The following is a 103810-nucleotide window of genomic DNA, read 5'->3' on the forward strand; positions in this document are numbered from 1 at the left end:
AATACTTAGTTCATCGTCAAAAGAAATCATTAGATCCTCATCCAATTTTTTTAAAATCTTTATTAGAAAATAATTTATACGTGTGTTGTTTAAAGGAATCTCAAGTCTTCCTTTTCTTTGTCAATATCTTTTCTCAAACAGGAAATAAGTTCTAGCTTCCTTCCTTCGCTAACATCTAATTTAACAAGAGCCAATTTTATTTAAATAACCGGTAAATTATTGCTGATCATATGTTGGGAGCCAGATTTCCAAAAAGTATTTATTCTCTCTCTCTAAAATCGAAAGAGCCGTATGAACAGGTTCGATAACCTATAAATATATATTGATATACAATATTCATCTATTAATAACTTGTCATTATCTGAAAATCTCTGTAATTTGGATTTATAACAAGATTCGTCAATTCCAATTTGTTTCATTCTCCTTAATCAGACTATATTAATTACACGGAGTTATAGAAAGAGTTTCACCTTGTTATAACTAGTTTAATCAGATTTACCTTTTTACAGTTTGGAGAATGCCAATATTTATTCCATAATTGAGGTTTAAATATTTGAGTTGAGACATAATTTATATTTACAAAGTTGTAGTATTTACATTCTTAATTTTCACCAATGGGGTAAAAAATACTTCTTATTAAAACCGAGGCAGCTTTACTCATTTTCATCTGAAGAAAATATACAATTGACATAATATTCTTTATTAAATAAATTATAATATAAAGAATATAAATTTACATATATTGATTAATTCAAATGTTAATTAGATTAACAATATTGACTGGAAATTTAACAACGAAATTAAGGAATTTAGTGGTTGATGTGAATTAAAAACTCGGCTTAAATTATTTATAAAATCTAAAAAATAAATAAAAGTAATTTTATAACACAATAAAATATGTTTTTCATATATTTTTTAAGAAAAATTTGAAGGAACGAATAACGTTTTATAAACGCATTACCGTTACTCGTTACCTTTAGAAGGTAACAATACTTTTTAACGTTACTTTACAGCACTAGTTTTTTATATATGTTTTTCGGAACGCGTATTCTTTTACGTAAATATTAATAGCCTCTTTCAATTTAAACAGTTTAGGACTTTAATAGGCAGCTAAATAGTAGACTGTTTTGAAATAAGACGAACCATGACACGCTTCTTTCTTTCTTTTTCTTCTTTATTTAAATATTTCCTGAAAATAGACTCATTTTTAAATATTGGCATCTATGAAATATTATAAAACTAGGCTACATTAGCTTATATTTTATTTATATAGTAATATAATATATAGCAATAAACATATTTTTTTTAATCTTTACTTAGATATAGATAATATATTTATTTCCTTAATCGTCATTAAAAAATAATTGTTAGTTAAATTTGAAAACAGTAAATAAACTAAAAATGAAAAATAAAAAAAAGAATTAATTTTACTTCCCCTTAATTTTGAACGATACAAAATAAAATAATCTTTTTCGTAAGGATACTTATGGGATTAAAAGAACTTCCTGTTTACACACTGTTATTGGCTTTCATTCTAATTTATAATTACCTTATAATCCAAATCTATAAATCTACAAGTAAATATTATTTGTATTATATAAAATTTTGGTGGTGCTCTTAAATAAAGATTTTTATTATTAAAAAATTTATATTTTATAGTTGGTTAACAAAATCTTTTACAGAAAAAATAAAGGAAAAATTTACCATAACCGCCATATGGTTTGAATGTCGACTAATTGTCTTATCCAATGCATAATAAATATTAAAGTCATTTAATCGACAAGCAGACCACAAAATGGCGCTACATCTGACTCCTATGTATGAAAAATTTTAAATGCTTCTTATGGATGAATCCCCAGTCTCTAAATATATATACAGTTTATAAAATTAACCAATATTAGGTGTATATTTTTATATAATTAGCTACAATTTAAACCTATTATGATATTTCAAACAAATTATTTATAAAATTATTCTATAGGTATTATTATTAATAAATAAAAATGCACCATAATTCATTGTAGCTATAAAATGGACTAATGGTTAAGGAAGCCCCTTTGCCTAACACAGCTATTGGTTGCAAAATTTTTCAACTTTTTCAAAAAATAAAATTATAAAATATAATTATCTTCTTAAAAATATTTATAAGGCACCTTTATAGAGTATAGATAGTTATAGGTATCGATTCATATATTGCTCTTTATATAATCTAAAAAATACAGAAGTTATAGCCGATTTTGCAAAAATTTTGACTAGCCTCAGTCCCCTCACCCCCATTATTTTTTGGCTAAAATCCTGTTCTAATCATTTAACGGCCTAAATTGGGTTTTGATAACACTTATTGTGTATAACTAAAATAAAATTTTACTTATATATACTTCCTGTGTCTTTTGTAAATAAAAATAAAATTATACGAAATGTTTATAACCCCTCATTCACAGTTAATTCGTGGTCAAGAACGAAGAATACAGCATTTTATGTACTTCACTGCTAATTAGAACTAATTTGAATGACGGGTAAATCTCTGTTATATTGATAAAAACATCTATTTAAATATTTAGGTTCCTTAGAACGTCATATAATATTTTATAGATTTTTAATAGTTTACGAATAAAATTTTTACAAATTTCTACTAACACCTTATTAAACTGTTAGAGCCAATTTTTCTTAGATAATAATAAATTTAAAACTTAATATTTTGTTTAACGCCAACATTTAATAATTTAAAACAAAAAATTATTTTTTTTCCTAAAGGAGATGAAAGGCAAATTTTTTTTAAAACTTTATTTGAATTTTGAAGTCAAATAAATATTTTTTTAGAAGAAGATTAAGAATTTAATAAATCATATATATTTGACTTTGGTCAAATTACGTAAATAAATCTCATTCTTTTAATAATTTTGTACTATATTAATATTAACGAATTATAAGACTTCTGCAAGCATATTTAATATTATATACACTGCGCATTATATCATTATCTCCATTGTCGTTGTTTTATTTTCCGCCATTTTATATCTTATTTTAGAAAAGCTTTGTTTTATATATTATTAATAAAGTGGCTAGAAAAAAAGCTATAAAGGCCAATTTACTCAGCTATAGATTATATTTAAAAAAATGTATTCCATACCGATATATTAAAAATTATATACTTTTACCTTATAATTAATTTATAACAATAAAGCTAATATAGATTTTTAATTAAATGCTTTTGGCGTTGCTAAATAGTTTTAACAAGGAATCATACATTATATTTTATATATAAATAGGATACCTATCAACCTTTTTATTATTATTTCATATTATAAAAAATTTATTTTATTATATTTCAAATAATTTAAATATTTTAGGCTGCTTAGTTAAGAATCCCATTTTAAAAATGATGAACCCTAGTCATTATTAAAACGTCTAATAAAAGGATAACCGAAAGAATATGATAGAGATACGCAATTTTCAGATAATATGACCCTTTGTTCCCCCTAAGCATAAATTTCTCTAAACCCCTGAATTTATATTGAATATATGATAGAGAATAAGATTAACTTTGAGGAGGTATTTTTGATATAATTTTTTGGCTTTAGTTCATAAGGCTTTCCTCCCGAAAACTTTGGAGCCCTTGAAAATTTTTCAAATTTATTTTTGCAAATTTTATTTTAGAATTATCTCTTTTTTTGACTATTTTTTGTATATTTTAGTTTTTTTTATAGCTTGAATAAAATATTTATGATATTCTTTTGTTATATTTGAAGTCGTGTTAAAAGGATAAACATTTTTTTCCTCATTGGAATTAATTTAGACCAAATAAAAGCCTTAGACGATATAGGAATAAATCCTTCTTTACCAGTAATCTACATAATTACTCCTACCGTAAACAATCTCGCTCAAAGAGCCCACTTGACTAGAATGGCTTATACTCTGGCTTTAGTGCCTAACGTGATGTGGATTGTTGTAGAAGATGCTGATGAACCTTCACCCAAGGTGTTGAGAGTTTTGACTAATTCTTGGCATCCTTATGTCCATTTGTGGATTCACAAGGAATATGTAATTTTCATTTTTTTTCTTCTTATTTCTTTAATTTAAAACAATTATTTAATAGAGAACTGTAGAACTATGTTTAAAAAAGATAAATTAGTAGGCGTATCCAGGACTTTGGTAAGGGGGCGGGAAGGGGAGCACTATTTGGTAAAATCTTTCACTATAAATTTTATTGGATACCTTTAGATCCACTAAGGTCTTTGGGTATATTCGATTTTTATAAAAATAATTTTGGTTCACTTTTTTTTATAAAATTGTTTTTTATCTAAAAATTTTGAATTATAGTTGTTATTTTAAAACGTTATTAACTTCTATCAAGTTTTCTTTAGCTTAAAAATGATACGAAAACAGGCAAATTTGCGATATACATGGGTGATATTTATTTTAGTATGTATTTGAAAAATTGCACACTGCAACAATGGCAGGATAATATTTTATTAGTCACGTGATATTATATTATTTGATGTCGAACGACTCACTAAAATTATGAGATCGAAAAACCCTTCCAATTTTCCGAATCGTAACCAAAACTGAACCGTTATAAGAAATAATTTAAAGGAGATACCCGAATCGTTATAAATAATTTCTATCAAAAATGATTGACATGATTTATAATATCTAAAAAAAATAGTTTAAATTTAATGTTACTTAATTTATTTCTTATGCCTATTTTATAAAAATAAAGAAATTCAACTTAGTTTCTTTAATTTTTGTATGTTTTTACTTTTAAAAGTTTTTATGTTATTTTTTTTACTAGATTATTAGTGGTATATCCTAAATTAGTTATGAATTTATTATACGAATTTCATATTAATGTTATTAAGCGTTACTTGTCCTAATATCAGTAACTAATTTTCTTTAATTAAATTTCTGAACATATGTTATTCCTATGATATATAAATGAACACTTATGAGTTATGTGAATTTCGTTTTAAAATACTTAAACATACGAATAAATTAGTTCACTAAATTCGTAACTATTTTAATCCAGCTAGGACGACGTATAACTAAATTATATTATAGCCTTATATTAAAAAAAAAATTTTTAATTTTTTTAATCATACTAATAGTTAGGATAGAATAAGAAAATAATTGAGAGGAAGGAGTAGTGTAATTTTACAATGAGAGAAAGTGAGAATAAATTAACAAAGTTTAAGAAAAAAATAATAATTTCATATTGTTTTGTTATCAAGTTAGTTTTAAAAGATGTCTTTCAACACTAATATTTACATTATAACCCCACCGTACAAATATAAATAATAAATCTTTCAAAAAAATGTTTTAATTAATACATAGATGTGTGGATGTAAAATTGTTATTCATATAAAGATCTAATGAATGTATAATAAAATAAAATATGATCTTTTTTTAGGAAAGAGTTCCGGAACGTTTCGAAACACATCCCAAGAAAGGAACAGGAACTAAAAAATTCCCATGTTCCGGTTTCCCATTAAATAGTTATATGAGCATCATAACCCTGCAGTGGTGGAAATTTTAGGGCTCACCCTGAATTTAAAAATGAAATAGATTTCTAGCCCTGATTATTGATTAAGGCTCGTTCCAAGGATTGTTGATGTTAGGCCCGGCCTTATTTTTTGAGCATCAAACGGCTCTGCCCGATCCTAAACTTTTGAAATTTCGCTATTTTGACCTATATTTTGTAAATTATTTCAAAAGGAATTTAAAAAATATCAACAGTAAAGGAATGAAAAGTTTCTTTGATTTTCCAGTATTTTTCAAACTTATTAAATTCTAAAGGTTAAATTTTTTTAAAAAAATATTGGGTCCGAATTTACAAAAAAAAATATTTTTTGGCGCTCTGTAGCGTTGCTCATGAATACTGTGATAAAAATATAAAATTGCATTATATTATTATTAAAATAAGGAATCAATTAACTAAAATAACTTTATTTTATAATTATAAAATGACCTTCGATCTATCTTAAGTGGTAATCTATTAATTATATTATTGTATTTTTATAATTCTAAAATGGCCCCCAATCTAAATGACAAGTATGTTACCATTTTTTATTATAGCATTAAAGCATTACATATGATAAATAATTCATGTTATTTTAACGATTTACCGAATATTTGTGCATTTAACATTTATAATTCATTTGTTCATTAATGCATATATAGGAAATCAATTATTAAGGCTTGTAACATTTAAATGGATAGAGACATATATTTGCGTGTGTATATATATAATATATATTAAATAACACCCCTTTTTAATATATTAACCCAAATACGCATCACTTTGTCCTTTAATCCTAACTTTTTCTAGAATGATATTGAATTATATCTCGATTTGAGAGGCATATAGTACATTAATATTATATGCGGTATCCATAGCGGGCATTTATATATTTCTTTAAGCTTTTACCTTCTGTGAAGGGATTTTCAAAATTACCTTATTATAGCACATTATCCAAAATGCCCTTTTTTTAGTGGTATAAAAAAATTCAAAATTTTGAGGAGGCTCTTCAAATTTTTCAGGGGGATCGAGTCCCTGCGCACCCGTCCCCTCTAGTGGCGCTACTGACTATAGCTTATATGGTCAATTTAAGCTTATTAAAACTTTTACACTATAATTAGCAATAATTATATGTTTAGGTATTATTTAAAATTAGAGAATTCATTTTATTATGAGTATATACATTTTATAATTCTAAAATGGCCCTCAATATATTTAAAGAGACGAATCTAACATTTTATAGATTTATACTATTTATTATAAATCCTACCAAACTATTTTGAAACGATATGGATTTTTTTTGTTAACTAGTTTTGCAAGTTCTTTATCATCAGATTATTATAATAATTTTTCTTTTAGATAGGTGTGCAATAAAAAAATTTAAAAAATTCTGTCGATATATTTTCGTGTGAATTATTTTAAAACGAATAATTTAAATAATTTGAATTATTGGAATAATTCGAATCGAATACAAGTAATAAATTTTAAAATTCATACAAATAGGAGTACGAATAGTAAATTATTCGATTTGTTTAAACGAATCGAATACGAATAATTTATTATTCATTTCTTATTTGGTTTGATAGGTCGAATACTTTATTAATCACATCACCTGTTAGAAGTTTATCAATTGAAATGGATTTATTTATGACCCATGGATTTCATTATAATGATTACCTAGTTGATTTAGTCGGGGGTAGCCGCTATTATTCTAAATTCGGTCAATCCCAGGTGAAATTAAACTATAAATATATAATCGCTTTCCTGACATCTGCTATGGTGAAATTGGTAGTTCAAATCTGAGATTCAGGGTAAATGGGATTATGGGTATCAATGTTTTTTGATTGGTGTTTTGAAGTAGGACTAGGGCCAGGTAAGTTTTATTGTCATGAGGATTCAGATTATCATTGAACAAGAGAAATTAAAGATCTAATTTTCAAATTTGCTCGATATAAAGTAATATTCTCGTTTTAAGGGTTTTTTTCCTCTCTTTTTTATTGCAATTTTTCATATTCTTGAAGAATGTGGGCTATCGATATAGGGGCAGGGTTATGTTTATATATCGCTTATATGTTGAACAAATTATTTTTTGCTAAATGGATTAAGTGAATGTGGGGTGTGAAAAGTATATTATAGAAAATCCTAGTTGATTGTTGAAAAATTAACCAAAGATGCGATTTTTGGAATAAGATCTTGTTATTTGAAGCCTTGCACTTGGGTAGGCATGATAATATGTGAGGCTAGGGGTAAGAGATGTCTATAGCATGGGATTCAGTGTCGGCAAGATCTGTAGAGGTTTTATGAATATCTAAAATGCGGATTAAGGTTGCAAGCGAAGGCTATAATGGAATGATCGACTGGGTAGTTGTGTTAAAAATAAAATAAGTATGACTGGGATTGAAACAGGCATTCTGGATTTGAGCATTTAATAACTTCGGTACAATTTATTTATGACAAAAAAACCGTTGTTGAACAATGAGCAATTAGTAGGATGAGCTTGCACATGTGTTCAGGTCATAATAAATTGTTCGTTTTTACATTTTCAATATTTGAATGGGTTGGGCAATTATGTCAGATGTGTGTATAGAACAAGGGACATTAATAATTATTTTCATATTTATCATGGTAGTTACTTCAAAAGTAAATCATACACGCAAGACTCCTAAGCTCTAATCATTTGTAATGGGAAAAATTTTTATAAAGAATAATCATAAAATAAAAAATTAAAGGGGAATAAAGAAAGTTAGTTAATAGTTTCACTCCTTCGGCAATGTTTTTATTAAAATAGCTTACGTTATAATAGATATTAAAATATACTAAGGAAGGACTTGGAACCTTCTGGAACAAGAACATTTTAAATGATCTATTTGTTCATTTAGAATCCTAGCAGGCTATTGCTATTCCTTCCACGTTCCAATTATCTTATGATTATTAAATTTTCAGTTTTTGTTTCTTACAAATTTATAAAAGCGTTCCTTGAGCTAAAATGTTTTGTGAATAACCTAAAAAATTCTGAATTTCCGGTACATATTCAGGATGATTTTGAAAATAATGTTCATGTTCCATTCATTTCTTTCTCTAAGATAATGTATTTTTTGTTCCATAACAAACTCCAGAACGTTCCAAGTCTATAATAATAATGACTTTTAAGGAAAGGTTTTACATGAGCACCTCTTTAAGGATATATGTGATTATTAATTAAAGCTCTTTATACATCAATTTTTTTCAAGAAAAATAAACATCATAAAGGATGTGCGCAAAGAAACTTAGGTTTGGCTTGGTTGAGAAATTTGTTTGGTGTCGGTCAATTGTCAACACTTTCTACCAATTCCTATCTGAAATCAGAAACAATGAATGATTTTCAAGCATCCCGACCCTCATACGCACAATTAGCATCAAAATTTGAAAATAAATATCACAAATCTATTAATCCTTTTAATTTTAAAAACTCAAAATTTTTAACCAATACTGCTTCATGGCGAGATAATTGGAGTAATAAGAATGGGATTGTTTATTTTGCAGACGATGACAATACTTATGATATAGAGATATTTTATCAAGTTTCTTTAAATTATATTTTAAAAAAAAGAGCAAGGAAGGGAAGAAGAGGGAGAGGAAGAGAGAGGGAGAAAAGGGAAGGGAAGGGAAGGGAAGGGAAGGAAAGGAAAGGAAAGGAAAGGAAAGGAAAGGAAAGGAAAGGAAAGGAAAGGAAAGGAAAGGAAAGGAAAGGAAAGGAAAGGAAAGGAAAGGAAAGGAAAGGAAAGGAAAGGAAAGGAAAGGAAAGGAAAGGAAAGGAAAGGAAAGGAAAGGAAAGGAAAGGAAAGGAAATGGAAAGAGAATAAAAGGAAAGGAAAGGAAATGGAAGAGAATAAAATGAAAGGCATGGACCCAATATTTTGACAATTTATAATATGTTCTCCATTGTTTATAGATGAGACAAATAAAGAAAGTCGGTGTATGGCCTGTAGCCTTTAGTGGTGGATTGAATGTGGAAAGACCTTTAGTGATAAAAGGAAAAGTGACAGGCTGGTTAGTGGCTTACGTGAAACAAAGACCTATGGCTACGGACATGGCAGGATTTGCTATAAATCTCGCCTTGGTATTACAGAATGCAGACGTTTATTTCCACGAATCATATAAAAATAGTTTAAATATTTATATTTTATGTGTTTATTTGTATGCCCAGCCCGATGTGATTGAGTTTGCTTCGTGTTTGGATTATATTATTTTAAATATCTGGTAAATAGTATTTCATTTTTGTAATAATTGGTTTGCAAAGTGAAAATTAAAACTATAGCTTTATCAAAGCGTAATAATTTAATCTCATTTAGATTGGCTTGAGAGTAATTTTCTCAGCAAATTCGTAGATTTACAAGATTTGGAACCACTAGCAAATAATTGCACTCAGGTTATTTTGATATAAATTCAATATTTTAACAAAAAAATTTAAGAAATTATTTTTGTTCTCATTATCCATGGTAATTTTATAGGATTATTGATTTATAATTAAGAGTGTATATCACATTGGGGTATGGAGTCTATTGGGAATTTGCTAAAGATGTATTTAAAACATTTTTATTATAAAATTTAATATAAATTAAAAATAATTCAAGAGTTTATTGTAAAAGTAAGGAATTCATTCGATACATGTTTTCTAAATTTAAAAAATTGCTTTCAGTGAATGACTTAAAATTGAGAGATTCTGAATCCACGTGGTTTCCATATCCCAATACATCATGCATTCAAAAATTGGATAATTTGGTCATTATTAGGAATGGTATTTAAAGATGACATCAACTTTTTGATTATTTTTGAAAAATTTATAAATTTAAATTTTATAACCGATTTCAAGTTAACCTCAATATAAGCAACTTTAGATATTAATTAAATTAAAAGTCTAGCTAAACATTTTTTTTGATGTACTAATAAGTGGTTAAGGCGCGGCTCGTTTTGGCCCCGAAAGAATCTTCAAAGAAAATTGATCTGGAAGTAACCCGAATTGTATTATATGTGCAATTTCTAAGCTAATTTTGATGGTTTCGATTTCCTATTTTGACTAATAGAGGGGTAAATTAAGGAATGGGGAAAAGAGGGAGGGGGGCTAAAATTTACAGGGATGTAATATTTTTATTCTTTAAAATGGTCAAAGATTTGATAACGCATTATTTGTCCTGAATGGGCATATACTATTTGTGCCAGAAACGAAAACGAATAGTTTAAATTCATAAAGACGGAATAGAGTTTGCAGGGTGTTTCTTGAAAAATTTCAAGATCATTTGTTTTCATTGGAGTATTTATGTATGGTGGGGTCTCGAAGTATTTTTTTTTTAATATTTATAAATGGGATTAAATATGTTATATCTGAACCATAAAAACTTCAAATCAAAGTAAAACAACGTTGAAAAAGAAATTATCAATACCAGATATTATTAATTTAGCTCCTATTTTTTTTATTAAAATTTTACCCTACATCCTCCGAAGTAAAATCCTAATATGCCATCGACTATTTACGTCATAGATGGTGCTAGTGGGATATATGTATGATATTCGAAAATGAGAATAACAGTTTAGGTAAAAAATTACAAATTTTATTGATGTCGAAAATAGAGAAAAAGAAAGGATTTGAGAGATATTTTGGAGGAACAGATGATAGAGAAGTAGATTTTGAATAACTTTAATTAGAATTTAATTCTCAGGCATCTAGCTTAGTAATTTGAAATATCTTTTTTATTAAAAAAAACTAAGAAATGGATTAGAGGTAATGGATTTTCTATTAAATAATTCAGATCATGTAAGCTTAGACATTTAGAATAAGATGTCAATTAGAAATAATAGTTGAAATAATGATATATGCAAAATAATCAAAAAGATTCTTGAAGAAAGTATTGAGAGAGAAACATGGCGATGATGATGTTCAAAATGAAGTGAATTACAAAAGGCCATTAGATAAAATATGCCAAAAACATGAGTCAAAATAGAATGATAAAGCAAGGCTAAAAAAAATTAAACATAGGAAATCTGAAAATATGATAAACGAGATTGAAAATTTGATAAAGGATAGATTTGGGAAAGTAGCAAATTATAAGAAGATACTAGAGAGTGATAGCTTGAGTAATATGATACGTCTTTGATTTAAAATTTAAGGAAATTTTTACATTAGCCAATAGTAATAAATTATTTGACAAGAGGAGGCAAATTATTTGAGACCGCCGAGGTATTGAATAGGAGAAATGCAGTTTAGCTATCTTTCTTCTAAGAAAAAAGGAAGATAAACAAAAATGATAACAATTTTAACACGATATTTTATGGTGTTATGATTTTTGTATTCTTCTTATTCAAATGATTCGTATTCAATATTCGTTACAAATATGTTTTTTTTGTTTGGACTATTCTTGGGCAAAATAAAATTTAAATATAAATAAACGACGTGACATATAAAGTTTTCAAAAAATTTATCTTCAAACAAAAATTTTAGAAAAGCTAATATCGTATTTATGTTTCAATATTCAATGAGTTGGATTAAGCTCAAATTTTAATAATGCTGATTAATCTTAACTCATTATATTTAAAAGTTATTTTTTAAAGGTATTGGTATGGCACACGAAAACACGTCACCCAAATCTTGATCTAGAATCAAAATTCATAAAGAGATTCAATGCACCCTCAAATCAAAATATGGAAATTTAAAATGAAAATAAATTATTTTTCTAAAATTATTATATATATTTTATATACTTATGATATTTTATGAAAATTTTACATTCAAATAACTACAATATCAAATCATCATTCAAACTTTATAGTTTATACTAAATAATAATTATTAATACTAAGAATATTTAAATTGAATCCAGTGTTATTTAAATAGCGTTATTCTAAACTAGTAATCCTTTTATTTAATTTAATTATATGGAATTTCTTTTCTCTTAATTCGAAAAATATTTTAATCTAGATAAATAAATTAGCACAGGGTATAAATTTAGTTGTTAGATGTGTTATAAAGATTTTATCATCAATCAAGACTAGTATCTTCAGCAAGGAAACATTTAAAAGCAGTGGTCCCTACACCTTCTGTGCGATGAAAGCACAATACCTCCCTGAAAGTATACCCACCTCCCTCCGAAAAAATGTTTATAGTTTTTTGACACCCTTTCGGCAGTACATAAGGTAGTAGGAATGGTTAATAAATATTTATATAAAATTGATAAATTAAGTAAAGCAGAAAAATTTTAAAATAAACGATAAGGTAAGATAATCATATTCCAGCTGAATAAATCTCAGAATCATCATCAGTAGAGGAAGCTAAATAATGTAATATTAAAATTTTAGTAAAATAAATTTACAATTATCAGAATCTGATAAATTTTTAGATTCTTTAACCTCCAGATCATGTATAATAATGAGATCTCTCATTTTTCACAATATAAATATTTCAAATCATAGACATTTTTTCAAAAACTTAACTTGAATTTAAATGGTAAAATTTACAGATATCCTTAATATCACCCTTAACGAATGTCTTCTCCTCTATTTTCTTTGGTGTAAAAAATGATGTTTGATTTAAAAATTCATGGATTCATCATTGAATCATTCATAAAACTGCATGATCAAATCAAGTGCACCATAAACTGATTTTATAGCTAAAACAAAATATTAAATTTAATAATATTTGGATTGTAAGGTCGATTTTTCCCCTTCATAAAATCTTGAGCTTTTGAAAAAATAATCAAAATTCAGTTATCCATTTATTAGGATTAAATAAGCAATAATTTAAATTGTACTTCTTAAATTAATCAGGCAATCTTTTGTCAAGTGAATTTGATATATTTCCAAATCCTATATACTTCGAAATGGTTTGCAATTTTGTACAAGTTTAGCTTGTATCAACAATATTTTATCCAAAACACCAAGTGATAAAATAAAATCAAAATTTCTTATTTTAAAAGTGGCAGAATCTTCATAATCCTTTAAATTTGTAAAACTGCCCTCAAGATATTACAAAGTAGGAAAAATTTTTCAATAGCTTTATATGATGATAGCCAGCTTCTATAATTATTAAATGAACATTTTAAATCTAAACAAATAAGATAATATTACCGAGTGGTATTCTTGATGCCTAAAAATTGTTGCTATTTTGTCAGTATTTCACTTTGACATATACTGAAATACACGTGAATCTTTTTTTTTGACGGGTAAATTCTCTCTTCCCTAAAAATTTCTTAGTTATTTTAGCAATTGGCATATATTATATTTATAATCTATGATAATAGCAACAAATAAAAATGTGAGATCCCAGTTCTAATCAAAGCCTGTACTTCTATGATCCTTCCACTGATGTTTGAAGCACCATCATCGCTTTGCCCAAGAATTCGAGGGGTAGATTCATGAAACTAAGTTTGCATATCATATTTTTTTTATTATCAAGACCAGTCATGTTGCAATATCTTTAATAAAGCTATAGCTTTTGATTTCGAAACATCAAATGCATACCATAAACTATAATTGAAAAACTCCTGTTAAATTCTCTCTTTTTGAATTTTTTTATACCATATTTTTCATTATTTTAATGAGAATATTTATATTATTATAACGACAAAATATTAGAATATAATTTGGATTATAATAAATGTTTCGACTGGCTAAATAATATTATTTTGGAATTATATTTTTAATTAAATATTACAATAAATAATTAAAATTAATATCTCATTTTATCATCAGACTCATCTATTTATTATCTGAATGTTAAATATAGCTACCATTGTTTACCCTAGTTTCAAGTTGAATTGGCCATATATTAATTTGACTGAATCCAAAAAGTGAAATTGTTATAGACATGTGTGTTTTTCTGCCTTATATCCCTTATCAATAACGTTGCTCTATACATTTTTAGTTCTTTTTTTATTTGCAATTTCATTTCTTTGTATGCGACAATGACTAATCAACAGAGTTGTTAAAAAAATACTTTCCAAAAAGATCTAACTAAATGTGGATCAATGGATCAAAATGAAGGAACATCATCTAAATGCGAATCTAGATACAGATACATATCTAATAATGTATCTATAAATAATTGTATAATGATTTAATTTTTTTATTTTCGCTATGCATAATTCCTACTTTAGGATTCTATTGTTAAATTTAAGTTTAGAAGTGAGCTAAAAAAATTTGTTGGATTGATATCTCATCTACATACAAAACATACAATTAAATGAAAATAATAATTGCTAAATTTAAATAATACAATACAAAATATATGATTAAATAATAAGTAATAATTTTTAGATTTTAATAATAAATTAACAAAATTTTTTGTAAAGACATTTTTAGCTACCTTAAAAAGCCTTCCCACTTGGGCACTTGACGGCAGAGAAGTTTTATATATAACAACTTTTTATTGGGAAAATCCTATATACTAAAATCCCAAGACAAACCTCTTCTTGAACATGGTAAGTCAGTCACGGATAATACATAGAATTATCTGGACCTGGAGCAAGAAAAAGTTGAAGGTAAATAGGTTTTTTAAGGTTTTTAAGTTCATTTCGATTTATATATTATATTTTGACAACTTTTTTTTAACTTAAATAATTAATTTAAAATTAAATAATTTGTGACTTGTGAGAAAAATTTAATCTAATCTCTATAGTTTGGCAATGCCTTTTTATTATATTTCATATGAGATAGAGACATTTATTATTAATATTAAAATCATTCTAAATGCACGATTACCTGAAATTCAAAACGAAGTCATATCTATTATGGCAGATATGGTGCTGGAATGTATCTCAGAAAATATAATAAAAGTGAGATATCTTTTTTATCTTAAGGCTGATGGGAAGTTTGTGAAATCCTGAGCATAAATATTCGTTATACTTATTGTGGGGAAATCCAAGAAAATTTAATAGGAATCATTAATTTACAATCTTTCTGCTGAAAGTATTACTAATTGTATTTAAAGCTTTTGAATTAAAATTAATGCATCGAATATAATAAGCCAGGCATATGATGGTGCAAATGTCATATCGGGAGGAGTACAAACCCTGCTTAAGAAAAAATTAATAAAAATTGCCTTATATAAATTACTACAACCACAATCGACATCTTAGGGTTGAAAATTGGTAAACAATATTGTTATCATTTCTAATTTTTTTTAATTTATCTAAAGCATTTTATAATTTTTTCAGGCATTTTATCGTATTCTAATCTAATATGCAGGCCATACTTTTAAAAGACTTTTAGACTTAGAACAGAAGTGGAATGGTCTTTTAGAAACATCTCTTATCATTTATGAGAATTTTGAGGCTATTGGTGGGGTATTATTTTACTTTTCTAATAGAACATTTAATTCAGGTTTTCAATCATGATTCAGTCGAAGCCTCTGGATTTTTTTTATCTCAATGCGTTAATATGAATTATATAATAAGGCTATTAATGCACAATAGTAGGTACTAATATAGTTGATGCTAATTGTATTTATTCTATAATTAATATATTAAAAAATAAAAGAAGTGATAATTCTTTTGATTTGATAAGAATGAAGGCTGAACTCATATCAAAATATCTCATCCCTCAAAAATAATCAAGTGTACGTAAAACGCCTATAAATCTTCAAGATTTTTTAGTCGATACAAATTGCAATGTGGTTGTGTAACGGACTCCAATTGAAGTTCTTTAAAATAAATTAATATGTAGTTATTGATTACTTTGTAGAATGTTTTTTAGATAGATTTACACTAGATAATTATAATCTTCTATCATGTTTTAATACACTCTTTCCCCCTTGACCCTCATCATTTTATATAAGATGAGAGAATAGCAAAAGGATTATTAGCTGCAGAAGTTAAAGAAACACATAATTTTGAAAATATCGTAAATATTATGAATAAAAAAAATATCTCGAATTTAAAGAATTGTATAAATGCTACTCAGCAGCTAGCATAATTAGGGTATAAACGGTTTCTTGTGAGGCCTCACTTTCTACACTAGAGAGAGTTCTATCTGAACCAGAGAATCGATGAATAACACGGAATTTAGTTTCTAAATTATTTATGTTAGAATTTGAAAATTAAAATCGCCGTATTATATTATATTTTCATATTATAGTATTATTTTATTTGCATTTAAAATTTTTTAATAAAAATAGTTAAAAATTTCTATGAGTCTAACTATTTGATTTATTTCAAATAAATACTGGTCGCCTCCAAGTAAACAGTTTCCCCAGCTGCAATTCCTGATTAGGGCTCTGAATGTTGTACTCATCCATTGCTAAATAATATTCGTCTCATTTGTTTTTTTTAATGAAATAAGCTTGGGCATAATATGTAAAGAATTAAATTTAAATATGATTATTGTTTAGAGTCATAATAATATTATGCAGAGATTTCGTCAGGTAGATATCCATGTTCAAACCTTTCTTCAATTTATAAACAATGTATTTAGAATTGTGTAATATTTCTTGGCTAAAATATTGGCTTTGTAGTTTTTAAAAATAGAGCTGTTTAACAATACTTGTAATATTAAAAAACGTAAAATAAAATTATATCCAAATATAGGCAAATACCTCCAATAAATAGTGTCTAGATATAGATACACATTTTTATGCCTAGACATTTTAACAACTCTTCTAATTACTGAGTATTCACTTTCCATCGTGTTTGCCGAGTCATTTAAAACCAGAAAAATGAACAAATTAATATAAAAAAAAGTATAGGCAAATTGATTTTTAAAATCAATTAAACTAAAGATAGACTAAAAATACAGATAACTCATTAAATTTCTTGAAGGCGTTTTTTTAACCACCCTCCCCTTGCCACACATTATTTTAATCTTGCGATCATTAAATGGCTTGAAGGAAATACATGTTTCGATTTTTTTTAAAATGCGCAAAAGAATATATTATAATTCCTTCCTAGGAAGTTATTTTAAAAAATTATGACCTACAAATGCAAAAAAATTCAAGGTCATAGCTTTTTTTTATTGAAATAGGTTAGTATTATAGCCTTCTCATTATTATATATTATATATAATTATATTATTATAATATAATATAATAATATATTATATAATAAATATAATATATAGTGGCGTATCCAAGATTTTCTTATGGGGGGGGGGGGGGGATTTTTGGAGGGCTTTGCCCCCAAACCCCCTTATCTGGCCTTCGCCCAGCTTTCCCCCGGCCGGCTATTCCATTAAATTATTCATAATTTAATAATAATTATATTTCTATTTGTAACTATTATTTACTAATTCGTGCTAATGGATATTACAAGCCTATTTTTTATTATTTTTAGTTAGGTATATTATATTTAATAAAGTTGTTTAAATGTAAAGTTGAAATAAAGTTTAATGTCATTTTTTTTTATAAAATTTGCTTTAAAAACTAGCCTCAGCTTAAATTCTCGTACAATATAAGTATAATATAATTTTTTTTATTGAAAATACTAATAATAGCGTGTATAAAATATTAATGTTGTTAAACGGCTCGTTTTGAGCCGATTTTTAAAAACGGCTAACTCAATATTTTTGCCAGAAAAATATTAACTAAGCCTCGAAATTTTGATACTATATGTCTACACCTTTGCTCCTTCTATCAGCAACATTTTCAGGCTTGCATAATATTTTTCTGGATAAATAACTGAGTTAGCCGTTTTTAAAAATCGGCTCAAAACGAGGCGCTTAACAACACTATAAAATATTGACTAAAACGAGGCCCTTAACAAAACTATAAAATATTGACTAGAAAATAATTTAAAAAACAAGTTTTTTTAAACTTCTTATCAAATACAATATTATGCAAATTTTTTTATTAAATACTATAATTATAATGTGATTTTTAATTTTCGTGGGAATGTTGCCAATTCATCAAGAATTTAGTTTGTCGTTGGAACCAAATCTCTGTGGATATTTAACAGAGCTAACCCATTTAGCCGAGATTCGGAAGTAGTACTTCATAAATATGTTTTCAACCTTCTTAAGTTGGAAAATCCTTTCATTCGTACATGTTATAATAGGCAAACATGGTAGAATATAAAACAACTTCAAAATATTAGGAATTTGAGCCAAGGCTTCTTTACACCGATTGAACGCATCAATAGCATGCTCAGGTAAAATAGCTAAACGTAGTAAATATTTATACCACAATTCGAATTCACTGATTAAATTTACTTCAGTATCAATATCATAGGAATAAAATTTTGCTAAATATTTAATTTTACTAATAGTGGCATTAGAAAACGAAGATGGATTTTTGGGTATTAAAACTTGAAGATTGCTAAAGACTTGTTTTTTATCTAAAAACCGTACTTTTATTTGCGATAAAAAAGTATCTAAGAATGGGATGAAAGTGGATATTTTATAATATTCTTCAGTTGAGCCAATAATTTTACATCTCGATAATTGCCCAGGTGGTGGACGAGGTTTAATTAGTCTTATATCATAAAATTTAGCCTTCGATTCAACGTCTATATAAATATTATGAAAATATTCATCTACATTCATTCGTATCTACCTGTTCATATATATTTTCCGCCAAATCAATAACCTGAACCAAATCTAAATTTGATTTTTGTAAATTTCTACAAAGTAGTGAGCTATAGGAAAATAATTTATTAATGCAACTAGCAGCAATCATAAACTCTGATTGATCAATTGAATTCAATAATGATATCGCTTCTGACGACACATTACTTTTTTTCATGCTCAGCCTTATTTAACTTTTGTTTCTATTTCTTCTGTTCTACAAAATCAGTAAAAATAAAATATTTAAAAAATTATAGATATTTATTAATAATTAATATTAAAAATACTTATTAATTCTAACTTACTAATAATTTTGAATTTAATAAAATAATTATATATAATAATAAAATAAATTACCATTTGATTTCAATCTCTTTGACTTAAAATTTTTCCATTTTATTAATATTTTTTAATAATGTTAATGTACTCACAAGGAAAGGAAATTTTAATAAAATTTATTTATAAAAAAATAAGTTTTATGTTGGAAAATTTATATTCAAATATTTGTGAAATTTTAATGGGGAAGGGGGGGGGGGGGGGTAAAATTTTTTTTTATTAGCTTAAAATGATATTTATGAAACCAGCCAAATTTGCTGGGGGGGTTCCCCCTTCCCCCCCCCATTGGTTACGCGCCTGATAATATAATATAATATATCTAAAATCAGCTTCAATAAAATCCTTTTATTATTTAACGACTATACTAATAATATAAAAGTCAATATTAAAATATACTATTTAAAGAAAAAAAATATAAATATTTAAACAAATTTTATTTCCTTCTTGAGCTCTTAAAAATATCAAATAGCCTCGAATGAATTTCATCTAAGAATAAGTTTACTATTTAATCTAATCTGGCAAAGGTTGAGCAATTATTTTTTTAGTAAAAAAAAATCTGCTTTTTATATTCATATTAATTTTAAAATGAAAAATAGTCTTTTGAATAGTGTTGTTAAACGGCTTGTTTTAAACCGATTTTTAAAAGCGGCTAACTCAATATTTTAGCCAGAAAAATATTGCCTAAGCTTCGAGATTTTGCTAATTGATGTCTAGACCTTTGTGCCATTTATGAGTAAAATCTTCAGACTTGCGTAATATTATTCTGGATTTATAAAAATTTGACTATTTGTAAAAAAATTTAGGTATATTGAAAAAAATTCATGTATATTGAATTATTGAATGTGATTACAATTTTTTTATTCTCCTCAATAAATTCATTCAAAAGACAAATTTAATTAGTTGTTTATTCATAAGTATATTTTCTTAATTTGAAATTATAAAAAAAATATCTCAGGAAGAAAGAAGAAAAAAGAACGGAAATTAAGATCCCAATACAACGATTTGCTGACTCTATTTAAAAAATTAATTTCAAAAATATTCTTTTAAAACGATGAATATTTTTTTTAAAAAAATATAGTTATATAAATGACATCGGGAAATATTATAAGAATACTTTATTAAGTCATCGAAATATCATGCATTTGTTAGAGTTCCTTGGAAGTAACAAACCATAATTTTTAATGTCATTTCATTTCGAATTTTTCTTCCAGCACGTTAAATCAAGCAACATATATATTGATTGCTCTATTTAGGGCACACAAAATTCCATAACAACAATTGAAGCGATTATATCGATATTTTATGAACTACGAGTTGAAAAGTTGATTTTGACTCCTATCGACTTGATCGAAGTATAGTATCTTGTATTGAAGTTACTCAATATTCAGCAAAAGTCACAATTATCTTATAATTTGTATCTTTTTGATACTTTTAATCTGTATCGAAGATATATTTTTTTTGTATCTAGATAATTTTTTATAGGTTTTGCACCACTTTGTAGAAAATAATTTCCCCAGGTTTATTTAAACCAAATTCGAAATATTGCTGCTATAATAAGTATAGCCTAACTTTAACAATCACTGCCAAACATAGCCTTTCAAAATTAAATTCATCATAAATTTATCCTATGCCTCAATCTCATACATAGCTGATTAGCATAAAGCTTACTATCGTCCAAACCGTCCAAACCTTTCTAAGTCAATGATGCTGAAACCCTCTGAAATGGGACTCCCTAAGTTTAATTGCGCCCAATTCTTCTGATTTTACTCCCACATCCTGACAGTAAATCTACTCTAAATTTTAATCGATGCCTATATATCGACAAAATAATTGATGGGATATTTTTTCATTTCAAAATTTTAAAAAATATGTATAAAAATTTTTACAAATATTTTCTTCGAGGTGTTTTGTTTAGTTCATCGAATAATTCAAATCCAGTAAAATTTTATTCTTATATTCTTATTTGATTTTAATATATTAAAATAGATTGAAAAATAAATTTGGAAAATAAATTTGGAAAATTATAGTGGCTACTTAGAATTATCTTCCTCATTTATTCTATTTATTAATAGTATATTTTTTTGCAATTTATATAAATTGTAGTTTATATATTTTTTTAAATAAAGATAAATATTAGACTTTACGTCATTTTTTTAAAAAAAATAAAGTCGAACCAAATATATTTTTTTTTAAGAATCAATTAAATATCAAAAAAAAATTATCCTTAAATTTAAAACGATACAATTAATATCTAATTTTCTTTTTATTTATCTTTAAAGGCAAGATCATGGGATTAAATAAATTTCTGCTTTACACAATGATAATAGGTTTGATTCTCATTTACAATCATTTTTTAATCAAAATCCACAAAACTTTTACAGGTAAAATATAATATGTATAGAAATATTTAAAAAATTTGGGGTTGTAAGCACATTATCTCTTGGGTTGATATAGTGTGCACCTATCATTAATGTAGAAGGTATATATATTAAATGTGTAATAGATCTAACTTTCTAGCAAAATTTATATTCCACGTGTGCCGTGCACTAATGGTGACATTTTTTTCTTTAAATTTGGGTTTCTAGTTTGAGAAAACTAATAGCCGATAAGATTAATCTCGAATTCGCGGGCGAAATTACAGAAATATGCATATTGTTTACTTCATCGCGAATTCGGACTAATTGTGAATGAGTGATTAGTTGCCAGTTGTCACATTATTATATATACCCGAACTTAAAGATTTACGTATTTTGCATAACTCTCCTAATTCCCGAATTGTACGCACAGATAATGCTAAAAAAAATGTAAAGCTAATCCTTCTCTTTTTTTAAATTTTTTTTTTGAAATAAAACAATACCACTTTAAAAATTTATATGGCCTTTATATCCTTTGAATAAATATTAATGTGGTTATATCTAGAATCTTTAAAGTCCTTAAATGAGAGCATTGGCGTAGACAAGGAAGTTATGGGACCAACACCCCCCCCCCTCCCATTCCCACACGTTATTCTTAGGTAAAATTTTGTGTTTTCATACTACCTTTTATAGTGATATCTAGAGAAAAATTTGCTTTTATTTTTTTAATAGATAAAATCTTTTCTTGATTTTATATTTCTATAAAATCATCCCAGAAATTTCTTCTTCTATCTAAAAAGGCGCTTCAAAAAATATAAATGAATAAACAATAAATTTTTTATTCAAATTTTTATATAGAAAAAATTTGTTATAAATTATTTAATAAAAATTTTAAAAAACAGGTTACTCCCCAAAGACGTTAAATTCCTAAGGAATGGACGTTTGACCTTTTCTATTTTCAAGTATACTGTAAACGCATATAGTATTAGTATTACTTTACTAAACAACTTAGCTCTTGGGTTAGTGATGCAAAATCGCTTCATTGGAACCGATTTTAAAAACGGCTAACTCAGTATTATATGCAGAAAAATATTAGCTAGCCTGAAGGTTTATAGATGGCACAAAGGTTTGGAAATCTATTAGCAAAATCTCTAGGCTTATGCAATATTTTTCTGTCTAAAACATTGAGTTAGCCATTTTTAAAAATCGGCCCAAATGAAGCCATTTTGGAATTGATATCAAATTTTTGGAAATATGACTCAATTCAAAATATAATGAGATTTTTTAATTTCTAAAAACCGAAAGGAACAATAATGTTCTATAAAGATCATATAATCATAAAGATTATAGAATCAAAGTAACCGTAATGTATTTAGGCCTATCTAATTTCTGGTAATTTAAAATCCGATATTTGAGATTTATTTAAATGCACGCTGTTATAGTATTTGTTTTATTTACAACTGGGTTCTGTTTATTTACTAGAATGGATTGATGAAAGTAAGTAGTAATCAATTACATATTGGGGCAACTAGACAACGCCTCTGTAATTTCAGTTATAGCAAGATGCCAATTTCTCATTTTGCTGCGTTTTTTTACTATCTTCCAAACTGGTTGTAGCACAAAAATGTGCTAAATACTCACTATCAGAGCTAATGCTCAAGCTGCTTGGCTGACTACACTCAAAGTGTGCTATCATAATTTTTATTTGATTTGTAATTCGTTAACACTTTTTGTGGATGGCGAAATAGATTGAAGAATTAATAAGTAAGACATTAAATATTAGCGCAAAAATATTAAGAACTTCATTTTTCGTTCTGATTTGAGGCTAATTTTGAGCATTTTTCCCTATTTACCAATAAACCTTTCCAAATTAAACTATCTACCAAGCAGAATAAAGCAATAAAATTTACTAATAAAGCACTACTTAACAGTTTGGTATAAGTTTCAGAATATGGTTGGCTAAAACTGCTTGAAGGATCAAAAAGTACTAGTCAGATTTGCGCAAATTATATTTAGTTCTTCTATATTTTTTATTCTGGCATGATGAAAATTTTTGAAATTTATTCTTACTTTGCTAATAGTAATAAAAAAAATTTTTAAATACTGTCTATCAAACGGATTCAAATAATAAGCAATTGAGTTAGGATTAATACTTTCAATTGTTCAACCAAAGAAGGGAGATATTACAAAGATATTATTTATTTAAAAAAGCAAAATATAAAATATCTAATCAAAATTTTCAGAGGTCGAAAATGGAAGTTTAACGGCGAGACCCCAAAAAAATTACTTACAACCCTCCCCTTATATACTGGCTAAGTCACTGATTGATAGAATATATATCAGTCTATAAAACATTAAAAATTTCGAGCATATAACCTCATATGATTGAGACGCAATTTAAAATAATCAATTTTTCGATGGCAAACGGTCATTTGAACATAAATTAAAAACATGAAAAACATAAACCTTGAATTTTACTGATGAAAATTGACAATTAATTTATGGGTAGGAATAACCGTAAATTACTATAAAATCTAAACAATATAGACAGATATAATAAGAGTATTTTATGGCACAAAGCATGTTACCTTTCCGATCACTTGTATTAAATCCTATCTTCTCCCTCCTTGTTATACTGAAATTTTGGCTACACGTAAATGTATGCATTTTTTTTCCGTTTTTCAATATAATATTACTCATTTTATTTTATTCAATTTATTTTTGTATTTTCTCTCAATTCTCCCCTGACCGTAATGACTCATTTAAATTTTTTCGGCAGCTTTTCTTTGCTATCTAGAAACCTGGGAACAATTTAATCGGTAAGTTTTAGCTCATATAATATATTGTATTATGAGAGGTTTTGCAAAATATGGTTTATTTTTAGTTCAAAACAAAAAAACTCCAAAATATTTATTTAAGGTTATGGATAAAAAAATTGCTCTTTGCCAATACCCCAACTTTGGGCCTATAGAATTATTATATCCTCTCTTAAACTAAGGTAATTATTGCCCTTTAAACATAATGAATTTTGTTTAAAAAACTCAAAAAGGAAAGCTTCCAAAATAGGAATTGGGGGGGGGCTGACCTAACTATCATATTTTAATTACTAAATAAAATATATGGTAAAATGGGTAAAGGTCCTATATGGGCGCTAGGATTAGTCTATATGAAATTATTAAGGTTAGATTTATATAGGAGCCCGAGGCACTATCTATTTAATTAATAATAATAATGATTATAGATGAGCTAGTACTCTTTTTTTAGTCCCTTATCTTCCAAAAATTGTTGATAACCTAGTGTTTGAATTAACTTCAAAACGAGTTCTAATAATTGACTTAACTAAGAAATAAAGCATATAAGGTTAAAATACTATTAAACTCTTCTACAACGAATGCATTTAGATTCGGTCAATGCCCTAGATGAAATAACGGAGAATTACTCTTTACCCATTATATATATAATTACTCCTACGGCAAACCATATCACGCAAAGAGCTCACCTTACTAGAATAGCTCAAACTCTGGCTTTAGTGCCTAATGTGAGATGGATCGTTGTAGAAGATACGAATGAACCTTCATCCAAAGTGGAAAATATTTTGAGAAATTCTCGACATCCTTATGCCCATTTGTGGATTCACAAGGAATATGTAATTATTTTGATTTACTTAATCTGATCACTTATATCCTTTTTTATTTTCATCTATGTTTAATTAGGGTAAGGAAGCTATTCTAATAAAATATATATTACGTATTTTAAGATACCTTTTTTACCATATCTTATTGATCCATTCACATCATTCTCATGAAATGGATCGTAAATATATTTTATTCCCTAGGCTGTAATCATATATGAATTATATATTTATAAAATTTAAATAGAAAAGTTCTCTACTAAGTCCTAATTAAGAACTCTTTAAATAAATATTATATCTGTAAAATAAAAAGAATGAAAGCGTCGGCCATTACAGAGGGTCCGTACAAAGAAACCTAGGTATAGCATGGTTGAGAAATGCATTTTATACCGGTCAGTTGTCGATATCGACCATTTATTCAAAGTCAATATCAATGAATGATGGTTTGAACTCAACATCCCCAGCTTTTTACACCCAAATGGCATCAAATTTTGAATACATGTATCGCAAATCTACTAATCCTTTCAATCTTAATAACCCAAAATATTTAGGCAATACTAATGTATGGCAAGATAATCTGGGTAATAAGAATGGGGTAGTTTATTTTGCAGATGATGACAATACATATGATCTGGACATATTCAATCAAGTTTGTTTTTTTTTAATAGAGAAATATAAAAGAAAGAAAGAAAATAATACTTATTTAAAATCATTCTAAGTGAAATAATGCTTTCAATTTTTAGTTTTCAAAAAAAAATAGGAAATAGTATTTCAAAATAAATGCCAATTTATTCAAGTTATAACAGATGATATTTGCATTATTTCGAGCTTAGATGAGAGATATAAAGAAGGTCGGGGTGTGGCCAGTCGCATTGTGTGGTGGAGTGTACGCTGAAAAACCTCTAGTGAAGGAAGGAAAGGTGACTGGTTGGTTAGTGGCTTACGCGAAGGAAAGACCTATAGCCACAGATATGGCTGGATTTGCTGTCAATCTCAAATTGTTGTTGCGAAATAAAGATGTTTACTTCATCGAATTGCATGAGTCTGGTTTAAAAAACTTTACATTTTATATATTAAAGAACCTGAAAGAAAGAAAATTATATATTATTTATTATAATTTGCCTAGGATCGCTCGAAAGTAATTTTGTAGAAAGATTAGTGGATATTCAAGATTTGGAACCGCTGGCGGACAATTGTACTAAGGTTATATTCTGATATAAATTACGATTTTTAAACAAAAAAAATGTATATAATTTCATAAAATACGTTTTTTCCTATTACTCCATAAATTAAATTTAAAATTATGACCGTTAATTTTTTTAAAAGACATTAATCCTATTTGTATAAAATTTTGCAGATTATTATAAAAAGGAAATAAGAATTGTATTTTGAATTGGTGTAATATTCGTCTCTCAGAAAATTAGCCCCCGGAAAAATATTTTTAGTAAAAATTCTAGGAAAACCCTCCTAGAAAAAAATACCAAAGCACTAATTAATAATTTCCACTAAAAAATTAATTAATTAAATATAAATTATTGTTTAAAATGGAAATAGAAATATTGGAATCAAATAAAAATAGGAAATAAAACAAGATTTTTTTAAAAAAGCAAACAATAAAACCTCGATTGCCAAAACTGTAAGTCATTAAAGTTAGCTCGTAAAGACGACAGGCGCGTACGCAGGAATTTGCTGTGGGGGGGGGGGGGGGGATAATTAAAAATTTTTTAAATAAATTTTTGTTATTTAAAATTATGAAGCATAAATTTATTAGGACTAATAACTATTTCTAATACACAATTTTAAATTAATGTGAATTTTAAAAATTAAATATATAAACCGGCATATGAAAAACTTTAAAATATATAAACCGGTACATAAAAAACTTTAAAATATAAAAACCACCGGCATATAAAAAACTTTAAAATATATAAATAGGCATATAAAAAACTTTAAAATATATAAACCGGCATATAAAAAACTTTAAAATAAATGTGAATTAAAAAAATATTAAACGGATATAACTGGCGGCATATGAATAACTATAAAATAAATGTAGAAATTTTTTGTGCCTTTAAAATTTATATATAAAGTATAAAAAATATAAATAAGTTTATTAGGTATTATTGTATTATGTGAATGAACTATTTTTAATTCATAGAGCAGCACTTAGCAACTGCTCCCAACCTTTTTTGGATCCCAAAAAAATGCTATGGATGCTTTGCATCAATTCAAACATATTTTAGATTTTTTTTTAATAAATGCCTGAAGCCCATTGAATTGCCCACTCATTGCACGAGCTCCATCATACACTTGCCCACGTATCAAATTTATATTAAGCTATATTTTTGAAAAAAATAATTTAATAATGTGAATAATTATTACTTTGAATTTTTCAAGATTGTTAAATATTACATCAGCTAAGGCCCAGTCATGCTTGAAACTGGGATAAATTGAAGAAACATCTCTTTTATAATGTTATTTGAGTGTCTATATATCGTGCGCAAAGTGACATCTGCTCAATGCCAGCAATGTCTGTGGTCTCATCTGCCAAAATTGAGAAGCATGGGGCAGAATTGATTTCAGTAATCAATTTTTCTAGAATGATATTATTGCAAACATCAATTATTTCATTTTGGATCCTAGGGCTAAGATATGTAGCATTTTTATTACTACTATTAATGCTCTCCATTAATGCAGAATCTCCTAATGCTTTAAATTTTATAAGGCCACGAAAATTACCTTCGTTATCATTATTATTGAAATTCAGGCTTCCTGAATCTAAATGGCCACGTAATGCTAATCCCTGCAACCCACAATATAGAATAGCCTCAATAATTAGTCTTATCTTGCATCTATTTTCTTTTGCAATAGTAATCCTACTTTTATCAATATGTGATGATATGGGAATCACATCCCCACTTTGAATTGATTCTTTTGAGGAAATCATCAGTTCACAACTTTTGTGATAATTTGTTTTTTGATGATTATCAAAAATTTCTCCAGCATCTTTGTATTTGTTAAATGGAGTCTTAACAAGGCTATTAAGCTTAACCAAATTTTTTCCAGCATATCTTGGACCAAACAGGACACATATCTTACAATAAGCTCCATTGTCACGGATAGAGTATAATAGCCATAACCATCTAGTAAAATAGCTGTTTTGAAATTTTAACTTTCTATTAGCACATACAGTTTGTGGATATTGAAAATTGAGGGGTGGAATATAAATCTATTATTAAATTAAATAAATTATTTATCATAGGTATCTTATCTTTATTACCTTTTTAAGAAGTAAATGTCTTTCTTCTAGGCTAATATTATCTTTATCCAAAAAATTGGCTATATCATATGGATGATCATTGTACTCTAGTTATGAGTATAATTCATTAAAATTATTTTAAAAAAGCCAAAATCTTTATTTAGAATAACCTTTTGATGGCTTTGGCTCTATATCCTGACTCTCAATTATTTTTCCAACAATTATTTCATTATTTGTATTTATTATGGCAGGGGTTTTAATTACTAAAAGAAAATAATAAAAATATGTTATAAAATTATTCATACCTTTTTGCTTTTTTATAAGATGAGGATGACTAGAATCTTTATCATCATTCGTGTTTTTAAAAAAATTTCTTATGTCCATAATTATTATTTGACTAGAAAAAAATGGTAGATAAATATTTTGCCGGTAAAAATTTGAAAATAGGACTAGGTAAACTTGAAATTGAAATTAATTGATAAAATAACTTCGTAAATGATTGTGATAAATAAATGTAATTAAATATATATTTGAATGAAAGATATATGAATAAAGATAATAAAAATAATATTAATATATAGACAATAATTTTTTTGAAAAATATATCTGACATCTGCATTTTTTGGCTTTGGGGGGGGGGGGGGGGGGGGGATTTGTACCCCTGCCCCCCCCCACCCCGCTGCGTACGCCAATGAAAGACGACTAATAATAAATGAATGCAACCAGGTTGCAATAGCTTGAATTAAATGATTTTTAGTTTTGAACATATGTTTTTTATCTGTGTTGACATAGAAATCCGGTTAATAATCATCTAATCAAAATTTTTCATAGAAGGCTAGGCAAATGGGGGTTTAAAAATTTTTTTATAATCCCCCTTAATAACTATTTATTGGTTCAAAGGCATTTATATGAATTCAGATTACTCGTTTCTTTCTACATTTCTTAAAAAGATAGAAAAGTTGTTAATAAATTTAAACTTAATTGTGACAATTATGAATGCATACTTCGTGGGATCTAAGAGTATAATATAATATTGTATCGAAAATTTATTTGTATATTTTTTTAGAGGTCTAGATTCTAGATCAATGACATAATGTCAATGATGTAGAAGTAGATATTATTCTCTTTTTAAGGAGAGATGTTACGTTTTGCATTAATAAAAAAACATAATAGAATACTATAAAGCGCAAGAATGATAATAATTAAAAATTTTTATTGGATGAGTAAAATATATGCGTGATAAATATTACTCATTATTCTCCTATAAAAAGATAGGATTAGATTAAGGTAACAGTGTTGTAGGTTACGGTTAATATAAATTTTAAATGAGTGTTATTGCAGTTTAAGGATTACTATTAGTACCTAAGAAAATACTATAGGCTTAAAATTTTATTTTCCTCGTTATAGGCATTCCTGGTTTTTGTTTCAAGACAAACACAATGTGTTAGTTTACATCAATTTGAAATCATTTAGAGGAGTGAAATTAAAAACCTTTATAAAATTTAGAATTAAAAATTTTAACCCATTTATTATTAATTCAAACTAGCTCATTTATATTTTTTTTACCATACGTTATTATGAGGCTGAATAATATTTGAAACATTAGCTTTATCTTTAACTTTCCTTTAATATTTGTGTAGTTATTGAAATATGGTGATACATGTCATATAATATATTAATTAATTTTATAACAGTTGATTATCAATTTAATAAATTTTTAACACTTAATTCTAAAAAAAAAAGATATTAGTATGGCATACACAAACACGGCAACCAAATCTTGAGCTAGAATCAAATTTCATAAAAATGTACAATGTATCCTCAAATAAAGATATTGAAATTTAATTTAAATAATATAAACTTAACAATCTCATGTATTATTAGTATAACAATATATTATATCGACTTGTATTGTATTAGATTTAAATTGTTCATAAATATATATAATGTATATACTGAAAAAATATTTTAAAGATACTTTTTGATTATTTTATAATGAGGTAATTTATTGTTAAAAACTCAAATTTTCAAACCCAGTTCATCATTCTTTTGGGAAATTTTATTTTATATTATATCATATTTTGCAAGCATTTTAATTTTCAGAATAACTAATATAACTTTGATAAAGATATTTTTAAAATAAAAAATGGCTAAAGAGCGAAATTTTGCCGAGCCCTAATTGGCAAACCTTATAAAATTAAAAGTTATAACTGATTTCAATCTTTTTTAATAGTTTTATAGTTGATTTTCAAAAACAAATATCTAATACTCTTTTAAATATTATTTTCGGAACGAGTGAGCAATTCACGGGGAGTAAATCCATGCATGGGACTGTTATTGGAAATAAAAATTTTATTAATTTTTCGTAAGGCTGTGTCCTTAATATTAATGGTATAAAATAATAAAATAGTGTTCTAAACAAGGACATGGAACGGAATGTTTCGCGAACGGAACTTAGCATTCCAGAATCTTTCCGGAACGGTCCTGACACGTTCCTAAAAATTTATATAAATTTCTAATTTATTTCTATAATTAAAAAAAATAAAAAATTTTAATCCATCTAACAGTTGCATAATCAAGTTCCTTTTTGTTAAATAATAATAAATAATAATTAATAATATTAACTAGCAAAGTAATAACAAGCAAACAAGTAGTAGGTTAAAAAATTAAACAGAGGGGAAACATTTTTATCAAATTAAAAAATTTAGTTAACTATTTTTTTTTATGGAAAATTTTATTTTTTATAGTAATAAAAAATCATCCAAAGCCAGGTAAGTGTTGAACGTTGTTTTTCGACACTCAAATTTATATTAACACACCAAAGGACTAATATGAATTATTATCCTTTAAAAAATATATATTGATTCATTTAATAATTAAATGAAGATAAACTAAAATGTGATTTAAAAAATATATTTAGATATTTCTCTAGGAAAGTTCCGAAAAGTGGAACGAGCAGAGCAGGAACGGACCAATTTATTTTGGCCGGAACGGGAACGCAAAAATGCCCTTATTCCGGGTCCCTGGTTCTAAATTATTTTTCATGATTTACAAAAAATTTTTTTTAGATAATAGAAATAAATAAATTTAATCAAATTTTGCTTAAAATTTATGAATTTGGGTAATTTTATGAAAAACTAGTAAATAATATAGGTTGTTATTTTTCATATTTTATTATCGTTTTTTGGTTTTTTTGGTTATTTTTTCTTTTTTGTTTTTTTTTGTTTTCCTTTATTTTAATTTTTACCAACTTTAAGCAAAAATTAATAGTAGATTTTCATGTTTCATAATTTTATGCAGTTGGCGAAAATTTATAAATTTAAAGGGTTTTTTTTCAATATTTTTCGGACACAAAAATAAAAAATATTTGTTTAAAAAGAATGTGATTTTTTTTTTTTAATTTATAAGTTATTGTCACATTCTTATGGTTTGCAAATGACTTGAAAAGTCTTTCAAAAAAGTGCTTTGAGTCTCCACTCTCCTCGAGTAACTTATTTTAAATATTTTTAATGCCCATTTTGTTTGCATAGATTGATGTGATATTCAAACTTTAAAAAAAAGAAGTTTTATTTATATAATATGAGTTAATAAATTTTAAAAAAATCCGCAAGGTGTCCAATATAAATAGGAATTATATAAGCGTATAATATATTTTTAGTAAAAAAAAATTTCCTAGAGTTATATCATTTAGAGAAAAGCGGGCTCAATATATTCCAGGTTATATTACCATTGTTAAGTACAGAATTCGATAGTTTTTTTAAAGATTTCTATGAAGTTTTGATATATAATATAGAGAATAGAAAAGAGAGAGTTGAGAATTTTTTATTCTAAATATCTTGGATTGGGAATCAAAAAGATTTATGAAATTTCTGGGTCAATTTGAAAAATCGGATATTGGGCGTAAAATTCGAATGACAGGTCATGATCTTAATTCAGGATTTTCAACTTTTTAGAATTCAAAATTGGTACAAATAGTTTTTGTAGACCAGAAATCTGCAAGGCCAGGCCCGACTTGGCCAATTAATGTTTTTTGCATAAGTGGCCGGGTCTGTTATTAAAATGTTTTCTAGCATATCGAGATCCAATATTTTTTTTTATAATTTACCTGCCCAGTTTGTTAAATTTTTTTACAAAACAAGCTCAGACCGTTTAATTCTTTTAGACAAATTGCTCGAGGCGGCCAAAAATTATCCTATTATCTTCTACCGAAATAAACGGTTCTGTCTAAGACCTGATACCAAGTTCGTAGACCGTTAGCATTATCTAGGGACAGTGGCATCAATGACCTTTACAATCTCGAAGGTAGGGGAGCTTATTTTTTAGAAAATATTTTAAAAATTATAATGTTTTTAAGATATTTTTTTAAAAAAAGTATTTTGTCAAAGCTCTAAGATCTTTGGTTTTATATCACACATAAATTCATTCATTCATTTAGCACGTTACTAGTCCTGAACGTGAATTATGCAACCTCCTCATATAATCGCACCGGTTTTTTTTGCAAGGAAGTCGAAAAAATTTGTTACAGCTAGAAAAATATAAGATACTAAAAATCTCTTCCTATTTATTTGTATAAATATATACAAATTAAATATTAGAAAGTGTAACAAAATATAAAACGTATCTTTTAAAACGGAATATTTCAAAATGATAAAGATTGCCTCTTTTTTTTGCATTTACTATCATAATAAATTCTTGCAATTATTATTTTCCAATCCCACTATAATTCTTTAAAAATATTTTGACCACCCATAGCTAAAAACCTGTTTAAATTATTTATGTTTTCTTCCATTTTTAAATTGTAAATCAAATCAATTAAAATCTCACATATAAATAAAAATAATTAAATTAATGAATCTCCCTTTAATTAACCTACGATAAAATTTATACTTTGTTAATTTGAAATTAAACTTTTCATCCTTTAAGGTTTAACAGATCTACCTAGATATTCCCTATGTCCATCTAACTAGGATAAATTAGGTTAGGTGAAAAATTAAAAATAGGATCTACACGTTTGTAGGAAAGCCCTACATACTTGTACACGCAACATTCCGAAGACTGTCGTAATCGCCCATAAGCTGAGACAAAAAAAATTAGAATTGGGTATATATTTAACCACTTTATGGGATAGGGAAAGAGCTATTTTTAATTAAATGCCTATGTTAAATTATTAAATTCTGTTGGTGTTGATTAGCATTATGAAAAATTTAAAATTTTTATATTGTGTTGACCATCTAAGATATATATATAATTAAATAAATAATTAATAAATTTTTAATAAATTTTTAATCTTGTATTTTGTAGCTTTTTTATCTTGCTACTCCACTGAGATTCCCAATTCATTTTACCTGAAAAATCCTAGAGTCCATCATAAAGATGAAAATTTTTTTTTATGTAATTAAGAGAAAAAAATGAGTGTGAAATTTTTAAGTAATAATATAAAATGTAAAGAAGCAAGAATATAAAAAAGATCATCATTAAAGCTATAAGAATACGAAACGGTAAAGTGAAAACTAAAATAAGATTTATATAAATAAAATATATGCTAAGAAATATAAAGGTTGCAATATTAAATATTTATGTAGATAAAAAAATTATCCATATAAGAATATAAAACTGTAAAGTGAAAACTAAAATAATATTTAAATATAAACAAAGAAATATAAAAAAAGGTTGTTACAATAAATATTTACGTGGTACTTGATAAAAAAACGTTTAGATACAACAGAAAAACGCTAGATTTTTCTCTAATCCATCAAACTGTATATTTAAAATAGGGGAAAATGAGGAGATTTCACAAGTTTATGGGTAAGAAGCCGCACATACTTGGGAGTATTACTTCAACGTCTGTGGTTTAATTTAAAAAGAGTTGGCCAGAGAAACAGCCTACTCCCATAAATGTTTATATATATAAGGCAATTACATCGTAAAAAAAATTGACAAATATTTAATATCAGAAAATAAACAATCAAATTTGACGATGATTGATATGTCTATTAAGAATTTGAGATATAACAAGTTTGTATCTTCTCCTTATTTTATTTTTGCTCAAGTGTATGGATATGTTACATCAGGATTTGCCTGATATTCCATTAGATAACGAATTATTATACCATTTTCTTAGTTCTACCTTTTCTATTTTATCATTGATTTTACAATATATACAAATATATAAAACAATATGGTGGCTTCCCCAATCGCATACTCCTTATGCATTAGTATATAATTATTTAATTTATAATTTTTAATTCTTCATAGAATTTCTATTTAATGGATTTATACTTGATGGTATATGTTATTATAATTTTAATAAAACCATTTATTATGACAATAAAATCCAAAGAATCATATGTAAGATAAATTTAATTTTTTAATATAAATGCTAAATTAGGGAGAAATGTTTTGTACTAATAGATTTACATTGTCAAAATATATAAATGCTGGTCTGAACTTATTATTTATTGGTTTATTTGTCATTCAGATACTGAGTTTTTATTATGTATTCCAAACATATGATGTTTTAAGACTACTCTTTTTAATTTATCCGTAAGTTTTTAATAAAATATTGGTAATATTATTTTGGAATCTAGTATTTTTATATATCTCATTTTGTATCATAACCAAATCCATTTTAATCCAAAGTTTTGGACCTCATTTAATTTATATCAAATTTGTGGGACATTTAAAAATGAAAATCTACATATTGAAAAATCTATCAAAGTAATTTTTTTTTAAATTTTAGCTTATATAATTGTAATTATAGCATAATTGTATGGATATATCAGTTTATCCAGCTCACATTTACAAAGAAATCAATCATTTAAACCAATTCATACATTTAAACATTAAGAATATTTTGTATAATACAATTATCATAGCATATTATGCATGCTTTCTACCTTGTGTTATGGCACCAGTAAAAATTTTCATGATTAACATGGAAAAATAACCATTTATTTTTTTACAAATAGCCAATCATTAATTATAATTTAAGAGATATCATTTTACTTTCAATGATTATAACTGTGACAACTCTAGCTCATAGTATTTATCATACATTTTCTTATAAAAATGTTGATGAAATTTACAAAATCTGCATCCATTTTGATTATATAATGGCTGACACATCTCAGAATATAAACAACCATTCCCAGTAAATTAGTTAGTATTTAATAAACATTTATAAATATCATGCCAATTTTAGCTTTAATGAATATAAAATTTTTAAATTAATCTTATATTTGGTTGGGCCTCCATATATCTGAATAATGTTTTAAAAAGGGCTCACTAGGAATTGGTTTAAATCAAACAACCAGAACCTTTTTAAATGTCTTAGAACTAGTACTCTTAAAATTTTCATGAAAATTGTTCCTCATTTTAAAAGATTTATTTAATGTTTAAGTTTTTTTACATTGCTTTTAAACCAGAGGAGAATTCTCTAGACCAAATCAAATATAAGATCCAAAACTTATTAAAAATTTCTAACATCTTTTTTATTTTACTTTTTAGACAATTCTCAAAATCAAAAAAATATTACTACCATATTGATCATTTTAAGCAGAGATTCGAACCGAACCCGGAGAAGTGAACCCGGGTTTTTAGAAAAAAACTCTGAACCCGAACCGAACCTGAACCCCATTTATAAAATTTTCAAAACCCCGAACCAAACCCAAGAATTTTATTTGAACCCGGGTTCAACCGGGTTCAGTGTATTATTTAAAATCATATATTAATATATGTAAATACAAATATTATATTTTCAAATTTCCAATTAAATGAAGTGTTAATAAATTTTAAACAACTTAATTCATTTATGCCATTTTTAAATTTATTCTCGATTCCTATTGGAGTGTTAAAAATTTTTAAACAAATGAATTAATTTACGCCATTTATTTTTAAATTTATTCTCGATTCCTATTGGAGTGTTAAAAATTTTTAAACAATTGAATTAATTTACGCCATTTTTTTAAATTTTTATCTTATTATTCTTAAAGATTATTAATTAGAAGAAAATGTTTAACAAATCAAAGTAAAAATTATTATATTGTTAACTTAAAAAATTCTAAACATCTAACTTAAAAATTGTTAAATGTAGGGCAGTTTTTGAGAACTTATTAAAATGATTTTAATATTATATGCTAATCATTTATTTTTGGTTCAGATTAATTTTTACAAGATATTAATGAAGTGCATATTATAAATGAAATTAAATTTATAAATATCTTTTTTTTAATTCTGAAATCATTGCTATTTAAAAAAATTGTTCTCTTTTTATAGATTTAAGATTAAAGACAAAGTCATATTTGATAAGCATTTTACCCTTAATACAATAGAAAAAAAATCAATATGTTCATATTGCAAAGTAAAAATGTCTGGTAATCACTTGTCAAATTTAGAAAGACACCTGGAAAGAAATCACAACAATGAATATTTAAATTATTTAAATGAAAAAACCAAATATCAGGAATTGTTTTTGGCAAAAAAACCTAAAATCAATATAGAAACCTTTTTTCCAAAAAAGCATATAAGTATAAATATATCATCTAATGATTTGATGAGTTCTATACTAGAACTTGTTACTGTAAATGGCCGGCCTTTATCAATTATTGAAGATTCGGGATTTCAAAGAATTATAAATCCACTCCTATCTGGGCTCAATTTAGTTATAAACAAAGAAAATTTATCAAGAACTATTAATAAAACAGCCCAATCAATTAGAGACAAAATATCGAGAGAGGTAGAAGGAAGATTAATAAGTTTAAAAGTTGATGAACGACTAGATAGGTCAATTCTTGGTGTAAATATTCAATTTATATCAAAGTCCATTATAAATTTGAGGACTCTTGGAATTGTAGAGCTGAAAAAGAGATGTACAGGAGAATATATAAAAGAGAATATATTAAAAACTTTACTAAAATTTAAAATTAATATTGAACAAATATACACAATTACTTCTGATAATGGTTGTAATTTTTTAAGAGCTATAAATCTCCTGCAACCTGAAACTGATTATGATATAAGGAGTGAATCAGCATATGAGGAAAATATGGATGTAAATGTATATAAATATGATATTGATGATATACAAAATACTTTTTTATCAACTATTATATCCTATCCGATTTATAGTGTACGGTGTGCAGCTCACACACATCAGCTGGCACTTCAAGATGCTATAAAATTATCACCTATTGTGGAAACCATTGCAAAAGCTAGGAGCCTAAATTTAAAATTAAGACATCCCACTTACCAAAAGTTATTAAAAAATATGAAACTCCCTAAGCCTGTGTTAGATTGCCACAGATGGCATTCAACCCATGATATGTTAGAAAGGCTGATTTTACTAAAACCAATATCGAAGATTTTTTTCAGAGCAATCTGATTATTTATTGACTGAAGATTGGAAAGAGATAATAACGATTGTTGAAATTTTAAAACCGCTAAAAATCGCAACCAAACAATTCCAATCTGAACAGTTAACACTGACAGATTTTTATGCAGCATGGTTAAGATGCTGCATCGAACTGGAAAAAAATCCAAACCATTTTGCTCAATCTATATTCGTGTCTTAAGAACAGAGAATAAAGGTTTATAAAGAACGAAATTCTCTTAGCTGCCATATACCTGGACCCAAGATACAAGGTTAATTAAAAGCTTAGTAAATTAATTATTTTATGGAATACTTAAATATAAACAATATAAATCCTTGAATATTACAGGTATTACTTAGTGATGATGATAAGATTTGTGAGAAAAGGCATCTTGTCAATTTATGGAGACGAATTAAAAGCTTAACAACGCCGATTTTATCTGATGATATTAGTTCCGATGAAGTTATTGAACAAGAAGATGATTTAGAGAAATTGATACAACTTAAAGAAAGGCAGGAGAAAATACTTAAAAGAGGGCCAACGATTGCTGAGAAAAGTATTGGAACAATAATTACTGGATTTAGCGATTATAAAAGATTAGATAAGAAGGAAAATATTTTGCATTTTTGGGAGTCTGCTAAGCTGGAACACCTGAATTATATATTTTATCTAAAATCTTATTTGCTGTTCCTGCAACCCAAGTTAATTTATCATATTTTCACATATAAATACATTTAACATAGGTTAGCGTTGAAAGATCTTTTTCACATTTGAAATTCATTCTTTCACCACATAGATCGAGGATGAGTGAACAACTCTTGGAAGATATTATGCTAATACGTCTAAATAAAATTTTTAAAATTGATACATGACTATATGCTTTGTATTTTTAACTATATTTGCCTATAAATAAAATAAAAAATTTATTTTTTATATCAAATTTATGTCTAGTTTTTTATTATGATTTAAATATAGAATTTTTTTTATCAACTCAAAAATTCTTGAACTCGAACCAAACCCGGGTTCAAAAATATTTCCCTGAACCGAACCCGAATCGAACCCACCTTTTTTTTTATACCCCGAACCGAACCCGGGCAAAAATTTTATCGGGTTCGCATCCCTGATTTTAAGATTTTAGTCTATTTTTTCTAAAAAAAAATTAAATATTACAACTCTAATCTTTATGGAAATTTAAAATATATTTAGGGCTGCACTGATACACAATTTTTTCACCATCCAATCCTACATTTATTTCAAAAAATACCTAATACCAATATTTACATGGATTTTTTTTGTCATTATATTTTATAAGATAATGAAATAATAATAATCTACATATAAATTTTCTTTTAAAAGTGTTTTAATCAGAATATTCACTTATTCTGGCTCTTAAAAATCAAAAAAACTTAAAGCTTCACTAAAAATATGTCTTATCATTAAATTTGTAACTCAATATTTTATCCAAAAAAAATATTACCAAATCCTGAAGATTTGGGTCATAGGTGACACATGGGTTTGGATATCTATTAGCACAATCTCCGGTTTAGGCAAAATTTATCTGCCTATAATATTGAGCTAGCCATTTATAAAAATTGGCTGAAATCGAGCCGTTTAACAACACTACCACCAGCTGTGCTAAAGACTAATTCTGATACACTTGTTGCAGGAAATATCAAATACTAACGTTCAGGGTTTGTCAGAGATGGAAACCAGGGCTTAACCCTCCAATAATCTAGAGGATCGCGTATTCTAAAATATTGACATCTTTGTTAATTAATCTAATTTATATTCCTTATGATTTTTATTTACTTTAAGTTCATTCTTAATATAAAAAAACAATGGAATTAACAATAGACAAATAAAAATATACAAAAATTTTGGGCAATTAATTTTCTTTATATTAGTTTATTAATATACTTTTACCACTATCGTTAAAAAATTTTAAAAAAAATTTAACATTTTTATTTTATAAGATATATTTTTATGGGAGTTATGAAGATTTATTATGAGGGAAATTAATTCAAAAATATGCATAAAATTGGTATCGGGTAAATTTTAGAAAATTTTGACAGATTGAATAATTTTTATAAAATTCCAATATAGATGGCGATCCAATATTGGTAAAGCCCTTGAATCTGCCAATATTTTTAGCAAATTTTCTTGTAATTATTTTATAATTTTCCCATTTTGCCAAATTATTTTAAAAAAACTGACTTATTTTAAAAAAAATTTCTAAAATGTTTTTTTTAGGCTGTGCCCCCAAAATCATTTTAGAAAAATTCAAAATTTCAAAACTTTCGCATTCAAAATTTTATTAAAAGCGTAATGTTAAAATTTTTAGATTTATAAAATATTTCTAAATATCTTACATTTATTTATTATTAAAGTTTCGAAAGTTTATAAATTTAATTTTTTGACGTGTTGGTCACAGCCATATAATGTACTTAATAATAATACCTATTATTTTATTAAAACAGTCTTAACGATAAAGTCATCTGTGATACAACAAATATTCAAGAATCAGAGTTTTTGCAGTCTCCATACTTTGTAAAAAAAAAAATTTTTTAATATATATTCTTACCCCATATTTGGCCACCCTTTAACCTTAGCCTTAACCTCGTTACAGAAAGAAAATGGCCCCACCATGAATTGAATCACCGCTTAATGTATTCACTCCATATCTTTAACTCTCTAAATTAAAACTGCCTTTCCAAAATTGATGGGTTTTTTGTATATAAGGATAATTAACTGAATTATATAAAAATAATGTATGCCTGACTTGCATTATCATTACTCATATTTTTACCCTAACATTCTAATTTTAAATGGTTCCCAGCTTTACCCTAAATTCATTAACACGAATTCGCAGCGAAGTATACAAAATAAATATGATATAAATATAATCATTTTACAATCATTTTTGTATATCTCATCACAAATTCGGGCTAACTTTGAATTCAGGATTAACTATATTTCTTTTTTAAATTGTAGTCAAACTCAAACACCATTATTTGTGCAAGACTTTAATATAATTACACAACGACCATAAGGGGTGGGTTAAATATGTTATTTAGATTGGAATTTTTTTTTAAAGTTCTAAAGCGTTTTTTTTAAAAATAAGGATTGATTGCTGTATATTTTGTAGTCTGTGCATTTTAATTTCAATCTTAAATTAATATATATATAATCATGTAAAAGTTTTATATTTATTTTTCTTATAGCTCTTCTTCAAGGAACCTACCAATTTCATAAAATCGTTGTTAATGCTTCAATCTACCCTGATTGCCTGCCAAATGTACTCGCTGTATATTAATACCGAGTGGAACCTAGTGTTATCAATAGGTTTTTTGCTATTCTGCAACTACTATCTGTTGTTCAAAATTTTAAGAGATTATTTTACACTGGAAAAAGTATATGGTATTAAATCTAAATCATCTTAAAAAAGGTCCCAAAAAATACTCCAAATTTAATTTATTTATATAATTATTTTTCACCAAAATTTAATTGTAATCATTTCATCTTTGGAAGCGATATCATTTCAAAACATGTGTAAACTTTTTTGAGTTTACTAATTATTCTTTCGTGGAATTTCGAATGAATTATTATAAATAATAAATTTATAAAAGGAATAGAGTTTTATAAAAACAGCACATTATATAATCCCAAACTCATGCTTATTTGGTAAGGTAATATATAATGATGAATGCAATGCATCTAGTATGACTTGACTTGCTAAATAGGTACCATTGGTGAGTTTTCCCTACAAAATCTCTAAATGACGGATAATAGAAAAAATAATATTGATATGATATATTTTAAATATGATAAAATGTTAGCCATCTTTTTGAGATTTTGACATAGATAAGCTAGGTATATCAAAAACATTTTACCAAATGTAATGTGGGGTCATTACCCCCTTCATTCTCACACCTCAAAATCCCATAAATAGTATAATAATGAATATAAATTATCGATATTTTGCATACATTGACTGACATAATAGTTAACTAGTTTAAAATATTTGCCTTTTATATAGTATTTACAACACGGGGCATTTTTAACCCCCACTTAAATCGAAAGTTATAATAAATTATTTAGAATAAATGTAAATCCCATTAAAAGTTTATATTTATAAAAATGGGGTGTGAGAGATCAATATTATTTTAAAGTAATTTTATATAATATAGTATATACATATTAATTATTATATAAGATAAAATTTAATGGGCCAGCCCAGATATTAAAATTTTAAAATATTTTTTTAAATCAAATAATATTTTGATTAATACTATTTTAAATAAATTAATTACAAATCAAAAAATTTCCACCCATATCCACACGATCGCATATTTATTATTTTTAAATAAAAAAAAATTAAAAATTTCCCCGAGTCTTAGTGAGTTACCAATTATTTATATGGTTCAATTACAAATGCACAATACAAATATAAAACACAATTGATTTACAAAACGGCGTAGAAATAGATAACCATTGAGGAAAGATATAAGAGTCGTAATTGACATTGAAAAAAGTTAGATGACATTAAAATCGTGAAGGCCAGAAAATTCTTAAAAAAATTTTAACGGGCCTGGCCTGATATTCCGTAAAATTTTAATGGGCCGGGAAACTTGTGCAAAAAATCTTAAGCCATTAAGTATTTTCATTCACAATCATTATTTATTCCTATATCATTTATAGTATCTATAAAATATTCCCAATATATAAATCTTCTATAATGTTCTCAAATAATGATAGATGATTTTTTTTTTGTTATCATCTGGTTGTGCGCAAGTGAAACATTAATCTCCTAAATTCGAAACAATTGTTTAAAGTTTATTTAGTCTAGGGAAGCTAATGAAGGTCATCGTCCAGTAAACAGAATCGAAATGTAGGAACTAGCTTGGTATATGAATAAAAATTGAATCGATTCTGAAACCACTTGATATTGTCTATATTTATTCGATAATCATAAAAAGATAATTAAATCATCTTTTTTTGTCACCTTTACAACTATAATAAGATTTTTAATATTTATATGAAAATAAATGCATTGGAATTGGAAAGAGACATACAAGACATATTATCACTGCTAAAACTATTAAAATTTTCAATATTTATATGAAAATAATTTCCAGGGAAGGTTGAGATACACCCTTTCTCTTCTTGCGGGCATCCATGGTAATTTTTGAAAAAAAGTTTCCTTTTTATTGGTCCAAATCAAAGACCGACTGCAAAAATCGAACTTCTGAACCAACAAACATCAAACTGCAGCCTGAACCGAGAAAGCCGGACCGTTTAACTTGACTAAAAGAAGCTAATTTTTCGACAAAAAAGCTTACCTTTTAGAAATAAATTTTGAAAAAGGTTTATTGTTAATTTAGTTTATTCCAATTTTTATGAAAAATCATTGTGCTATTCATAAAAAATTTCGGTGCAAATATATTAAAATTTCTTCAATACAAATAAAATAACTATGTGATGTATCCTTTTTCATTAAAATTATTTCTTTAATAAAATTGTATTTCCATATTCCATTGTTTAATGATTGTAAAAATTTTGTATGATAAAAAAAAACATAAAGTAAACATGCAATGTAACCGTTACTTTTGGCTACATTTGAAATGAAACTAATATCGATAACTATTTACTCTTCAAAATAACTTTTAATAACACTATAATTGCTATATAATATTAATTTTATAAACAGTTAAAATTATTTTAAATTTGGTTTTAAAAAAATCATTAATATAAATAAGTAATTATATTAAGCAAAACTACTACTATTGAAAGAAAAACGAACATTTATAATTGTGTCATTCATTATAAATACAAATATTTGAATAAATTAAAATATTAAATTTCGGAATCAGTTCTTGATGGCGTTTCATAATATTCTGTTCACGGAACGTGCCCGGAACGTTTCGTTTCATGTCCTTGAAAAATTGTAATATAGATCTTATATATTAATCTAAATTTTATTTTCATTCATACATATAATCAATTATAATCTTTACTAAACTAACAAAATGCCATCAGCACCAGTTGATGCCTTTAGGACAAGGAAGGTTGTGTTAAGTGCCAAACATTCCTGTTTAATTGATCAAAGTTTTTAAAAATAATTATTGTTAAAAATAAATAAAAAATGTCCAAAAATATGTTACAAAATGATATATGAAAAAATAGTGAATCTACTATAATTTTATGGTAACGAAGTTTTCTTAACGTTACTTTTTTTGAAAGTATCGTACTGCACTGCAAAATTTATTAATTCTTTGATATGAAATTAAATATTCCTTTAAATAAATTCAAACAAAATTAGATCCAAAACCAGAAAGGCTAAAACATTTAGAATTTCAGAAAAATTATATACATATTTAAAGTTAAATATAAGGCTTTATCTTACCTTAGATATTTCCAAGTGATATTTTGATTTTATTTTGAAAAAATGTTATATATATATATACTATGCAAAAAAACGTAAAAACCATTAAGATTTCGAATAAATATAAAAGATATTTAAGAACAATTTCAATATTTATAATTTATGGATTTGTCCAGAGGAATTTCATTAACATTCATGAAGGTGCTATAGTCAAACCTTTCTACAAAATATGGTATATTTTCTTCGATCACTTTTTCTGTGGTAACTTGAACTGATAGAGGTTTATCTTTTGATTTTCTAGATAAAAAAGAAGTTAAACGGGTTTTAAAACAGCTTTAACTTTTATGCATCTTGTAAACTATTTTTTAAATATAATTATACTTACTGATAAAAACCCATAAAATTAATAAATAAATAAAAATTTATACTGAAACAAAATTTTTAATTTATTGGATTACTGAAATTGTATCTAAAGATAGTCTTAAGTACCAATAGCTGTATAGAACATTTTGTCATTTTAATTAGTGGGCTTTAAATTTAATGAGTACCATTTTTAAATAATATTAATAACACTAAAAGAGGGGAACTCATTGATTACCGAAACGGAAAAGAAGTTAACTAATTTTTTTTTAAAATATAATAACAATGGTTTACCCCGGGAATGAATCTGGCCGTTTAACAACGAAATCTAAAAATAAAATATATTTGACTTAAAAAATCTATTAAATTAATAAGGTATTTTATAAGCATCACATTTCAATATATAATTCAGAATCTAGAATGAAACTTTAAAGTAAGCTGATATAATAGTAACGGAACAATATATTTTTAAATAGTAAAACACTCCCAAGAAAAAATATCTATGTAATAGTTTATATTCACATTTTATTTGTAGGTTTATCAATTGAACACTAATAATTAAATTATTTATCTAAACGGGCTATCTGCCGAAATATAAATTTAAATAATAAAAAAGTAAATTTTTTCTTGATCAAAGTGCTACAAGAGTGCAAATATTTCCTTATTGTCGCATTTTAAATAATCTACTTAACGATCATTTACATTTTTATCAAAAAATATCTTTGTTTTTTTTAAATTACCTTTTATTTGTTTCTGCTTGAATATTATCGCCACCAAAACCATAATTAAAATTATGAATAAGATATAATATAAGAATGATAATTTGATTTTTCCTTTGTGCGTTAATGTTAAAGGATGGAGACTTGATTTATTGGTTATATTCACTATATTTATTTGGTCTGAACAGTTATCGGATAAAAATTTATCGTTGATTAAACTCTTAATCGCTTTATTGGGAAGATTTTTGGTGATTGATTTTTTTGAAGAATTCTTTAGATCATTATTATCGGTGTTGTAAGAGCACACATTTTCTTTACCATCAGGATTTAGGAGTACTGTTCCCTTTGATATAACTATCGATAGGGAATATATAGAGCAACCGCATCTTAAATTCGAGTTACTTAGTTGTACTATAGATATCGGTTCAAATTTATAGTCTATCGTTTTCAATGGATTATGGGCTAAACTGAGGTTCGATAGTCTTACACTGAAATCTATTGAAGGAAGATAGGTGATTTCATTGTCAGATAAATCCAGAACTTGCAATTTTTCTAAATATCTTCTACCCAAAGAACCCGGATGTATTTGTGAAATTTTGTTAGACTTCAACGATAACAATATAATTTCCCCCCCGTCCATGAATGTAAACTCATTCAATCTTGTGATAAGATTGCCTACTAGGGATAATAATGTAATTTCTTTGCGAGTAGAGCCCAGAAATTTGTCTCTTAACTCTGTGATACCGGAAGATATAATGTGGAGAATAGTAAACTTAATATTCGTAAGGAAATCATAGGGTATATAGCCGTTGTCGAATGTTATATAAACAAGTCGCATCTCGATGTCATTCACATTTAATGCATCGGCGGCTTCGCATATAATATCTTGGATGACTTTATAAGATGAATACACGCACGATATGATATTTAAAGTGTTTTCCATGCAATCGCATGGCATTTTCACGGGGCATTTAATTTCGCAAGTTTTGTTCCTATCCATGTACCACTGTAGGGCAGATTTGTTCATCCCCGATGGCCAGGTGCACATAGGTCGATAAAATATCATTTTATCTTCAGGATTTTTTGTTTCTTCCAATAGTGACGATAAGTAGAATAAAAGTATACTATTTTGGCAGCTGCAAACGATGCTGCAGTTTTCGATCGACAGATTCACTCGAATAGATATGACGCTGTTAATAAATGGGATAGGAAACCAAAGCACAGGATTATTATTTATGTTAAAATTTTTTAATTGGCTCGGGAAAATTTTGGTGTGGTTCAGAGGCTCGTACGTTAAATTACAATGCGATACGTCAAAGGTTTCTAAAGCAGGTAAGTTTGATTTATCAAAATGGTTAAATGTTTTTAAAGGGTTATTACCGAGATAAAGATACTTCAATTTGAAAAATTTGTTAAAATCAGTTAAGTTCACTTCAGCTAAAAGGTTATGCCCTAGATTTATGGTTGTTAGACTTTTTAACGAAGATATCCTTGTATTTGATATTGACTTAAAATTATTGTAACTCAAATCTAATTTATAGATTTCAAGATAAAATTTGAAAAACGTCTTGGGCAGATTTGAGAATGCGTTGTGGGCGAGGTTTAATACGGTTACACTCATCTTTACTGGCAGCGCATCTACGAATTCTTTAGACCTAAATTCCGGTAATATTTTAATATTGTTCACTTGAAAAAAGGTGGAAGAATGAATACTGAAATGTATGCCAGGGATAGATTGTTTGTAGTTGGTTGAGTAATTGGGAGATTCAGTGTGGGCTAAATTGGTCGAATCAATCATTTTTTTGTACAAATTGTTGAAGGCTTCGTTGACTTCCGAAATCTGAACTACGTCTTTGCATTCAATGGAATATTTTTTGTCTTTATTATTAGATCGGCACGAGTAGTAAGTTGTACTCTGATCGTCAATGTCTATTCCAATTTATGATAGCATAGTATAAAATATTTTTATACTTACAACGCATTTTATGTTGGATTCAAATTTTACTAATATGAATTATTCGTTTCAAAAATTTAAAAGAATACGAATAATGCATTTACTCGATTTATAATTTTCTTAGTCCTAGCAGCTATAGATGGGTGAACCTTACAGCTGAGAATCGAGTTTTCAGCTAAAATCTTGGTTTAGTGGTTTTTGAAATCGGTACCCAACTAAGCGGCTTAGGGTATAAGGTTTTAAGAAAAATTTTACCTCGGGTTTGAATTATGGACAAGACAAGTGTTATTAGATTGAAAATGCCGAAAAAATAATTTGAGATATTTTTATAGAGTATTATGTAGAAAAGGCATCTTGTAACGTGCATTAATACGATCTGACATTTTTCCCAGATTTCTTGTAATGGTTGCCTAAAAAGTTTAATTAAATTAGATCTTTACTGGGAGGAAAAAGGAAAGTTAATATAATATCAAAAACATTAATTATAGAAATTTAAATAATATATGATTGTTGCATTTAAAAAAAATAATATAGTATTCTAATTTGATTAAAATGATATTTAGGAAAGTGTCATTGCTAAACGATCCCTAGCTTAACCTTTCAGCTTTAAATATTATAGCAGTTACATTGGACTTGATTATTTTTATAAATTTCCTAAATTTTGCTTATGATTTGAATAGGCCTATTAAATGGACAACATAGTTATTTATTAAATAAAGCTCTAATTTTATTAAAATAGGCACTCTCATTTTTTTATTAAAACCAAACTTTACCTTCTTTTTTAAGTTAACTGGTCGAGGAAACTGAAAAAATTTTTTTGCCCAAATCTGGATTACAATCTTAAACCAGATCTTCATTCAATGGCTATTTTTTTTTTCTAATAATTTTCTGTTTTTTAAAAATAATTCAAGTATAACAGTGGATTATCATTAATCATAAATTTATAAAATTCCTCAGTGTGATATCTTTGCTAAAAGAAGAGTCCTCAGGCTAATATAAGTTTTTGTATTTTATTACGTTCTAACTTTTCCTCATTTTTATGTTCCTATTTTGGTCACATTATAAATGTTCTATTTCTTTTAGCTTTAATGATATAACTTCTATTACTAGTGGATTACACATAGAATCTGACAATATTTTACCATAATGCTACCATTTCTATTCTTATGAACATTATTTTTGTATTTAGACGCCCATAGATGGTATATGGAGTTATATTATTTTATAAATAGTAAAATAAATTTTAAACTGGAAATTTTCTATCTAAGGAGTATATAAATAATTTATTTTTACTCATTTTAAAAAAAATTTGGACTAAGGGGTTAAAAAAAGACTAGATTCTTTATAAAAAAAATTGATAAGGCCATAGTTTAATGGTTTTCCCGACATGTGCATTAGGTTTTACATTTTCAATCATTAATTGAGAGCGTTTTATTAAATTTAAAGATCTGATTTTGGTGGAAATGCATTCCAATATGTGTTGAATAATTCATCCTATAAATTTCAGACAATTTTATGACTTTTGAAGTAACCTTAATTTATATTAATTTTTTCAAATTTTTAATGTGGATTGAAATTTATACAAAAGTTTATTATAAAATTGTCTGAAATTCATAGGGTGGCTAGTGATCTGCATCGGGCCTTATTTTTCAAGCCCGGCCCGAACCCGAAATTTTTTTAAAATAAATTTACCGACCCAGCCCAGCCCGAATTTATTTAAATATAGAAATTAATTTTTATAATCACTCAAAATAAAAGACATATGTTATATGTCGTTAGTTTGAATAAATAAAATCAAATATTTTTATTTTACTAAAAAATTCAATATAAAATTGATAAATTTAGATATATTTAAAAAAAATTTCAAGGTCCGACCCGACCCGGTCGAATTTTTTTTAAAAATATTAGACCCGGCCCGAACCCAATTATTTAAAATAGAATTAGGCCCGGGGCCGGGCAGGGTACGGGCCGGGCCTAACTTTGCAGATCTCTATATTATACACCTATTGGAATGCATTTCTGGCAAAATCAGAATTCAAAATTTAAAATAATGAGCTCAATTAATGATTTAAAATGCAAAAAATAACAATAATTACATATTAAACTATTGCCTTACCAAAGAATTTAGTAAAAATATTAAAAAGATACGAATTACTTCAATTTTTTGCTTTTTTATGAAAAACATTATCCATATCTTTCTCACAATAGGCTAAATTCAATGAGGAGATCAAAATAAACTTTTCAACCCATGGTTCCAAAAAAATTGTAGGCATCGCTTTCGCACCTAATTGCTATAAAGGAATGGTGTGAAACTGAACAATAAGAAGGGACATAGAGAAATATCTTATTATGTTATTGTTTCACAAACAAGCTGAAAAATAACTGATATCAAATTCTGTAATGTATTTTCTTTTCCAGTGGAACTGTGCCAAAAAATTTCAAATCGTTAAAATTTTTCTTAGTTTACCTAAAATATTAACAAAGACATGATATCCGATGATTATAATAAAATATTTTATATATCATTTCTGTAACGCACCGTCGTGTCAAAACATTTGACTGCAATTTGGCGGCCCCTTAAAGAAACACAATTTACATAGGTTTATTTGAAAATTTTTCGCAATAAGAACTACCAGCCATCATAGACTCGTTAAATTTGCTTGTTGAATTTGAAATAAGTTTAACATAAAAACAATATATTGTATCTTTCATTACGTACACAAGCCACGACGATAGACTAATTGAAATTGGAAATTTTTCGCATATGGGAATGGAGCAGAAAAATGGCAACCATTTTGGTTTAGTGGAAAATTAAATTTTCGATTCGTTGAGGATCTTTTTCTACTAAAAACTTTAGCAGATTATCAGTTATCTACAATGGCAATCATCTATAACGTCCTAGTTTGTGGTACTAGCGATTTTTTGTGGAATTGTCATAAAAAGACATATGTGAACCAGCGAATTCTGTAGGATCGTCATGATTATCCATCAGAATATCAATATGCTCATCATCGAGATGGATATCGATTTCTGGCATTTCACTTGTGGCGTCATTTTTTAAAGGTCTGAAACCGGCATATTATATATTAAATTAAACATTTAATAATCGAATCTAAATCAAATCAATCCAGATTAGAGTAATTTTAGGTATACCCAACCAAAATTTATGTGCATTAAATGAAGACTATTGTTTAAAGTTTTTTATTTCAAAATAGAATAATCAGACTATCCAAATAGTGCCTCATATCTTTACAACTATAAAAAATGAACCTTATAAAATAGACTAAATATTTATCAAAATAGTCATTTAGAAATCGAATTTTTTAAATAAATTTGTTATATTTGCTAAAAGAAAAATCAAAAAAAAAATTTCAATAAAAAAATCATATTTCTTAAGTAAAAAATTAATGAAGTTTTTTTTACTAAAATATAAATTAATTTTTTTATAATCATTTGGCTTATTACATGCCAAACCTTTTTCATAATTCATAAATGGATTTTTTTTAAAAAAAATGCCTTGTATATAGCATATTTGTTAGCGGCAATTATTTTTTTCAACTTTAAATCATTTTTACAGCTCGTTTTTTTAAATTCTAATTTTACCGGAGATGTATACCAGCATGTTTAAAATACCTCTCTTATGAATTGTAGACAATTTTTCCGTTATCCATTGGACCATTTATAATATGATTTAAAGTTGAAAAAATAACACATTGCCGTTAACATACAAAACAAAATTATTATTTTTCAAGACGCTAGAAATAATTGAGTAAAATTACAAAATTTGGTGGTCTCTAAAATTGTTTAATTTCGAAGGCACGGTGTGGCTGCCCCTCTCCGTCAGCACGGTCCTGCTATAAAGATAATTAACAGAAGACATCATTATAAAAAGTATTTTTTTTGAAAGCATAATCAACAAATCTATATCTCCAACATTTTATAATAAAATTTGGTTTAAATATCATGGGTGTAACTCAGCTAACACAAAGTGTTAAACATACTAAACGCAACGCATTTGGCAAATCTAATTTCCAGTCTACGTTATCTAACGCAGAGGTGTGATCACCTAAGTTATTTTTAATATCAATTTATTTAAAATGGCTGAAAGAGAAGAAGCCTTGTAGATATTGGACAGCATAATAACCGATATTTTATTATAGGAATTTTAAGGAATAGTTTTTAAAGAAAAAAATTAACAAAATCTTGTAATCGAAGAAAAGAATTTCTAAAGTTAAGAAATGTTATTAATTATACAATATTTTTAGTTTTTATAAACTGTTAGCAGAAATATTATCAAAATTCGAATTCATGAATTGTAAAATAAAAAGCTAGTTCGATATAAAATCCTCAACCTAAAAATCTAAAGATCGTTAATAAATTCAAAATGTAATAGAACAAGTCATATTTAACTTTTTTTTTAAATTAAAGATAAAATTTAGAAAAACACAATTCTAATTATACAATTCTAATTAATTGAAATAATTTCTTGATTAGACTTCTTTTTTTTAGTACAAATATTTTTAATGATTGTTTTATTGTTAAATAAAAACTAATAAATTGGAAAAAAGAACATTATTAACAAGTTAATAAATATTTATCCACCATGGAAAGAGTAAATCAGAATTGCAGCAAAAATAAATCTCCATTAAACACAAATACCAGGCATTCGGACGATATTTCTGACGAAGAATTAGATAATAATTCATCAGATACCTCAACAGCTTCAGCTCCAAATAACTTGGCAAATAAGGATAATGGTAAGAGCCCAAGAGCTGAGATAAAAGACGATGATTACGAGAAATTGGACCTCACGTCGGCAAATAATAGCAAGCATTACGAGGAAGACGATGAAGAACTTATTACGAGAAAGAAAAAAGGCAAAGGGTTGATAATGAAGATGCCTGGGATGAAGAAAAATATGAAGGCTAGTAGGACAAAGAAAAGCGGGGAAAAAAAGAGGATCAAGAGATCCCGTGGTAAGAGCGAATCGAAAGTTAGCCAAAGGAGCTCCAAAAAAGTCACTGCTAAACGAGAAAAGAAAACAGTTAGGGGGAGGGGGAAAGGAGGCTCGTCTTCTAATTCAGGCCAAAAGAAAAGTAAGAGCGTGAAAAGGGGGAGATCGCAAAATCGGAGCAAATTAAGCTCACAGAGGAAAAGAGGAACTAAAGGCACGAGCAGGCTTTCGCGAACCAGGAAGTTGAAGAAATCTGTAAAGTCTAAACCGGCTACCAGGGTAAATAACCAGCCAGGAACAAGTGGTTTGAATAAAAAATTGAAATAAGTGATCTAGTTTATTATACTTGTAATACTATCATTTTGCTTATAATGTTTTGTCATAATATTAATTAGTAATTATTATATAAGTAAATTAAATTTATTACATGTATAACACAGGCATTTTACACACGAAGAAATTATATTGTAATAAAAAATGTTATGTAAATCACTTGAAGAATATAAATAATAATAAATTATTGGTGTAAATTTTATGAAAATTGGAAAGCAAGGTAATTTAATAATTGTTTAAAAGACGTTATAAATATTAGATTTTTTGTTGTTTGAAAAATAAACAAATCTAATGTTGGAATTGTAATTTAATTTTTTTTAAATTTAAAATCTTGATAGTATACTACATGTTCCACAAGATGTGTATAGAAGGTTTTCGACTATTAACAATGAGTTACATAATTAAAATATTTATATATGAGAGGAACAATCGTCGCAATTTTCATTTTATCCAAATTTAGAGATTCCCAATAACCGAATAACAGAATTTTTGTAAGCTTTGATATTTTGTTCTGTTTCTGTAGGGCTATCATGATAACGCGAGACGGTATTGCCGAATTCTCTGACCTCTGAGTTTGAGCAAATGTCTTCTTTAGTAATTTCTCGTTCGGATGGTAGGGAGTGGATAAAAGATGGATAGGAAGCATTCGGTGTTCTCACATCTGGGTGAGTAAGCTGAATGTTCGTAAAGTTGTAAAAATAGAAGTTATTTCTTAAGCATAATATTAAAAAAAGGAATTGAGCTTTTTAGAACAAAATAATTAAGCTCGAGGAGCTATACCGTTAAATATAAAACGTCTAAGCTATATAAAATTGGATTGAAACTTCATTTGTAAAATGAAAGATAGGTTAACCTTTCTTTAACTATAATATTTATAATTATAGTTGAAAAGGAGGGTGGAGAGGGAGGGGGGCTAAAAAAGTAAAAGTTTAATTGTTAGGTAAATGATTAAATGGATGTATAAATCCATCCTAAATATCAACAAGCACAATTTAACAGTGGAAATTAAAAGTTCTTTAAAAAAATAACTTCTACAAATAAATATTGTGCTGTTTATGGAGTCGCATAGGTCGTTTAATGTATTATAAATTTTACAATCAAATAAATATATATAATTCATTTACGCTAAGCTTCTTTAAATCTTTGATAGTTCTTAAAGCGGAATCACTCGATGGCATTTTATGCCAAAAGTACATTTCTAAATCCTGGTCCGTTTTGCCGTTTTCTTCCCATGGTTCAACTTTCTATATTTTGTTTATATTATACCTTTTTTACAATTTCTAATAACAATTTCTTAAAGGGTCTAAATAACAGATAGAAATGTAAGATTATCTATTCTAATCTCTATTGAAATGTCAGACAGATTTAAAATGTAAATATTCTAATAATTATTTTTGATCTTCTGGTAGCAATTTAGTTGCCAAATCTTGTACGAACATTGTTAGAAAATAATCATGAAGATCTCTGGAGGAGGGTTAACTATATCTTGATATAACATTCCATCTTTATGCAAACAAACTAAAAACTAGCAGCATTCCATCGCTATAAAAAAAATCTAAATTTTTGAACAACCATAAACAAAAAAGTTACAATGAATGAATTTCAAATTTTTAAACCATAAAATCTCATAAATCTTTTCACTGGGGAACTGGACTAGAACATAGTGTTTCGCTATACTTTATTAATAACATTTTTATATTAGAATACCCTTAAAATAATATAGCAAAATTCTGAAACTCATTTTTTTTAAAAAAATAATCGATAAATTTAGATTTTTTGGTATTTGTCTTTATAGCTACTTTTTATAAGAAATCTATATTATAAAATCCAGTATAAATACAGCATTTATTTATTTATTTATTTAGATATGTGTATCAAGATATAACCACTTAACTCGCATGTTTGTTTAGACCAACTATTTTTTTTTACATACAGATATGAACTTACAATTTAATATTAGATGGGGGTCTTTCTCAAATGCAATCAGGAGTTATTAAAAATAAAATTTTAGAAAGCTTCTTATCTCCGCTTAATTATCTTTATCAGGACTAAAATATGAGTTTGAGCTCTTAAATTATATATGTATTTATTTTTAATTTTTTAAGAAATTTTGATTATGGCTCTAGGATGGATAAATATCTTTTTATAATGTAAAGAGAGTTTATAACTTATAAATATAAACATCAACATTGATTAGCTCTCTTATTAAGTAATCTAAAACAGGGTTGGCATGTCGGTCAATTGACCAGAGGAGTATTTGACTGGTCAAATACGGTCAAATACTCTAAAATATTAATGGCGAATAAATATTTTGATATAATTAACTAGCATGCATTAAAAGCATGTTTATCAATCTTATTATTTTTTTATTAAAATATAAATATGTAATTTTTCTAAATATAGTAATATTTTTAGTTATTTTTTTGCCTAATCATTGCCGTTTCTCGTCTTCTTTATTTTTTTCAATTCATTTTTCTTAAAAAAAATAAAAATACCCGATTTATTATAATCATAATATAATTTTTTCATTCTTATTTTTTAATAAATTTAAATTTTATTTAATATTTAGCCGAGTATAAATTATATTAATTCTCATTTGTTTTACTTACACTTGCTATATTTGGTTTTTAAAATTAATTTTCATTTTAATTGTTCTGGTCAGATTTACGGAATATTATTCAATTCTGGTAAAAAGTTTATTATATTATATTTATAATATTAAGAAATTATTGGAATAATTGGTCGATAATTATAAAATAGTTAAGATTGATTAACTTTACAATAATCAAAATCATTTTTTGTTAAATTTTAATATATTAGGGATTATGGTCAAACCAAAGCATCATGTTTGGAAACATTTTCAAGAAGTACGCGATGGTAAATCAGTTAAAGCGGTGTGCAAGTTTTGCAAGATGTCCTATATCACCCACGTTGATAGAATGGTCAAACATTTATTAAGCAGCTGTACTATGTGCCCTGTTATAATTAAGGAAAAATTTTATTCAAATTCCAAAATATCAACCTCTACAAAAAATATCACAAATGTAATTTGTAATACTTCTAAGTCTAACTCTAATGAAGAATTGGGTGAAATTAGTGAGAATGATTATCAAATGAACAATATTTTGTCTTGTGACTCAGGAGAATTTGATTCCCTTATTTCTAATCAATCTACAAGCAAGGCGATTAAATATAAATCTCAATCTTGTATAACCGGTTTCATAGATAGAATTAATCCCAAAGAAAAAAATGAGCTGGATCAATTGTTTGCAAAGGCTGTATATGCGAGCAATTTACCTTTCCACATCACTGAAAATCCCTAAATCCAAGAATTTTTTAAAAAAATACGTCCTATTTACACATTACCCAGGAGAAGGCAGCTGGCTGGATATCTTCTAGACAAAGCGTCAGGTGATATGGAGGTGAGAGTTGCAGATATAATAGATAAAGCTCCTTACTTATCAATTGTATCAGATGGCTGGAGCAACATTAGAAACGAGAGTATTATTAATTTTATGGTGATGACGCCTGTTCCAGTGTTCTACAAATTTCTAAATACTGAGGAAAATCGCCATACGGCAGATTATATTGCCCAGGAATTTAAAAATGTAATTCATGAATTGAATCCGGTAAAAGTATATTCTTTAGTTACTGATAATGCAGCTAACATGAAAGCAGCCTGGAGAATTCTAAAATCTGAATCTATTTATAATCATATACAATGTTATGGTTGTGCAGCGCATACATTGCAGTTATTCTTTCACGATTTTGAACGATTGGACGCCTTCAGTGACCATATTTCAATAATTAAAAAAATTGTTAAATTTTTCAAGAATAAACACATACCAGCTGCAGTATTTTCCCGTAATAAGAATCTTCATGGCATACCATCTACATTAAGTACAATTAGCCAAACAAGATGGGCATCGTCAATAAAATGTATGGAGCAAATTCAAATATGCAAGAAAGCTCTAAAAGCATCAGTTGTTGAAGAAGCTGTTTGTGATAATTGTCCCATAGAAATTACCAATAATATATTAAACGAAGAATTTTGGACGAAAAATTTAAAATTTTTAGCTATACTCCAACCTTTAGCTACCTCATTGTTGAAAGTGCAAGGGGATAAATGTACTTTGGCCCAAGTAAAAAACGAGATGCTTAATTTGGAAAAACACATAATACAATCATGCCATGATTCTATATTTTCTCCATCTCAAGAAAAAAAAATTAAGGTTATGTTTGAAAAGAGAAAAACTGATATAAATACATGTGCTCACAATGCTGCTTATTTATTGGACCCCCAATATCAAGGGGAGCATCTTACTAATACTGAATTTGATGAAGCATGTAATATAATACAAGAATTGGGTATTTTACAAGGTGGTGATAATCAAAATATTTTGAGTAATATAGTAAATTTCAGAAGCAAAAGCGGTATATTTAATAGCCATAATATGTGGAAAGTTGTAACTTCCATAAGAAACAATCAAATTTCGGCCTCAAGTTGGTGGAATGCATTTTGCCCACCTTGCCCATTAAGAGAAGTCGCTAATATTTTACTAACATTTCCTAGTTCGACTTCTTCTTCTGAAAGAAATTGGTCGGTTTGGGGCAATATTCACACGAAAAACAGAAATAGATTAAAGGCTTCTACAGCAGGAAAATTAGTAAGAGTGTATCTTAATTTAAGATTGATTAAAAATATTAAAGAAAATAATGATATTGAATATGAATCGGAACAAGACTCTGCCACGGAGGGTGAAACATTGACTATAGAATGAATTAAAAAATATTATGATATTTATTATTATACATAGATTTATTATAATATTATATAAATGCAAAATAAAGTTAATATTGGTGTAAAAAACATTTATTTGAATTTGACCATATTTGACCGGTCAAATATCGGTCAATTGACCGAATTGTATTTGACCGGTCAAATGCACAACCCTGATTTAAAATATCATTAAAAAAAGCTATTATTAATGCAAATTTTACATTAATTATTTTTATGGATACACATTACTCTCTCCTTGTCTAACTTTAAAAAAATGATAAGATAAATGTTTATACTTTGAAAATCGAAATTATAACTATTTTTAAAATTCATATTTTACACCTGACAAGAAAAATAATCAAAACAGGATCTAGAGAGCTTTGAAATTCATTTTCATATGGTATGATGAGGCTTGAGTTGACCTCCTTATCTAATATTTGAAAATAATGGGTCAAATAATTACTGTAGTGATTCAAAAGAAGAAATTGTCGTCAATCTATATGGCAACTTTACATTGATTCACTTATATCACCACTTCGATCAGGTTTAAGGCAATTATTAAGTTTTATAAAAGTAAAGATTTACTCAATTAATCTGATATGAAATATATGATTGAAATTAAAAAATAATATGTTTTTTAAAAAAAGGACAACAAACCATTGTAAACTATATCTAGCTATTAATACTCTCAAATCTATCCTAATTATTTGTTATATAGCATGCGTCAAATAAAAACAGTTGCACTGATGGTCGATTAATCTAGAGATTGTGTTATCTAACCATTATCAATTTACTTAGAGAGAGATCATAAAACAACACAAATTTATAACGGAAGTTGTGAATGTTTGGAAATGACTCCCTAAATACTTAATTTTTATTTAGTATTTCATTTAACAATTTTGAGGTAAATTATACATTCTTTAAAAAAAATCATAATCAGTTCGATTAACCAAAATTTAAAAGTTTTTGTTAACTAGTTGTAAAAAAATAAAAATCATGTAAATATAATCACTTATAAAGCTCACACAGACCCTAATATGGGTTAAGCCAAATCTTTAATAATTTGATGCAGAATTATCGAAAATAATTGCGTGAGCTATATAGTATAATGTGAATTTATTGAAAAATTAATGTTACCGTAGCCAAATATCAATAACAAGAAAGTATATAAAATTTTTCTCCCAACGAGGATGTATAATACTGCATACCTTACTAAATCCCGTTAGAGTCAAATAGATTAATACCAGAAAATATATTTTAAAAAATCGCACTTGATTATTATCCACCGTATTTAGATACTCGATCTCATAAGTAAGCATTAATAACCACAAGATGTGCAGAAATCCAAACTATAAAAGAGTATTGGTTTGGTTCAGGTTCTGATTAAAATAACGCTTTAGGGTTCAGATTCGGTCCATAAAAACCCATTCATACTTTTTCGCACACCAACCTTTTAAGAATTAAGTATGAAAAAGCACATTTTTCAAAAATTTAATCTTTAAGACTATACTAGAGTTACTAATGTGCATTTTATTATCAAATATACTGAAAATCTAATTTATAACAAATATACAGTATTTAACAAGTATAATATATAATTATATTCAAAAAAATACTATTGATACCGTATAATTACAATATCATCTTATAAAACTATATCAATAAAAGAAATTTTTTTGTGATTGATAACACTTCCATAGGCTAACTTAGGTAGCTGAACTGTTAAACAATTAATTAAAAAAATATGTTACATGATGTTATTGATAAATTTTAATTAATTATAATCTTTAAAACTATTCAAATAAAAAGATTCAAAAATCGGTTTACAGACCCTTTTAAATGTTCGATTCAGGTTTGTTTGATTACAAATTTTTGACGGTTCAAGTTCGACAAGTTCAGTAAATAATAATGGTTAATATCAGTTTGATTTTGACTTTATATGGGGTGTGACCGGCAACGCTGGCATCCCCTCCCTTTAGAAAGTCTATTGATCTATTTTTACAAAAATAGTAGAAATGGCGGTATGACTCCAATAATCAAGTAATTAAAAATAATATTTAATAAATGAAGAAAAATATAATTTATACCTTGGATTCGTGGTACAAAGCCGTGAGTAGGTAATAGGCGTATTCCAAATTTTGCTTTCTTGTAGGACATCTGTCCGTAATTAAGTTAAAAACTCCTTTTTCAGAATCATACATGTTTTTAACTAGTCTCAAGAGTTTGTCGGTACCATGATAATTTAGGCGGAGAGATTCTACACTCACCTAAACGACAATAAAAAATTAGAGTAGTAAAAATAGCAGCCCAAAAATTTTAATATATTAGAAAAAATAGAATAAGAACCAATTCTTATTTGGCAAAGTAAAATTATAGCAGTATTGGAAAATATATTAAAAGTTTTTTTTGGTTTCTATTGGATAAACTTCGAAATTCGTCGCTTTTTAGGCTAGAATGTTAAGATTTAGCTAAAGTCTGCGGTTAAAACTTCTAAATGAAATTAATTTAATCGACTTATACCATGAGATTTAGACCAAAAAAATCTTCTTATATCTTGGATATACCATTCTGGAATCGGCATGAGGAAAATAATTTTTTAGCAAGGATACTCTAAACAAAAAATATTGGATAAACATCGCGCCTATGGCCATCCATTTTTGATAGGCTCAAGTTAGATAATCACAAACAAAAATCACAATATTCAGCAAATGTAGATATATTTCTTAGTCTATAATATGTGTCCTATTTGACTTGTTACTAAAAATCCGGCTGTTTAACCGGCTATTTAGTATCGACTAAACGGTCTAAAAAGCAAAATAATTTTTTTTTTAAAAACCAAATTAAAAATACAAAAAATAACAATGCCTCCAAATACTTAAAACAGACCTAGTGTCCTAGTTTAAATAGCTGAGAGGCTAAACAGTATTAAGTATCAAAAATAAGACGAATCTGGACACCCATAGTCCAAAATTTATAATTTTTTAAAAAATATTATTTTTCATAAAATAGGCTTAGAAATAGTTTACAACCAAAAAGGAAAAACACCAGTTATATGAATTTAATGTAGATATTTGGGAATAATTATCAATTAGAGAATAGGGTAAATTTATTTTATTGTTAAAATTTAAGATTTTTTTATGAAAAATAAAAACACTCATGATAAAAAAAAGAAGTGTTTTTGACATTAAATTTAAAAATAAGGTATTTATACTAATAAAAAAAAAAATTTTCTAACAAAAATTTAAATTTCTTATATTTGTTAGTTACAAGATATTTTAAATTATTTGGAAGCATATTTACACCGAAGTACATCAAAAACATGAATTGATTTTGATCAATTTCAATAAGATGCATCTAAGGTAAAAAAAATTTGTTTCAATCATGAAGACTGAATGACGAACTGTTGCTCATGTACCCAATTTTAAAAAAATATATTATTTTGCACTACCTGTTAGGTGTAATATTTATTCATTGCCTAATGATGCAAAATCCCAATAGGCTAACAAAGAAAGCATGGAAGAATGACAAATGTTCAAAAAAGGCTTTAAACCTTCAGTAAATTATAACAAAGAAGATTTGTAGCTAATAAATAAATACCCATTTTCACTTCTCAAAGAAAAATAGTTTTAATATTTTATTTCCCAATATTTGTATAAAAAATAAATTTAATTTAATTATTTCTTTAGATTTTTTTTACCTATTTTTAGTATGAAAATTCAAAGACAATATCATGTAAAATCAAAAAATTAAATTATTTCTAAAAAAAAATATATAGTGCTATAATATTATAAAAATATATTAAATTTTATAATTCTAGGGAATAAAACATTAAAAAGATTATACATCAAGTAGTATAATCTTAAAAAAAACAGGAAATATATAATAAAATATTGGAGAATATGTTTGTGACGGTGTTATAAAAGGTATTGAGGTTAAGAAGGATCATCTTGTAGAATGAGACTGCCTATGAAGCAAATATAATTAGCCTTGTGTATTGCAATGGCGAGCCTTTGCCTTAAGAAGAACCCCTCGCAGGGTTCACCGGTTAGTTGACGGATGTGGGAGCCGAGTACCTTGAAAAAGGATAAGGCATATTTCCCAATAGTAGTAAGGGTAGTGGAAATGATGGGGATGAAAATATATTCTTGAGAGATTTCAGAACATTTCGCTATTTTGAGTGACTCCTTTTCTCAAGTATAATAACTGTTTGATTTGATGGAGCGAGTGGATCAATGCAAGAGTAGTCCCAGACCAGGAATTGACCGCGCTTCCAAGGAATTTGTGATATTCCGTCAGGCCGTTTCCTATCAGATCTGAAAAGACCAGAAGGTTCAAGAGTGGAGGGGATTTGAGCGGATCTAAGAGCTCTAAGGATGATAGAATTGCATAGATTATGTCTTACAATTCGACCTTTACATAAGCGACAATGAAGACTATGTCTACCATTGCCCAAAACTGCAGAACCGCAACCTGAACATATGTGGGGTTGGGTAATAAGACAATTTAATCGTATACCAATCGCGTTTTTAGAAAATTAGTCTTGATTTTTAGTATGAAAATTTAAGGACAATATCATGTAAAATCATGCCGTAAAGAATGTGTATGTATAGAAAGGATAAATTTTACAAAAGTCAATATACAAATTAGCTAAATGTCAAATAAGATATATTAAAATTTGCAAATTTTATATAAAATTAACTGATAGTAGAGTTGTTAACGCTCCTTTTTAAAGGTAGCTAGCTCCCGCTCCTACCTTCTCAAAAGGAGCTAGCTCCCGCTCCCGCTACTACATTTTTAAAAGAAGCTAGCTCCCGCTCCAAGTAATGGAGTGCCACTCCATAACCGCTCCTTTGATTTTTATTTTTTTAGAAGGTATACGAAATAAAATCTTATTTTTTTTTTATCAAAAAGCTTTATTTATATTAAATTATCTATCAAAATATTTATAACCTTTTTTTAGCTTTTAAAATTAATAAATTTTAAATTAGAATCTATCAAACATCCACTCTCCCCTAAGACCTGTTTTGCAATACTAAATAGGCACTCCACAAGAGCACTATAGGGAAGCAGGGTATTGTATTTTATAAATATATTTTTTAATTCAGGGAATTTATCAAAAATAGTAATTTTGGGATCATTATTTAAAAAATATTTGTCCAATATATTATCTTCCTGATGATCAATTTCATGGAATCCAAAAAAATCTTCCAAATTAATTTGTATTTAAAAGAAAGATTTTTTACTTTTAGATGCTTTTTTAGATTAAAGCTGCTCACTTTTGAAAATTAAATAGTTTTATTTAAACACTAAAGACATTTTGCCCGTAATTTGTTTGATCATTTGGATCAACATCTTTTAGAAGTTTAAAATATTTTTTGTATGATGGAAATTCGATTTCTTCATCTATGACATCTAAATCCATAATATCTAAAACTATTTTTTATTATATATCTATAAAACAAATATTAATATGACTTACAAGATTTTCCAAAAAATTTTCAATATAAAAAGGAAAACTTGATGTTTAATATAAATGATTAGATAAAAAACCAATATAAAACTCAGCTAAACATTTAATAATGCATATTATTTAATAAATATTATTAATATTTAAAAAAGAATTTAATTTATACATTAAATTTAAAGGAGCGGTGCTCCTCCACTCCAGTCCTAAAAGGAGCTAGCTCCCGCTCCCCAATTTAAAAAAGGAGGGGCGCTCCAGGGTTTTTGAAAAAATGTAGCACTCTGACTGATAGATATAAAATAATGGATTCTTGATTTTGATGAAAATGTTATTATGCCAATTTATAAGAAATATTTATATAATATAAATTTAACTTTCATAGATATCTTCCTAGCCCTTGGATCTTTTAGGGAAGGTGCTGAGAAACAATAGTCACTAGTAGTTATCTCAATGGGAAAATGTTCTGACATTATCTTATCCAATTTATTGGCCTCAGTTTGATATATTTTTTCAAATTCGGCCTTAGTTAAATTTTTATGGCTATCTAAATGTTTGTTAGTTTGATCAGATTTGACACATTCTTGGATATTATTTTTTGCAAAAGGATTTTCAATACCAGGAGGCATAAGCTTTGATGTTTCAACAAAAGATAAATTATAGACTCCACTCTTCTTGTCATCACCAGTATTATAAAATGGGATTAATCCTTTAAATTTGTATTGCGATGATAAGGCTTTAGGCCATGGTGTGCAGAACTCTTCAAAATTATGAATATAAAACGTCTACATTTATTATACATAAAATCTATTAAACTTTTAATAGCTTCACACTGTTGTTTAATAGCTTGTGGAGTCAAGTGCAGGAAGTTTGGTATTTTCATCAATTCAAGATTTCCTAAACTTGAGGGAATGACTCTTTTAGAAGAAACATTGCCTTGTCTAAGAGGTAGAGGAACAACAGATGCTTTAAAACTTGATGCTGTTGGCCAAACACTAGGCCAATCTTGATCTATAGGCATACGAGTATGTCGTGGAGGCATCATAGAAAATTTCTAAATAACAATGAAAATAAAAATATGAATTAAATTACTTTTTGAATACTGCGCCTTTTTTTCCTTTCCTCAGTTGATTTAGTATATCGTTTGAATTCATTTTCGCCTAAAATATTATTTTGATATTATTAGATTTATAATTATTACTTATATCATCTGGTTTTATATCATACCCACTTATAACCTTTAGACTTATACAAGATAAATGAAAATTTTTACAAAGTTTTAAATCGTAAATTTTCAGCATGTTTTTAAATGAATGGGTTGGGAATTTAATTTTAAGTAATAGTGCTAAACCATAACTTGACTAAATAGGTCATATTTAATAAAAAAAACTTTGTTACATGAAATAAAAACATAACATAGTCCATTAATGCAAGGGAAGCATTTCCCCTTTAAATTTTATTATAAAAATTTCAAATAATTTTAATATAATTTTTATACTATGTTAAAAAAATAATCTGTCATTGTTAAAAAAAAATTAATATAATTTTTATAAAGTTAAAATTAATATAATTTTTATTATGTTAAGAAATGACTATTATTTTTACTACGTTAAAAAATATATTATATTTATTACATTAAAAATTTACTATTTTTTTACTATGTTAAAAAAAATGTACATGAGGGTAGCAAATTAATATTTTCTATTTTTTTAATAAATAGGGAGAAAATGAGCAAATGTATTATGTAGTTTTACGTTTAGAAAAATAAGGAGTGAGGAAGCAAATAAAAAATGTTTATTTTTTTTATAAATAAAAGAGAGAAAATTTTAATATTATATTGTTTCCCTTATTTTTTTAAATAAAAAATTTTTTCTTTTTTATAAGCAATATTTAAATATTTTTAATTGTATTTCTGAAAATTTGATTATCATTTAACTCAAGAATGCAAAAAATTGAGAGTTGAAAAAAGAAGACCAAAACCAATTTTACAAAACTTGAAAAAGAAATCAAAAGTATAGTTAAATCAGACAAAGAAAATCTTGACGTTTTTGCAAAATTTATGTGTAAAATAGAATATGGAATACAATTTTCTTAAAAAAAATAAAATAGATCATACAAATTTGATAATTAAAGGAGATAATATAATCAATGAAATTAATTTTCAGTTTGATACATTAAAAAATATCAAATTCGTCGAATTGTGAGATATTAGTAAATTTCATAAATTTAATCAAAATTTCCCAAATAATTTATGACAATTTAAAAGATTTTTTGACTTACACAAGTTGAAAACCGAATCAAAAATAGTATTTCGGGAAGATGAATTTAGAAAGAAAAAGAATGTTAATGAAATACTTGAATTTTTAATATGTACCGATTTGATGTATAGTTTTAGAATTTTTTAAATTATGTAAATTTATCTTACTCTGGCTCCAACAATAAATTCAAAACAAGGTTTTTCATCTTTAAAAAGAATCAAATCTTATACCAGAAAAAAGATGAATCTACTGAATCTAGCTATAACTTTTAAAATTCAATACTTAAATATTTTATTCAAAAACAAGGACAAATTCCACTTATTTGTAAATCTTAATTTTTTTTTTGCTGTGACTAATACAAAGAAAATTTTTTTTCGAATACTACCATAATAGTAAACTTGACCCTTCGTCACGCAACATAACAACCTATTAAACAAGGCTTTAACTATAATAAAATAAAAATATTTATTTTTTATATATTAATTAACCCTAAATCATATCTATTATAATGCAATCTGCAAAGTCAGATAAAATTTTTATTTTTCGCTGAAACGAATCTATAATATTAAACAAATTCCTGTAAAATTATACAGAAACCGACATATAAGATTATTTCAGTAAAAAATTTGCTTGTATTTTTCTCTAACTTGGAATTACACCTGAGTGCGAGTCAAAATAATTTTAGCACAGTTCAGGCCAGTAACTGCGGGACCTTAACTCCCATTTAAAAATGATTTAATTTAAACATAATATGTCATTAAAAAAAAAATTTATTTGATTTTTAGTTATAATATCGTTTTTGCAACTCATCGATATGTTTGAATAATTTTATTTTTTGCTATGAAAAATATTTATTAATGCAAAAAGTTAAAATAGAATCAGAATAATAAAAGCGACATTTTGTCAAAATAAATTAATTACCCCTTGAAATTACAATTTTCCTGTAAATACGCCACTAAGTTTACCCAATTTTTACATTGTTTTTTTTGGATAAAATTATATCGTTTTTTTATCATTTAAATTTTTCTTTTACCACATTCACTTCCAAATAAATTACTCAGATTAAAGTATAATTTTCATGACATGTTATTAAAATTTCATGAACATTCTAAATTTAACATAGTATTCGCCAATGACGAAGAGTCAAGATTGATATTAGAGAAGCAATTAATTAATTTTATATAAAATGTTAAGATTTATAAATAAGCGAAATGCATCTCTCATTTTTCAGTAAAATATGCATGTACTGACTTATAAAAGCCTTAAGATTCTTAATTTTCATTTAATTGAAATCAAAGTTTGATTATAGATTTAGACTCATTCTATTACTATATAGTTTTAAACCCTTTTAGAAATGAAAATCCTATCTATGAATTTGCGGTTGTTGAGGCCAAAGTTAGAATGAATTCGCATAATTAAAAAATTCTTTGTAAATTTTAAAAAAAAATGACAAGTTATATTTAAACTTTCAATTTTTGGGGAAATTTTGTTAAAAGGTTTGGAATTTAGCATTGCAATCCTTAAAAATTAATATACGAATTATATATAAATTGAATTTAAGTAACCGATTTATTGAAATAAATTGCATAGGCATAGCCAGGTGGGTGGAAAAGGGAAAATCCTGACCCCCTTCAGAAATTTTTACTTTTTGTGAATATCATTTTAAGCTAATAAAAAATATCCCCCTTAGTCCTCCCCCCACTCCCTGACCCTCAAAAATGTATGCATATATCTTAAACAATAATTTGAAAGAAAGAATATAAAAGTTGATATTTTTTTATAAAACTATACATCATAATTTATATATTTTTGGAAAAAAGCATTTATATATATAAAAAATGAACCAAAAATATTTTTTTAAGAAATGGAATATAAGCCAAAGAAAAGTCTTCAGACAAGAGTGAAATGTATTATAATTATTAATAATAGATCCATAAAATTGCTTAATAATATATTATATCAAATATAATTTTTTATAAAGGAGTATTTATAATTTATTTATCAATATAATTAAAATATAATTATAAAACTATCGATAAAATTAAATCATAAATTATATTAAAAAAATTATAGCACAATACAAACAGTGGAATATTATATGTCGTAGATATCAATTATCATATGACAATCAAGTAATTTTTACCAATATAGCGAATAATATATTTAACAGAACACTATAAATTATTGATAAGGACATCAGAAAATATATTTTACAGACATTGTGGGATGAATAATATAAAAATTAATTTTAAAAATCATTTTTTAATTATGATAAATAGATGGCGTTAAATAATTGAATGCAAATTGATGCAATATTAATTATCAAGAGCATTGATTAGAAAAATTTGTTAAAATATTAACTGTAATATATTCTCTAACTGTTAAATATGACTGTAAAAGTATAATTTTACCTAGTATTTTGTAACTAATTCTATATAATAGAGAAATATCTACTATATGTTTACTTACTTTTTAAATAAATTTCTTATACTTGTTTGGAATAAATTATTACCATGCTTTTATATTAATGTATATACAAGTAATTTATTATATTTTATATAAACTAATATAAATATATTTCATATTTGTTCCTGGCTTAATTTTTTTATTAAAATTAACCTCCCTATCTTGTAAAATTATTTTATTAGACTAAGGTAACCCGGCCGAAGGCCGGGCTAAAGCGAGCCGAAGGTCCGCCCAAAATAAGGTCTGGGGGCGAAGACCCTAGTATTTTTTTAATCCCCCCCCCCCTTAGGAAAATCCTGGCTACGCCTATGATAAATTGACTAATATAAATTAACTGTCCTGAATAATTTGTTATATTATTGCTAGTAATATGGCCAAAACATATTGTGAAATTTTCAAAACATTTGAAACTCGTTTCAGATGAAAATTTAGAGGGCTAAAAAAACCGGCTTAACCTAGTTTTTAATTACTGGAGTTTTTCTTAAGAATATATCAAAACTAAGATAAATTAAAAGACGAATTAGCCGACATTTAGACATTACCCAACCATAGTCCCTAGTTATCAATCATTTCTATTTAATATTATACGCGAATAAGGAAGATATTTTATTTCATATATAAAAGGTTTTATAGTATCTTTATGAATAAATCATAAATCGCAAAAAAGACTGCTAATATGTAATCCAAGGGTTTTTTTTTGAATTGTTGAAATTTTAGTACTATGATTTATCATGTATAATGATAAACATGTTTATAAAATATTTTTAAATTTAGATTAATATCAGTCAATATAAGTTAACTTTTCATAAAAATCCTTGTTTAAGAACTTTAAAAAAAATTAAATAAAATCTTATAGATAATAACTTCAACTTCAATAAATGTAACAATATTTGCTAAAATTAATAAGATAAAAGAGAAAATGGACTTTAATTATTTTTTCTCATTCGCTTATATTTTTACATTATTTAATCATATGGATTTGGTAAAAAAAACTTATATCCAAATATTTTTAAAATAGCAACAATATATGCATTACATATTTTATGTTCTATATCATAGGCATTATCCAAGATATTGGGGGGGGGGGTACTATTAAATGGGGTTTTTCTCCATAATTTGGGGGTATTTAGATCCCCTTGTTTTAGATCATTGGCTTGTATTTTTATAAAAATTCTGAATGATAGTCGTTATTTTTAAAAATTATTAACTTTTACTAATTTTTCTTTCAAATTATGATTTATGATATATTGTTTACATTTAGAGGGGGGGGGGCATAAATAGAAAATTTTAAATAGCTTAAAATGATATTTACGAGAACAGGAAAATTACTGATCAGTTACGCCTATGTTTCAAATATAACTCTTTTCTTAAATTTATAAATTTATGGGGGCAATTATATGTGGTCCAAACCAAATTTTACTATGTAATGCAGGTAAAAATTAATTGATTAAATTGTATATTTCCATGTCTTAAAAGAATCGGCTTATCTGGGTAAACCTGGAAATCGCCATTGAACGGAGATGTCTTTAAAAAATCATATTATTTTTTTCTTTCAGAAATTGTAATTACACGATGGTTGGTTAAGATTAAGAATAAAATACAATACTCCAATACATGTAGCTGTTGATCTTGATTCTTTGAAATGATTCAAATGCGATTTAGTTATACATTTTACAAATATTTGAGCAATTAAATACACTTTCATTATTATGTTACAAAATTATAAATATAATTAAATCCTATATATACATCTTTATAACAACCACGATTTATTGAATGATATTGCGATGCCATGATTCGTAATCTATTTTAATAAGGATTATGTGTTGTATAAATTGTCTTTGTTTTTATCGTCTTGTTCATTATTTTCTCTATTTTGGGGGTCTTCTCTTCTGTTTGAACTAAATAAAAAATATTTCTTTTTACTGTGAAGCAATATACACAAAATTATTCCATACAAGAAACAAACCAACTAATATATAATAATTAACGTCGTTACATTAATTGCTTTATTTTTCTAAGGAAAGGGAATGCCATTCATTACTTGTTTCAGAGGGTAACGAGTAACGAGTTTCTTATTTTTGAGGGTCGGGTTTATTTTTTAAAAATAATATCGGTTCGGGCCGGGCTTAGATTCTTTAAATATGATATTATTATATTTTTTCAAATAAATTGATATATTTTTAAATTTTGCAAGAAACAAGGAGCTAATATTTTTTATTTTTTTTACAATCAAAAAAAATATTAATTTAAATAAATTAGGGCCGGGCGGACAAATAATTTTTATTTAGGATTGGGCTTTTAGGGACAAATAATAAAAATTTTATTTATAAAAAAAAATCTGGCCAGTTTTGAAAAATTAGGCTCGTTGCAGATCACAAACCAAAAGTTCGTTGAAATTTATTTAGTACATTTGAAATATTATAGTTAAGATTGTTAATCTAATTAATATTGACAATCAAGGTGTATTAATTTGTGTTCTCTAATATTATTAATTATTTTATAAAGAAAATTGTACTCATTTCTTCCGACAAAGATGATCTAACTCTGCTCTAGCCCCAGTATGAAACATTTTTACACAAATAAAGAAAATTAAGAGCACTAAGTCTAAACTTTGTAAGTGTAAATGTGCCCTAATTCAAATATTTCAACCTCGATATTCAGCAGCACAAATCTAAAAAAAACATAAGACGGTAAAAATATGAATTCAGATTAAATTCTGATAAAGATAAAAAAAAATTGATGAGGATCTAAATAAAGATTTTTTGTGAAGATGATCTAATAAGTTTTTTTTGAAAATAAAGATCCTTTTGATAGCATAGGTGGGGGTATGCAGACCTCCGTCATCTAAAAACGATTATTAATTATAATTCTTTTGATATTTTTCTGGATCTTTTAATAGCTTAATATTTTTAGGTAAAGAATATATGTGCAAAATTAATACTGATTTTGTTTGGTAGTTCATGAGTTATAACGGTTTTTGAAGCTCGGGCTAAACATAGACCCCACCTTGTCATCCGGGTAACTTTTTTTCCTTCTAGTTTTAGCCTTGATATATTAAGCTCATGCCTACTCAAGCAGAGACTAAAAAAACAAATATAAAAGCCTCAGCAATTTTATATCCTCGCAAATTGCAACTTTTACCAAAGGATAGTTCGCTCCTATCACTTTTGGTTTTTTAAAAAATTTAACTCACAGAATCAAATTACAAACATTTGAACCTAGGGAATTCCTATTCCTGAGGCAGAACATACAAAAATTTAACTATTGTTTCTTTTTAGGAGCCCAATTATGCTTTTCTTTTATATAACGTCATATTTATATTCATATTGTGAAAATTTATTAAAGTTTTAAATAAAAGTTTTAAACTATAGCATAAATAAACACTTAATTATAATCTCTAAATTGGAGTTTATATAATATATGCTTATTATATGAAAGCTACAAATAAATTCAATTCTAAGATATAGCGTATCTAAACTGGGCCCCTATGCACCCATTCTTTGAGCCCGTTGAACGTGTGTTTAGCATTGCGAAAGCTATGTTGAGAACTACTCTTATTTAACTGATCAAAATTTTGAAAATATTGTTGTTAAAAATAAATAAAAATTCTTACAAAAAGAACTCATCTTATATAATTTTCTTATATATGGGGGAAAAAAATTTTATATATAATATTTAATATTTTTTATGCAAAGCGTTATTTTTTTTGAATAAAGAATAAAGCGTTCCTTTTTTGAAATATGGTTTACAACACTAATAATAATCAATTAATTCCGATTATTTATAATTGACCGATTTTCCTTTTGGAAGGTATAATATGGTTGTTGCAATCATAAGTTTAATTATAATTATTTAAAAAAACTTCTTACTAAAACATAACCGCCGTTGGTTGATCATTTTATGAAGGTTTCTATGTAAATGTTTAGGAAAATTATTCAATAACGAAGAATAACTTACTTAGTTTCGTTCATTTCGGACCTGCTATCCCTTTTGGAAGAATAAGTTATATATTGCACGTCTCTGTTGAGATTTTTATCGTTGGCAGAAATAGTATCCTCATTTTTTTTACTCCTTTGCCATTCGTTCTTCAGTTCCCTCAGCATTTTAGGCGTCAATAGACCCCTTTCCAACAATTGGTCCGTCAATCTTGACCGAGGGCCATAATTAATCGTTTGATTATTACCTTTATTACCGTATCGCTTTTTAGTAGGACTACTCATATCATTTGTTTCGTGGTTAGATAATTTAGTTTCTAACCCATTCGTCTCTCTCTTTTTATGAAAACCTTTGACAAATTTTCGAGTCGTAGTGACGGGAGAATTAGCGTCGCTCTCATACGCGATATTATCGTCAAGAGTCCTTGCTTTATCATTAATAGCCTCTGAATCATTGGAATAATTCGAGTTATTGGTGAGAGATCTTTGGCTAAATTAAGAGTAAAATCATATTTAGTAATTAAAAAAATATCAGAGACCTGCAGAGATACTATTTGCAACCCGGCCAGGATTTTTTTTCAAACGGATTTTTTAAAAATATATAATATTTATCTTTATAGCTAATAATGGTGATTTAAAATATTTGGTATAAAAATATACGACCCAGCGGGGTATATTTAAAAAAATAATAATAGGGCTTAAGGCCAGGCCTGCAGTCTCTGATATATATTTAAAGGAACCTTCTCATATTAAGTATTAATTTTTTGTCTCCATATATTATTTTTTTTTAATCAAATCAAGAAAACATTAAACCTTTTGGAGGTTTTGTATTGAGTGGGTATATCGGGATCATAACTCAAGACATTGCTAGGTCCGTTAGAGTTGCAGAGTAACTTAGTTAGATTTGTGACGCCTATTTTTATGATAGCGTCTAATTCTAATTGCATATCCCGTATCATCGCAACGTCCGGAAACATGTCAACAAATCTGTAACTACATTATAAACAAAATTAATTTTAAATTTTAAGAAATTCTCTTCATTAATAAAAATTATTAGATATTTAGAGTATGGAACGAATTTATATCGGTTTGAGGCTAGGTTTTACCCAAATAACATTAATTTCAACTTAGACTAGTGATTCATTTATTAAAAGTGAACATACATTGATGTCAGCTGTAAGCAATGTCATTGGCTTCAGCAGACATTATTTGAAAGGAATTTACTTGTGTATATTCATAATGAATGAATCGCCTTGTTTGAAATAATTTCGAATGAACGGGGAAACTGATTTAAAATTTTTTTGTTGTTAAAAAGTTGAATTGGTTTTGAATAAGAAACTTAATTAGACCTACTTTTCATAAACAAGATAATTTTTGAATAATAATTTTATCATTATGATTGCCTAAATATTTATGCTTGCATAATCGAATGAAAAATTTGTAATATCATAATGAAACCTCTATGTGCCTCAATAAAAAAAACATTTAAATGTAACAAAAAAAATTTTTTAAATTAGAAGTAACAGCATAAGTAGGGGGGGGGGGGTTAATATAACAATAATAAACTCGAAAGTTTTAAGACCTTTGTCTAGAATCATAATAAGAGACAAAATAAAAATTTAATATTCTGATTTTAAATTTGCTAAACTGCCATAATAAACAGAAGTAATTACCTTAAAAATAAGACAAAGAATTGAGAAACTTTTAGATTAAATAAAACCAATATACATGAATACCTGAGCCAGAGGTACATATCCAAAACGTCAAAAACACCTTCCAAATGAACCAAATCGGTTATGGTTAAAGGCGGTGAGAAGGGCCAATCGTTCAGTTGATGGCATAACCATTCGAAAGTCAGGGGCTGGCCACGGCTGAATTGACGGGCAAACTTTTACAATTAATTGTAAGTGAATATTAGAGGGTAAGGTAAAATTAAAAAGTTAAGAATATTGAAAGATAGTGCCCCCTCCCATAAGCCAATGATGCTGAGACCCTAATAATGGAGCAGAGGGGGTATCCTGTGGTGCAAGCACACTCCTCCTAAAAAGTTAAGCCAAAATTTAAATATTTAAACGGGATTGAGAGTATCAATAAGAAATTATTATCACTACAATAACAATATACTCATCGATAATATATTTCTTCCTCCCGTTAAATGATTGAGAAAATGAAATACCTATGAACTAAAATTTAGAATAGATTCGATCATAAAAAATCAATATATTTTTATAATTATTTCAAGTTTTATTTATTTTTTCTAATAATAAAATAAGTAAAATATAAAAGAAATATATTGAATTGTTAAATGAAAATATATTGAATTGGACAATGATTTTTCTAATATTTCAAAAATGGCCTGTATTGTATGTATGTTGTATAAAACTAATAAATTAATGATTTAAAAAAAAGATTAAGGTTAAATGCTATTGTTTAGGGATCCAAACCGTAACGAGTATCGGTTTGATTCTGATTTAGGTTCAGTTAAAAATTACGGTTCATGGTTCAGGTTTAGTTCATAAAAAATAATGATATCGGTTCAATTTGAATGTTCATCTCGCTTACTAGCGTTATAAAATTTCAAATTTCATCACTATTCTCTAAAAAAATAATATTGAACCCTATACAATTAGAATATTCCCAAGATTCTCTTCTATCAAACTATATTTATAAGGAGGAAGATTTAAGTCCAAGAACACTTTTATATGCAATCTTGGGTAGCTAACACCCTCAAAGCAACATACAAAAATATTTAAAAATAATAATCTTTAAGTGAGTTATAAATATCGAAAAGTTCAAACGGATTCACAGGCATTTTCAGAGATTCGTTCCAGGTTCAGGTGGCATATTTTTAACGGTTAGGTATGAATCCTTGATTTTGCCTTTAAACTGTCTTGTCTCTGAAACATTTTAATTTTTATCGATCGGATATTTACCAATATTGTTATAAAACCGATATGATATTTATATTGATTTTTTATTTACCAACTATCTTTGAACCAATGTCATAAAAAACCAAACAACTTTCGCGAATGATTAAGTGTATTTTGTTTTTTTTTATTTTCCAAAAATAAATAATCTTATTTAAAATATGAGCAATGTTTATAGTTGAATGTAGTGTTGCTAAACGTTTCAATTTAACCGATTTTTTTTAAAAAAATCGCTAATAGATGTCTCCTTTATACCATCTGTGGGTAAAATCTCCAAGATGCCATTTTTTCTTATCAATTATAGTTTAGTATATATGATTTTTCGAAATCAAGCAATAGTTTTGCTAATAAGATATATTGAAAGTAAAACGTCTCAGTTGAAAGATTATTAGATATATATATTGTACGGATAACATGGGTGGTTTTGATATTAAAATAATATAATATGCTAACTTTATTAGCTATGATGATGCTTCAAACATGAATGGAAGGATAAATAGAGTATATGGTCTGATTAGAGGTGAGGACCTAAAGTGATCTTTTATGCTATTGTCATCGTACCAAACGATAAAAGAAAAAATCTTGAGTTAGCCGTTTTTAAAAAGATAGGTTAAATAGGCCGTTTAACTAGCTGAATGTAATTCGTTATATATTTTTTAAATCCTTCTCTTGCTCGCAGATATTACAAAATCTGCATTTTTCTTTAAAATCTTTTTTTGAAAATATTACAAAATAAATTTAATTTTGGTTCCTTTTTTTAAATTAATTTATTATTAGTGTGAATTTTTATAACTTGAAGAAATCTCATAATATAGGTCAATAGTAACTTTTTATCCTCAATTCTGGTATACAAATCGTATGGGGATTCAATCTCTTGATTTTAAACCCTTTACCGAAGGCGATTTAAAAAAATTTTAAATCCAATTTAACCAGAAATGAATTCTAGCATGTGTAGAGTATTTACCCTATAAATTTCAGCCAATTTTGCCATGAACTTTAGAACTACTTCTAATTTATATTAATCTTTATATAAATTAAAAAATACTAAAATGTCTATGGCTGAAATTTATAAGGTAAATACTCTACACATGATAGAATGCATTTCCGGTTAAATCGGATTTTAAAATTTTTTAAATCGCCCTCGGTAAAGGATTTAAAATCAAGAGATTCCGAATCCTCACGGATTGCGAATCTCCATACGACATATATATTTACTATTCTATAATTATTCAATTTAACTGACCTTTTATATAATATTTAATATAAATACGCTATATTATTGTATAACAAATATATTATTTGAATATTATAAACTTTAAAAAATATGAAATAAAAAATGGAATTATGTACAAAAATTTAAAAAATAATTCCTACAAAATCTTTTTTTTTAAAAAAAAGGGTAATTAAAAAATAAAACATATCGATAAAAGGTCATTTGGCATCTTGAACCTCGGATATTTCAGGTAGAGACCCGCAAAATAAAAGAAAAATCGGCCCGAAGCCACCTACGGCTCGGTGGCAAAAAATTTTGAACTAGACCCGGCCCGAATTTAAAAAATAAATTTACAGGTAAGAAAATCTCAATCTCAACATCTTCCCTATTTTAATGTTATGCATTAAATTTAAAAGTTCAGCAAAATACTTTTAGAATATTTGTTTATTTTATTCTATTTATTATAAGGAAAGTTAATAGTAAATATCTACCATAGCCATCTTATTTTTGTTAAAATTTTATTCATTAAAATAAAAAGGAAGAAAATATAAAATTAATATTTTACGGGCCGCGGCCGAGTCTATATTTTCTTGATAGTGGCTCGGACGTGCAGGACTCTAATTGTGAAGGAAGCTAAAAAAAAAAAGGACCTTTTTATCTATTGGGGAAAGGGAAGCTAAAATTATCGGCGTTTTTTCCGATAATTGTTTTATATCAGTTTTATAACTTTGACCAACCCATTTAAATATTTCAACCCTAAACCCTCTTTTAACTTTTAAATTTTACGTGGCCTCTTTAATTTTAGAAAAGTATAAATATAATATAAATAAACAAAACGGTAAAATTTTTATTTAATTTTAAGCTACAAATTATATGGCTCTCTTACTGTTAAAAAAAAATCGAGCTTTTTGTGCCCTTTTAAAATAACCTGACAATAATAACATTAATATCTTAAATCAGGCCACTTAAATATTATACAAGATATAAAAATAAATCCCAATAAAAATATTTACATGTGAATAAACAATAATTAAGATAAATTTTGACATGTGGTAGTTTGAAGATTAGATTATTCCATATCACCCCTTTTGTCAAAAATGATTTTTTTTTATAAATCTTCTCTTCTCTCCGTTTAACGGCGATTTCCAGGTTTACCCAAGATAGCCAGTTTTCCTTCTGATTTAATCATTAGGAAATTTTGTAGCAAGGTTTTTACAATCAGATGCCCTTCCTGAAATCAACCCCTTAAGGTAGTTTTACACCTCGTCGCGGAAACGATGATCCTATTCTAGACCTTAACCCCAGGAAACATTTTAGAGAGGCTAAAAGTAGGATTTTGGGAGTTTTTTTTCAGAAATAGATTTTACTATTTTTTTACATAAAAAAAAATCCGAAATATATATAAAATAAGTTAACTTATGGCCAATACAAGGTTATACCATAATATTCAAAATGATAGATATTTGACTTTTTAAATTGTTCTCCTGTAAAATTACAAAAATATGGAGATAAAATAAAACTAATTGTAAGGCGACAATATAACAATTAGCAAACAAAATTTTAGCTAAATTAAATGGATCGAAAGAAAGGCTATTGAGACAAGGAATTATTTATTCAATAATTTATTCTCAAAAATTATTATTCCAATTATGGCATTTTGCAAATATGTAATTTAATAACTCCCCAAAATTTAATTTTGAATATTTCCCTAATTATTTATTACAAAACTATATGAAACCACAATAAAATTTACTTGTAAAGGGTAATATTTTATTTTTCATACATGTGATACCTTCTTCTACCCCTTTGACGCCATATAAAATGTAAAATGCTTCATCAATAAAAAATAACTACCTTTATAAACATAGCACAAACGAATGTCTGTTTCTTGCTTATGGGTGCACAACAGAACACATATCTAACTTTGAGCGGCAAAGGTATATGCTGGGCCGCGTCAGCTAGAAATTTGAAATCTTCCAGGTTGCACATAAAATATTTGGAATTGTCGACGGTGCAAATGGCGGTAAATATATCTAGCAAGTTGGAGAGGCTGGCTTTAGGGAGGTGGTAAGAAAATAGTTCTATCTGCTCGGCAGTGGGATGTAGTCCGGCCACCTATTAAATATTTTTTTTATATTATATATGTAAGTGTTAAAATAACTATTACTTCTGAAAATGGGTTCAATAGTATTTTTTTGTCATAATCTTTATACGATAATTTTACCGTTTTAAGTCCCACTTACATCAAGGCTGCTATTAAAAGCTTGTTAGCAAGCCTTTTAAACACCAATTAACATTGTATTGTGTTTTTTCATTATTATTTTTTCGGTTCAAATAAATATTATATTGTATATATTTTTTCAAGTATAATAATTTCTTTATTTAAAAGTAAATTTCATTTGATATTTTGATTAAAATTTGAAAAATCCCAAATTATTTTGAAAATAAGAAAATTTGACGAGTTAGATAAATAGTAACTTGCAATGCAAAAATGAAACTGCATAACTGTTTAATCTATCATCTAAAATAACGTGACGGTGCTCTAGAACAACCTCAAATAAAGGTATCGGAATAAATTCAACTGAAAAAGATAGAATTTAATATGAATAAATTCCCATTTGTAAAAATTTAAATTCCAAAAATAGTAGGGCCAACTTAGTGGATCTTAAAATTGCTCTGTGTATTTAATCAAATAATTACTAATTCATTCAAGGTGGTCCTATAATAAAGCATTTAATAATAAAATTATAGGTGGATAAGAAAAATATTTTAATATAATAATCCATCCCTATTTTATTTTTTATTTACTTGGTGGATAATATAGATACATTAATTGTTATTTAAGATTGAGACAATTAAGTTAGACATTTCTATAAAATTTTTAATAGATAAGCTATATAATTTTTAGAGCAAATTTTTTTATTATATTTTATAAAGGACACATTAATAAATCTTAACGACGTCGCAGGGTTAATGAATAGGAAAGTATTTAAATTTCGTTTAATACGTAAAAATAATACACAAGCCCAAACCTCGATAGGTTCAATAGAAGCTTCCCCATTTCTGAGCAGAGACTTCAGGGTGAATAAATCTTGAGATCCGAAAGTAGTGACTTGCCCGCCAATTTCGTTATCTTCCGAGTTTTGTGACATACCGAATCGGCCCGCTCTGCCGGATATCTGCAAAGCTTGACTAACGGACAAACGTTCCATTTCTCTTTAAAACATTTTTTTGTCCATCCAAATTTATTTTTAAAAAGGAATATTATAAATATAGAGTTTTTAAAAAAATGTCATAAATATTAGCCCTATATCTAACCTATTTTTTAGTTATACGTCTTTATCCGACTTTTAAATAAATTAAGTCTCATAATCTGCTCGGCTCGATTTTGGATATGACTAATATTTTAAAAACTTTATAGAACGACATTTTTAAAAAAATATTTTAATATTAATATTTAATTAAGGATAAAACATGCTAAACAACCTTAAAATAAGTTCGTATAAGTACATCTGGATATTCACTTTTTTTAGCATTTATTTTTTTTATTAAGGTTGAGAATTTATTAATTTTAATAACTATATAAAATCATAAAACATGACCAAAATCATCCTTTAAAAATTTTTAAAAGTTTTTTAAATGTTTATATTTCCCATTTGTTTTAAATACTTCCAAATTTGATTAATATAACAGCCCATTTCTTAATAATGAAAAATATAAATTAATTTTAATCTAACTTTTTTTTCCGTAAAAATTTCACAACTTTATAAATTTTAAGTTAAATTTATTCAATTTTATTAATTTCTAGAACTTTAAAAAATTAATAAATTTTTGTAAATTCGAAAAAAAAAGATTTAGACCATTATTTTATTTTCACATTAAAAATAGCTTATTTCTCTTTTTTGGTTAAAATTCATAAATTTAATTATAGTTAGTATCCCCACCGATCAATGATATATAATAATGGCGATTCATTCATTTAAATGAGTATCAATACAAATCAGCTGATGGTACGAATAATTACGAAAATTTACATATAATTCCATCGAATAATGGATAAAAAATTATTCGAAGTAAAATATTTTTCATTATTCGTATTCGATTTGAAGTTTGAATAGAATAATTTTGTTATTCATACTCAAAAAATTCGAATTAAATCGAATCGAATAATTCGTTATAGGTATAATTCATGCACCAAAATTTTTAAAATTAGTAAGGACAGGGAAACAAGAAACATGTTCATAAAAAAAGATCAAAAAAAACAAACGCCCTTTTCCCTTCGTCATTTTTTACATTCCTGGCCAAAGGTATTCCCCTTATTATTCCTGGTATCAATCCCATCCATCTTTGTGAGGGGAGGGCTCTCCGGTGAAAGTCTAGCCTCAGAAAGAGTACCCTATAATAAATAATCTCTTAAAAAAATAGCGATTGTAGAAGATAATACCTATTTAATTATACCAGATATTTTTTTTAAAAAATCGGACATTTTTATTGTCTAGGTTTGCCAACCTTTAAGATATGATAGAATATCTTTAATAAAATCTATGGAATAAAAACAAGTGTATTTAGAAATAAATGTTGGAGATGATGATTTATATGAAGAACATTAATTTTCAAAAATAAAAATATATTACCTTTCGCCCGTCGTTTCATTCAAGGAAGGTTTGAGGAGGGAATAAAATATGATGCGTTTGATGTTTCTATGATAGACATATATTTTTAAAATATTTAATAAAACCTTCAAAAATATATATACAGTATTTTTATAAGAAAACAAATAGGCTTATTAATTTTTGATTTAAAAAAAGGGTCAAAATATAGTTTTAAAAAATCTCCCATCCATAAAATATATTTATATTATTAAATTTTGATATGGTAATTTTTTTAGATTTGTAATAAAACATAAAGAAAAGCAAAAAAATAAATAAATAAAGCAAGAAAGAAAGAAAGAGGATAGAAGCATAGTTAAGATATTCTGCCTATTTTAAAAAATATATCTTAAAATTTAGGCAATGACGTAAAAAGTAAAATCTATTGATCATCCATTATTATTGATATATTATAGTATTGTGATAATATTGATATTACAGATTAATGCCCATTCCTATGGCATCGGTTGCAACCATTATTTTACAGGGATCGTCTGGATCGTTGAAACGTTTGGCTTGTTCAAGTTTGGTCCCTATATTTTTATTTTTAAACAAATATTTCATATATTTTTTTATAAAGAGAAAATCAAAGAAGGAAGTTAAGAAAAAGGATATAAATTGTAAAAAAAATATAAACATATAATTAAATATATATACCTGGAGGGAGGCCACCGTATATAACAGCGCAGGACTTTCCTCTGGCCTCTATTTTCTGGCTTATCATGTAAATGTCGTTTTTGCTAAAGCAAACTATGCAATCACCATCCTTTACGTTGTCGAAAGATCCTAGGTATTTTAAATTTATATTCAACAAGTTTCATATAGTATAAAGAGTATATAGAAATTTAACTTTATTTTTTTTAAAAGGTTCCTTTCATTTTTGCTTCAAGTATTTAATCTTTGCATCAACCTTCCTTTTTCGATCTAATTCTTCTTTCTTTTTTTTTCTTTCTTTCTAAATATAGTTTTAAAATTTCGAAATGAAAATGACCTAAAGGTTTGTCCAATATCGTGAGAGGTGTCAATCTCTTGTATTTTCTGATCTCTACGTTTTCCCCGATAGGGTTCAATATATCCTTGACTATTTGTATTGCCGAGCTTTCCCCGCACAAATGTATTTCGTCGGCTACTAGACCTGTTTTAATTATTAATTTTAATTTTTTTTATAGAAATTTCTCTTTCTCTTTTTCATTTATATTTTATTCTTGAAAAACAAAGTTTAATTAAATTTAAAAGGCAATAATTATATTAATATATATACACATTGAGTTTTAATAAACAATAGTTTAACTTCTAATAAAACATATATCAGCGCGTTATATACTTTTACTAAATTTATTTGCGAAATATTAGTTCATTAGAATCATTTCAACGTCCTGAAGCCTTGCCTAACCCAAAGCTGAGTTTGGGTTTAAAAATCTTAAAAATAAAAATAAAAATAAAAAGGAAGGGGTGGGGCATATACAAATAATTATAATACCTGGGAGTTAGAAAAAGCAAATAGTAGATTTTACTAAAGTTTGTGTTTAATTTATATTTTTCAACTAAAAATTTCAAAATATAATAAAAATTCGGGCTGGGCTTGGACTAAAAATTATTAATTCCTGCCTAGTTTGAGCTTAAGAAAGAAAGAAATTAATATTATAACCCTTGTGTAGTTATTTTCGTTCAATGGGATTGGCAAATACACCGCATAGACGACGTAAAATCAAAAGCCTTTTGAAAAATTAGTCGTCATAAAGAAAAATATTTTTTATGTATTGATTAAAATTGCTTTTATTTTATTATGTATTTTTTGATCATAATTCATGTTTTAAATATGTGATTATCGTAATAAACATAGGATATCTTGACAATTTAAGAGGTTGAGGTTCAGGAATAATAGCCCTTATTATCTTAGCCTTCCTAATAAAACTTCCTGTTTATATTTTTCATCTTTGGCTACCTAAGGCCCATGTGGAAGTGTCGACATCAGGATCCATACTACTAGGGTCCCTATTAAAATTAGGAGTATTTAGTTTTTTATATTTTTAGCCCCCTTTCCAAATTTTAAGGAGGGGCTGAGCCCCCACGTTAAACAATATTATTTTTCAAATGTTAAATTTGAATCTCCTTATTATTAATATAAAAATTCAAAAATCTTTTTCATATTTTTTTCTATAGCTAGATAAAAGATGGAAAATCAAAAGTTTTATTTTTAATATTTTTATAAGTCGTCGCCTTTTCTGTTTTATTTAAAAGAGAGATTTGCCACTAACAAGTAGTGGTGATAAATAGCCCTATTGTTAACATGTTTTAAGCCAACTCTAAAAAGGCTAAACCGAATTTTTAAGCGAAAACTATCATCTTAGCCTCGACCGAGGTTCAAAAAAGATTGCTGAGTTTATAATAAAAGTGTACTTTTGCTTCAAGGCTTAACGAATTTTTTCGATTGTTATGATTTAGCCGATTTAACAACACTACAGGCAAGAAATAGTCTAATTTAACAAAATCTTTTATAGTGTTTATATAGGAATTTAAAATTTAATCGGTAGGTTGTTAGTTGTAAGGATAAATCAATTTACTTTGAAATAATATTTTGGGATATTTTTTTTATCGAGTTCTTGGATGTTCTTTTGCCAATAAATCTTTTTTTTTATTGACTGACTGATATTTAGAAAAAATTTATTAGGAACATGTTGACAATAATAAAATATTATGTAGGCAGCGTCTACAGAAAAGAAAATTTATTCGAGGCAAACCTCATCCAAAATCTACCCTTAAATCTCTAAAAAAAATCGCGATCTTCAGCCAAGATATATCCATATCTACTCATTAAGCTCTATCAACACCATGATATTAATTTTAAAAAATCTAATATTTAGCCACCATTTTTAACCAAACAGTTCTTATTAAGCTCTTCCAGGCTTCATGATTATTTAAATAGCAAATAATCATTAGTTAAGATAATCATTAGTTAGTGCTAATCGATTAGTTGTTACTAAAACAAACCGTAAATCTAAATATTAGCCATGAACGAGTCTGAATGAATGCAAAATAAATATTTATTAATAAATTAAAAAATTTTTTATCAGTTAATATTGGTTTAGAAATTTGAAGATCAAATTTTTTTTATGAATCCATGGTTATATACAGCTTTCGTAGAATCTTTTTGTAAATTTTAATTTAAGTAATCTCGGACATTTATTTTATATAGTTTTTTATAATTTAATATAGTTTTTACATATGTTTTAAATAATTCACCTGTTTTTATCATTAACAAATAGTAATTATTTTTACCTTACCCTATCTCCTTTGGATTCAAAAAAATTGTAGGCAAATCGCTCCTACTCCTATCAACCCCCCCCTCTCGTGTAGATGTTGTATGTAAGTAAATATTTATAGATGTTGCTCGATTCAGAAATTCCACTTTTATTTAAAAATATGCCATTAAAAAAAATCCAAAATTAAATGATGAGCTTCGAGAATATATCGACGAAGATTCGTCCTAATGAGAAATCTAAAAAAATTCCTTTAATGTGTCGTTACTTTATTCTACTGCCGAGTGTGAAATAGCTTCCATTTTATGATTTTGATCATGGCAATAAACAAATAGTTTAAGAGTAAATTATTTGTTAAAATTTAATGTTTATAAATATTAATGAACCTTCGATGTTGGAATGGATTCCAGATCCATGTGTCAAAAAAAATAGAAAAAAGGAATCACCATGGAAGAATGAGATCCTTTTAAAGAAAAATACAGCCAAAAGAAAACGAAGAAATGAAAGATTTATTGGAAAATATTTTAATTCATATTTATTTTAATTTATATAGATATCGGTGTATTAAATTTGTTATATTATTCCTAAAATATAATATAAATATTTTATTCATATTCGTAATTTAAGAAATTGATTATATATATCAATTAATTTGATAAATGCGTATTCTCCCCTCCCCGACAAGTTTTTAAGCTATACACCACTGATTATAAAGCTAGACATTTTTTAAATTTCACCTAATAAGGCCCTAGACCAGGCCCATCCTCTAACCGGGTCTTTTATCATCTGTATCTCATCGATTATTGCTACTTCGTAATGATTTCCTTTGGTCGACTCACTCAATAAACCTTTTTCGTTGGTTTTAATAAGATTATCTTTTATATAATCATCATCTTGGGAAATACTAGTTTCTGGAGATAATTTGGTCATTTCTACGGTGCAGGATACATGATTACTAGGAATTCCATCAGATCTGGCTAGCTTCCTCTCCTCCCCTGTAACTAAATCACAGTTTGTATTCTATTTTAAAAAATTTGGGTGACATTTATAATATATTTTGCTATTATTTTAAATATAATGTATTACTTAATTGGTTACAAATCTCGCCTAAACTCCATTAGGCTTAACCTACAAATCGGCTCTAACTAATTGGTCAAAAATTAGGAATAGGCTAAGGAACTTGGCTAATCGTTCATCAGCCTTACATGAGATGATTTGATCTTTAATTATTATTTATTTTTATTTATTAAAATTATTTATATATAACTATTCTTAATAAAGTCGGTTAAGTTGTTTTGGAGTCGGCTAAAAGCAGCCGATCATGCAGTTGCAGAATATTGCCTTGTAAAGTAATCAATTTCAAATTTTACGAGTAAGGAGTATCATTTTAAATTTGTAAAATAAGTTTAAAGCTATACTTTTATAAGCTTAAAATAATACACAGGGTAAAATACAAGATACTAAATTAATATATATAAATAAAAATTGGGCACCTATTAAATTTCATAATTTAATTATACAATGATGTAATCAAAAAATCAATAGACTTTAATTGCATTCAATTGAACCACTTAAGATAATTAACATTTATTTTAATGCACTTGTATGACTTTGATTTTTTTAAAATGATATAATAATATGATGAAGCTTCCATAGAAATTAGATGAGCATTACCACCCTTGCAATATTTCTTAAAAAATTATCAAATAATAATTATTACTAATTAAATTATATTCATTTTTTTTAAAAAAATATCAATTTCTAATACATTAAAAAACTATATTAATTACTCTAAAAAATATTTTTAACTGACATTAAAAAAATTACTGGTAAACAAAGTTAACATATTTTTTTTAAAAAATCAAAGAAAAAATCATGCAAAAATGATAAAATTTTGGTATATTTTAGATATTATACCTAGTCCTAGTTCGATTAAGTGTCCAAGTTACAAAACATAACTAAAATTAGTAACTAATTTTTGTGAACAAGATATTTGAATCATGTTATTCATTATATTTTAAAAGAATGCATATGAGTTAGGTGAATTTCGTTTCAAATAAAGCTATGCCGATATTAAATATCGGATCGGGCCGATACCTGTAAAAACCGATCCGATTTTTTTTACTTTTCTTTTTTTTGTTATTTTATTTTATTTTACGTTATGTTATGTATATTTATTTTACATTATTATAATATTTTGAAAATATTTTTTTAAATTTTATTTCGTTTTTAAAATAGATTTATAGTATCTTAAAAGTTTTTTTTAAAAAAATAGAAAGGAATACCCAAAGTTTTATTTATTTTTAATCTTTTTAAATAACGTCAATTTTTTTATTTTTAAATAAAAAAAATTTTTTAAACATGGCCTCTGAATTATGGAAATATTTTACAAAAGATAATTTTGCAAAATGCGTTATCTGCGGAATCATCTGAGTCTGCCTTCAGTATGGCAGGAGATATAGATAGTCCATATCGTAGAAGCTTATTCCCAGAAAATCTAGAGGCTCTCATATTTATTAAAAAAATCTAATATATTATAATTTTTTATATTAAATATTACAATTTTATAATTCATACCAACATAAAATAGATATATTATTAAATATATATTTTTTTATTATAGTCTTAATTGTAGAAATAAAAAAATTAAATTCATAATTCGATTTTTTGCATAAAAAATATTGATTTCTTAATTACATTTGGTTCAAACGGGGGGTGATTAAAAATCAGTATAAATATCGGATCGGTTTTGAAGCAATATCGGAAAATATCGGATCGAATCGGTGAAAAATATGTGGATCGGCACAGTCCTAGTTTCAAATGCTTAGACATACAAATAAATTAATTCGCTAGATTTTTGTAAATACATTTAGTCGAGTTAGAACCAGGTATTACATTTAAAATAAATAAATAAATATATGGTAAACAAATATAAAATTGATTATTTTTAAAAAAATAAATCGTTAGCTGAGTATTATATCGTTTTATAACCATTTTTTTGTTCAAGCAAGCTTTTCTTAAAAAATGTATTACTTGTGTTTTAGATAGAATATTGCAATGTAATCCTACAAATAAATCATTAAAAATTATATTTTTTTGTGTGGATATATAGGGATATGGGACTGAAGAATTCATCTATAAAATTTTGTAAAAAAAGTAGATACACTATAACACTCAGGCAACAAAATAAAAAGAAAGGAAATTTTATCAACTAAAAACAATAATTAATTTATATTTTAAAATATCTTGTACTTAAAAATTTATTTAAAATGTCCTTTGGCTCCTATTGAAAAATGAAGACTAACTTGAAAAAAATAAAATTGAAATTCTTAATTTTTCTATAGATGAATATATAAAAAAATAAGACAATCTAATTGGATAGCGAATCCAAACATTTATCCTAATTCCCCTTATACCCCTCCCTCTCAAAAAAAATTGGCAATTTTAATTTAGATAAAACTTATTCACAAATTCTAATTCTAGAATAGTAAACTTGATACATTAATGATATAACACTATTATGTTAATAAATAATTTTATAGATAAAAAAAATATATATCATAAAATAATATAAAAGTCTACATTTTCATTGGTTTTATTGTAGACTTCATTTGCAAGCATTTTCAAGGGGCCACAATATATTCCTGATTTTGCATTTATAAATCTTTGAAGTGCCTGATAAGTTTTGCCACTATTAGTTGGACCAGCATGATATATGATTTTTCTGGTATGTGCTCTTGCCTCTGAATACCTAAATATATATTAATAGATTCTATATGCAATTAGAGTAAATTACAACGTTAACATAAAATTAAAGTGTTGACCTGATTCGATGGAAAACATTTCCATATTTTTCAATTTATTGATAATAAAATTATTTGACTTGCAAAAAATTGTTAAAATGACATATTTATATATTCTTATCAATTTTTTTTTCAAATGAAATGTTTTGAATTTAATTTGCACAATACTTTATATAAATAAATAATATTTTTATCTAATAAAATTAAAATATCAACCAGGGTTTTATGTTTTTAATTATTGAATCTAATAACAAAAAGATTTACTAAATCAAATAAATAAATTGAATGTTTATAAATTACCAATTTAATGGATCTGTAAGATCACTTATTTTCTTGAGATCATCCATGCATTCTATATGAGGAAACATTTGTTTAGCATGTTTAAGAAAATATGGAAATATATCAGAAACATGACCAGCATTTGTCAGTATATCACTCATCACAATATGGAATTCTACTGGTAGGGCATCAGATTCCAAACAAAATCTCCTAAAACTAAGGAATCCTTGTGAAAATAAACGTTGATCCAATCCTTGTTCTTCTGCTAAACTTTTAATTTCTGATAGTCTATAAAAGGCATTTAAAGCTTTGATTAACTCTTCCTTTTTAATATTATTTTGTGTTATTTCAAAGCCTATATTAATATCATCAGGATTTTTTTTTGCTTCAATAGTTATGGGTTTAATAATTGAACTCAAATCGATTGGTCTTTTAGAGTAGTTTTTAACATTAATACAATTTAAGGATTTAAACCAAAATGCTATAATATGAGATCTATATGGAGAGTTAAGTTTTTTGCATACATTGATCATAATATTTTTTAAAAAATTAAATGAATGTAAACAACTCATATGCTTTTGATTATTTATATTTTTTGATTTGTTAGACACTGACCAGTTTGATAAAATAAATAATATAAGCTGATACATTGGCGTACGCAGCGGGGAAAGCCAAAAAATGCAGATGCCGGATATATTTTTCAAAAATATTATTGTTTATATTAATTTTTATTTGTTAATATTTATTCGTATCTCATATTAAATATATATTTAATTACATTTATTATCACATTCATAAGTTATTTTTCGATTTCAAGTTTTCCGGCGTAATATTTACTTATTATTTTCAAATTTTTAGTGGCGTAATATTTATCTACAATTTTCAAATTTCTAGTCAAATAATAATTATTTCTCAAACTTCTGGCCCAACAGGGAAAAAGGCAACCTTGTCCAACGAGATAGAGTCTCTGCCATCAAGCAGTAACAGCTTTTAAGGAGTTAGAAGAGCCAATTATTTGCTATTACAGAAATATCACAATGGTCTGAAAGAAATATTTCTTAAGAAGCAAGAAAATTATTGGATTCAATGCTTAATCCAAATTTTATTTTATACAACTATTTTAAGTATTACTTTTCAAAAACATTACATTACATTGACTTGATTAAGAAGATGAGAATAGCGGAGAGCAATTTATCAGAACTCAAAGAAATTAGGGCTAATGTTGATGAAGAATTTCATATTTTATATTTTATTGTTGAGTCAAAAGCAGAGCTATACGTGTTTAATATTTGTTTCCCTCGACTTGTAGCAGGCAAGCTCATCGTTAAAACATTAATATAGGATCAGTAGAAGAGTATATCTTAGATACAGATACATTTATAACCCAAATGAATGAATTTTTAATTCATCATGCAGCACTTACTAATCTGCAAATATTACTTCCACAAAAGCCTTCCCAACCTTTTTCAGATGGTGATATATAAAAAAATATTTGTTAGATTATATTATGAAGATGTTAAAATATCTTATGATGCCTTACTAGCTGAATAACTATGTTTATAAGATTAACTATGGTTGATATAGTTCCAAAAAATGCTATGGATGCTCTGCATTATTTTAAACACATTTTAGATTAAATTTCCAATGTATTAAAAAGGTTTATAAACTCTTCCCATAAACTAATGAGAGAACATTCTCTTTTTTAAGAAGAATAAAAGCGGCCTGCAGAAGTACCATTTGTAGGGCACGCCCGGATTTTTTTTAAAGATTTTTTACGGCCCGGCCTGGGTTTTTTTTAAAATTTTCAGGCCCGACCCGGCTTTTTAAAAAAAAATTTTTAGGCCCGGCTCGGCTTTTTTTAAAAGTATATTTGAAATCGTTATTATTAGCTATAAAAATCAAAAATAAATATAATTTATTTTAAAAAAATCCGGGCCGGGCCTATACAGCCCGGCCTGGGTGTTTTTTTAAAATAATTCAGGCCCGGCTTGGGTGTTTATTTTAAAAAAATTCAGCCCCGGCCCGGGTGTTTTTTAAAAAAAATTTCGGGCCCGGCCCGGGTATATTTAAAAAAATTTAAATACTGTCCGGCTGAAAAACATACCAAAAAGTACAACATCTGAAAGTAGAAAAAAAGGTTTGGATCTTTTGAATATTCATAGGCATTTGAAGACAAGCAGGAGATTGGATTTTATGTTGTAAATATATAACATACAAAATTCAACTATTCCTAGACACCTTTTGTGTGAAGGCTCAAAAAATTCAAATTTCTATTTTGGCTCATTTAAGTGATTCTTTACATATAATTTTTTTATAATTCACATTAATTTAAAATTGTGTATTAAGAATAGTTATTAGTCCTAATAAATTTAAGCTTTATATTTTTAAAAAACAATAATATTTCTTAAAAAATTTTATTATCCTCCCCCAGACCAAATTCCTGCGTACGCGCCTGACCTGATAAATAATAAATAGCACAACAGAGTCGTCGCTAAGCCTGTGAACCGAGTACTAAAGTTTCCCCTTTTTCAAAGTTATCACCAATTTTGAAAATAGATTGGCACTTTAGTTAAAATTAACACCAAATTTTTAAATAATTAGCACCTATTTTAAAAAACATTTATATTATGTTAAATAGTATACTTACAAAATTTTCTAGCATATTTAAAAAAAAATGTTAATTTTTTGGTAATAAATCACTTTATTATTATTATATATTCAACTAAAATAAATTGGTGGAAAATCAATTTTGAAAAAATGGTATATAATATATAAATATATTATTATTTTATTAGATATATCTACATATAAAATAAAATAGAATTTAATCAGAGCATGTTTGTTATTTAAAACCAATAAACATTTACTTGAGTATATTAAAGATTGTGATATTTTCCAATTAATTTCATATTTTAATCAGTTCCATATTCATTCCTAAAAAAAAGGCAAAATAAGAGAACGAATTGGTAGAAATATATTTTAATTTAATATAATAAAATCTACAATAAAAACTTTTGGATTGAGGTTTTTTATTGTTATGAAAATATAGCAGCCGAATTAGATTCCAAATTTGTGTTAAATATTATTTTGCTTAGCAAATTACACTTATGCAAAATTTTTACCACATTAGATATTATTCACATAAGAATTTGTTACTTTTTGCAATATTATAAAAGAAAATAATATTAAAGAAAACACAAGGAAAAAATTAATTAGTTCAGGAAAAAGTGGCATGTACATATTAACAGCTTTCATCGCCTTCATTCTCATTACTGAAGATCCATTACTCAAAGGGAGTATTGTATTTCGATTATTGTATAGATCATTATCATGATCCAGTCTTGTTGTTTATTAACTTTGCCCATAAATGTTTGGACAACTATTAGCGAATCTCGAGGTTTAGGCAATATTTTTATCTCTAAAATAGTGAGTTAGTTATTTTTAAAAATCGCCTCAAATTGAATCGTTTCTAGATTCAGTTTAAATAATAAAAAAATTGAATGAGTGTGATTACTTTTTCTGGGCAGGTTTTCTTAAAATTTTTCAATGATATAATTATTTAAAAATTGGGTTATATTTTATTAAAGTAAAAACTTTAATTTATTATTTCGACTAAGTTTCGATTTTTTTATAGTGCCAAAAATAAACAGCGTTATAAACAAGAAAAAAAACTTGATGAGAATTAAACATTGAAATTGGAGTTCTGAAATTCACATAATCCGATGTTATAATTACATCAACTGATTATGTTCTAGTTTGAAAGAAAAATAAATTTGAATAAAAATTGCTATTCATATGGAGTTATTAATTCAAACATAGGTACAGGTAAGTTGTATAAGCATTGTATAATTTCAACAAAAAAAAACCTAAAATAGATCTATACGTTCTTATTGACCTAATCAATTTCTGCTAGGGGATACACTTTATAGGAGGATGGAATTTGTTTACAACGCCGCAAAAGAAAGATGTAACATATTTTTAAAATAAAATTTCCAGGATAAAAAAAAATACTTAAACAAAATTTTCAGTTCTTGAATATTCGTTATAATGGAGGTCTAAGTTCATTTGTAATTCTTTTATAAAAGTCGTATAATCAAGTTTCAACTATGAAATATATGCTATCTTTTAAAACATTTTATTTTTTAAAAAAATATTTATTATATTCAATAAACTAACCGTAAAAATTAAATTATAAATATTTTAAAATCTTTAAATTATATTTATTTATAACATTTAATCAAATTAATAAACAATTGATGGGGTCGGTAGAGGATCTAAACATAATTTGGCATATAAACCTGCTCATCAGAATTAGTCGTTCCTTCTTCTCAAAGCTATACAGGAAGGGCCAGGCAGAGGAACCGGCAATGGGTCGATATTTAAAAGTAGAGTTTCTGATTCGGTATCGAAACATTCCACACTGTTTAAAAGGCATTTTGATGTTGAACTAATTCCCCCCACTATATAAAGCTTATTGCCTAAAATTATAAATATAGAAAATATAATTATAAATGTTTTGTTTGTTTAAAAAAAATGAATGTTGTGCATTATAAAATAAACCTTTCTTTCCCGTTGTATAACCATCCCCTTCCTCACCTTCCAAATTTCAAATAAATTATTTGGTAGAGATAAAACTCTATTTGATATAGCGAAGGGGCCTATGAAGAGTTGAGCGTTCCTTATTTCCTCCGACTCTTACTAAAAATATTTCATATCCAATATTGATCTTTTTTTAAAAAATTTACACCTTGTTAAATTTTTCTGGTATATATAAATTATGAATTTAATTTAATTTTTTTTTCTTTAAATTTATTTTTATGAAACAACCAATGCCAATAGCTCCGCAACGATGTCTAGCCTTGTTAAGTTTTCCAACGCACTTCCACACAAAGTTGGGATTTTCAGATGCCAATTTTTCTATTGTATTCACGCTGATTATTTTATCGCTATTCTTTTCACAATACGCCCCTCCAATCAAAAATATGCTGTTTTTTATTTCGGCCAAGGCCATGTAACATTTTCCTGATATCATTTTACCACGTGTAAACCATCTAAACTGAGAAGTAAAATTTGTAAAAAAATAATTAAATACGAATTGTTTAATTTGGGTATTTAAAAAAAATACGAATTGTTTAATTTATATGTTTTAAAAAAATATGTATTATGTATATTATAATGTGAGAGCTAGCTATTTGATTCTTTTAAATCATTCATTTTGTCTGAGTGAGAATGGTGAGCGAATTAAAGAATGTAAAGAGCCATGCTTATACGTTAACCCTCTCATAATGCTTTTTCGCGTTTTGGGTTTAGTTTTGGGTGCAAAATCTTATAATATCTCGTTAGTTCTAATATTTTTCTAATTTAATGCTTTGATTTACATATCTTACATTTCACCATATAAATGAAATCCTTTTAAAATAATAATCTACTTGTTATTGGCCGGGTCAAAGCACTCGACACATTTTTCTAACTTGTAAGAATCACTACTATCCACATCTTCTATTCTATCGTTGGTGGAGTGGGATATTCCTCCAAAAGCCCATATCAAACCATTATGAACCAGACAACTCAATCCCATACGTGAGTATTTTAAAGCCGGGGCGTCTAGCCAAGTAAATATGATAGGGTCATAACATTCTACAGTGGCCAATATTCTTCATTATTTTAAAGTCATAGAATAGAGAATTTAATGATAATAAATTTTTGTAAATTCGAAAAAACTATTATATTTTTATATTAAAAATAGCTTATGTCTCTATTTTTTTAAAGTTAATAAATTTAAATAATTATATTTTTAATATTTAGGTCACAGCCAGGTAGAATTTCTATTATCATGATTATAGTAAAGCTTACATATATTTTTATACACTTCAAAGATTGAGAATTGTAGATTTCTATAGAAAAATATTTTTTAAATTTCGAGTTAACATTAATACAGCAGTATTACCATTTCGAAATTTGAAATATAAAATAGAAGTCTGAATGCCGGTCAGGCAAAAGAAATTGGACAACTTGTGAAAAATATTTGTAGGGGACCAAAATTTGGCAAGTTTTTTCCCCTTTCATTAAGAGATTTTAAGACAATTTGCAAATAATTATTTTACGGGCCTGGAAAAAAATTTATTGGTAAAGCCGATAACTCTTTATAAATCTTCACTTACGCTGATCTTTAATATAGAATATGGGAGACCGGAGTAAGTCACAACTTTTCTTGTTCAAACCAGAATACATTCAATAATATTAGACTAATCTGAATAAATAAAAGATCATCTGAATCCTAAATATATAAGCTATTTGAAATAGTTAATATATATTTTATAAAAACTATTTTTTAGAGAGTTGTATTTGAAAAAAGGTCTTTTGCCTCAACAATACTGTACTCTGGGTACGTTGGTCCAAGAATATGTGATAGTTGGAAATTTTTAATCGGTATTACGAAACAATAACGATTTTGATAGCACTAACCAATAATCATTCGGGTTTCCTAATATGACATTTTCATATTTATGCATTTAACACTCTGCCCTCTTAGTGGAAAATAAAATTTAAGTTGTAATAGGCTAGTAAATATACTTTTTTTACCATTGATATTAAATAAAAACATATTTATATATTAATATAGATATTAGAGATCTGCAAAGTTAGGACCGGCCCGTACCCAGCCCGAGTCCGCCCGGCCCGGCCCGAAAAATTAAATTTTTTAACACAAACAATGAAAATAAGTATTTAGACCAAGGATGTAAACCTGACCCTGAACCCTCGTATTTTTGCTGATCCCAAAACCGGGCCCCAACTCTTTTTAAAATTGTAGGGTTCAAGGATTCTAAATCTCAAGAAAATAATTAAATATTTTTTAAAAATATTATCAAATGATTTTTAAAAACATTGTCTATGAATGGTTGGTAGCCATCTCCAGTTTTAATCTCGGCCTTCTCATGACTGGTGAACAAGTATAATATTCACATCTATTTTCTTGACTATAATAAAGTTGTTCCCTGCATTTGCCTTATTATGGTCTGTCCATCTCCATCGAATCGAATGCCTACCATCACTTTCACTACAAGTTTGCCACTTAGTTACCCTCAAAAATTTAATATTTTATCCACTCTTGAACAAGTGGGTTTTTCAAATAAATTCCTATAGCCCAGATGGTGTATCACTTATATCTTGGACGAACGTTCTCCCACTAATCTAAGACTACATCTGATTTTGCAGCGAAAACTAACCTCTCATTTTCTGCCATCGAAAAGGCAGGAGTTCACAAAATTTCCTAACATTTTCTTCATACCAATAGTGGCCACTACTTTAGGTATGTTCAGAAATGAGGGCCTTAATCAAAACCATAGGAAAATAAATAAGGATGCAAATATTTTAAAATTCTGGGAAGAAAATCCTTCAATATATTCAGAACTATATATCCTATCGAGTCATGAGGTGTTACCCGCGACACAAGTACAATAATTTATAATGCATTATAAAGATAGCTATTTATTAGGTCAGAGTAGAACGTGCATTTTCTTTAATACATATTGTCAGATTTACGTGAAATTATGTTATGATTATGCGATTAAATAAAACATTTAATATATATATTAAATATTAAATTTTTGAAATTTTTATCTTGTAAATTGACTACTTTTCATTTTTCGATATTTTCTTAAAATTTTGATATAATCTCGTCGTCTTACAAAAAGAAGATGTAAATATTTCTGATTATTCTTCTTTTGTTATTTTATATTTCTCGTGAATAAATATTTTCATATTAATTAAATTATTTTCATTATATTTTGCTTAATTCTCAAGCTCGGATTAAGCCCACAATAAGTCTAAAAAATTTTCCCAAGCCCATCAAATTATTTTATATATAGTTATGATTAAGTAATACATGGAAATATAATATTTTATTTAGTAATCTTGACTTCTTGCAAATCAAATGCTCTTGTTTAACAATACGTTATTATTATAAATTTTTTATTCAAATATCGCTGATGTCACTTTAAATACTTTTTAGAATATTGCTTAATATAGATACGAACATAAAACAAAAATGACAATTTCCCATGGATAAAACCAGCACTGCAGTATTTAGCCAATGGGTCTGTTACGAGTCGATTATCGGTATCACAATATTTTTAAAATTTGTGATAATGTTTTACACGTAATTATACTATAGAGATATAAAACAAAAATGAACGTTTTCAATTAGCAAGTTCAGACAATCGGATATTTAGTAGGCGGGTCCGTTTTGAATTCGGCAATCGGTCAGATCACAATATTTTAAAAATATTTTTATAAAGGATAACACGTAAAAATACTTGTATAAAATAAAAAATGTTTCCATGCCACAATTTAGTATTTAGTGATTGAGTCGGTTACGAGTCGGTTATAGGTTAAATCACATTATTTTTAAAATATTTCTTGGGATAATGTTTTGCTGGTAAATATCAGCATTGAAAATAAAAATGAGAAGAATTCGATAAATAAAGCAGGCAATGTGTGCTTTACAAGTTTGCGGTTATTTTTCAATTCTAATCTTACTTATAAATTAAATATATAAGAAATCTTTCATTTTTTTTTATTTTTAGGTTTTCCACATGTATCTACACCTAAATACAAAAATAGCACTGACCAATAATCATTCGGGTTTCCTAATATGACATTTTCATATTTATGCAATTAACACTCTGCCCTCTTAGTGGAAAATAAAATTTAAGTTGTAATAGGCTAGTAAATATATTTTTCTTTTACCATTGATATTAAATAAAAACATATTTATATAGATATTAGAGATCTGCAAAGTTAGGCCTGGCCCGTACCAGGCCCGAGTCCGGCCCGGTCGGGCCTAATATTTTTAAAAAAAATTTGGGTCGGGTCGGGTCGGACCTTGGAAATTTTATTAAATATATCTAAATTTATCAATTTTATATTGAATTTTTTATGCAAAATAAAAATTTTTGATTTAATTTATTGAAACTAAACGCTATATTTAAGTAATTATAAAAATTAATATTTAAATAAATTCGGGCCTGGCCGGGCCGGTAAATTTTTTTAAGATAAATTTCGGGTTCGGACCGGGCCGGCAAAACATTTTTAAAAAATTTCGGGTTCGGGCCGGGCAGGCAAAACTTTTTTAAAAAAAATTTCGGGCCAGGCTTGAAAAATTAGGCCCAATGCAGATCACTAACAGATATTTAATCTATCATTTTTATTTAATAAAAAATTGATTAAAATATATTTTAAAAAATGTTTCTGAAAATAATTTTTTTAAAAAAAGATTATATAATATAATTTTAATTAATTATGCTTATTTACTTCTTATCAATGCAGTTTAGTGGGACAGCATTTATTCATATCCAAAACAAAAATACATCAGTGTATTTAGGCAATCATTTTGTTTGCAATACTGAAATTTATTATTCTAAGAAGTAAAATGCAATATTTTTTGTTAACAACTGCTTTGGACAAAAAGGATAGCAGAATCTGAATTTACTATAAACAGTAGAATACGGTTAGGGAATATAAAATTAATTAGGAAGGCCTGGAAGCCAATGGGTGGGCCCGGCCCACATAGGTGTCCGCCATATACGTAGAATATTTAAAGACTTAAGAAAATACAATTTATTAAAAATCAACATTTATATGGGATGAAATATCTTTAATAAATTTGTTTTAATTATTGTACATATTATTTTGGGGATTAATAAGTAAAAATTTTGGCTATTTTCTAAAATGTAATTAAAATTTTATTTTCCTCCTCTTTTTTGAGGGATACCTGAAAAAATATATACAATAATTCACAAGTACCATCTTATTTTTTTTTGTAAATCCGCATAAAACTAAATGCGAAAATAATAAAATAAGCTAAAATGTCGGTGGACCAACCATCCTATGACCAACCATGACCGAACGCACTAACTTTATAAAAATCATCCAAAATCATATTAATTCGTGTTATATGATTCTGAAAAATTGTAATCTCAAAGTGCCCAATTTCCTCTATTCCAATTTTTCGCAGTTTTTTATAGAAAATATTTTTAGGGATTTTGTGATTTTCTTCTATTTTTGTAAGAAGCAATATTTTGGAAAATTCGTAAGAATTCTTTTAAACATTTACTTATTCTCATGGTTGCATCCTCCTATGGCGTACAATCTTCCATGAAAGGCTACTAACTGATGATCCTTCCTAGGGTACTTCATTTTCGAGATGGAATTCATCGAAAAAGAGTTTTCTAAATTAAGTCTGTAAACAGATGAGCTAGCTGTACCGTTGATATTACTTCCACCTTTAAGATATAAAGAAAAATATTTAAAAATATTTTATTTAAAATAAATGGTTGAAAGTTTCAGATGTTTAAGGAATATTTCTCGTAATATTATGTATATGAAGTATAACCGGCAGATAAATTTCCTAATAAATCTTTCAAATTTATAGCCATTTCCCCACTCATATGAATAACTATGTGACTTGACAATTAATTGAATATCAACTATTTATGATAAAGAAATTTCTATCTATTATTTTAAGTGCTGACTAAATTAATTTAGGGCAAGAATTAATATAGGAGGGAGGAAAAAACCATAAAACAGGTTATCAAAAGATATCCAAATTTATGCAAAAGAAAAAATTGTTATTCTATACAGTTGGGTCTCTAATATATTATCTATGATTTTTTACCAGAAATATAAACGTCGTTATTGAAAACGGCACAATCATGTCTATCCAAAAAAAAATCGTCCATTTCTTTGTTGACAATAGGTTTCCAGCAATTTGATTCGGCATAGTACATATAGGCGTACACTACCATGGTACCTTGTGGCTTACCTGTTATTGATTCTTTTGAAGAACAAGAATCACCTATAGCTAGTATTGCGTCTTCATTCTAGAAAGTTGCAAATTTAAAATGCATATATAAATTGATTGACTAAATTTTTAAAAAAATTAGAAATTATATTTCAGACATTTTTGCAGTGAATTGATCAAAAAAAAATTTTGAATCGAAGTATCATCAGGGATGGTACTCCATGTTTTCTGATATAATTTTTAGTCAAATGACCAATAAAATTATTTAAATTTAATTTATATAAATTTTTTTTTATAAGAGGGTCTTTAGGTATGTTCTTGGATATAGTATGAGCCACAATCTCTGTGCTCACAACAATTACAATAGAAGCCAATTATTGATTCTTTCTTATCCTTAAAAAAAACTAAGTAAATAATATGGGTAAAAAAAGGAATATACTGTTCCAAAAAATGCCTTAATAAATGGCTCATGTAAATAATGATATTTAAATAATCGTGAACATTTATTATATTATAAATAAATGTGCGATTCTCCACAAAATAGAGTAAAAATTATTTTTTCTTAAAATTTAACGAAAGATATTTCCTTTTACATTTCAAATTATATGTTGATAAGAATGGGGTAAAGGGGGACAAGGGCCGATTAGTGCATTTTAATATATTTTACAAAGTAATTAAATTCTAATCGATAATTACGATATAAACTTCTCGGGAGTAAAATGTTTATCATTAAAAATTTATACACAAAAATATGTTTTCAACGCGAATAGAAATAATTTATGTTTGATTAACATATATAATATATCAAATAAAAGTCTAAACTCTTCTCTTTTCCTTGTGCGAGTTTTGTATAATTTTTAAATAACAACTAAGGACTAGAGGACGTCAGACCGGAGTTTATAGGATCCTCTTCATCATTAAAATATAACTTTTTATAGAAATTTATTTTAAATATTTTTATTATATCACAAATTTTGTATTTTAAGGTCCTGGTTACCCCATAGATTCAATATGTCATGGCTTTTTTAAACTTAAAAATTTTAAAATAAATTGAATATTTAATTTTTTAAAGATTACTATATAAATCATTAATATATTTTAAAGCCTTTAGTATTATAGCAATATCAAAACTAAAAAAATGTGCTGGAACAACTTACCAGGCTTTGAGATATGTTGGTCTAATAATAAAAAAATTATTTCAAATTTTAAAAAAAAATTAAAAGCTAACAAAATATATTATTTTTAATTAATAATACTTTGAAAATTGAAAATAAGTTTGCAGATTGATTTAATAGTATGAAACTTATTCTGGCTTATACGAAAAATGTCCTAATCTTCCCCGGTCTCCTTATTGAAATTAACATTTATATCTTAGACTATTATTAAATGAAATGAAAATGAAATTGAGAATAACTTGCAATTTTTCTGACTCAGAATACTCTACACATTTATGACAGTGTAAGGTAGGTAGATGATAAGCAGTTTTGAAGTGTTTGATATCTTGATTTAATGGGAAATTATTGGGATGATCGAACGTGTTACATGAATGGGCCCTGCCAATGAAATAAATATATATAGGATTTATTATTAATTAATAGATGAAATAGGTTTAAAGTACTTGCCAATAAGACAGCATTAGTGAGCATTTTAATAAGTAAACAATTATGTGTATTGTAAATTATATAGAGTTAGAATATATATATAAGTTTTCGACAATTGTTTTCGGAGGGTTAATATAGTGACCAAGATTTTTACTGATGTGTATATTCGTACAGAAAGGGGACCTTAAAAATGCAGGGTTCATATATTCCGAAAAAAAACGAAGCCCTGATCTATATCATATTATCAAGCGTAGAAAGAATTAAAGGCTTTACTTTATTTGTTTTTCAAATAGACTACAATTATTAGAACCTTTAGACAAACTTCAAGGAAAAATTAGTCAAATATTACCCTTAATTTCGCAAGAAAAAAACGTTTATATTATAGGAAGACATAATATTTACTTAACTATATTCAGAGCAAACGCGAAGTAAATTAGAAAATATAAAAATTAAAATCTTTTTTTATTTATATATTTATTTACCACATAGCCTTCAATAAAAGGTCCTTCATTTCTTCGTGCTGCAAGAAATTCGCGTTTAATTTTATTAATTCGAATATGGCCTCGGGTTGTATACCACCTTTATCAAAATCGATGGTTTCAATTAGCAAATTAATATTACTCATCGCCTGACTTTGATAAGTCAAATTTTTAAACCATTCCATCAAGATTTCCATTTTTATAGATTCGCTATCTATTTTTAATTCGGGGCTATTCAAAATGGATTTCATAAATTTCCAACTCTTTATACATTTCAAGAATTGAGGATGTTTCAGAATCAACAGTTGAATGTTCTTTAAAATAAAATTTCTGTAAGATTCTGGTAAGGATATCACATCATCTAACCCTTCCACACTTTCTAATATCGTAGTGATGTCTAGTGATTTAAGCAAATCAAATTTATTATCAGGTGATATACTCATTAATTAAAATAAAATATAAATATATTAACGATTATTATATTAAGGATCATCATTAAAAATTAAATATGTCATAATATATTTTGATTTTGTAATTTCGAAATTGAAATATGAACTAATATTTTTTTTTTTTGAAACATAGGAATTATGCACGAAACTAATTCCTTTCTAGAAAGTCTATGTTAAAACTAGGCTAGTAGGCTGTTCTTAATTTTTATAGGCGTAGTCAGGATTTGTATTTGTGGGGGGGGGGCTTTAAGTGAGTTTTATCTACACACATTTTATTGGAGATCTTTAGGTCCACTTAAAAGAATTTCAAATTTTAGTCGTTATTTTAAAAGGCTAATAATTTTTACTAATTTTTTGTTTCAAATTCTTATTTAAAGTGTTACTGCAAACATTTATGGGGAAAGAGGGTGGGGGGGGGGGGGGGTGAGAGTGCTTAGGAGGAAATATTTATTCGCTTAAAGTGATATTTGGGAAAACTTGTAAATTTTTGAAGGGTGGATTTCCCCTTGCCCTACCCCCGGCATTTTCAGAGGATTTTATTTGAACTTTTAAGCTGCTTTTAATTTATATTAATTATTATTATATATTTTTTTTTATATAATGCTGCTTGATTGTTATAGAGTTCTATGATAAAATTTGATCGAAATTCAATTAGAGCCAAAATATCATTCCAATGAATCCCCTCCACCCCCTTTGCTTTTAAAAAAACCGATAAAACTTAGTTTTAATTAGGATTTTATGTAATAAAATAAAGTTCCATCTCCCTTTTGCCTAATGTTATCATTATTATACGGTCCTATTAATTTAACCAATCGTAAACCATTATTTTTTCTTATGATTTTAATAACAAATATTTAATTTTTAAAAAATTTAAAAAGATCGTCAGTTATTTTTAAAATATTTATAATAGTAGATCTGACTACAATAATTGAGATTATAAAAAGGTAGCTTTTGAGTTTGCTAATTATAATACCTAATTCTTAAAGGAAGTGGATAAAATAAAAGACCTTAACCAATTTTTTTACATAAATTTATGTAATGTTTTAACATAATACCAAATTTAGTCAATATTCAATAATAAGGCTAATATAACAAAAAATTCAAATTTTGATTTTTTATTTTAAAATATTTTACATTTTTAAATGTGATTTTTTGGTTTTGAAACAATATTTTGCTTTTAAAATTTTTTTTTGAAAAAAACTTTCTCTTTTGGTCTTCAGTCCTACTAGCATTATTCTTCATTTTTACCCACTCTTCTCGCACTCTCTTTTTTAACCTAATCTCCATTTTCTTATCATTATTAAATCTTATTTTCTAATCTCTACCCTCCCTCCTCCCAAAAAACTTCACTGTTTCTTTTCGCTTTCACCCCCCCCCCCCCCACTTTTATTTTCTCTAAAATGTTCTCTCCCCTCTTTACCTAATATTTGCCTCCTTATATATATTTTGTTTTACTTATTCCCTAGGCCATTAAACCCTGAATCATTTCCGGACATCTAACACCCCTATATTTTATCATCCTTCATCCATCCTAATCTAGTTCTCTTTTCCTTTATTTGAGTTTATCTCTTTATCAATGTTATATTAGGCTACCACATCAAAACCGAGACGATTTCTTAATCAAGAATTCGTCAAACGTAAATTATAGAAAAATAATTTATTTTTGGCTATAGAAGGGCATACCGAATATTGGGGGGGGGGGGGTCTTTTCTATTCAGGAGTTGTATCTTTGTACAGGGTGCTATAACATTTATCTACAAATATTAACATTTTGAAAATTTAAGACAATAATATTTTTTTTAAAGCCATTTATAGTTTTGCTCATAAAGGTGAGATCCTAAAACAGTTATTTTCTCACTCATAATGTCCTTAAATTGACTATAAGGTTCCTGCTAATAAAATTCTAAAAAAGATAGATTATTCATTAGTTTTAATATTTCTAAAATTCAAAAAAAATATTTGTCCAAATGTTATATAGTAATTGTCAAGAGAGCTTGGTGATTTTTTTTAAAAATTGCTCTCTTGAAAAATTCATTTGAATGGACATGGAACCATATTATTGGAATAGATTAATCTGTGTGGATTCTATTAAGTCCCGATTTGCGAATAATTTTGATAACAAATGTAGTCCAAAATGGAGAACAGCTGATATCAATGTAGTTCCTATTTTAAGTTAAAATATTGACAATGCGATTGCCAGTTTTATAGTGCTATAATATTCCATGTCATAAAATAATTGATGAAACCTTATTTTTATTTGATAATCTTGAATTACCATGTTTCAAATCCTTATAAAAAGCTATAAGGCTATGTCCTAGGCCGGCTTAATTTGGATACTTGTATAAAAAGTATTTTATCGAAGATACCCTATTTTGGTATATTTTATATTTGGTGGCATTGCTACTTTTCTTATTTTACTATCTTTTTTTGTTTTTTCCCCATTTTTTTTGTTTTTTTCTTTTGCCATAGATGGCTAAATAGCCAGCTATTAACTATTAAGTCGACCTAGGATACAACCAAAAACTTTAAAAAAAATATTTTTTATTTAATGTTTTCTTATATTTAGAAAGTTATTGAATTAATCAAAGCAATTTATTTCCTTAATTAAAGCATCCAAAACACTCCCTATATGGTTTCTATGTTAACCATTAAAGAACATGACATCGCTAAGTGCTGTAGAACCATGATGGCGATAATGAAATAATATTTTCATTAAATTTTATAAGGTTTCGTACATTTATTAACATCAAGCAAAAAACT

General features: G+C 26.6%; 9 protein-coding genes across 15 annotated transcripts; 4 read left to right on the forward strand and 5 right to left on the reverse strand.

Moving 5' to 3' along the window:
• The first annotated feature begins 1437 nt into the window (after positions 1-1437).
• Positions 1438-12318, forward strand: LOC135926366 (galactosylgalactosylxylosylprotein 3-beta-glucuronosyltransferase 1-like). 2 transcript variants are annotated; one of them, XM_065462216.1, is made up of 6 exons: positions 1438-1577; positions 3797-4041; positions 8746-9075; positions 9447-9660; positions 9847-9923; positions 12101-12318. In XM_065462216.1, the coding sequence occupies exons 1-6, from the start codon at positions 1487-1489 to the stop codon at positions 12200-12202; spliced, it is 1059 nt and encodes a 352-aa protein (XP_065318288.1). In that variant the 5' UTR covers positions 1438-1486; the 3' UTR covers positions 12203-12318. The 2 variants fall into 2 exon arrangements, with proteins under 2 accessions (XP_065318288.1, XP_065318289.1); XM_065462217.1 differs by having other exon boundaries at positions 12088-12277.
• A 12799-nt stretch (positions 12319-25117) lies between these two features.
• On the forward strand, positions 25118-26572 carry LOC135926721 (galactosylgalactosylxylosylprotein 3-beta-glucuronosyltransferase 3-like). The gene is made up of 4 exons (XM_065462653.1): positions 25118-25372; positions 25671-26006; positions 26191-26404; positions 26484-26572. Exons 1-4 carry the CDS (start codon positions 25118-25120, stop codon positions 26570-26572), a joined length of 894 nt encoding a protein of 297 aa, XP_065318725.1.
• A 1252-nt stretch (positions 26573-27824) lies between these two features.
• Positions 27825-29000, reverse strand: LOC135926723 (uncharacterized). The gene is made up of 4 exons (XM_065462654.1): positions 28922-29000; positions 28787-28879; positions 28638-28723; positions 27825-28586 (listed from the first exon to the last, which is right to left on the reverse strand). Exons 1-4 carry the CDS (start codon positions 28998-29000, stop codon positions 27825-27827), a joined length of 1020 nt encoding a protein of 339 aa, XP_065318726.1.
• A 5645-nt stretch (positions 29001-34645) lies between these two features.
• On the forward strand, positions 34646-41683 carry LOC135925640 (transmembrane protein 39A-like). 4 transcript variants are annotated; one of them, XR_010571695.1, is made up of 9 exons: positions 34646-34831; positions 34872-34964; positions 35005-35159; positions 35204-35333; positions 35377-35529; positions 35585-35774; positions 39474-39728; positions 40462-40531; positions 41206-41683. XR_010571695.1 is itself a non-coding variant. In XM_065461021.1 (8 exons), the coding sequence occupies exons 1-8, from the start codon at positions 34670-34672 to the stop codon at positions 41422-41424; spliced, it is 1164 nt and encodes a 387-aa protein (XP_065317093.1). In that variant the 5' UTR covers positions 34646-34669; the 3' UTR covers positions 41425-41683. The 4 variants fall into 4 exon arrangements, 1 of the variants encoding a protein (XP_065317093.1); XR_010571694.1 differs by lacking the exon at positions 39474-39728; XM_065461021.1 differs by lacking the exon at positions 39474-39728 and having other exon boundaries at positions 35585-35766.
• Positions 41684-43188: 1505 nt separating this feature from the next.
• On the reverse strand, positions 43189-50436 carry LOC135926724 (uncharacterized). The gene is made up of 3 exons (XM_065462655.1): positions 50355-50436; positions 45612-47374; positions 43189-43323 (listed from the first exon to the last, which is right to left on the reverse strand). The coding sequence occupies exons 1-3, from the start codon at positions 50434-50436 to the stop codon at positions 43189-43191; spliced, it is 1980 nt and encodes a 659-aa protein (XP_065318727.1).
• Positions 50437-52002: 1566 nt separating this feature from the next.
• LOC135926725 (serine/arginine-rich splicing factor 4-like) lies at positions 52003-52680 on the forward strand. Its single transcript, XM_065462656.1, has one exon. It carries the CDS (start codon positions 52003-52005, stop codon positions 52678-52680), a length of 678 nt encoding a protein of 225 aa, XP_065318728.1.
• Positions 52681-52884: 204 nt separating this feature from the next.
• Positions 52885-64237, reverse strand: LOC135925716 (small ribosomal subunit protein mS35-like). 2 transcript variants are annotated; one of them, XM_065461175.1, is made up of 7 exons: positions 64129-64237; positions 64020-64087; positions 63744-63981; positions 63305-63687; positions 59554-59733; positions 53811-53930; positions 52885-53360 (listed from the first exon to the last, which is right to left on the reverse strand). In XM_065461175.1, exons 1-7 carry the CDS (start codon positions 64226-64228, stop codon positions 53133-53135), a joined length of 1317 nt encoding a protein of 438 aa, XP_065317247.1. In that variant the 5' UTR covers positions 64229-64237; the 3' UTR covers positions 52885-53132. The 2 variants fall into 2 exon arrangements, with proteins under 2 accessions (XP_065317247.1, XP_065317248.1); XM_065461176.1 differs by lacking the exon at positions 53811-53930.
• A 5157-nt stretch (positions 64238-69394) lies between these two features.
• LOC135925677 (ATP-dependent RNA helicase SUV3 homolog, mitochondrial-like) lies at positions 69395-87997 on the reverse strand. Of its 2 annotated transcripts, XM_065461111.1 has the most exons (14): positions 87742-87983; positions 87221-87389; positions 84544-84658; positions 84376-84486; positions 81370-81513; positions 81036-81164; positions 80818-80911; positions 80364-80429; positions 78762-78945; positions 77584-77844; positions 73326-73477; positions 72403-72582; positions 71612-72079; positions 69395-69552 (listed from the first exon to the last, which is right to left on the reverse strand). In XM_065461111.1, exons 1-14 carry the CDS (start codon positions 87879-87881, stop codon positions 69471-69473), a joined length of 2295 nt encoding a protein of 764 aa, XP_065317183.1. In that variant the 5' UTR covers positions 87882-87983; the 3' UTR covers positions 69395-69470. The 2 variants fall into 2 exon arrangements, with proteins under 2 accessions (XP_065317183.1, XP_065317182.1); XM_065461110.1 differs by having other exon boundaries at positions 84376-84658; positions 87742-87997.
• A 4034-nt stretch (positions 87998-92031) lies between these two features.
• On the reverse strand, positions 92032-101044 carry LOC135926726 (kelch-like protein 13). The gene is made up of 7 exons (XM_065462657.1): positions 100605-101044; positions 99936-100074; positions 98396-98600; positions 97835-98003; positions 93150-93374; positions 92548-92771; positions 92032-92198 (listed from the first exon to the last, which is right to left on the reverse strand). Exons 1-7 carry the CDS (start codon positions 101042-101044, stop codon positions 92032-92034), a joined length of 1569 nt encoding a protein of 522 aa, XP_065318729.1.
• Between the last annotated feature and the right edge of the window lie 2766 nt (positions 101045-103810).

Source organism: Gordionus sp. m RMFG-2023, chromosome 3 (assembly GCF_954871325.1).
Source record: "Gordionus sp. m RMFG-2023 chromosome 3, tfGorSpeb1-WG-v2, whole genome shotgun sequence".
In the NCBI taxonomy this organism is placed as follows: domain Eukaryota; kingdom Metazoa; phylum Nematomorpha; class Gordioida; order Chordodea; family Parachordodidae; genus Gordionus; species Gordionus sp. m RMFG-2023.

Bases quoted from the DNA above. Each gene is read 5' to 3' on its own strand.
- LOC135925640 (XM_065461021.1), top strand. From the start codon at position 34,670: ATGGATATGTTACATCAGGATTTGCCTGATATTCCATTAGATAACGAA. The intron at 35,160-35,203 runs GTAAGTTTTTAA...TTTGGAATCTAG, and splicing joins CTACTCTTTTTAATTTATCC to TATTTTTATATATCTCATTT. The intron at 35,767-40,461 runs GTAAATTAGTTA...TTATTAAAACAG, and splicing joins AATATAAACAACCATTCCCA to TCTTAACGATAAAGTCATCT.
- LOC135926725 (XM_065462656.1), top strand. From the start codon at position 52,003: ATGGAAAGAGTAAATCAGAATTGCAGCAAAAATAAATCTCCATTAAAC.
- LOC135926723 (XM_065462654.1), bottom strand. From the start codon at position 29,000: ATGGACATAAGAAATTTTTTTAAAAACACGAATGATGATAAAGATTCT. The intron at 28,880-28,921 runs GTATGAATAATT...ATTTTCTTTTAG, and splicing joins TCTTATAAAAAAGCAAAAAG to TAATTAAAACCCCTGCCATA. The intron at 28,587-28,637 runs GTAATAAAGATA...ATTTAATAATAG, and splicing joins GACATTTACTTCTTAAAAAG to ATTTATATTCCACCCCTCAA.
- LOC135925677 (XM_065461110.1), bottom strand. From the start codon at position 87,881: ATGAGTGATATACTGACAAATGCTGGTCATGTTTCTGATATATTTCCA. The intron at 81,165-81,369 runs GTCATTTTCATT...TAAAATACCTAG, and splicing joins GATATTGGACAAACCTTTAG to GATCTTTCGACAACGTAAAG. The intron at 77,845-78,761 runs GTTTGGGCTTGT...AATATTTAATAG, and splicing joins CTTCTATTGAACCTATCGAG to GTGGCCGGACTACATCCCAC.
- LOC135925716 (XM_065461175.1), bottom strand. From the start codon at position 64,228: ATGCTGAAAATTTACGATTTAAAACTTTGTAAAAATTTTCATTTATCT. The intron at 63,688-63,743 runs GTTTAATAGATT...ATAATTTTGAAG, and splicing joins ACAGTGTGAAGCTATTAAAA to AGTTCTGCACACCATGGCCT. The intron at 53,361-53,810 runs GTAAATGAATTA...ACGAACATTCAG, and splicing joins AAGATTTAAAGAAGCTTAGC to CTTACTCACCCAGATGTGAG.
- LOC135926726 (XM_065462657.1), bottom strand. From the start codon at position 101,044: ATGAGTATATCACCTGATAATAAATTTGATTTGCTTAAATCACTAGAC. The intron at 98,004-98,395 runs GTAAAAAATCAT...TATATCTTAAAG, and splicing joins TAACGACGTTTATATTTCTG to GTGGAAGTAATATCAACGGT. The intron at 92,199-92,547 runs GTTGTTTCATAA...TTATAATTTTAG, and splicing joins TTGCGGAGCTATTGGCATTG to GCAATAAGCTTTATATAGTG.
- LOC135926724 (XM_065462655.1), bottom strand. From the start codon at position 50,436: ATGCCAGAAATCGATATCCATCTCGATGATGAGCATATTGATATTCTG. The intron at 47,375-50,354 runs GTTCACATATGT...AAATTGGAATAG, and splicing joins CGATCCTACAGAATTCGCTG to ACATTGACGATCAGAGTACA. The intron at 43,324-45,611 runs GTGAATATAACC...TATTTCTAAAAG, and splicing joins GTTCAGACCAAATAAATATA to GTAAGCTTTTTTGTCGAAAA.
- LOC135926366 (XM_065462216.1), top strand. From the start codon at position 1,487: ATGGGATTAAAAGAACTTCCTGTTTACACACTGTTATTGGCTTTCATT. The intron at 9,076-9,446 runs GTTTCTTTAAAT...CATTGTTTATAG, and splicing joins ATATAGAGATATTTTATCAA to ATGAGACAAATAAAGAAAGT. The intron at 9,661-9,846 runs GTTTAAATATTT...AATCTCATTTAG, and splicing joins CCACGAATCATATAAAAATA to ATTGGCTTGAGAGTAATTTT.
- LOC135926721 (XM_065462653.1), top strand. From the start codon at position 25,118: ATGCATTTAGATTCGGTCAATGCCCTAGATGAAATAACGGAGAATTAC. The intron at 25,373-25,670 runs GTAATTATTTTG...TAAAATAAAAAG, and splicing joins TGTGGATTCACAAGGAATAT to AATGAAAGCGTCGGCCATTA. The intron at 26,405-26,483 runs GTTTAAAAAACT...TAATTTGCCTAG, and splicing joins CATCGAATTGCATGAGTCTG to GATCGCTCGAAAGTAATTTT.